Consider the following 144,179-nt stretch of genomic DNA (forward strand, 5'->3'; position numbering starts at 1 on the left):
AAGGAGAAATTAACCTCTATAGTGTAGATTTTTGATTTCAATCTATCTAGTAGATAAATTGTGACGAACTATCCAATAAAATATCCACAATAATTTATGGATTATACTGATCTTAACTACTATACTTTAATTTGCATACCACTTTCTGCTTTAAACTCTTTGGACTACCAAATCCCTCTTTTGATATCAACCATGTAATCACATTACAAAATATTAGAACTCTAAATCAATAACCATAAGAAGGTTAAAAAAATAAGATGCACAAATGTAATTTCAACCTAACAAAACAACAACCAAAATGTAGTGAACGAGGCAATGCGTAAGTGATGCAATCAAAGTTGGCTTCCAACACCCCCACTAACCGTAAATGGCCCAATGTTAATCAATAACATAGAGCCAAACCAAGCTGCAATCATGACATTATGTGAAGCAAACAATAGACAATGTAGATAGAGGAAAATACTCTTAAAGAAAACACCCCTTGGGATTTGTACACCGCATATCACCAAGTCACCATTGATAATTCCATATAATCACCTGGGATTTGTTTGCACTTTAACTAATAAAAACTAATGGCATTAAGAAAATATTTGAGTTCAGAGTAATTTCTCATGTCTCTCCACGTACGTGACGAATGTACAAATATTATATTATAATTTTTTTAAATATATCGTACTCACTAGCTGTCATCATTTGTGTGAAATTTCTGTTCACTAAACCTCGAAGGGGACGAGCTCAGTCATCCGTTTGTTGTTGAATGAGCGGGAGGCATCAACTGACATGTATTTGAGTTGTCTGCCATTTTGCGAAATTCTTGAGCTGGTCTGTCATATGGTTTCAAGATGTTCAAATTTATAGTTATTAGTTGAAGAATACAAAACAGTGGCAGTTGCAGTCATGGCCAAGCGCGAGCTTTCAAGCACGCTAAGAAACCTAAAGGCAAGTGCAAACCTCTTCTCTTAACAGTTGAAAACTTATATTTTGAAGGCCATAGATGGAGAGGTTTGTGGGTTCTCTTTAGCTTATTTCGAGGGTTTCATTTTCTGATTCCCTCTTGTTCATGAGAATACCAATTTGAGCTCATTCTTACGGTATTTATACAAGCTTTTAAATGGTATATCGAAATATAAATAAATCGAAATAACTAGGTCTTAATGTGGATTATTGTATATGCTACTCGGAACAGAATGGTGCACACAGCACTGTCTGATCCTTTCCGTTTTTAGCATTTTGCATTGAATAGCGCGCATTTGAGGCCATATTTTCCACACCCGCAACTGTGTTCTTGGGTGCAACTCGTTTGCCCATATCTTGCATAATGTGTTGCGCAACAGGGTTGTTTTCATTTTCTGCAAGTACTTCACATAGTTGTCTTGTCAAGCCAATGACGTTGTCTCATCCTTTGAATCCTTCGGTGAATTGGCTTGTTTGCATCTTGAAGTTTGGAGGTGTTGTTAATTATTCTATGTTTTAGCTTTTATGGCCGGACTTTAGCGAGATACAATTGTGAATGAGATTGCCATCTTCGGTTGTTTAAAATATATTATTGATTCCATAAATGGATTGAACACCCGAGACAATCTTGGAACACCTGCATTATGCAGGTTACACAACTCAAATATGTAGTTGTAACAAATATCTACCGAATTTTGAGCAAAATTGACCAAAACTTTGAAGAATCAGGCTGTAGGAACAGGGGAAAATTTCTCAAACTGTGTGCCTATGGTGTTTGAAAAACTGTTTGCTGATATTTTTTGGGCATTTAACATCAAATGTCCCGATTTTTGGACGGAAGAGAGTATGAATCTCCATGCAACATCTGCTTTACAATCAGGGCTACCTTTGTCTAGGAGCTGCAACTGAGAATTGTCTGTTTTATTAAAGTCCTTGAGGACTTGCCTCTGGCTTCTTATATGTTGGAAATACTGAGAGGGGGGTGAATCAGTATTTCTTTTTTTCGCTATTGTTTTACTAGTTAAAACATATATGTTCAGAAACACAAAATGAACAGCAGAAATAAATGCTTTTATTAATATAACTGTGCAGTAAAATGAATACAATAAATAGATTGTCACAATTGGTTGCCAAGCTCCAACTTGGACTTTGGTGAGGCTCCAACCTCCTGAGCACCAACTCTATTTTGCCAAGACACCAATCTTGGACTTAGGAGCACCAACTCCCAAGGACTTCAATCCTGTTCTATTCTGAGGCTCCAACCTCTTTGGTATACACTGGTGTGCTGCTGCGCTCTTTTCAGGTTTCCACTGCTTCTGCTGCCCCCTTTTCTTCTGCTGCTTTCACTATCTCATGCTCAGGTTATACCGTCCACGAACGACACCTCAGTTCTCTGTTTTTGCTGCTTTTATATGCTCCATGCCCCTGTCCATTCGTTTCCTCTTACGTGCTGGCTCTTTGGCTTCCTCCTCACTTGATCGCTTGACACTTCGGCTTCCATTTCTTTGCTTTCTTTTTTTCCTTACAGGCTTTATCGGTGCTTTTAATCACCCATCGGAAGCCACCACCTGAGCGTTTTAATCAACCATCGGAAGCCACCACCCGAGCGTTTTAATCACGCATCGGAAGCCACCACCCGAGCGTTTTAATCACCCATCGGAAGCCACCACCCGAGCGTTTTAATCACCCATCGGAAGCCACCACCCGAGCGTTTTATCAACCATCGGAAGCCACCAACCGAGCCTTTAATCAACCATCACCGAGCGCTTTAATCAACCATCACCAAGCGCTTTAATATATACCTTAACCCCGCGGCCATGTATCATATAATACACGGAAAACATTATAAACCCCTGCTCTAATTCAAATGCCGGACTTCAATTATTATGCACTCGCCTTTACAATTATCGGCGGGTCCGGATTTCGGCGGTCGCAATAACTCTTAAGTCCTGACCTCCGACGAGGTGCGGACCCGATGCCCTTTTAGACTCCCTTCTATGTTGGTTTCGGGTCCGATGTATATTGGCACTCGCTGTAAACAATAGTCCCGATCCTCCGACGGAACGCGGACCCAACGCCTTCTTATACTCCCGTCTCTATATTGAATTCGGGTCCGGGATATCGGCAGGTTCGCTTCGGCGGATTTGTAACGCGAAGGTTTAGCGGACCCGATCTCCCTTTAGGCTGCTCTCTAATATGATTTCGGCGATCGCTACCTCCGCTGCTCCGATGCGATACAAGAGTTCTGCGGACCCGATATGATTTTACACTCCACTTGATAAGGGACTCGGCTCCGGAAGTCGGAACTTTGCACTGCTGAAGGCCCTTTCCGGACCCGATCTACTTTATACTGGCTTCATAATATTTCGGCTCTGTTAATTCAGAGCTTTCACTTCGGCGGTTCCGAAAGGCTCCACTCCTCCGATGCGCATATATATGCCGATTGCCGATTAGATCTCCGCTGTCCATTATTCCTTCAGATCGGACGGTCAGCGCTAAATCGCATATTGCGTCCATCGCATATCGCATCCTCCATTCTCCATTCCCCGATCGCCGATTTGGCGAAATATATATATATATATATATATATATATATATATATATATATATATATATATATATATATATATATATATATATGCCATCGGGTCCATATGTGCCGAAACACATTTAACTTGTGTTGTTTCCGCCAAAAAGGAAAAAGGCCTTTGATTATTATAAATGCATATATGTAGATTTTGGGCGCTCAAACACTCCCGATAGCATTAATACATGCATATGTGGGTTTCCATTGCCCGAACAACTCCCGATAGTATTAATGAAGGCATATATGGGTTTTGATCGCCCGAACAGCTCCCGATAATGTTATCTGAGGCATATATGGCTCTGTTTGCTTCATTTGCTCCTCCGATGGCTCCTCTTGCTCCGATATGCTCCGATAGCTCCTCCGATGGCTCCTCTTGCTCTGGCACTCCTCCGATATGGCTCCTCTTGCTCTGATATATGTGGCTCCTCCGATATGGTCTGCTCCTCTTGGCTCCGATATGCTCTGTCTCCTCCTCTTGAATATTGCCATATTGACATCAATGACAATCTGTGTCCAACAATCTCCCCCTTTGTTATTGATGGCAATATTCTTCTGCTTTCTCCCCCTTTGACATCAATGGCAAAGGAATGCATACGAACTCCCCCTGTCAAGTTGCTCCCCCTGTCCTGCTGCATCTTTATGAATAGACTTGAGTGATGATAAAGAAATAACCCCCATCTTTTGTCGCAGGTGTTCGAATGCTTCCCGAGGAAGAGGTTTAGTGAAAATATCAGCTATCTGCTCCTTAGTACTTATATATTCCAGAGCGATGTTTTGTTCAGCTACTTGCTCACGGAGGAAATGATACTTGATTGGTATATGTTTGGTTCTTGAGTGCATCACTGGATTTTTACTGAGACTGATAGCACTAGTGTTGTCACAATAAACAGTAATTGGTTGATCTGTACATATGTTTACATCCTTTAGCGCTTCCTTCATCCATAGTATCTGAGTACAACAGTCTGCTGCAGCAATATACTCGGCTTCGGTTGTGGATAATGATATGGATGATTGTTTTTTGCTGAGCCAGGATACCAAACAGTCTCCTAGGAAGAATGCATTTCCACTAGTACTTTTCCGATCATCTATATTTCCAGCCCAATCAGCATCAGTGTATGCAGTTACAGTCAATGTTGAACTCTTTGGGTACCAGAGACCAAAATCAGAAGTTCCCTTCAAATATCTGAGAATTCTTTTTACAGCTAATAAATGAGATTGTTTGGGAGCCGATTGAAATCTTCCCACCATTCCTACTGCTTACATTATGTCAGGTCGTGTAGCTGTTAAGTATAGGAGGGCTCTAATCATTGACCTGTAATGAGTTGCATCTACTAGAGGGGAGTCATCATCTTTGCTCAGTTTGCAGTTTGTGGTCATGGGGGTGCTCATGGGTGCACAGTCCTCCATTCCATATTTTTTGAGCATGTCTTTTAGATATTTGGCTTGAGATATATACAATCCTGCTCTGGTTTGAGATACTTGAAGTCCAAGGAAGTGGGACAGTTCACCTATCATTGACATCTCAAATTCTTTTGCCATTCTTTGAGAAAATTCATGGCTCATTTCATCATTATTACTAGCAAAAATCAGATCATCGACATAAACAAGAGCAACTAGTAACTTACCTTGATCTGTCTTTATGTATAGATTGCTTCCAGCCACTCCCTTTTTGAAGCCTTGTTGTTGGAGATAGTTATCCAGTCTTGCATACCAAGCTCTAGGAGCTTGTTTCAACCCATACAAAGCCTTTTTCAACTTACAGACTAGGTCCTTTCCTGCTGTCAGATCAAAGCCTTCTGGCTGCTCCATGTAGACTTCCTCCTTGAGTTCCCCATTTAGAAATGCTGATTTCACGTCCATTTGATAGATTTTGAATCCTTTCGAGCAAGCAAATGCTAAGAACATCCTGATAGCTTCCATACGGGCCACTGGTGCAAATGTCTCTTCAAAGTCAACTCCTTCAATTTGTGAATAGCCTTTGCAGATAAGTCTTGCCTTGTTTCTGATAACCTGTCCTTCCTCATTCATTTTATTTTTGAACACCCATTTGGTTCCTATTATGTTTTTGTCCTTTGGACGAGGTACCAACTCCCATGTCTTGTTCTTCTTAATTTGGGACATTTCTTCTTCCATTGCTTTTACCCAATGAGGATCTTTACTTGCTTCTGTGAATGTTTCTGGTTCTATCATAGATAGGAGGGCAATGGCTTTTCTCTTGGGTGAGGTGGTTATCCTTCTTCTGGTCCGCACACCTTCATCTTTATCGCCAATGATTTGTTCTTGTGGATGATATCTTTCTACATACTTCATCTTTGAAGGGGTATGAGGTGGTTCTCTTTCCTCTTCTTCTTCTTCATCATCTATCTCTTCTTCTTTAGGTTCTTCTTCTTCAATGAGAAAGTCATCTTCTTGTTCTTCAATTTCCTTTTCTGGAAGATCTTCATCAACCTTTACATCGATGCTTTCCACTATTTTCTTCAGTCGAAAATTGTAGCACTTGTAAGCCTTGCTCTGTGGTGAATATCCAAGAAATATCCCCTCATCAACCCGAGAATCAAATTTTCCAGGTGAACCATCATTTATTTTTATGAAGCACTTGCTTCCAAATATTTTGAAATACTTCACCGAAGCAGGTCTCCCTTTCCATAGCTCATAAGGAGTTTTGTCACAATTTGGTCTCAATTGAGTCCGATTCAATGTATAGACAGCTGTCCCTACTGCTTCCCTCCAGAATTTAGGTTGTAGATCTGCTGCTAACAGCATGGTTCTTGCCATTTCTTGGACAGTTCGGTTTCGTCTTTCAACTACCCCATTTTGCTGAGGTGTTCTGGCAACCGAGTATTCCCTTTTAATTCCATGAATATTGCAGAACTCTTTGAACTTGTTTGATGTGAATTCTCCTCCTCGGTCTGTTTTGAGACACTTAATTTTTGAATCTTTTTCATTTTCTACAAGGGCTTTTAGATTCTTAAAACACTCAAAAGTTTCAGATTTATACTTTATGAAATATATCCACATCATTCTAGTATAATCATCAACAAATAATACAAAGTACCTTTCTCCTTGGAGTGCTTGATTTCTAGTTGGCCCACACACATCAGCATGTATGATCTCCAAGGGCTTTGATGTATAGTGTTCCTTTGTCTTGTGGCTGGTTCTGGTCTGCTTTCCATGTTGACATGGACCACACACTGCTTGATTTGGTTTGGACACCCTTGGGATGTCTTGTACAGCTTTGATCTTGCTGATATTGACCAGATTTTCGAAGCTGGTATGTCCAAGTCTCTTGTGCCACAACCAACTCTCATCTGCCTGACTCAAGTAGCATTTGTTTTCCTGAATCTTGTTCAGAACGTAAATGTTGTCTGGTGTTCTCACTCCTTTTGCCACAAGTTTCCCTGAGGCAGAGTTCCTTATTTCACAGTCTTTGGTGCTGAAAACAACCTTATGTCCTTGATCACAAATTTGGCTGACACTTAGAAGGTTGTGTTTGAGTCCGTCAACCAGCAGAGCATCTTGAGCTTTTCCTTTTCCATTGATCAGAGTAACTGTTCCTCTTCCTGCAATTTTGCCAGTTCCGCTTCCAAAGGACACATTCCCTTCCTTTTTGCTCAGTGAGATAAATTTCCTTCTGTCTCCTGTCATGTGTCTGGAGCACCCACTATCCACAAACCACTGGTTTCCATTATTTTGCGCAAATAGAGCCAGGCCGCATTTGTCCATTGTAGAGATCTTGCTGCTCGTCTTTCTTCCTTTGAGTGGGCAGTTTTGTTCATAGTGTCCATTATTGTAGCAAAAAGAGCAAGTCAGATCAAATTTAGTCAAGGGATCGAATGAATTGAAGGTTTTGATTTGTCCCTGTCTTTTGGGAGCATATGAGTTGATTACTCGGTCCTTTTGCATTGTCTTCTCACTTCTGCGAGCCATACAGTGTCTAGCTTGGTGACCGAAGTTTTTACAGTGAAAACAGTGTCCAAGAAATATGGTTTTGAAGTAACCACGGTTTAATTCGCTTTCCTTTCTGAGAATTACTCCTCCCTCGTCCTTTGGATTTTTGATGGGCCCTTGGTGGGGTACAGATTTGTATTTGCTGTAGTGTCCATGATTCGACTCCACATTCTTCTTTGGAGTAACTCTTTCTTTATTCTTGGAATCTGGGAAGCACTTTTGATAAGATACTTTTTCATCTTTTGGGTTGCAGGAAAGTGCATCGGCATAGCTTTTCGCACTATTCTTAGTGCTTGAGGATTCTCCCTTGAAACCTATTCCAGACTTATCATGTTGAGGTTTTTGATTTTTCAGAATAGTATCAAGTATTTGAGAGCTTTTACAACCCTTTTTAATTTGCTCCAACTCCTTTCTCAGAGATACTACTTCGGCCTCACGTTCTTCACAAGTCTCTTCTTTTTCCTTAAGCTTTGTTTCCAAGAGATCTTCTCTCCTTCTTATTTCCTCGTTTTCCACTTTGAGAGAGATAATTTTGTTCCGCAGTTTCTCGTTCTCTTCAATGGCACTTAAACAGTTCATCCACATTTCCTTCTGGCCCCGAGTCATCATCATCTGTGAGTGCCATGAATAATGCTTCTTGGCTTTCATCATGATTGCTTTCCTCATCTGATTTCTTTTTGATGACCATAAACTCATCCTCATCAGACTCACCTTGCTTGGAGAGAAGGTTTTTCTTATTGAACCCTTTCTTTTTGTATGTCATTCTTTTAGAATTTCTTTCATCATCACTGTCTTGTTTATGAGGACATTTTGCTGCATAATGACCTATTTTACCACATTTAAAATAGATAAGAGGATACTTGCCTTTAAGCTTAGATCCTCTCTTCAGCTTTCATACATATTGAGCCAATTCGGATTCCACATCTGACTCATCACTACAGTCATTCCTTTCTTTCCCTTTCTTTGACTTTGAGGCCTTGAATGCTGCATCTTTGGAGCTAGGTCCACCTTTCCTCATTTCATAGGCAGTGAGAATTCCATGGAGTTCATCCATTTTGAGGGTGTCAAGATCCTTTGATTCTTCTATAGCACTTATTTTGGAGTCAAATCTGTCTGGAAGGGACCTTAATACCTTTTGCACAATAGTACTTTCTTCAACCTTTTCGTCCAATCCTTTCAGGGAATTTACCACTTCAGCTACTCGAAGGAGGTATGCTACAATATCTTCTTCCTCTTCCATCTTCAAACTTTCAAATTGTCTTCTGTGAGTTTGAAGCTTTGCCTTTTTGACTTTTGAGTCTCCATCGTACAAGCTAACTAGCTTCTCCCACATTTCTCTGGCAGAGTTACAGTGCATGATTTTTGTAAACTCGGAATCAGTGATTCCACTGGTGATAGAGTTCATGGCTTTTGCATTTGCAATGTAGGCTTTCCTCTCGTCTTGGTCTGTTGGAAGAGTGGAAGTCGCTCGGTATTCAGTTTGACAAAAATGCCAGACTTCAGGTCCAAGGGACATTAAATAGTAAGTCATTCTTTTCTTTCAAAACCCAAAGTTAGTGCCATCAAACAGAGGAGGTTTTCCTGAGGCTTCATGGTTTCTCATCATGGTTGCTGATCCTTCTTCAAGCTGTTAGGCTAGAATGAAGAAGCCTGCTCTGATACCAATTGTTGGAAATACTGAGGGGGGGGGGGTGAATCAGTATTTCTTTTTCTCACTATTGTTTTACTAGTTAAAACATATATGTTCAGAAACACAAAATGAACAGCAGAAATAAATGCTTTTATTAATATAACTGTGCAGTAAAATGAATACAATAAATAGATTGTCACAATTGGTTGCCAAGCTCCAACTTGGACTTTGGTGAGGCTTCAACCTCCTGAGCACCAACTCTATTTTGCCAAGACACCAATCTTGGACTTAGGAGCACCAACTCCCAAGGACTTCAATCCTGTTCTATTCTGAGGCTCCAACCTCTTTGGTATACACTGGTGTGCTGCTGCGCTCTTTTCAGGTTTCCACTGCTTCTGCTGCCCCCTTTTCCTCTGCTGCTTTCACTATCTCATGCTCAGGTTATACCGTCCACGAACGACGCCTCAATTCTCTGTTTTTGCTGCTTTTATATGCTCCATGCTCCATGCCCCTGTCCATTCGTTTCCTCTTACGTGCTGGCTCTTTGGCTTCCTCCTCACTTGATCGCTTGACACTTCGGCTTCCATTTCTTTGCTTTCTTTTTTTTTTCCTTACAGGCTTTATCGGTGCTTTTAATCACCCATCGGAAGCCACCACCTGAGCGTTTTAATCAACCATCGGAAGCCACCACCCGAGCGTTTTAATCACGCATCGGAAGCCACCACCCGAGCGTTTTAATCACCCATCGGAAGCCACCACCCGAGCGTTTTAATCACCCATCGGAAGCCACCACCCGAGCGTTTTATCAACCATCGGAAGCCACCAACCGAGCCTTTAATCAACCATCACCGAGCGCTTTAATCAACCATCACCGAGCGCTTTAATATATACCTTAACCCCGCGGCCATGTATCATATAATACACGGAAAACATTATAAACCCCCGCTCTAATTCAAATGCCGAACTTCAATTATTATGCACCCGCCTTTACAATTATCGGCGGGTCCGGATTTCGGCGGTCGCAATAACTCTTAAGTCCTGACCTCCGACGAGGTGCGGACCCGATGCCCTTTTAGACTCCCTTCTATGTTGGTTTCGGGTCCAATGTATATCGGCACTCGCTGTAAACAATAGTCCCGATCCTCCGATGGAACGCGGACCCGACGTCTTCTTATACTCCCGTCTCTATATTGAATTCGGGTCCGGGATATCGGCAGGTTCGCTTCGGCGGATTTGTAACGCGAAGGTTTAGCGGACCCGATCTCCCTTTACGCTGCTCTCTAATATGATTTCGGCTCCGGATGATTTCGGCGATCGCTACCTCCGCTGCGATACAAGAGTTCTGCGGACCCGATATGATTTTACACTCCACTTGATAAGGGACTCGGCTCCGGAAGTCGAAACTTTGCATTGCTGAAGGCCCTTTCCGGACCCGATCTACTTTATACTGGCTTCATAATATTTCGGCTCCGTTAATTCGGAGCTTTCACTTCGGCGGTTCCAAAAGGCTCCACTCCTCCGATGCGCATATATATGCCGATTGCCGATTAGATCTCCGCCGTCCATTATTCCTTCAGATCGGACGGTCAGCGCTAAATCACATATCGCGTCCATCGCATATCGCATCCTCCATTCTCCATTCCCCGATCGCCGATTTGGCGAAATATATATATATATATATAGATATATATATATATGCCATTGGGTCCATATGTGCCGAAACACATTTAACTTGTGTTGTTTCTGCCAAAAAGGAAAAAGGCCTTTGATTATTATAAATGCATATATGTAGATTTTGGGCGCTCAAACACTCCCGATAGCATTAATACATGCATATGTGGGTTTCCATTGCCCGAACAACTCCCGATAGTATTAATGAAGGCATATATGGGTTTTGATCGCCCGAACAACTCCCGATAATGTTATCTGAGGCATATATGGCTCTGTTTGCTTCATTTGCTCCTCCGATGGCTCCTCTTGCTCCGATATGCTCCGATAGCTCCTCCGATGGCTCCTCTTGCTCTGGCACTCCTCCGATATGGCTCCTCTTGCTCTGATATATGTGGCTCCTCCGATATGGTCTGCTCCTCTTGGCTTCGATATGCTCTGTCTCCTCCTCTTGAATATTGCCATAATGACATCAATGACAATCTGTGTCCAACATTATATGCATAAACAACAGTGCCAACACGGAGAATGTGCTGCCCGGATTTAAACCCGGGTCATCACTTCTCCAAGTGCTTAAACTTGCTGCTAGACCACATTTTGACGTTCAACTTGTTTGCAATTTTGCTAGGTTGCAGCATTGAGAATGTCCTATGTGATTGATGAGTAAGGTTGATATTTGCATCTTGCAGCAGTTTTACTCACAGTTAAAAGGGAATCTCATATATGTCTGTTCTATAACACTGTTAGCTTTTCTCACACTTATTTGTTTTTAGATTGGAGAATTCTTAGAAATTCCTTTGAGACATTGTTCAACAGTGGAGATTAATATGATTCTTTCTTTGTTGTGCCGACTTGGACACTGAGCAAACCAGCCAAAGACTGTTTCCTTTACCTCTTGATCACTCACTCAGAAACATTCCTTTTGTAGTTGACACATTGATGTCCAGGTGTTGAAGAATTGCACTGTGGTTGTAATCCTCTATTCGGATGTGGGGGTTGTATAAGGAGAGGGCTGAGATTGTGTCAAATAACAACCATTATGTGAAGCCTTTTCAGGCTACTAGATCAATCCCTTCTTTTTCAATCCTTTTTCTACTGTTTGGATTGGCTTATATTACTTCTGAATTCAGAACCTTTTACCTGTGGATATCACTTCTTTTTCAATCCTCTTTCGACTGATTGGATTGGCTTATGTTACTCCTGAATTCAGATTCTTTTACCTGTGGATATGGATCCACAACATCAAACTAGGGTGTTTGACATCATTAGAACCCCATTTTCTTTTTTCCTGTACATGTAGATGTAATGATGCAGCACCACCGAGGGGATTGGAACTCAGAACTTTTTACCCATGGATACGGATCCTTAACCAAAACACCAAACCAAGGAGGTGTTTGACAAGTAACCCATGTCATTGGAACATTATTTCCTTTTTCCTGCATATGACGGTGTAGCAATGCAGGAACACAGAGGGTTTTTCTTGAACTTTTAATTGCTCTGACTTCGTGAAAGTGTAACAATGCAGCATCACAGGGTTTTTTTTTTCCTTCTAACTGTTTTTTCTAATGGAGGCAGATTGTTTCTTGAACTTTTAATTGCTTTGACTTTTTTAGTATGTATAGACCATGAGACAGGTAAAAATGGACCATTTGACATATTTTCAATGTTTTTGAATCATGCTATGTTTGCACATTGTCCATACATCTGGGGACCACTTTCAGAGAATTGGGAAGGATCCTAAAGTGTGGATGTCTTTTTCCCACTTTCAGAGACTAACCGGGAAGGATCCTAAAGTGTGGAAGTGTTTTTCCCATTATGAGAAACTTCTGTCTTCCACCTTACGGTGTTGATTGTGAAGGAGGTGTTACTGTACTATGTTGGAATTTTACTGTTTGAGAAAGTTTGACTGCAATCTCATGCCTTTCCTATTCGTAATGTTTTGGTGAAACAGTTTATGCAAAGGTCACGCCAAAAAGAAGAATCAGTGAAGAAAGAAGAAGAAGAACAAGCAACTTCCTCAAAGAGTGGAAATTGGAAATGGTAGATCTGCTTAAGCCTTACATACTATAGTTGTGTCACCCACTTGTGTCACTTACCTGAAATTGTATAGCCTTTTCTTTTGCTTGCTAGATTATAATGGAATGTGATTTTCCTATTTCATATAGGAACTATTTGAATTTCTTATTTTCCCCAATCATATATACATTTATTTAATTAGAAATCACACGTTAGTGTTAGAATTCTATTGTAACTGTTGGACAGAGAAATTAACCCCAAGTTACATTGATTTTCCATTACTCAAACATTCATATATACAAGATTTCATGACCTTTGGTTTTGTCTTCCAAGGTGCTATGTCTCTTCCTATTCTAACTGTTCAGATTTCCCCTATTTTAAATATTTACAAATTACCAAATTCTTAAGGATTAGGTGTCTATCAATGCCCCCTTTAATCGGAAGGGGTGTTTGTAAGGATTGTGCAGAGAGATGAAGTACAACTTCCAATGGCTCAATCTGCTCTTTGAATCTAGTGGTTTTGGGGATGACCATAAACTGAATGGCTAGCAGAAACTGATGTCTTCTACTAGATGATTGTTTAAAAATGACCATAAACTGATGCCTAATATTACCCTTAAGTCTTTTACTAAATGGTGCCTTAAGGATGACCACAAATTGAATGATGTTGATGGATTACGGCTTTGGCTATGACTTTAACTTTGACATTCCAAAATTGTAATTGGCAACATGTAATTAGCATGTTCAGATGCTTTATCTTTCACTAGGTCTGATGCTTTGTCTTTGTCTTCTTTTTGACTTTGATTGTCTTTGATCTTCTCCTAAGGGATTCTACGTAATATCCCTTAGGGTAAAATTGCCCTCAGGGTTAGAAAAAACACATAACCAATTTTGTATTCTAACTAGCATCACAATATACTATAATTTGACACTCAGAGGCGATATCAAAATGCAATAAGATAGAATAATCATGTATTCAACAATTCATTCCCATGAAACCAATTCAACAGTACAATAAATAATTTAGATCCACAATCCTCCAAATGCAATTGAAATACACAAAAAGGGTTATCACATCAACCAAACCCTACTACTCTAATACCTTAACTCTAACCTTGCTTTTATCTTCAGTACTTATACTTTCTGTTGCCTTTGATACCACAAACTTGTTCTGTTTCCCTAGTAATGTCCTTACAGGCCCTCTGTGGTCTATGGATGCCATGGTGATCCTTGATTGTGCCCTTTGCTGCTGTTCGAGTTCCTTGCCGCTGCCTGGACTTGTCTTGAGGCTAATGCTAGTACCAATCAGGACCTCCAGTATCTCCAAAAATCCACTTCATTGCCAAGGATAATTTATAACAAACCTTTGTTGTCACATGATTAGGCTGTTAACCAACAGGGCCCTAGGAAATAGGTTGCGACTTCCTTCATTGCCCTGCCGTTGCATGTGGACCCCTGAAATTCCCACTGCCACAGAGGGGTGATCTGCTGTCCAATTTTACCTTCAAATCCCTTGTGTTGTCCCAGGTTAATGCTTTGAAAGTGTCGCCATCTCAGATGGTGAACTTGGATGAGATTCGCTGCTTCTTGAGGTTGGTCTGTAGCCCTAAAAGGGGCCTTAGGAATCTGTGCTACCACAGAACTATTCTGCTGCCACAATTAATCTTTAAGTCCCTTCGTTGACATAGACAAACCCTAGAGGGGTCTTCGTTGCTTTTAAAATTTCCTTAGACTGCCTCTTTGCCCTAGATGTTAGCCACATAAACCACATGGTGCCTTTTCAAGCCAATAACCCATAAAATTCTCCCTTGTTTGCCAAAAATCAAATGAAAAGTGCCTTAGAAAATTATGCCAAACAGTTGAGAGAAAGAGAGGGGATTGGCTAGGGTGGAATTTTTCACCACAAAAACCAATCAAAGGAAAAATGAGTCTTAAAACCCTCAGAGCCTGAGCTCACAAATATAAATATCCAACATCCATGATGAGAAGAATGATTTTCCTCTCTCTTATTTATAGATTCCCGTTTGGGGTCTTTTTTTCTAAATTTAATTTGAGGGTCTACACGTTTCCCTCCACTTAGCCCCAATTTTTGCTTCTTCCACAAGTTTTCCTCCAATTACCCTAATTTACCCAATGTTACCCCAAAACATTGAATAATGGGTTTACCCCTTTATAATTGACTATAGCCTATGAGGTTGGATAGGCTACTTCATGCTCCCTTGGGTAGCTAATAAGAAGAGTGTTAATTTTTCATAGGGTGACATTGTTCTTTGCTTTGATAATTGCATATCATCATTAATACATTAAGTTCACCCCATATCATCATTACATTATTCAGATCTACACCATTATACATTAGCATATGCAGTTACATAGAAAGAAACAACATCACCATCATCATCAATGCAGCGGAACATAAAAGGAACAGTAAAAGAAAAGCATGCACAAACATAGAGACACCAGGGTTGGTCCAAGACCAGGGGAAAACCCACTATGGGGAAAACCCTTGCAAATCTTCTTCTTCTTAGATCGTCATCAAATGATGTAGCAAAAGAGAGTACAATGATCCATAACTTTATCTATGCAACAAAACAATAATGATATCCATGAAACAGATCTAATCATGCTAGGAATCAAAACCCTCATACTGATGGCTGTAATGTGCTATCACAAACTGATGTCAATTGCTGTCACTGTGCGGAACATTGTTGAACACTGCTGTCACTGAGCAGAAACTTCAGAATATTGAAATTTCATCTCGAGTCTCGAACGCAGGGAGGATGAACTATTTGAGCGACTATAGCAACCTTGGACGCTCTCTGAGAACTTTGTGCTAGTGACTGTGGCAGCCCGGACGCTCCCATGCCATTCTGTGCATGTGTACAGGGACCAATCCATCAGATCTACTCAAAAACCTTTGGTTGCTCCCCCTTGAAGTTATTGTGTGTGCGTCTGGGATGACCTTGACGCTCTCAGGGCCACTTTGTGTGAGTGTCCGAGGACTGACACCTCCAGATTTGCCTCTAAGGGCTTGGATGCTCCCATAAGCCTATGTGCCAACGTCCAAGGCTCTCTGGATGCTCTCATGGCCATTGTGTGCTAGCGTCCAAGGACTAGAATGCCCTGTTCTATGCCAGCGTCTAGAAATAAAAAAACCCTAACTCAAAGCGAACCTCACGCCTGTAATTTTGGACCCTTGTGCGAACTCCTTCTGTTGAACCTATGCAAACCAAGACAAAAGAGAAGAGAAGATGTGTCCAAATGATCTTGAGGTCTCTTCTATTTATAGGCTTTCCTGAGGGTTCACTTGGGGTTAAGGCTGACCCAAGCAGTTACTCATGTGGTTAGGGCCGACCCATTCCATAATACATGTATGAATAAAATAATTCATAACTGAACTTCCGCTTGACCAAAATCAACCTACTTGACCAAATTGGGTGATCTTTGGGTCGATTTTGGTCCTCTCGAAAAGAGCAATCTAATGTAATCATTATCTCAGTCATTTGAGCTGTCCAAGGTGGAATTTGACCGCAGTTGCAAAAATTAACACTCCCTCTCAACTAGGGAGAATTCCACCTGCCAATATCTGTCCATCGAATAATATGCCATTCTGGAATCTTCAAGTGTCATCACGTATCATCATGGATCATCTCTGTCATGTAGTAATTGTGCCATGTCCATCTCAAGTGTCTCATCATCACAAATCATCATTGTACATCTCGATCTATCCTTTGCTTATTCTTGCTTATCTCTTGATTGTTCTTGCTCATATGCTGAACATTCTCGGATCTAGAAGAAGAAGAATTTGATACTGGAGGGGAGCTTAAGCTACCACCCTTTATCCATTAGGCTGCTATCTGGAATCTCTGCCGGTGGGCTACTACTCGGATCATTGTCAATCATCATTGGAGATCATATCATCAGGGAGCACATCTCAACCTGGAATCACATCGGGGAGCAATAGCTTCCACCCATACCGAGCAATAGGATAACTCATCACACAAGGGAGTACACCCTCGACCCTGGAATTTCATCGGGGAGCTTACCCTCAACCCGTCCTATTGCCTACTGATCTTCCCATCGATGACCTAGAATAGTCATGTGGTAGAACACCTGCATCATAATCGCCTTGGGTTGTACACCCCAAGCACACCCTCAACTCGTTGGCCAAACGAGGAGTAATATTCCCAACAAGCCCTACTTGTGGGTATGATGCCAATTGGGGTATACTCTGCAAAGACCAGACAGGGGAGTAAAACCCTCAACCCTATGGGTAACAAATAGGGGTAACGCCCTATTGTCTAGAGTTCCCTCAACCCTAGGAGCTCTTATCCCTCAATTTCTCACCCTGGGAGCTCAAACAGGGGGGGGGAAGAGTTGGCTCAGTGTCCTCGATCAAAGTTGCTCTCATCATACTCAAATCTGGTATCAACTTTTCTCAATAGCCGCTGTTTCCTGTTCATACAAAACATCAAATCAAATATCATGTCAGATCATATATAATCATATAAATCACAAAAGGATACCATAATCATCCTCCCTCTCAAAGAGGTGCCAACCACAAGCCTGAGCTTGTTTCGAACAACTGCACTGACTCAATATATGAGAGTATCTCGGTCCCAACTATAATTATATATGTATATATGGGATTCTCTGTCATCGCAATGTATCTATGTCATATCATGATCATGCTCATACAACTCTTTAAGGAGCTTCTGTATCCTTCCTCACAGTTAGCCATGCTAGCAACATCATGATCAACTTCGGTCATGCTATGGACCTCTCATCCAAGATATCATGGCAGATCTCATACTAAAGCAACATCCAAATGGGCTTATCAACATTAATCTCAAATATCAGCAATACATCTATGCAGACACATATCATAAGAGAAATATCTCATTCTAAAAAAGAGAACACCTCATGCAGATATTTCAAAGCATGCTTGGTGACAACTATATGTGAATGAAGCAACTAAATCATGAATTTATTCAGGTTCTATGCACATCATATATATACAGATGGATGTTTAAAGCAAAACATCAATGCTTCAAACAATTGTCAGATGCCTTGTCAAATTCAACAATATCTTTGAACTTCAAATCGGAGTACCCAAGGGTTTTCATTTTCATTATACAAAAACATTTTCCAATATCTTTGCAATATGGAATTACTTTCCCAAATTCTAGAAATTGATTCATCATGCCATGATACATTATTTCGGGCTTCAGAAGCCATCTCCCTCTGATTTAGATCATCAAAGGCTCATCACTTGTCACAAGTAGATCATCATGATATAAAACCAAAACCATAATCAATATCAAAGCCATACCTTGGAACTCATCATCTTGACTTCATCAGATAACTGTCAAATATAGACATATCTGGATTGCAATGCTCTAAGCATAATGCCTTGCTAAGCCATCATAATCATCCTTACATAAATCAATGTTGTATCATCACAACAATAAAGTCAGCTCATTAGAGTTTAGAAGCTATATCATGACCATTATCAAAGTCATCAATATCATAGTATCAATACTTTCAACCAGGAGACAGTTGGAGCTCATATCAAGTCATGACTTCATTTCTTATTATGCCAACAAGTTGTCATCAACCATGCATTATCACTCCAAACTTTATCAAGTCATTCTCATAATCATAATACAAGTCATTTCTGTCACTAGGTGCAAATGCATACATCGAGGATAAGTCATGTAGGTTCCAATTTCATGTTGAATTACAACTATCAGTACCACAACCATTTTGCTAAGAATAAGGAGGCCAATCTCCACATAGGTCATCATGCCCACATAGCATCATTATAAGGGCAAATCAATGATAATCAAATTAGATCATCAAGTCAAGTCCAAATTCGCTATCATAGAGAGATCTATAATAAAAGCATATCTCAAAAACCAATTCAAAGTTATTTTCAAGCATCATGACAAAACACTGTTCATATATATCAGTAAGCCAAATCATGCCAACCTCATGTAGCACAAACATAGTGACATATCTATATGTATGTCCCGGTCACCGACAAACACAAGTTCAGTCTGCATGTTCATGTTATGGCAAACATTCAAGCTTTTCCTGCTTGCAGATCTTGCTATCTGCAACACATGTGGAACTGACATCTTCTAGGTGACCATTCGATTTCATGCACAATACTTCATTATGTGATCAACAATTTAACCCAACAACTTCAGAAATCAGTTAAAAGTGGCAGAAGATGTTAGAGACACTTTGATTCAGAATTCAAACAACTTCAGAAAGCTTTAAATGATGGTCAACTGTGGTAAAACCCCTGGACACTCCCTTCAGGTTAGCATGGCAGTGTCTTTAGCTGCCTGGACACTGTTTAGGCCTTAGCATGCGAGCATCCAGGGACGAGATCTCCTAGATCTGTGACTATGTCCAGAGAAGAAACCCTAATTTTTGTATGGGCTTCAGATTTGAGACACTGCTGCAGATCAATACTGTTAGATGTACATAAATCATACTCCAACGACACAAAATGAAAATATTAGTATGAGTAAGAGTCTTGAAAGGAGGTTCTTCCTCTGACTAGGGATATGCATCATTCATCTTCATTCACATCATTAGCCTTTCTCTACTAGAGTCAAGCAACAACAAATCTTGTTAGATCATAAACATATATCTATCATGGCTATAAGCATCATGACATCAATCTTTCATCAAAGTTTAGACTCAAAGCAGCAGATAGATGCAACATCATATCTCAAAGATTATGAACACAATAACACTTTCTATCACATCACTTCATCAAGTTAGGACATTCAGTTATGCCATAGTTACTCATCCCATCAAGACATGACCATAGTTAGTAAGAGATCTACTTATCAATCTTACACTTATACTTCTCACATCAAGGTTACTAAGCTCCTCATGACCAATGAGATCGAATTAGGTCATTCAATAAATCTTTATCAAAACAACAAGAGTGTCAATCACTCTTTCCATATGCTTTCATCATGCTTATCACAAGCATTACTAGCAGACTCATGTATAGGAGTCAATGAGCCATCCTTCTATATGAAATCCATCATGACAAGTATCAAGAGTATCATTTACTAGAGTCAAGGTGCTAGCCTTCTTTATAGGATCAAGATATCCAACGGATAAATCATAGATGTTAGCCAAACATCAAGTGTATCAATGTTTCAACATTAGATAGCCTCATAGAATTCAAGAAGATCAAAATGTTCAACACCAAGTGCATCATTTCAACATAGGAAACATATATCCAAGTCACTTTTCATATGCATGTATGAGCCATTAAAGAAAGAGACATTCTCATCATACCTTAGGGCTTACCAAGCCAATAGCTGAAACATACCATGCATACCTTGTGGTATTCAAATACCTGTGCACCTTCTCATCAGACATAGGCCACTTGAAGCACTTTGTCATCTTTTCAACAAGTACCTATTTATCTCTTTCCAGATCTGCATCTCAACATGATCCTCAAGCAAGATCTACTCATCACATCTCATCAAGGAGGTTAGAAACATTCATATACTCAAATACCTATGTAGGAAGTACAAGCAATAAAAATAATCATTAGATCTATAAGTCTAACAACTAAGAAGCATCATAAGTGAAGAAATACTTATCTTTAATGAGAGGTGATCCTCTCCTTCTTGAACCAATCTTCAAGAGCCATCAATGTCTATGGTCCATATACCAATGTTGCCTTCAAGTATCCAACCAGGTTTGTTAGGAATTATCCCATCTAGGACTTCATCGAATCCCCCACAAGTGCTTGAGCATCTTCACATTGACCAACTAGAGTTTCATACATCAAATCTCAAGCCTTTGCCATAAACCAGGGTTTTCTCTCCAACCCTAACATCATAGAATCCATCAAAACATAATCATCAAGATGCCTAGGGTTTTTTTCAAACGCTAGAATTTTCTTAGGTCTCTACCATCCTCTTCTTGCTTCCATCAATGGTGTCATAATAGGGGTGATCTCCATGACTTTTCTTCAGCCTAGCTCTGATACCATGTAAATTTTTCATAGGGCGACATTGTTCTTTGCTTTGATAATTGCATATCATTATTAATACATTAAGTTCACCCCATATCATCATTACATTATTCAAACCTACACCATTATACATCAACTTATGCAGTTACATAGAAAGAAACAACATCACCATCACCATCAATGCGGCGGAACATAAAAGGAACAGTAGAAGAAAAGCATGCACAAACATAGAGACACCAGGATTGGTCCAAGACCAAGGCAAAACCCACTATGGGGAAAACCCTTACAAATCTTCTTCTTCTTAGATCGTCATCAAATGATGCATCAAAAGAGAGTACAATGATCCATAACTTTATCTATGCAACAAAACAATAATGATATCCATGAAACAAATCTAATCATGCTCGGAAACAAAACCCTCACACTGATGGCTGTAATGTGCTGTCACAAACTGATGTCAACTGCTGTATACTGCTGTCACTGTGTCGAACATTGCTGAACACTGCTGTCACTGTGTCGAACATTGCTGAACACTGCTGTTACTGAGCGGAAACTTTAGAGGAATTGTGTGAGCGACTATAGCAGCCTTGGACGCTCTCTGAGAACTGTGTGCCAGCCAATGTTTTAAAAAATGGCTGAGTCGAATCCTACTCGGTCGAGCCAGACTGAGCCAATGCCTGGCCGGGTTGGCTCGGTGGCCAAAACAGAACGATTGGCTGAGTTGTTACCGAGCCGGTCGAGCCAATCACTGACTCGGCCAACTAGTAACAACCCGACCTGCTCAACTCTTTGAAAAAGATCCTAAAGCACATTTGTCAAAAGTTGTTCTGCCTCCTACATATCAAAGATTGGGTTGTTGTTTATTGCATATTTATAGCCCTGAAGTAATCTATCACTATGAGAAAGTTTTGAAAATTACAAGGTCGAAGTATGGTTATCCTAGTGGCATGAATTAGAAAACTGAAACAATGAATTGAGCCATACAATGTTTTTAAAAAGGCAAACGTCCTGGCAGTGGACTAATAGATACATATTTACCTTTGGTTGTTCTAGAGCTTGACCATAATTAATCAAGGGTTTTGAGACTTCATTAGGGGCAAATTTCTTGAAATCATCTCCAACAGTCTAGGTAGAAGCATGAGATAGGTCGTCTTGTAGCAAAGGCACAAATTTGAACTTTGAAGACCTCTGTTGATTAGTTCATTGGCTTATCATTTGGGAAGCTATGATTGGTTGCAGAGAGTTGGTATTATTGTTGTCGTAGTCTAGTGATTGTCCTTGGGCTGAAGCAGAAAAGAATCCTGGCATTGGTGGCTAAGTATGAACTTTGTATTGGACAGTGCACTGGGTGCCGTTTTGATATAATGGATATATTCATGAGCTTACTTCGATCATATGTTGTCTTCTCTCTATATTCTAAAGCTTTGTGTTTGGAAACATGAATGGAAATCTTTAAAATTATGTTTTTTATTTTTATTTTTATTTTTATTTTTTTATATAAAAAAACTAAATATTTAATGTATTTTTTACAACGACCAAGTCATTGAAATCAAACTAGCCGAGTCGGAGTCGGAGCCGACCCTCGGCAGTTTCCGAACCGGAGTCGGAGTTTTAAAACATTGGTGCCAACGATTGTGGCAACCCGGAGGCTCCCATGCCATTTTGTGCATGCGTTCGGGGACCAATCCATTAGATCTACTCAAAAACCCTTGGTCACTCCCTTAAAGTCATTGTGTGTGCGTTAGGGATGGCCTAGACCCTCTCAGGGCAACTCTGTGCGAGCGTCTAGGGATCAACACCTCCATATCTGCCTCTGAGGCCCTGGACGCTCTTATAAGCCTCTGTGCCAACGGCCTTTGAGGCCCTGGACGCTCCTACAAGCCTCTGTGCCAACGTCCAAGGCTTTCTGGACGCTCTCATGACCACTGTGTGCAGTGTCCAGGGACCAGAATGCCCTGTTCCATGCTAGCGTCCAGAAATCAGAAAACCCTAACTTAGAGCGAATCTCACGCCTGTGATTTCGGACCCTTGCGTGAAATCCTTCCATCAAACCTGTGCGAATCAAGACAAAAGAGAAGAGAAAATGTGTCCAAATGATCTTGAGGTCTCTTCTATTTATAGGCTTTCCTGAGGGTTCACTTGGGGTTAAGGTTGACCCAAGCAGTTACTCATGTGGTTAGGGCCGACCCATTCCATAATACATGTATGAATAAAATAATTCATAACTTAACTTCCGCTTGACCAAATTGGGTGATCTTTAGGTCGATTTTGGTCCTCTCGAAAAGAGGAATCTAATGCAATTATTATCTCGGTCATTTGAGCTGTCCAAGGTGGAATTTGACCGCAGTTGCAAAAATTAACAAAGAGGACATTACATTCTACGTGTTCTCACCTCATGTCCATTTTTGCCACACTGATCATAGTGATGGGATCTCTTTCTTCTTTTACTACCTTTTGTAGAAGAGTCATTTGATTGATTCTTCCATTTCATAACAAGGCACATAGTTTCTCTAGTGGGATGAGTTGCTTTCTTCCTTCCAAAAGCTTTCTCGAGTTTTGCGACTTTATCCAACAGAGAGTCAAATGTGATTGATTTCATTTGGCCACTAGCTTGTAGAGATTCAAGGTTGTGAGAGTATGTAGGATAGAGGGGCTTCATGAAGGTTGTGAGAGGAATGTCTATTTTTACTCCAGTGCTATGTCATGTATGATGGCTTTGATCCATGGGATCATTGTTATGTATCCAGATTCCCGATCAACATAATGCAGAAACATAAGAAAAGATAGATCAACGACTTGATAATAAGCCACTTCAAGGGGGAAAGCTCCTTTTACATCACATAAATGAACAATCCTTAAATGGTTCAAATGACAATATCTACTTGGTATATATACGAGTCTAAAGGGTCAAAATATAAGTAGGGCCTACATAACAATAATAATGTAAAGGCACAACAATAACAATAGTGGGCTTCTATGGGGTACAACAATAACAATATAGGGGTTACACTAGTATTATAGGGACCTAACATGCCCCTCTCCTTCAAAAAAGTGTTGTCCTCAACATTTGAGTAGTTCTGGATGCTTTTGTATAAAATACTCATCCTCCGATGTGGAGTCTCTAGTAGGTAAGTAATGAGATACTCTGAAATTGATCGATTCCGTGACTTCCAGATTCTTGTTTCCATTATTGCTTCAGGCTCCAATATGATTTTTCCTACCTTGTCAAGTTTTGGCAATATAGTTTGCACTGGGAGCTTGTCACCCATAACCCTCTTTAAGCATGAAACATTGAAATTGGGTGTACTCGCGAAGATGCAAACAACTCCAAGTTGTATGCCATAGTACCAATCGTTTACAACATCTTGTAAGGACCATAGTACTTGGGTGATAATTTATTATCCTTCTAGCTTGCTTAAGGGACAATTATTTGTATGGTTATAGTTGTAAAAATACCCAATCACCCATGTCAAAACTTATTTTTCTGTGATGCTGATTTTCTTGTTATTTCATTCGATTTTGCGCCAGAGTCAGGTTGTCCTTTAAGAGTTGGAGAACTTGTTGTTGATGCTCAATGTGATCTTCTATTGCTTGAACCTTAGAATTGTCTCTTAGAGACGATGTGATGTGTTAGTGTCCTATAGTCATAGTAGTCAGAAAACAAGTTTTGTCTTTCAAGTTTTTTTCTATGTTGCACTGGTTTTGGGGACGAGGGACAAGTCCTTGGAACGACTAGAGCGCACCCCCAAATTTTCAGGGGACGGGGTTGGGGACGACAATATATATATATATATGCAAAATTCAATATTAACATTTGTAGTTGTTTCAAGCTAGTATTATGCACAACCCTTACACTCGCTAACTAAAATCTCAAACAATTTGAAAGGGGTTGAGTGAAATTCCATTATTGGCCACTAGACATGAACTTTAGCTTTAGGAAATTTAAGTGTAACTACTTTAAATTTGTAATAAGGTCCATGAACAATCTATCAAGGAGAATTGTCTTTATATTAGTTTTTTCCCTCACATTTCTTGTTAATGATGACTATGTTAAACACAAAAGACATTCCCTTTCAATAGGTTTTGAAAACTTTTATAGCTGTGTTGAAAACCACTATAAAATAATTTGGTTTTCTAATGATATTAAATTCATATTTCAGATTAAGAAGGGGATTGAATAGGAATTTATTTAAACATTTAACACTCAATCCAATTCACAACTATCTAATTGTTTTCACAATGCTTGGGGTTGGGATGATGGAAGCATTGAACTTGAATGAGTCCTCGAAACCCACATACAATATGTAAAAGTTGAGATGATCCTAAGAAAGAACAAGAAAAATAACCACAAGGATCATCCTTTTAAAATGTTGTATTTTCTATTTTCTTGACATGGAGGGTGCTTTTTGTAATTTTACCATTGAAAATCCAATATCTAAATCACTAGAAATCCAAAATGAAACCCATCAACACAAAACCCATGTTTTGAGCTGCAACTTGTTCAAAAAATTTAGATTCAATGCATTACAAAAAAAATGAATGGGAAAAATGATCATATTGTCCAATCATCAATGTCCATGATTGTCAAAACTGAAGCTCTGTGCTTGGATTATCCCTAAAACCTTCCCAAAACATCCCTGAAATCTGCCCAGAAAACCCTTGAAATCTGCCAAAAACATCCCTGAAATCTGTCCGGAACATCCTTGAAATATGTTTGGAATGTCTTGGGGATGACTAGCAAGTCCCCAAGTCCCCAATGGAGTCCCCAACAGTTTGGGGACGTTTCCTAAGGGTCCAAAAGTCCCTGGAATGCGGGGACGCAGGGTATGTGAGTATTTTTTTCTCGGGGGGGGGGGAGAACGGGTCCCCATGCAACATAGGTTTTTTTGACAAATGTATAAAGGTTTGCTACGATCTTGTAGAGATCAAAGCTACAGGTCTTAGTTTAGAATAAAATTTTCATTATTCAATGTAATTATGTCAAAGTGTTTGAAGAATCGTGAAAATAGTCATTGATGTTTTGAGAGGTTGAGTTAAGTGGGTCTAGGGTCAAGTTTCATCAAAAGATCATGGGTGAGGTCATGTTGTTATGTCTTATCATCATGGGCACAGAGTTGTAGGGTCCCTTAAGTCAGTTAGAGTGTCAAATTGCAATCAGTCATGACATCACTCTGGTACAACGGTTAGGAGGACAACGTTGTGTTTCTGACAAGTGCTGTGTATTCATCATTCAAGTTGAAAGTTGCAATCATCACCCTCGAAGCCCGCATTTAGCCAACTTGGGAGTTCAAATGCATGGTTAACCTCAAGAAACTCCACAAAGACTTCATTTTTTCCATCGGAAGTTTGCTAGTTGGTGATTGGAGGTCGCTGAGCAAAGGAGGCAGGGGAGGAGCTGCGCTTTCTTTCAGGGGCTGCGCTTTTGGTTGTAGGTGGAGGTTTGAGAGATGGAAGCTTTGGATAATGAAAGAAGGTTCTAAGGAGGAAGTTGATGATGTACATGCCATTTCACACGTGTAACAGTCATCAAGCAACTCAGGGAGTGACCAGAGCTACATCAACCATCGATTTGCGCTTCCCTGGTGTGATTTTACCAAAACATCAAATTTTGATGAGGAATTAGGGTTTTTGGCACTTTTGTCCATGTAGGAGGTTTTTTTGAATATTTGGATAAACTCCAAATCATTTTGCTCAATCGGAAGATCAAGTGTTTGGTCAAGTCATGAAGATGGAGGTGCGCTACTGCTGCTAGAAGAAGGTTTGTGTTCGGCCTAGAAGTTTTCTCATGGGTTTGAAATGTTGTATGGACCATTCCATGCCATCCCAATACCCTCAGCATGTCAGATGATGGCCAGAGATAATATAAGCTTGGAGCGCTGCGCTTTCACATGATCATCGTATTTTCACCATATCTCTTAAACCCTGTACCTATTTGCCATGAAATTTTTACAATAGATGGATGGGGGTGAGATGAATAAGATCACTTAATTTCAGGTCAAAATGCTTCACGATTTTTGAGAAATGAGCCATCATCATCTACAACCATTTTTGGATTTTCTCGAGATCCGTGAGTCAGATTTGGCTCAATTTTTTTGTGGAGAAGGGTTATAATGATATTAACTTGTTGTCAAAAAATCAGCTCAATCCGGCTTACCGTTTAGGAGATATTAAAAAAATATAAGTCGCTGTGCTTCTCATCTGTGTTTTCGCTGAACTAGGAGGTTGCGCAATGCCACGCTGCGCTTTCACACAGTCAACCTTTTGACTGAGTTTTTCATGTCAAAATCTCTTGTAATTTGTTTTATGATCATTGTAAATATTATGAAGCATCCTAGGACTTAGACTCGATTTGGACTGAAAATTTAATGTAATATGCTTGGAAAAAGATTTGGTCAAACAATCCCTAGTTTTCAGAAATCAGTTCTATTTTCATTGCATAAGTTAGAAACATAAATCCCAATGAGGAATTCAGTTCCTAGAGGTGGGAACAGACTTGTATTAGCCTATTTATGATGTGATTGTAATTAAGCAAAGGATTGGTCAGGTTTAGGAGAAGGGACATTGTGTACTACACTCATTTTGATATATTTTACAGTGAATGAAGACAAAGGTGGAATTTACAGGGATTCTTGTGTTAGTTTGCTTTGGAGATGTGCTTTCTTTCTTTGTAAGTTATCTTCTATAACAATCATGCTTTGAAATGTATCCTCTTGTTTAGTTAAACAAAGATATTGACTAAAAATTCACTCCAAATAATGCTCTGTTTCAGTTTGCTAAACATCTATGTTTTCTGCTAAAATGATAGTTAGAATTCATCTTGGTGTTTGATGCTTTGTTTTTCATTTTCCATTTGTCTTCCACTCACCCTCCTACAACGAATTTAAACTGAAAAACTCCAAAGAGACTACCTACCTTGCCCCTGTAGAAGCTCCTCTTTCTCTTCATTTCATCACTGGAAACATAATCAGGTAGACATGACTCCATGCCCAATGGATTTGTCTCCTTTCCTACCAACAAATATTTGAAAATTTATACCCTACTGAGCACCATACCTAGCCTAACATCTGAGTAATTGAACATTCTAGATAGAGAGAGCCCTCTCTAAAGCTAGAAGGGCTAGATTCTAGCTTACAAGTGGTTTGTGGTTACCTCTGATTTTCTTTCCTCAGCCTGGAGAAATTACAGAGAGATAACATTTTGGCGCCGTTGTCAGTGAACGAAAAGTTCCATCTTCCCCGAGAAAAATCATCAAAGATCAGATTTGACTTCTGATAGTGAACAGAAGGCAAGCACATGAAGATTGTACCATTCACCTGGCGACTCCAATCAAGTTTCAACCTGATCTAAATACTTATTGGCAGTAGGATCCAGAAATCAAGGTTTTATTGGTGACTCTACAGGCTCAAGATGGATCACAGATCTACAAGCTATGCTCCTGTGTATCACATTCATATTCCATTCTTTCCAAATCGCATGCCTTGTGTAGATTGGCAAACTTATTTGCCAAGATTCAAAGATCAAGTAGGAGATGATGCCTCTCTTCATTTGGTTAAGTTTCACATGCATGTGCGTAAGCTAAAGGTTGATTTTCATGAAGATTGTCTCATGAAGATGTTCATGGTATCCTTGGAGGGAAATGCACAATCTTTGTATGAAACCTTGCCAAATGCTTGTTTGTATTCTCTTAGAGATTTTCATATAGTATTTTATGAGAGATATAAAGAATATCATCCTTCCTTGTTGCTGGTCAAAGACTGTTGCACACATTTAAAAAAAATTATTGAGCATTTGGAAAGTTTTTATGAAAATGATCAATTTATGGATGATGAGATTATAGAGGCCTTTCGTGAGAATTTTTTTCAACATCAGGAGGAAGTAGTAGAGGACAGTTGCCATGATATTCAAGTGGATTTCCAAAAGGAAATAGTTTCTCCAAGGGTTGAAAATGAAGTAGATCAGCATCTTGAAGAATGCAGTCATAATTCATTTACTGTTAATTTTAGATAACAATGGTATGTTCTATGCTTAGCACAATTTACTTCAATGTTCCTTTAGCAGCCCAATGACAATTTCCAATAATTTCCAGTAGCAATCACATTAACCATTAATCACATTGACAGTAAATGCAGATAGAACATAAAAACATATGCAGAAGACAAGCTAAGACAAGAGGACACCAGGCTTGGCGGATGCCAGGGAAAAACCCCAATGTGGGGAAAACCCTTTTCAATAGTTCAACAGATAGAGAGAGAGAGTACAAAAGTCAAATAGACTAGCCCAATACAAAGTCAAATCAACCCTGTCAAATTCTGCAGTCAACTATAGTCAAACTTCAGCCCTAACCAGAAAGTCAACGCTAGTCAAATCAACAGCAAGTCACCTCCTTTGAAGCTCGGTCAAAGGCAGATTAATTCGGCCTCCATCAAGGGTCAAAGTCAACCCAAAACAGTCCCACAAATGCTGGTCAAACTCGGTCAAACAACAATCAGCCCTACGTCAACGCTAGTGAAATAGTCCTAAACACCTCGATTTCTGTGCCAATTAATGCGGCCTCAAGAGAGCGAAATTCTGCCTTTAAAACACAATCAAAATTTGGTGAAATCAACAAGGGTCAATGCTGGTCAACAGTCTAAAAAACTTGGTTATGTTTCAGCCCAGAAAAACTGTCCTCCTAGACGCACATGTGAGAGAGAGAGAGAGAGGATTTCCAAGCTGTACGAACCAATCTGTTGAAGAGAGAGAAGAATTGTTGAGTAAATGATGTCCAATCTATGTATACTCTTTGATGTGGGTGAAGAGACACATCTATTGGGCTTCTTGAGCCTACATTAAGCTGAGGGCGACCTTAACAATTTGTACATGTGAGAGAATAAATTCAAAATCACACTTCTGCGTGTCCGAATGAGATGATCTTTATATCAAACTTGGACCTCTTGAAAAGGGGAATCCGATGCAATAATCATCTCCATTGTATGAACCGTCCCAAGGTGGAATTTGGTGCTAGTTGCCAATTTTAACAGCCTCTCAACTAGGGAGAATTCCACCTGTCAATCCATCTATCATCATCACGCCATCCTGTCTTCATGTACCATCTTTGTTATCACTGCTATTCTCTGGTTTACACTACTGAACCATGAAGTAATAATGAAGAAGTGATCGAGAGTGAGTCACAAGACCTTACCACTCTCCACTGACACAAGTCAGTCCTTGATCTCAGATCAAGTTGTTGAACACCATGCATCCTAGTCATATGGAGTATGACAATACACAATGCGTCCATCGGTAGTGTTATGGTCCCTAAGCACTTTTCCCAACTCATTGGCCAGATGAGAGGTACTTCCCATGGGTCCCGGACTCCATGGGTAGGATGTATGCTGGGACATCGACCGGAGAAGGTGAACCACTCATCCTACTTATATGCCATAGGAGAAGGTGAACCACTCATCCTATGCATATGTCAATCGAAGGGAAAGGTGAACCACTCACCCTACATACATGTCAACCATCATGGGTTATCACAAGGGAAGGTGAACCACTCACCATGTACATAGCGCACCACTAGGGGAAGGTGAACCACTCACCATATTGTCGCTCATAGCTCTGAGAAGTACCCCAAGCCCCCAGGAACTCCCAGAGCTCAGTGTCCAACTCACGCAGGACCCTCATAGGAGTGTCCTTCCACGACTCCAAGGTTTTCTCGGAAGGTTATGAATTTGACCTTCCCTAAGAGCTTTGTGAGAATATCTGCGACCTGCTCATTCGTCTTGATGTGTTGGAGCCTTATTGCTCCCCGTTGTACCATATCCCTGATAAAGTGGTACTTGATATCAATGTGCTTCGAGCGGTCGTCGAACACGAGATTCTTTTAAAGGCGAATCCCACTCTGGTTGTCGGAGAAGATCACAGTGGTATCCAACACGTGCTCAAATAGCTCAGTGAAGAGCTTCCTCAACCAAACAGCTATACAACGGGCCATACTCGCAGCAATTGATTCGGCCTCGACGGTGCTCAAAGCAATCGATTTCTGCTTCCTGCTCATCCAAGATATTGAAGTAGACCCCAAAAAGAAGCAACACCCAGACGTGCTCATACGATCCACCACACTGCCAGCCCAGTCAGCATCTGTATATCCATGTAGCCTCAAATTCCTGGCAGTGTATCTCAGTCCATAGTGGATTGTGCCCCGAAGATATCTCAAGAGATTCTTAGCAGCAATCCAATTAATGTGATGAGGCTCGACCATAAATTGACTCACTGTGTTCACGGTGAAGCATATGTCAAGACAAGAGTTTACCAAGAACATCAGGCCCCCCACAAGTTTACGATACTCGAAAGGGTTCACTAATTCGTGAGTAGTCACGGACTTGCAATCCACTATCCCACATCTCTCAAGCAGCTTCATAATGTATTTTCAATAATTTCTAGTAGCAATCACATTAACCATTAATCATATTGACAGTAAATGCAGATAGAAAATAAAAACAAATGCAGAAGACAAGCCAAGACAAGAGAACACCAGATTTGGCGGATGCCAGGGAAAAACCCCAATGTGGGGAAAACCCTTTGATCAAATCTTCTTCTTATTATTCAATAGTTCAGCAGATAGAGAGAGAGAGAGTACAAAAGTCAAATAGACTAGCCCAATACAACGTCAAATCAACCCTGTCAAATTATGCAGTCAACTACAGTCAAACTTCAGCCCTAACTAGAAAGTCAACGCTAGTCAAATCAGCAACAAGTCACCTCCTTTGACAGGGGGTGACTTGCTATTGATTTGACTAGCGTTGACTTTCTGGATGCCTCTCTTCATTTGGTTAAGTTTCACATGCATGTGCATAAGCTAAAGGTTGATTTTCATGAAGATTCTCTCATGAAGATGTTCATGTTATCCTTGGAGGGAAATGCACAATCATTGTATGAAACCTTGCCAAATGCTTGTTTGTATTTTCTTAGAGATTTTCATATAGTATTTTATGAGAGATAAAGAATATCATCCTTCCTTGTTGCTGGTCAAAGACTGTTGCACACATTTAAAAAAAATTATTGAGCATTTGGAAAGTTTTTATGAAAATGATCAATTTATGGATGATGAGATTATAGAGGCCTTTCATGAGAATCCTTTTCAACATCAGGAGGAAATAGTAGAGGACAGTTGCCATGATATTCAAGTGGATTTCCAAAAGGAAATAGTTTCTCCAAGGGCTGAAAATGAAGTAGATCAACACCCTGAAGAATGCAGTCATGATTCATTTACTGTTAATTTTAGATAACAATGGTATGTTCTATGCTTAGCACAATTTACTTCAATGTTCCTTTAGCAGCCCAATGACAATTTCCAATAATTTCCAGTAGCAATCACATTAACCATTAATCACATTGACAGTAAATGCAGATAGAACATAAAAACATATGCAGAAGACAAGCCAAGACAAGAGGACACCAGATTTGGCGGATGCCAGGGAAAAACCCCAATGTGGGGAAAACCCTTTGATCAAATCTTCTTATTATTATTCAATAGTTCAACAGATAGAGAGAGAGAGTACAAAAGTCAAATAGACTAGCCCAATACAAAGTCAAATCAACCCTGTCAAATTCTGCAGTCAACTACAGTCAAACTTCAGCCCTAACCAGAAAGTCAACGTTAGTCAAATCAGCAGCAAGTCACCTCCTTTGAAGCTTGGTCAAAGGTAGATTAATTCGACCTCCATCAAGGGGAAAAATCAACCCAAAACAGTCCCACAAATGCTGGTCAAACTCGGTCAAACAACAGTCAGCCCTGCAGTCAACGCTAGTCAAATAGTCCTAAACACCTCGATTTCTGTGCCAATTAATGCGGCCTCAAGAGAGCGAAATTCTGCCTTTAAAACACAATCAAAATTTAGTGAAATCAACAAGGGTCAATAGTCTAAAAAACTTGGTTATGTTTCAGCCCAGAAAAACTGTCCTCCTAGACGCACATGTGAGAGAGAGAGAGAGAAGATTCCCAAGCTGTATGAACCAATCTGTTGAAGAGAGAGAAGAATTGTTGAGTGAATGATGTCCAAATGAGGAGAGAGGTCTCTTCTATTTATACACTTTGATGTGGGTGAAGAGACACATCTATTGGGCTTCTTGAGCCTACATTAAGCTGAGGCCGACCTTAACAATTTGTACATGTGAGAGAATAAATTCAAAATCACACTTCTGCTTGTCCGAATGAGATGATCTTTATATCAAACTTGGACCTCTCGAAAAGAGGAATCCAATGCAATAATCATCTCCATCCATCGTATGAACTGTCCCAAGGTGGAATTTGGTGCTAGTTGCCAATTTTAACAGCCTCTCAACTAGGGAGAATTCCACCTGTCAATCCATCTATCATCATCATGCCATCCTGTCTTCATGTACCATCTTTGTTATCACTGCTATTCTCTGCTTTACACTGTTGAACCATGAAGTAATAATGAAGAAGTGATCGAGAGTGAGTCACAAGACCTTACCACTCTCTACTGACACAAGTCAGTCCTTGATCCGAGAACAAGTTGTTGAACACCATGCATTCTAGTCATAGGGAGTATGACAATACACAATGTGTCCATCGGTAGTGTTATGGTCCCTAAGCACTTTTCCCAACTCATTGGCCAGATGAGAGGTACTTCCCATGGGTCCCGGACTCCATGGGTAGGATGTATGCTGGGACATCGACCGGAGAAGGTGAACCACTCATCCTGCTTATATGCCATAGGAGAAGGTGAACCACTCATCCTATGCATATGTCAATCGTAGGGGAAGGTGAACCACTCACCCTACATACATGTCAACCATCATGGGGTATCACAAGGGAAGGTGAACCACTCACCATGTACATAGCGCACCACTAGGGGAAGGTGAACCACTCACCATATTGTCGCTCATAGCTCCAAGAAGTACCCCAAGCCCCCAGGAACTCCCAGAGCTCAGTGCCCAACTCATGCAGGACCCTCATAGGAGGGCCTTTCCACGACTCCAAGGTTTTCTCGGAAGGTTATGATATGACCTTCCCTGAGAGCTTTGTGAGAATATCTGCGACCTGCTCATACGTTTTGATGTGTTGGAGCCTTGTTGCTCCCCGTTGTACCATATCCCTGATAAAGTGGTACTTGATATCAATGTGCTTCGAGCGGTCGTCGAACGCGAGATTCTTTTAAAGGCGAATCCCACTCTGGTTGTCGGAGAAGATCACAGTGGTATCCATAATCCAACACGTGCTCAAATAGCTCAGTGAAGAGCTTCCTCAACCAAACAGCTATACAACGGGCCATACTCGCAGCAATATATTCGGCCTTGACGGTGCTCAAAGCAATCGATTTCTGCTTCTTGCTCATCCAAGATATTGAAGTAGACCCCGAAAAGAAGCAACACCTAGACATGCTCATACGATCCACCACACTGCTAGCCTAATCAACATCTGTATATCCATGTAGCCTCAAATTCCTGGCAGTGTATCTCAGTCCATAGTGGATTGTGCCCCGGAGATATCTGAAGAGATTCTTAGCAGCAATCTAGTGAATGTGATGAGGCTCGACCATAAATTGACTCATTGTGTTCACGGTGAAGAATATGTCAAGACAAGAGTTTACCAAGAACATCAGGCCCCCCACAAGTTTACGATACTCGAAAGGGTTCACTAATTCGTGAGTAGTCACAGACTTGCAATCCACCATCCCACATCTCTCAAGCAGCTTCACAATGTATTTTCTTTGAGAAAGGAAAATCTCACCTGGCTTTTGCTAGACCTCCAGCCCTAGGAAGTAGTGCATCAGTTCTAGGTTCTTCATCTCGAATTCATAAGCCAACTCCCTCTTGCATTGATGAATGAGAGGGTTTGCACTTGTCAGAAAAAGATCATCCACATAAAGGACTAGAATGAGAGGCTTGTCCTTTTCAAACTTGAAGTATAGGTTTGGGTCAACTTCACTCCTTATAAAACCCAACTTCATAAGATAACTATCAATCCTCTCATACCAAGCCCTGGGGGCTTGCTTCAACCCATAAAGGGCTTTCTTCAACCTGCATACATGTGTCTTATGATCTTGAACTACGAACCCCTCAGGTTGTTCTACATAGAATTCCTCCTTAAGCGAGCCATACAAGAAAGCAGTTTTGAGAGGCAACAAGGGCTATGATCAAATTTATAGTGGCATATCGGGCAACATATGCAAATATTTCATCATAGTCCACTCCTTCCTTTTGAGAGAAGCCTCGAGCAATGAACTTGGCCTTAAACTTTTCAGCACTCCCATCAACTCCATGTTTGATTTTGTAAATCCATTTTGAAGTGACCACTGACTTGTCCTTGGGTCTTGGAACCACATCTCATACATCATTCTTCATGATGTGGACTCATATTCCTCGTTCATTGCATTTTTCCAGACTTGGTGCTTCACGGCTTCTTCGAATGTACATGGTTCAAATTTTACTATGGTACTCATGGTAGCTAAGTACCCTTGGTACCTGTTCAACTTTTTGCTTTCATGAAATGCCCCCCTTGGTGCAACATGTCTCTTGTCATCTTCAAGAGTATCTTTGAGCTACAAAAGGTTCTTTTATTGAAGTAAAGGGCTCACTAGGGGGTGGATCAATGGGATCCATCGGACCTTCAACATCGGGCATTAGATCATTTGTCGGAGATTCATCCTGCTTTCCGGCATCATCATCATTGTCCTTCCTAAGGATAGGAAGATCTCAGAGTTTTCCAAGGGCATAAACTTCATCAAAAGTGACATCATGACTTATTTCCACTTCTCTTTGACTAAACACATAAATTCTATATGCCTTTGAAGTTTCACTTTAGCCCACAAACATTCCTTTCTTCCTAGATGCATCTAGCTTGTTTCTTTTCTCTTTCGGCACATGAAAATATACGGGACAACCAAAAATTCTAAAATGAGAAACATTAGGTTTCTTAACGGTGAATACTTCTTCAGGTGTCTTGAAGTCTAATGCTTGATGCGAACATCTATTTTGAACATACACAATGGTGTTGGCAACTTCTCCCCATAAGAACTTCGGTAGGCCTTGGTCATGAAGCATGGCATGGGTGGCTTCAATGATTGTTTGATTCTTCCTTTCGGCAACACCATTTTGCTTAGGAGTATATGCAGTAGTGGTCTCCCTCTTAATGCTAGCTTCTCTACAATTGTCATTGAATTCATTTGACTCATATTCGGTTCCATTATCGGTCCTCAATAATTTGATCTTCTTGCCTGTTTGATTTTCGACCAAGGCTTTGAAAGAGCAAAACCATTTGAGCACTTCGTCCTTCTTCTTTAAGAAATAAATCCATGTTTTGCGAGAGAAGTCATCCACAAAAATTGTATAGTACAAATATCCTCCCAAAGATGTTACGGGCAACATAACCAATAGATCAAAATGGATCAATTGAAGAATATTAGTAGTTTGACTTTCACTTGAGGGGAATGGTCCCCTTGTATGTTTTCTAGCTACAGAACCCTGACAAACCCCCTCATGATCTATGTTGAATTTGGGCATACTTGTGACCATCTTCCTTACATCAGGTAAGGCTTTGTAATGAAGGTGAGCAAACCTTCGGTGCCATAATTTGGATTGAAGAGAAGTATCGCAAGTCATTGCTCCCAACGAACTTCTTCCAACTTGATAGAGACCTTCAACCCTAAATCCAAGTGTAAATGCATCTTTCGGGTTACGAATGTCACCTTGAAGCCTTTATCTTCCATCACACAAATAGAGACCAAGTTCTTTTTTAGATTAGGTACATACAACACTTCTTGTAAATGTAGGGTTTGACCTTGATTTAAGTCAAGAGCGACAGTCCCAATTCCTTTCACGAGATAAGTGGGATTATCCCCAATTATGATCTCCATATTTGTCTTCTTTTCAACTAAGTTTGAGAAGGCCTCCTTGTACCTAGTGAAGTGCCTTGAGGCACCACTATCTATCAACCAATGATCCAATGTATCCGGAGGAGAGGCAATGGTGAGGGTAGAAATAAGATAAAATTCTTTTTGCTTATCTACAACACTAGTTTCTTCATACCTGGAGTTCCTCAACTTCTTGGGAGGACCACCATTTCCATATCGAGCAGTGGGAGCATTCCTCTTTCCTTTGTTGTTGAACCTGTTGTTCCTTTGATTGCCATTGCCTTTATAGTTGTTGTGGTTGTTGTTGTCATCATCCCTTGAAGTATCCTTCTTGTGAGGACACTCTCTAGCAAAGTGGCCAAACCTATTGCAATTGAAGCATCTTCCTTTTCTTCCTTCTTTGAATCTCGGCTTAAACCCTTGACCTTGTCTTCTTGGACCAGCATTGTTCTTCCTTTTAGCATGAGCGAAGAAGGCGGTAGGATTATTTCCATTTGAGGGCTTGTCTCTTTCCATCATCCTTATTTCTTCTTGAGTGCATCTAGCCAATAATTCATCAAATCCCAGAATTCTGTCATTGTTGGGGATGGTATGTTAAACACACGCCATTCTCTTGTAAGGCCTCCAAGTGCAATAAGAGTGAACTCCCTCTTCCAACAGCTTCTCTAATAGATAGGGAGATCATTCTTGATTTCGGTAATCTTCATGAAGTAGGATTCAATGGATTCTCCTCTATCCATTTTGATGTCTTTCAACTTGTTCTTGAGAAAGAGAACTTGATTTGCATTATTTACTTTGAACATCCCAACCAGCTTGTCATACATCTCCTTAGATGTTTCCAAATCAGAAATATAGGCAACCAAAGGCTTGTGAATAGAATCAACAATAATTTTCTTCGCTTTGACCTCACCTTTCTTGTATTTTGTTTTTGCAGTAGCAAGTGCACTTGAAGGAGGCTCCACCACTCTTCTTTTGACATAGTCCATAGCATCATTCTCTTCCAAAGTCAAATCCAGAGACATCTTCCATGCATGATAGTTGGATTTGTCCTTAAGCTTGTCCTCGGATTTGAAGTAAGATGTAGTCGTCATTGAGACTAGTTCCAAGTTCTTGTCCAACAACTTCCCTTAGTGATTGCTTTTCCTCACTCTTGCTTGGGCTTTGTCTTCACCTGAGCCCGATACCATGTTAATTTTAGATAACAATGGTATGTTCTATGCTTAGCACAATTTACTTCAATGTTCCTTTAGCAGCCCAATGACAATTTTCAATAATTTCCAATAGCAATCACATTAACCATTAATCATATTGACAATAAATGCAGATAGAACATAAAAACATATGCAGAAGACAAGCCAAGACAAGAGGACACCAGATTTGGCAGATGCCAGGGAAAAACCCCAATGTGGGGAAACCATTTAATCAAATCTTCTTTTTATTATTCAATAGTTTAGTAGAGAGAGAGTACAAAAGTCAAATATACTAGCCCAATACAAAGTCAAATCAGCTCTGTCAAATTACGCAGTCCACTGTAGTCAATATTTAGCCCTAACCAGAAAGTCAACGCTAGTCAAATCAGCAGCAAGTCACCTCCTTTGAAGCTCGGTCAAAGGCAAATTAATTTGGCCTCCATCAAGGGTCAAAGTCAACCCAAAATAGTCCCACAAATGCTGGTCAAACTTGGCCAAAGAACAGTCAGCCCTGCAGTCAATGCTAGTCAAACAAGCCCAAACACTTCGATTTCTGTGCCAATTAATGCGGCCTCAAGAGAGCGAAATTCTGCCTCCAAAACGCAGTCAAAATTCGGTCAAATCAGCAAGGGTCAACGCTGGTCAACAGTCTGAAAAACTCGGTTCTGTTTCAGCCCAGAAAAAACTGTCCTCCTAGCCACACGTGTGAGAGAGAGAGAAGATCCCCAAGCTGTACGAACCAATCTGTTGAAGAGAGAGAAGAATTGTTGAGTGAATGATGTCCAAATGAGGAGAGAGGTCTCTTCTATTTATACACTTTGATGTGGGTGAAGAGACATCTATTGGGCTTCTTGAGCCTACATTAAGCTGAGGCCGACATTAACAATTTGTACATGTGAGGGAATAAATTCAAAATCACACTTCTGCTTATCCGAATGAGATGATCTTTATATCAAACTTGGACCTCTCGAAAAGAGGAATCCAATGCAATAATCATCTCCATCATATGAGCTGTCCCAAGGTGGAATTTGGCCCTAGTTGCCAATTTTAACATTTACTAAGTTCAATAATAATGTACAACAAGTTTGTTCTCTTGAGCTTGATGAACATATTCAACAGTTTTCAAATGACCAAGAAAGGGAGGAGGATAGTAGATCAGTTTGTTCTTCATGCCATTCATTTTCTCAGTTTTTGTCTCATGAAGAAACTTATGAAAATCAGATCTATGAAATTGCATGCATAAAAACTTTAGGCAGTGAAATCATTCATGGTGATAACTACCCAGAGTTGCAAGAAAATAATGAAGAAGAGCAGATTGTTTTAGACCCCTTGGATGGTGTAAAATCTATTCATGATTTTACATTTCTTGAATTGACATATTTAGAATTTTTTAAAAGCCAAGATGACACTCTTGTTGATATACATGAAGGGTCATTTGTAGACATTTTTGTTATTCAAGATGTGGCTGCCTCAATTGAAGATTTGCAAGAACACACAAACCTTGTCTCTAATCTGGACGATAGGAAAGCTGCATTTTCTCCATCAGGAAATGATTAAATTTCAGCAGTCCCAGGGAGGCAGTCAACTTACATGTTTCAGTTGTGACAACGATGAAGAACATGAGGAAAGTACTGAAACAAGTGAAGGAAATACTCTACCCTTGTGCTTTCCTCCGTTCCAATTGCTAAGGGAGAATTTACATAGTGTTATAAATCAACAACCTCACACTGACGTTGTTGAACACGAAAAACATTGTAAATCAACTCAAGAACAAAGTGATAGCCCTTTAATGTTGCAGCAGCTTTCTCATATTTTTCATGACCTTGTAGCTGATTATTTGGAGGATTTTTGCAGTCAAAGTTTTATGCCTTTGAACAATTGTGAATCTGAAAAGAAAGATGATGGTCAGCTAGTATCAGAACCAATTATTGCTTTGTTTCCAATGTTGGTTTCATTGTAACAATTTAATGCAGGTTTTCAGCTCTTTCATAACAACTATCAAGATGAAATGTATAAAAACAAAAATGCAGGTAAAGGGATGGATTTGTGGCATGTAAATCGCTTGGAGCAGAGTCATAATCTTTTTGGTGAGCAAGGCATCAGTTCGCATGTTTTTAAGGATCCTTTTGCAACATTGTTGGAGTCAACAAGTGGGCCTAAGTTTTTAAATTTTGTCAACATTGAATCTATTTGCATGATCTCAATTGAATGAATGAGATCATGAGCATGGGCAGCATAATGATGAATGAGATCATGAGCATGGGCAGCTTGATGATGAATAAGACCATGGAAGATGCAACATGATGAGCAGCATGAAGATGAGAGCAGCTCAGTGATCAAGGTTCAACACATGTGACAGTACAACAAGGTGTCACACGGTAATGTGCAACAAATGAATGAGAGGCAGCACTATGATAGGTGAAGGAGTCACCTTAGAGAATCAGTTGAAGCAATATGTCTTCAACTGATCTCTGCAGATATCAAAAGTCAAAGTGTTGACTTCTATTGTAAATGTACTATCTCTCTTGCTTTCTCTGTTGAAATTTGAAGAACATAAAAGAAAAATTGATCAAGGGTTTCCCCACATTTGGGTTTGTCCCTGGCTGACGCCACATCTTGTGTCCTCTTGTCTTGGCTTGTCTTCTACGATTTATATTTATGTTCTATCTGCAGTTTACTTTAATACTGATGTGATTGCTAACTATGAAAATTTAAATAAATTGCTATAGCATAGAACATACCTAAAATTAACATGGAATTAGAGCTAAGGTGAAGACAATGCCCAAGCAAGAGTGAAAGAGAAATCACCAAAGACAGTTGGGACAAGACAAAAGGATCAATGGGATCATCATCCCTCTTCTCATTCACTAAGGGTGAAGTCGAAGTAGAGAATATCATCAGAATGACGCAGTGGAATATGGCCTACCTAAAGATCACTTCATTGGAAGACCGGATCTCAGGGTGGAAGGAAAGGCAGATAACTAGTTCGGCCATTATGCGAAGGAGTGTCCGAATGGAAGGGACACATCACTTGATGATGATAACAACAGGGACATCTTCAATGATCAAATGAATGACAAGTAATGCAGGTCATCAAGGACACGACTGACTATTTAGAGAAAGCAAGGAACCCCAGGTATGAAGAATCAAATGTTGTTTTTGATAACCTTTCCTTCAGATTCTTTGGGAATCTGGCTTATTGATTGTAGTGCTTCAAGGCACTTCATCGGATAGAAGGGTGCACTCTCTAATTTGGTAGAGATGGAAACAATCGTGGGATTATACTTGGAGCCGATGCCACCTATCTCGGAAAGGGTTCAGGGAATGTTATCCCTCAATTGAATGAGGGTAACTCGATTCATTTACAGAATCTCTTTTATGTACCTGATCGCAAAAAGAACCCGATGTCCATTTCAGCAATGGAAGTCAAAGGTTACATGGTGACACTCATTGATGGAAAGGTCCTCAAGTTTGGAACAACTCGAGGGGTTTGAGATTGATGATCAGGAATCTCACATGTACAGGTGGAAGAAAGCCCTCTATGGCTTGAAGCAAAACACCCCGGGTGTAGTATGAGAGGATTGATAGCTGTCGGATGAAGTTGAGATTCACTAGGAAACCGATCCAAACCATTACCCGAAGGTTGTGGATGATAGACCTCTCAACCAGCACCTATGTTTGACAAGTGCAGACCCTCTCATTTGTAGAAGACAGAGGGAGTTGGATTCCAAATGTGGTAAGATAAACTGCAAGTCTATAACTACCTCGAGGATCTTAACTTTCAGAAGTTATTTGGTAGTGATGTCGGACTAGATTTGGGAAATGTCTCTGAGTTTCATAAACTCATTCGTGTTGATGTTCTTGGTGAACCTCCGTCCGGACATATGTTTTGCAGTTAGCATGATGAGCTCATATTTGGTTGAGCCTCACTGGATTGATGCCAAGAATCCTCTGAGATATCTTCGGGGAACAATCTCCCATGGATTGAGATACACTACCGGAAATATGAAACTGCATAATTATTCGAATGCTGGTTGGGCAGGCAGTGTGGAGGATCACTAGAGCATTTCTCAGTGCTGGGTCTCCTTGGGATTTGCTTTGATATCCTGGATGAGCAGGAAGCAGAAGTCGATGGCTTTGAGCACCGTTGAGGCAGTCTGGTTACGAAAGCTCTTCAGTGAGCTGTTTGGATTTACATTGGATACCACTGTGATCCTATGTGATAACCAGAGTGGGATTCGTTTATCAGAGAATCCTGTATTTCATGATCGCTCCAAGCATATCGATATCAAGTACCACTATATTCGAGATATGGTGCAGTAGGGAGCTATAAGGCTCCAACATATCGGTACAGATGAACAGGTCACTGACATTTTGACAAAGCCCCTAGGAAAGGTCAAATTCCTGACTTTCCGAGAACGATTTAGTGTCGTTCAGAGACCCTCTAACGAGGGTCAAGTATGATGTACTGAGCTCTGGGAGCTCCAGGGGGGCGCGGGGTACTTCTTGGAGCGACATATGACCACAGGGTGACTCACCATCCCCTGGTGGTGTACGTGTACAGGGTAAAAGAATCAAAACTTTCCCTATGACACCCCATGACGATTGTGTAGTAGGATGATTAGTTCTCCTGTGAGGTCTAGATGATGTGTTCTCCATGACGATTGTGTAGCAGGATGATTAGTTCTCCTGTGAGGTCTGGATGATGTGTTCGCTAGGACGATCGTGTAGTAGGATGATTGGTTCTCTTGTGAGGTCTGGATGATGTGTTCGCTAGGACGATTGTGTAGCAGGATGACTAGTTCTCCTGTGAGGTCTGGATGATGTGTTCTCCACGACGATTGTGTAGCAGGATGATTAGTTCTCCTGTGAGGTCTGGATGATGTGTTCTCCACGACAATTGTGTAGCAGGATGATTAGTTCTCCTGTGAGGCCTAGATGATGTGTTCTCTATGACGATTGTGTAGCAGGATGATTAGTTCTCTTGTGAGGCCTGGATGATGTGTTCTCCATGGCAATTATGGAACAGGATGATTCGCTCTCCTGTGGGCCAGGATGATTAGTTCTCCTGTCGAGGCATCCTACCCATGCAGTCTGGGACTCACGGGAAGTACCTCTTATCTGATCAATGAGTAGGGAAATGAAGATAGGGACCATAGTAGTACCGATGGACGCATCGCTGTATCTACCGTACTCTCTATGCTAAGATGACCTTCATTGATCTGGGACCAGTGGTAGGAGTTGTACCCATTATGACACTGACTTCGGGTCAGTAGAGGACTGGTCTGGGACCAGTGGTACATACTCTGAGACTGACTTCGAGTCAGTAGAGTACTAGTCTGGGACCAGTGGTAGGAGTTGTACCCACTATGACACTGACTTCGGGTCAGTAGAGGATTGGTCTGGGACCAGTGGTACATACTCTGAGACTAACTTCGAGTCAGTAGAGTACTAGTCTGGGACCAGTGGTAGGAGTTGTACCTACTATGACACTGACTTCGGGTCGGTTGAGCACTGGTCTAGGACCAGTGGTACACACTTTGAGACTGACTTCGGGTCAGTGGAGAATGGTATGACACATTCTCGATCAATTCTTCTTCTTCATGGTTCAACAGAGCAGAGCAGAACTCGGTAGAGCAGAGCTGAGCACAGCAGAGCAGTGCAGGGCACTGATGGTAAAGATAGTATAGTCGGATATATGGATCAACGGATGGAGTTTTCCCTAGTCGAGAGGGAGTGTTAAAATTGGCAACTAGGGCCAAACTCCATGTGGGTCATCTTATTTATGGCAGCTGATATTTTTATTGGATCCCTCTCATTGAGAGGTGTAGGATTGATCTAAAGATCATCTGATTTCGACAAGTATTTATGAAGATATGAATTTATTTAGATTATGGACAAATTGTCAATTCGGCCAACAACTTATATAGGCTCAGAAGCTCAATAGTCATGTCTATTCATCATCTACGTTTTAGTATAAATAGGTGAGGGCGTGAAGTCATTTGAGACACACTCTTCATGTGATCTCCTCTCCACGTCTTGGGTTTTTGGAGAAGGAGAGACACTAAAGAGTACGTTGGCCTAGATGATGCCCTAGCTGAAAATGATGCCCTAGATCTAAAACGCAGAAGCCTTAGTTACAGTGAACGTGATGCCCTAATTTGTGTCTATGGAGACATCTATACACAGACATAAAAGACCTTATTCGTAGGAGACATATATACACGTAGGCAATTGAAATATATATATATATATATGCTGGTAATGGAGATACATATACGTAGTAATGGCAATATGTATACACAACAATAGAGACATTTACATGCTGTAATATAGATACTTAGCAGCAGTAAGAGAAGATATTTACACGCTGTAATAGGACATTTACACGTTGTAATGAAGTCACCTTCTACGCAGTCATGGAGACAAGTCTTATACATGGGGCAAAGGAGACACTTCGCAGGCAAAGGAGACATATTAGGTGCAGTCATATTCAGTAGGATAAGGACGCAACTATGATCTGTGAATTGGGTCAATACATGAAGGCATAGCCACAACAAAGGCATGAAACAACAGTCAAGCAAAGTCACAATCAAATGGAGTCACAGTCAAGGTCATGGAACCGTAGTAAGTTATATTACTGTCTTGCTATGACTTTATGATGAAATAATATTCGATGAGGAAATCCTTGGCACATGTATCAGCAACGTATTCCTGTGGCAAGAGGATCTATGAAATCCTACAGCAGCATTAAAATGAGATCATGGGCAGCATGATGATAAACGAGATCATGAGCAACATAATGATGCATGATGATATGAGCATGGGCAACATGATGATAAATGAGATCATGGGCAGCATAATGATGAATGAGATCATGAGCATGGGCAGCATAATGATGAATGAGATCATGAGCATGGGCAGCTTGATGATGAATAAGACCATGGAAGATGCAACATGATGAGCAGCATGAAGATGAGAGTAGCTCAGTGATCAAGGTTCAACACATGGGATAGTACAACAAGGTGTCACACGGTAATGTGCAACAAATGAATGAGAGGCATCACTATGATAGGTGAAGGAGTCACCTTAGAGAATCAGTTGAAGCAATATGTCTTCCACTGATCTCTGCAGATATCAAAAGTCAAAGTGTTGACTTCTATTGTAAATGTACTATCTCTCACACTTTCTTTGTTGAACTTTGAAGAACATAAAAGAAGAATTGATCAAGGGTTTCCCCACATTGGGGTTTGTCCCTGGCTGACACGACATCTTGTGTCCTCTTGTCTTGGCTTGTCTTCTGCGATTTATATTTATGTTCTATTTGCAGTTTACTTTAATACTGATGTGATTGCTAACTATGAAAATTTAAATAAATTACTATAGCATAGAACATACCTAAAATTAACAGTGTCCTATAGTCATAGTAGTCAAAATACAAGTTTTGTCTTTCAAGTTTTTTTTGACAGAAGTATAAAGGGTTGTTATGATCTTGTAGAGATCAGAGCTATGGGTCTTAGTTTAGAATAAAGTTTTCTTTATTCAATGTAATTATGTTAAAGTGTGTGAAGAGTCGTGAAAATAGTCATTGATGTCTTGAGAGTTTAAGTGGGTCTAGGGTCAAGTTTCATCAAAAGAGCATGAGTGAGGTCATGTTGTTATGTCTTATGTGGGTCTAGGGTCAAGTTTCATCAAAAGATCATGACTGAGGTCATGTTGTTATGTCTTATCATCATTGGCACAAAGTTGTAGGGTCCCTTAAGTTAGTTAGAGTGTTAAATTGCAATCAGTCTTGACATCACTCTAGTACAACGGTGAGGAGGACAACGCTGTGCATTCATCATTCAAGTTCAAAGTTGCAATCATCACCCTTGAAGCCCACATTTAGCCACCTTGGGAGTTAAAATGCATGGTTAACCTCAAGAAATTCCACAGAGCCTTCATTTTTTCCATTGAAAGTTTGCTATTTGGTGATTGGAGGTTGCTGCGCAAAGGAGGCAGGGGAGGAGCTGCACTTTCTTTCAGGCGTTGTGCTTTTGGTTGTAGGTGGAGGTTTGAGAGATGGAAGCTTTGCATAATGAAAGAAGGTTTCTAAGGAGGAAGTTGATGATGTACATGCTATTTCACATGTGTAACAGTCATCAAGCAACTCAGGGAGTGACCGAAGCTACATCAACCATGGATTCACTGCGCTTCTCTGTTGTGCTTTTACCAAAGCATCAAATTTTGATGAGGAATTAGGGTTTTTGGCACTTTTTTCCATGTAGGAGGTTTTTCTGAATATTTGGATCAACTCCAAATCATTTTGCTCAATCGGAAGATCAAGTGTTTGGTCAAGTCATAAAGAGAGATAACATGATGGATAGTGGATGATATCCATAAAGCACCATAAATGGAGTCATTCTTGTTGCAGTATGGAAGGAAGTGTTATACCATCATTTTGCTAGAGGTAACCACTTTACCAATGTGTTTGTTTATCAGATACAAAGCAATGAAGATAATCCTTCCAAACATTTGTTCACTATCTCAGTTTTCCCATCAGATTGGGGATGATAAGATGAGCTATGAATCATTTGAGTACCCAGATAAATAATTCTCTCCAAAAATTTCCAGTGAAAATGGGATCTCTCTCACTTACAATAATTTTTGGGTTTCTATGTAACTTTTGATCTATTTCCACAAATGCTAACGATTGTACTGGCTTTGAAACGATGAGATAATGAAAATTAGTGTGCATACTTGGTAAGCTTATCCACTACCACCAAGATGACACTCTTTCCTTCAGACTTGGGTAGACCTGTGATAAAATCCTTTGACACCTCCTCCCAATGCTGACTTGGAATGGCTAATGGTTGTAAAAGACCTGGGGTCTTAATTGTCTCGACTTTATTTTGTTGGAAAACAAAACATTTTGCCACAAACTCTTGAACATCAGATTTAAGGCCATCCCAAAAAAATTTCTTCTCGACCCTGCGGTGAGTTTTTAAAAATTTGAGTTCCCTCCTATAGGAAAGGTGTGCAATTCCAAAATAACCTTTTGTTTGAGTGAAGTTCTTACATAGATATAAGTGATTTTTGTACCACAATGAATTGCTTTTCTAGATAAATGTATCAGATTTAGTGGGATCTTGCTGTAACTTTTGAATGTGTCTACACCTCTTCGTCATTCACCCATTCATCCCTTGCTTCAGTTATCCAATTAGGTTGGAGAATAGAAATGACACAACACAATGCCCCCACATTCTCATTCCTTCTCATGAGTGCATCTACAACAACATTTTGCTTCCCTTTTTTGTAGATGATTTCAAATTCATAACCCAACATTGTTGTGAACCATTTTTGCTGCTTTTCTGAAGATAATCTTTGTCCCAAGAAGTATTTAGGACTATCATGATTTATTTTTACCTTAAAGTATAAATAGGTTTATATAAATTCTTTCCCTTGATTAGATGACTTTCAAAAGCAATGGGTCTTCCTACTTGCATTAAACAACACCAATGCCATTTCCTAAGGCATCACATTTGACAATTTTAGGTATGTTCTATGCTTAGAGCAATTTATTTCAATTTTCATAGTTAGCTCAATATCTTTAGCAATCACATCAGCGTTAAAGTAAACTGCAGATAGAACATAAACATAAATCGCAGAAGACAAACTAAGACAAGAGGACACAAGATGTGGCGCTAGCCAAGGAAAAACCCAATGTGGGGAAACCCTTCATCAATTCTTCTTATATGTTCTTCAATAGTTCAACAGAGAGAGAGAGAGAGATAATATATTTACAACAAAAGTCAATACTTCGACTAATATATTATCTCTACATGAGATCAGTTGAAGACATGTTGCTTCAACTGATTCTCCAAGGGGACTTATTCACCTATCATGCGCTGCATCTCGTCCATATGCTGCACCTCACCATGCTGCACCATGCTGCACCCATCATCACAATACTGGACCTCATGTTGCCGCTGTCCTAGTGTTTACCTAGTGCCACGGCTGCACCATGCTATGCCCATGTACTTGCTGCACCATTGCTGCTTTGTGTCCTGGATGCATCAAGTACTATACTGCTGTCCCATACAACACTCTACTTGTAGCTGTCCATGCTTTACCATGCTGCTGCTGTCCACGATTCTTCATGCTTGTAGCTGTCCCATGTTGCATCATGTTTTACCATGCATGCTATAATATCTTAACATTGCCATGCTATCCCATTGCAACACCTATGTCTAGCAATACTGATCATATGTATTGCTGTTCATAGCTGTTATGACTGTGTTCAGGTTAGGGCTACCACACAATCAGGAGATAGGTCCTTTTACGACTGTAGTTTATCTTGAAGAGCTTTCCCTCATATCACGCTACCCTTTGAAGGTGCTGTCCACCCTTGAAAGTCCTTGACACAACCTCAACTGTGTGCTCTGGCTTGCAGCCTAGCACAACAGCTAGCTGTAGCACTCCGCCTTCCCAAATGATACCCAAACAACAGCGTTTCTTTCCTCATGAACTCGGGCAAGCTGACAACACTTACCTGCACTCAAACACATACATATACAACCCTGAATCTCTCCTCCTTGTGACTGTGGCTTCCCTGTCTTGCTGCTGTCCATGCCCATGTTGCTTCATGCTATGATAAGGTCCCTTCTGTTGCGGATGAAGTCCTTCTTATGCTGCGGCTAAGGCCTTGACTCAGGGCTCCTCTTGACAACAGTTTAGGGCTTCCTCTTGACAATGGTTTAGGGCTCCCATTAGCTACGGATAAGGGCCTTCCCTTTGCTGTAGTTAGAGCTCCCTTTGCTGCGGATTAGAGCCTTCCCTTTGCTGCGGATTAGGGCTCCCTTTGTTGTGGATTAGAGCCTTCCCTTTGCTGTGGATTAGGGCTACCTTTGCTGTGGATTAGAGCCTCCCCTTTGCTGTGGATTAGGGCTCCCTTACGACGCATTAGAACTCCTATTGACTACAACTAGGGCTTCTTAGATTGGTGGCCAGATCTCCTCCAAGGCTGTGGCTAGGGCTTCTTAGATCTACGGCCAGATCTCCTCCAAGACTGCGGCTAGGGCTCTCCTAGATGACTGCGTCTAGGGCTCTTTTAGATGACCCTCTCCACTGCGTCTTCCTTGAGAGAAGACAAACCCAAAACAAGTGGAGAGAGGGAGATCATGAGAGTTGTGTTCTCTAATGATTCAAGGCACCTTTATTTATACAAAAACATGGAGCACATGAGGGGTTTATTTGGTTGATGGGCGACCTTGACAAATTGTCATAACACAAATAAATTTATATATCCATGAATACCTATCGGAATCAGTTGATCTTTAGATCAATCCTACACCTCCCGATGAGAGGGATCCAAGAAAAATATCAGCTGCCAATAATAAGATGACCCACATGGGGTTTGGCCCTAGTTGCCAATTTTAACACTCCCTCTCAACTAGGGAGAACTCCATCCTCTGATCTATATTTCTGACTATACTATCTCTGCCATCAGTGCCCTGCACTGTTCTACTTCGGTCTGCTGAGCTCTGTTGAACCATGAAGAAGAAGAATTGATCGAGAATGTCTCATACCATTATCTACTGACCCGAAGTCAGTTTCATCTAAAGAGAGTGTGTCATATCACTCTTATTGACCCGAAGTCAGTTTTATTGATCCCAGATCAATATCACAAGAGAGTGTCTCAAACCACTCATACTGATCCTAGATCAGTTTCGTTGATCCCAGATCAATATCACAAGAGAGTGTCTCAAACCACTCATACTGATCCTAGATCAGTTTCATTGATCCCAGATCAATATCACAAGAGAGTCTCAAACCACTCATACTGATCCTAGATCAGTTTCATTGATCCCAGATCAATGGAGGTCATCCTAGCATAGGGAGTACGGTAGATACAACGATGCGTCCATCGATAGTACTACTATGGTCCCTAACCCCATTTCCCTGCTCATTGATCAGATGAGAGGTACTTCCCATGAGTCCCAGACTGCATGGGTAGGATGCCTCGACAAGAGAACTAATCATCCTGTCCACAGGAGAACGAATCATCCTGTCCATTGGTCGCCATAGGAGAACTAATCATCCTGGCCCACAGGAGAACTAATCATCCTGGCTCACAGTCGCCACGGGAGAAATAATCATCCCGGCCCACAGGAGAACCAATCATCTTGTTCCATAGTCGCAACGAGGTATCACAGAGAAAGGTTGAACCTGTCACCCTGTACATAGCGCACCACCAGGGGAGGGTGAGTCATCCTGTGGTCGCATGTCGCTCCAGCAAGTACCCCAAGCCCCCCAGAGCTCCCAGAGCTCAGTGCATGCAACATGTAGCACCCTTATACAAAGGTCTCTCAACAACTCCAAGTCGTTCAGGAAAATCACAGATTTGACCTTTCCTCGGGGCTTTGACAAAGTGTCTACGACCTGTATATCAGTCACAATGCGATGGAACCTCCTTGCTCATCGACTTACCATATCCCATATAAGGTAGTATCTGATGTCTATTTGCTGGAGCAATCATCCAATACGAGATTCCTCAATAATCGAATCCCCCCCCTAGTTGTCACAAAGAATCACAATGGTATTCATCATGAAATAACTCACTGATGAGCTTCCACAACTAGGCAGCTTCACACGAGATCATACTCGTAGCTATGTATTTGGTCTCGGCGGTGCTTATAGCAACTGACTTCTGCTTCCTGCTCATCCATGATATCGAAGCAGAATCTAGAGAGAACCAACACTGAGAAGTGCTCTAGCGATCCTCCACACTGCCTGCCTAGTTAGCATTCGAATAATCATGCAGCTTCATATTTCCGGCAATGTATCTCAATCCATGAGAGATTGTGCCCTGAAGATATCTTAGAAGATTCTTGGCACCAATCTAGTGAGGCTCAACCAAATATGAGCTCACCATGCTAACTGCAAAGCATATATACGGATGAAAGTTCACCAAGAACATCAATGCAGATGAGTTTATGAAACTCAGAGGCATTTCGCAAATCTGGTCCGGCATCACCACCAAATAACTTCTGAAAGTTATGATCCTCGAGGTAGTCACCGGCTTGCAGTTTACCATTCCATATTTGGAATCCAACTCCCTCTTACTTCTGCAAGTGAGAGGGCCTACACTTGTCAGAAATAGGTCGTCCTCAGAAGGTGCCGGTATGAGAGGTCTATCATCCACAACCTTCGAGCAATGGTTTGGATTGGTTTCACTTGTAGTGAATATTAGCTTCATCAGATAGCTATCAATCCTCTCATACTATGCCCAGGGTGTTATACTTCAAGCCATGGAGGGCTTTCTTCCACCTGTATACATGAGATTCTCGATCATGAATCTCAAACTCCTCGGGTTGTTCCAAACCTGTGGACCTGCTACATGAGGGGAATGGTCCCCTTGTAAGATTTTCCTTCGGTACATCTCAGACATGTACCTTCATGCTCTTCTTGAATTCAGGCATCTGAGTCACCATTTGACTCATATTGGGTAGGGCCCCATAAGTCGACCTCCGGTGCTACAGATCAGATGTGTCAACTGATATGGTCCCTAATGGACCATCTTGCAACTTGATACAAATTGTTAACCCCGAACTCAAAATCATCTTAGAAAGTTTTATTTTTAAACACGTACCTTTCCATCCATGAATGCCACCCTGAAACCTTTGACTTCCATTGCCGAAATGGACACCAGGTTCTTCTTGCGATTAGTGATATAAAATAGATTCTGTAAGTGAATCGAGTTACCCTCATTCAATTGAGAGGTAACATTCCCTACACCCTTTCTGGGATAGGTGGCATCGGCTCCAAGTATAATCCCACGATTGTTTCCATCTCTACCAAATTAGAGAGAGCACCCTTCTATCTGATGGAGTGCCTTGAAGCACTACAATCAATAAGCCAAATTCCCAAAGAATCTGAAGGAGAGGGCCAATACAAGATATCACTTCTTTATCTTCTTATAAACAACATTTGATTCTTCATACCTGGGGTTCCTTGCTTTCTTGAAGAGCTAGTCGTTACCTTGATGACTTGCATTGTCATTCCTCTGATCATTGAAGATGTCCCTGGAATAATTGTTATCATCATCAAGTGATGTGTCCCTGCCATTCAAACACTCCTTCGCATAATGGCCAAACTAGTTATTTGTCGTTCCTTTTACCCTGAGATCCGGTCTTCTCGATGAAGTGATCTTTAGGTAGGCCATATTCCGCTGCACCAGTCTAATAATATTCTCTACTTCGAATTCGCCCTCGGTGAATTTGAAGAGGGATGAGGAACCCATTGATCCTTTTGTCCTTTCCTAACTGTGTTCGGTGATTTCTCTTTCACTTGCTTGGGCATTGTCTTCACCTCAACGCTGATACCATGTTAAATTCAGGTATGTTCTATGCTTAGAGCAATTTATTTCAATTTTCATAGTTAGCTCAATATCTTTAGCAATCACATCAGCATTAAAGTAAACTGCAAATAGAACATAAACATAAATCCCAGAAGACAAGCCAAGACAAGAGGACACAAGATGTGGTGCTAGCCAGGGACAAACCCCAATGTGGGGAAACCCTTGATCAATTCTTCTTATATGTTCTTCAATAGTTCAACACAGAGAGAGAGGTCAATACTTCGACTAATATATTATCTCTACATGAGATCAGTTGAAGACATGTTGCTTCAACTGATTCTCCAAGGTGACTCATTCACCTATCATGCGCTGCATCTCGTCCATATGCTGCACCTCACCGCGCTGCACCATGCTGCATCCATCATCACAATACTGGACCTCATGATGCTGCTGTCCCAGTGTTTACCTAGTGCCACGACTGCACCATGCTATGCCCATGTGCTTGCTGCACCATTGCTGCTTTGTGTCCTTGCTGCATCAAGTACTATACTTGTCCCATACAACACTCTGCTTGCAGCTGTCCATGTTTTACCATGCTGCTGCTGTCTATGATTCTTCATGCTTGCAGTTGTCCCATGTTGCATCATGTTTTACCATGCATGCTATAATACCTTATCATTGCCATGCTGTCCCATTGCAGCACCTATGTTTAGCAATACTGATCATATGTATTGCTGCTCATAGCTGTTATGACTGTGTTCAGGTTAGGGCTACCACACAGTTAGGCGATAAGTCCTTTTAGGATTGCAGTTTATCTTGAAGAGCTTTCCCTCATGCCTTGCTTCCCTTTGAAGGTGTTGTCCACCCTTGACAGTCCTTGACACAACCTCAACTGTGTGCTCTGTCTTGCAGCCTAGCACAATAGCTAGCTGTAGCACTCCGCCTTCCCAAATGCTACCCAAACAACAGCATTTCTTTCCTCATGAACTTGGGCAAGCTGACAACACTTACCTGCACTCAAACACATACATATATAGCCCTGAATCTCTCCTCCTTGTGATTGCGGCTTCCCTGTCTTGCTGCTGTCCATGCTCATGTTGCTTCATGCTATGATAAGGTCCCTTCTGCTACGAATGAAGTCCTTCTTATGCTGCGGCTAAGGCCTTGACTCAGGGCTCCTCTTGACAGTAGTTTAGGGCTTCCTCTTGACAGTGGTTTAGGGCTCCCATTAGCTACGGATAAGGGCCTTCCCTTTGCTGCGGTTAGAGCTCCCTTTGCTGTGGATTAGAGCCTTCCCTTTGCTGCGGATTAGGGCTCCCTTTGTTGTGGATTAGAGCCTTCCCTTTGCTGTGGATTAGGGCTCCCTTTGCTGTGGATTAGAGCCTTCCCTTTGCTGCGGATTAGGGCTCCCTTACTGCACATTAGAACTCCTATTGACTGCAGCTAGGGCTTCTTAGATCTGCGGCCAGATCTCCTCCAAGACTGCAGCTAGATCTCCTCCAAGACTGCAGCTAGGGCTTCTTAGATCTGCGGCCAGATCTCCTCCGAGACTGCGACTAGGGCTCTCCTAGATGACTGCGTCTAGGGATCTTTTAGATGACCTTCTCCACTGTGTCTTCCTTGAGAGAAGCCAAACCAAAAACAAGTGGAGAGAGGGAGATCATGAGAGTTGTGTTCTCAAATGATTTAAGGCACCTTTATTTATACAAAAACGTGGAGCACATGAGGGGTTTATTTGGTTGCTGGCCGACCTTGACGAATTGTCCCATAACACAAATAAATTCATATCTCCATGAATACTTATCAGAATCGGATGATCTTTAGATCAATCCTACACCTCTCGATGAGAGGGATCCAAGAAAAATATTAACGACCATTAATAAGATGACCCACATGGAGTTTGGCCCTAGTTGCCAATTTTAACAATAACCCAACATCTTTGTGACCCATTTTTGCTGCTTTTCTGAAGATAATCTTTGTTCCAAGAAGAATTTAGGACTATCATGATTTATTTTTACCTTAAAGTGTCTTCCTAGTAGGTAAGGGCACCATTGCTTTAGGGTATGTATTATTGCCAACATTTCCCTCTCATGAATAGGTTTGTATAAATTCTTTACCTTGATTGGATGACTTTCAAAAGCAACGGGTCTTCCTTCTTGCATTAAACAACACCAATGCCATTTCCTTAAGGCATCACATTTGATAATAAAGGTTTTTTTGAAGTCCGGTGTAGCTAAAGGTTGGAGCTTGACACATTGTCTCTTTAAGATTTTCAAAGGCCTTAGTTGATTATGGAGTCCAAGAAAATGCATCTTTCTTCAGTAATGTTGTGAGAGGTGCTGCTATTTTCTGATAATTCTTAACAAACTTGTGATAATACCTTGTCAACCCAAGAAATCCTCGAAGATGCCTTAAGGTTGTGGGGGTTTTCCATTCCTTGATGGCTTTAATTTTATTAGGCTCTACGTTAACACCCCATGAGATACAATATGACCCAAATATTCCATTCCTGTACCCAAAACAAACATTTGGAGGGTTTTGCATACCATTGATTCTCCTCCAATAGTTTTAGCTGTTGAAATATGTAACTAGGTTCGGTCTTCATAATGACATATGTAATCATGATTTTTCTGCATTTAATGGAATGCGAAATATAATTTTATTATTGTTTTCTTGAGGCATGGGTTTCATGCTTAAAATGAATCTATTTTACAGGTCAAAGCTCCCATTGAGAGCTTCTACAGATTATGAGTCATTGTCATGTATGAAAGACCCTTCTTGGTCATGTTACATATTGTAAGAAAAAATATTTGAGTCAAAGTCAAGTCATAGGATCCTCCAAGACCTTGTCAATATGCTACAATCAAGTTGGCCTCAAGCATGGGAGAGAAGCCTATATATAGGAGCACCTGACCTCACTCAAGAAATAACTCATTCAAGCAAGTAAATCAAGACAAGAAGTGCGAACAGGAAGCCTCTTGATAAGCAAAGAAAAGGAGAAAAGATCGAGAAGTTTTGGATTTGTTTTGGGCCTTTTACTGTTCACACGTGTGAGGAGACTAGTGCTTATCTCATTGGTGCAAATCTGAAGTTCAGTGATCTCAAGGGAGTCGAAACAAGACAAGGAAATAATCTATCTTGAAGGCTGAAGTCACAAGAATGCTAGCTCAAGCCAAGCGAAGGAGGAGGGCTAAAACTTGCCCTAATTTTGTCACACGTAGGAAAGGTTCAGTGAATTGTAGGGGGTCAAGAATTGCAGGAAGGAAGGCCTAAAATTTCAGACTAGGATTGCAGGGTCGAGGGTTAAGGTCAAAGGAGAGATTGCAGTAATATCAAGAAGAAGTTGACTTTGACTTGAAGCAAGGATTGACTTGGTCTTGGAAGGGTTGTTGGTCAAGGGTCAATGTCTTGGAATTTGTCAATTGAAGGTTCCATAAGAAGAAAAATCCTGTGGGTTTTCCTCTAAAGATTGGAGAGGTTTTGGCCCTAGTTGATCGCCTATATCTTGTGTCCTTTGTCTCATTGTTCTTTATGGTTTGATAGCTATTTGATGAAGAACACATAATAATAATTAAGTGCAAGAAGAATCTAACTAAGAAAAGTAAAGTCTTCACAAGCTATTATCATTAACAAAGAAATCACCTACATCTCACTGCCTTAGATTTCTCAACATGGTATTGGAGCTATGGTGACAAGTCAAGGAAGGGCAACTCAATAAAGGACCGAAGTTCTATAAGATCATCAAAGGCATCAATCATCAAGAAGGACCTCTCACCTTAAGAGTAATTCAAAGATAAGGATTACATCATCATCTTGAAGGAAGTCTAAACCCTAGTTCATTCAAAGAAGGCATCAACACTTGGAACATTCTTAGGATCCTCGCTCCATAATCATCTCAAAGAAGAAGACCTCACAAGGCCCTACCTCTACTCAAATTGAAGAGATCTTCAAATCGAAGCATCTTGAAGCCTAATCATCCAAGGGGAGCAAGATCAAGGACATTGCCATCATCATCAAAGATTCTAGGTGATCTACCTCTCTTTGGGTTAAGGATCACTTTTGAGAGAAGACATCTTCAAGAAGAAATCTTCTATTACCATATCATCATCAAACTCAAGAAGGCAACAAATTGAAGATATTGTCATCAAGGAGTATCTTCACAAGTAAGTATCTTTATGTCCACATCTGAATCTATCAAAATGTCTTTTTTGCAAGGAGAGCAATAAGTTGGTTGGGTCATCAAACTTTCTTTCATGGAAGAAGGTGACCGATTTGATCCTCATAGAAAATGAAGTTGTGGAACATTTTAAGGGCTCAATCACTAAACCTCCAAAGGAAGAAGCTCAAGCACTCGCAAAATACATGAAAGGGGAAGTAAGGGCTCAAAGGATTCTCATAGAATCCATCAAGGATCCCCTCATTCCCTATGTATCAAAATTAGAAACATCAAAAGAAATATATGACAAACTTGTAGAATTGTTCTCTGTAAGCACTGCAAGAGAAGTGATCTCGTTAAGACAAGAACTCTACAAGATGAAGATATCAAAAGAAGAAGGAATAGCCTCATACTTTATGAGGGTGTCAGAAATAAGAGACCAACTCCAAGAGTTGGGAGAAATAATTTCGGAGAAATAATTTCGGAGAAATAATTTCTGACAAGGAAATGACTACCATAGTGCTCAATGCACTACCAGAGGAATGGGGCAACTTCACATCAAACATCTATGGGAAGAAGGAAGCTACTCCATTCAATGAACTATGGTCATTGTGCAAAATCGAAGAAACTAGGCTGAAGGCAAAAATCGATGTAGGATCAAGCGAGCAAGCTCAAGCATTTGCTGCCATGGCTAGAAGAAAAGGGAAGTTTGGGAAGCTTGGTCCTCATAAAAAGAAGAAGAACATGTCGAAGGTTCAATGCTATGGCTGTCATGAATATGGGCACTACAAGAGAGATTGTCCAAAGCTCAAGAAGGACAACAACAAAAGAGGAAGGGAAGAAGCCCATATCACTGAAGAAGTAGAAGAAGCTGAAAAGAAGAAATCCAAGGAGGAAGTAAAGGATCTCTACTATGATTGAGATAGTCTTCTTCACCTAGTTCTTTTCAAGTTTTCTTTTGTAAAGTATAGCTATCATGGTAGGAATCATTAGAAGCATGATAGGATGCATCATGTTAGGAGATGGCATCATAGAAGCATACGATTGAAGCAAGAGCTCGTGACATCATGATAAGAAGCATGAAAGATTGTTGAAATAGAAGTCTATGACAATCACCTATAGAAGGATGTAGCTTTTGGTAACCTCATTAGAAGCATAAGTAGTACTTATGGGAAGAAGAAAGTCATCTAGTATAAAGCTCATCATACATTATTCAAAAGGAGCATTTGCAGGATGAGGATGATCAAGATCCTCCGTTGGAATCTTCATTAGAAGGTTCACCTACTGGAAGAAGCAAGTGTCTCGCCGAGAATTCCACCTTGTATGGGATTCATGGGATGATGGTATGATGTCAAAAGAAGTGAAGCAGGTCAAGGTGATTGAAGTTCTTTCAATCAAGGAAGTTGTCGAAGGAAGTCTAGATGACCAAAAGGAAGAGATGAGGTATGTATGCTTGTATTTGATAAAATTGAGTCATGTCATATAGTTGCAAATAGCATGGATAAATGCTCCACCTCATGAGCATGATCAAGAGAAAGGGATCTCCTCCTTTGGAAGGATGCATAAAGGCATGGTTCACATATTGACTAGATGAAATCAACATAAGAAGTCCTCGTATGGAATATGAGATGGTTGACAAAAATGATTGAACTATGAATGGAAGTTCCCGAGAAGCAATATGTGAAGAAAGTAAGGAGAGATCGTGAAAGATGCAACTATTGTCACATAGAAAAAGAAATCAACATCTGATAACTAGAAGGATTGACCGTGACATCTCCATGGAAAAAGGTATGAAGACTCCGATGAAGTTTGGAAAGGAAGAGACCCTTGACATTTAATATTTTTGGAGATGTGTCAATATGTATGCAGGATGTTGATGTTACAACAAAGCAAATGTCATGATGAAAATACCATCATAAAGGTAATTTTGATTTAATGTTCATTCTTGATTTTTGAACAATATCTGGATGGGCTAATGTAGGGGTGCCAAAGGAAGAGCTGTAGATGTCATCTACAACTGATACTTTTTGGTAGGATGAAAGATCATGAAGGAAACATGATGTGAATAAGGTAGCAAGTTATGAAGGAACGCCAGATATGGACTAATGGATCACTTTCCGATGAAAGGAAGGATGACATGACTGACATGATTCTTAAATGAAAGTGATGGATGGTTTGTGCCTTACGAAGAAGTCCCAATGATGAAGGCTCCATAACAAAGAAAATGAAATTCATGACATCAAAAAAGGGAGCCCCTCAAGCAACTGATTGTCCCACCTAGAAGAGCTGCTGGAAGCAAGTCCCTGGATAAGAGGGAGCTTAGGCACATTCCTTTTATAGAAATGGGTACGTTCCTTCATAGGAATGGATATATCCTTCTTAATTGAGAGGGAGAGATAGACACATCATTCTTGTCTTCACTTGGGAAGAAAGAATGGAGGATTGGGTAAGCATCTGGCATTTGATACTCTTTGAGGATGTAGTAGGGCATCCAAGATAAGAGTAGTCATAGAGGACTAATATTTTTTGAGGAATGGGAATCCAAGATAAAAATAGTCTTAGTGGAACATACTCTGAGAGAGCCCGCGTGGGGTATGTTCGGAGAGAGATAATGATGATGGTGTCTATAAATTATTGGTCTTAGAAACATTTTGCTTCGATCTTGTGGATAGATAGAGTTGTCAGTCAAGGCCTTGCTATGTGAACAACGCTAGATGATATGGTGCTAAACAGATGGGTTACCAATCTGACTCTTGTGAGAATTTTTCAGATTGAGAATGTCCAAGTACCTTGTATGGATTATGAATACATCCCTAGTTAAGCAGGAGTGTTGAAATATGTAACTAGTTTTGGTCTTCATAATGACATATGTAATCATGATTTTTATGTATTTAATGTAATGAGAAAAATAAATTATTATTGTTTTCTAGAGGCATGGGTTTCATGTTTAAGAGGAATTTATTTTATAGGTCAAAGCTCCCATTGAGAGCTTCTAGGGCTTATGAGACTTTGTCATGGATGAAAGACCCTTCTTGGGCATTTTACATATTGTAAGAAAAATTATTTGAGTCAAAGTCAAGTCATAGGATCCTCCAAGGCCTTGTCAATATGCTGCAATCAAGTTGGCCTATCAAAAGATCATGTCGGCCTAGGAGATGAAGTCAAGTCGGCCTCAAGCATGGGAGAGAAGCCTATATATAGGAGCATTCGACATCACTCAAGAAACAACTCATTCAAGCAAAGAAAAGGAGAGAAAAGATTGAGAAGTTTTGGATCTGTTTTGGGCCTTTTTCTATTCACAAGTGCGAGGAGACAAGGGCTTATCTCACTGCAGCAAATCTAAAGTGCAGTCATCTCAAGGGACTCGAAACAAGACAAGAAAATACTCTATCTTGAAGGCTTAAGTCACAAGAAAGCTAAATCAAGCCAAGCGAAGGAGAAGGAGGGCTAAAAGCTGCCCTAATTTTGTCACACTTGGAAAAAGTTCATTCAACTGCAGGGGGTCGAGAATTACAGGAAGGAAGGCCGAGAATTTCAGACTAGGATTGCAGGGCCGAGGGTTAAGGTCAAAGGAGAGATTGTAGCAATATCAAGAAGTTGAATTTGACTTGAAGCAAGGATTGACTTTGTCTTGGAGGGGTTGTTGGTCAAGGGTCTGTTGAAGAATGTAACTAGCTCCGGTCTTCATAATTGTAGTTGTCAAAAGAAAATTTTATTATTAAAGAGAATGACTTATTAAAGCATGGGTTTCATGCTTGGGTCAATGTTTTCTAGGTCAAAGTCCCCATTGAGGACTTCTAGGTTTTGTCTTGAGTCATTAGATTCATTTTCATTATTATTAGACCCTTCTTGGGATTTTGTATCATGTAAAAAGAATTATTTTTGAGTCAAAAAGGTAATTTGTCACCTCCACACCAAGTTGGCCCTGCCCTCAACAAGTCGACTTGGATTAGGGCAATTCGACCTCACATGAATCCTATATATTGAGCAACTCGATTTCATTTGAAGAGCTATCATCAACAAGTTTGATCTCTAAGAAGCAGTAGTTGGAAAAGAGTGCGAAATTGTTGGAGAAGGAGAGAAGTTGGGAAGAAGAAAATAGATATCTTACCTACCAAACAAATTGGTTTTATTGGTTTTAGAGACGAATAAACCTAGATTATTAAGTCCCTTGTCGGGCGGGGTTAGTTTGAGGGGAATAAGGGGTTCACGTTTAAGTAAGGCTTTGCCGTCAGGGATGAATCGATAAATAAGGCCTTGAACGGCCCTATTGGGCGTTGGGGGTAAATACTGACAGTAAGGCTCTAGTTCAGTAATCCGGGATAATACTTCGTGAACTAAGGCATTGAATGAAGGGCTTGAAGGGTCCTCTCCGGCTTGCCTGATGGAGGGGATGGAGAACCCAGATAGATGTTACGGTGTTATATTATATACGCGATTTCGGTTTTACAACACCACACCGAGCTCGCTCTTGTGACGGGACGGGGGCAAAATAGCGCTTCAGTGACGGGCTTTCCGGCCCTATATTTCTTCCCCTCAAAGTCACTAATGACATGCTCGTATTCAAAGTAACTAGCCAGGCCAAGGAAAGCCTTCTATTTCTTCCCTCGAGGATTGAAGAAAGCGTCTTGAAAGCCTCCTAAAACCCAAAATACGCCCACTCCTGAAAACTAGGGTTGTGATAAAGGCCTTATTGATTTGGGAAGAGTTGGCCTTTATTTATGGATGGGATTGAGTTAAAAAAAGAGGCTATCGACAATGCTGCTTGTCATTCTTTCTTTTTGGGCTACTTTTCTCTCACACGTGTGAAGATATTGGGTTGAAATGGGGCCGAAATTTTGGTTTTGTTGCAGGGTCGAAGTTTTGAAGCTGGGGGGGTGAAAATCTGTTGCTGGGGCCGAAATTCTGATTTGAAGTTTCACCTTGAAGCATTGACACTTGGAAGGCTGAGAAGAGGACATCTACAAGAAGGGAGGTCTATCTTGGTGGTTGGAGGAGGTCTTTGTCTAGGTCTAAGAAGTCTGGAAGTGTCTTATCTTGATTTGAATCTATTGAAGGAAGAGTTCTTGATTGGGTTTCCCCTTATAGGGGTTTTTCCCTCGCTGTGCGACTACATCTTGTGTCTCTTGTTCTTGTGATCTTCATACACATAATTTGGTAATTGCTTGATGAAAGATAAACTAAATAAGAAGTAAAAGAAGCCAACATAATTCACAAGTAATTATCAAGAAAGAGGAATCAAACCCTAAATCCTACTAGCATTGATTTCTCAACATGTCATTAGAGTTAAGGTCGAAGAAGGTTGAAGATCACTTTGTTGGCTTTAAAGGAAAGGTTACTTCATCTAAGACAAGTTACTTGAAGATGGGATTCAATATTATAAGAATTGCAGGAATCTGGATTGGAAGGATCATCTACAACTTATCTAATAAAGTCAAAAGCAAAGGGTTCTTGGCTGCACTTATAGGTACTCTTGATGATGACAATGCATGGATCGTTGATAGTGGAGCATCAAGACACATGATGGGAGAAAGTGGACAACTTCATACTCTATCGAAGGAACCATCATCTCATGCAGTGGAGCTAGGAGACAACAAGAATTATGCAGTGAAGGGCTTGGGATCTACATCATTGGCACTGGAAAATGGAGCACCTCAACAATATACTCTATGTTCCAGGTTTGAAAAAGAATTTACTTTCAATTTCTTGTTTAGAAGATAAAGGAGATAGGGTTGCCTTTGTAGATGCTAAAGCTTTGGTTTGGGGAAAGGATTCAAATATTGAAAAGGAAAAGATTGTTGAAGTTCGTGAAGGCAGACTATATAGAGTTATAACATCATCTCCTCAAGCCCTAGTTCACATGAAGATCAACCTTATCGAACTTTGGCAGATAAGATATGGGTATTTTCATTACAAGATAATACCCTCACTTAGTCAACTGGTAAACATCCCCAACATCAAGGAATATCATGAAGGAGTATGCAAGGGATGTACTTTGGGAAAGAATACAAGGAAACCTTTTACAAGCAGTAATACAAGGAGATCTTAGATCTCATTCATTCCGATGTGTGGGTCAATGTCTAACAAATCTCTTGGAGGCCATCTTTATGTGACCTTCATTGATGATCACTCTAGAAAAACATGGCTCTATCTTCTCAAGACAAAGGACGAAGTATTTGAAAAGTTCAAGGAATTTAGATCCGAAGTGGAGACCTTAACCAAAAGAAAGATAAAAACTTTGAGATCTGACAATGGAAGAGAATACACTTCAAAAGAATTGATTGCATATTGTAAAGAAGCAGGTAGTAAGAGGGAGCTCATTGTTCCCTACAACCCCAAGCATAATGGAATTGCAAAAAGGAAGAATAGAACCATTGAAGAATGCATAAGGAGGGAGCCTCCACCATTTTACCAAAAGATAAGTATCTTGTTCCTTGTTTCCTTTGTTATGTTTGGTTTCCCTCTCATGTCAAGATTTGTTTGTATTATATGCTAATAACCTTCTCTTTGTATTTTCCTTAGTAGGAAAGATTGCAGAATACACAAAGGTTATGGAGAAGACTTCAGAGGATAGACTTGAAGCATGGAAGAAGTTATGTAGCAAAGGAAGCCCTTCAAAATTAATGTCTTACAAGGTTTGTTAAGGAACAACTCAAGGTATGTCTCAAACTATAAGCTTTGTTATAAAGTTCTCTTCCTGTAAAAGGTACGATCATTCTTCTTTTAAAATTTGCTTTACATTACTAACATCGTTATGTCTAGGGTTTTGAATCGTAAAGATTCTTGTTAGAGCGATTAGTCATTAGATTGAATCTACCCTCATTATATTATCTTTTGATCATTATTGTGGAACCCAAACTCTTAGGATTCACTATAAAACTCTAACCTAAGGGTATGTCAATGCTAATACTGAAAGCCTTGTCTACTTAAGGGTTGTTAGTAAGGTCTAGAACATATAGTGAAATCCTATTCTTTTAAAAGTTTAGTGTTTTGATAATGTCTTAGTAAAAGCACTAGTCCTTTAGGATTTGTTGTTAATGTCTAGGTTATATAATGAAACCCTAGATTTTTAGGGTTTGGTAATTTAGGGTTTGTGAACAAAATCTTTATAGTATGATCCTAGGAATGAAACCATAGGTGTATGTTCGTCCATATGATCGAAACCCTAGTTTGAATAAAAATGTTGTATATCTAACTTTGATGTATTAGTATTTGTGTCTTGGGTTTACCCAGTAGATATTGTTGTGAAATGCATCCTAGATATGTATATGCGAGTATGCTAATTGTTGATGCTCATGTTTGTGAAATCTAGGGTTTGTAACAAAACTCTAATAGAGATTGGTGATGTTGTTTTCAATATGATTTAGCTTTGATAATAAAATCTAGGGGTTTTCACCAAACCCTAGTAAAGTTTGATATGCAATTCTAAAAGCATATTGTTGAAACCCTAGATGTATAGTACTATGATTGGATTGTTATTGAATTGCTAATATCTAAGGCTTTATATCTCGAAGGTGGAATCGCGTGTTTATAACAAAACCCTAGCAAGAGGTTAAAGTCAAGTATGTGTCTCTTGTTGATTATGAACCTAACTAGGTTTAAGTGTTTGATGTCTAAAGTCCAATGCTTCCATTATAATATTAACATGATTTTGACTCCATGTTTCTGTATATTTGGTTTTGGTTGTACTTGTTGTTTAAGTTGTGCAGGGACATATTCTTCAGGATAATGAAGATATTTGTATAAAGCATGATGAAGGAAGCTATAAGAATGATGATGATCAAGATGACCTTGATGCCATTAGAAAGAAATGAAGCCTTGAAAGATTGAAGTTTTTCTGATGTTATGAAACTTTTGATCTCCCCAAATTGAGAGGGACCCTGGATAGAAGAAAAGGTATATCTCCCTAGTTGAGGGGGAGGGCGTATTATGACAGTGAATACCTTGAACTAAGCAAAAGTACAATAGATGAATGCTCATAAAGTTGCATAAGTATTTGGTGCTACTGAAGAAATGAAAGAAGAAGAAAGCTTTTGACAAATTGAATATGGCTAACTTGATGATGAAAGTTGTATCAGATTGATTGAGGACCCCGAAGGTTTTTGTTTACTTATATTTGAAATTTTATTGTTGATTGGGGTTTGTGTTTGCACAGGTAAATCTCTCCATAAGAAGGTTGAACACTCTGGAAGCATGCTTGGACAAATGGATATATCTAGTTTGATAGGGAGAGTTAAAGCATCTAATGGCGGATGCTTGGGAGGACATCTGGCTGACCTATGTGTGTTTGATGTTTAGATCCGGAAGAGGGAGGGTGGCGTTGGTCTTGGAGCTTTGACTTTGGATACGCATCTAGATCCTTGGGTTGATGGTTAGTTAGTAAGCTTGAAGTTACCTAGACTAGTTGAAAGCTTTAGTCCATCTTAGTCCCACTCAGATAGATTACCCTGGTCAGGAATCTAGTTCGCAACACTAAGTGTGCTAAAACTCTTCGTAGTTCAAGATCATTTTGAAATCTTCCATGTACTTGTATATATATGTAATTATGAATACCTCCCTAGTTAAGAGGGAGTGTTGAAGAATGTAACTAGCTTCGGTCTTCATAATTGTACTTGTCAAAAGAAAATTTTATTATTAAAGAAAATGACTTATTAAAGCATGGGTTTCATGCTTGGGTCAATGTTTTCTAGGTCAAAGTCCCCATTGAGGACTTCTAGGTTTTGTCTTGAGTCATTAGAGTCATTGTCATTATTATTAGACCCTTCTTGGGCTTTTGTATCATGTAAAAAGAATTATTTTTGAGTCAAAAAGATAATTTGTCACCTCCACACCAAGTTGGCCCTGCCCTCAACAAGTCGGCTTGGATTAGGGAAATTCGACCTCACAAGAAGCCTATATATTGAGCAACTCGACTTCATTTGGAGAGCATCATCAACAAGTTCGATCTCTAAGAAGCAGTAGCTGGAAAAGAGTGTGAAGTTGCTGGAGAAGGAGAGAAGTTGGGAAGAAGAAAATCGAGTTTTTGGGCTACCTTTCTCTCACACGTGCAAAGATATTGGGTTGAAGCTGGGGCCGAAATTCTGTTTCTGTTGCAGGGTCGAAGTTTTGAAGCTGGGGGGCTGAAAATTTGTTGTTGGGGCCGAAATTCTAATCTGAAGTTGCACGTTGAAGCATTGACACTTGGAAGGCTGAGAAAATGACATCTACAAGAAGGGAGGTCCGACTTTATGGTTGGAGGAAGTCTTTGTTTAGGTCTAAGAAGTCTGGAAGTGTCTCATCTTGATTTGAATCTACTGAAGGAAGAGTTCTTGACTGGGTTTTTCCCTTATAGGGGTTTTTCCCTAGCTGTGCGCCTACATCTTTTGTCTCTTGTTCTTGTGATCTTCATACACATATAATTTGGTAATTGCTTCATGAAAGATAAACTAAATAAGAAGTAAAAGAAGCCAACATAATTCAGAGGTATCAAGAAAGAGGAATCAAACCCTAAATCCTACTAGCATTGATTTCTCAACCAGGTTTAGGTCTTGGAATTCGTCAATTGAAGATTCTATAAGAAGAAAAATTCTTTGGGTTTTCCTCCCAAGATTGGAGAGGTTTTGGCCCTCGCTGATCGCATATATCTTGTGTCCTTTATCTCATTGTTCTTTATGGTTTGATAACTGTTTGATGAAGAAGAACACATAATCATCATGATCATGATCATCATCCAATTCTAAGGTTACGGCCAAGCCAGACACCAAATTGGTGTATGAAACCCCCTTGTTTGTGGGGCAAGGGACCCACCTTCATGCACCGATTTGAGTGCTAAGTCTACGAAGGCATACATACTCTACCCCCTTGGTTTTGAACGTATGATCTCTTAGGAGGGAACCCAAGCTCTTAACTATTAGGCCCATAATAATTAAGTGCAAGAAGAATCTAACTAAGAAAAGTAAAAAGTCTTCACAAGCAGTTATCATTAACAAAGAAATCACCTACATCTCAATGCCCTAGATTCCTCAACATTAGTACCCTATCAACATGTTGAGAATGATATTTCTAAGACTTGTTGTAGATTAGTATATCATCAAAAAATACTAACACAAATTTTCTAAGGAAGGGTTTGAAAGTGGAATTCATTAAACCTTGAAATGTAAAAGGTGCATTAGTAAGGCCAAAAGGCATGGCCAAAAATTCATAATGACCTTCATGAGTTATGAATGTTGTTTTTGGAATGTCTTTTGTCTTTATTCTAATTTGATGATATCCTGAACGAAGATCCAACTTGGTGAAGTAATACGATCCATGTAATTCATCCAACAATTCATCAATGACAAGAATGAGAAATTTATCATTAATAGTGAGTTTGTTAGGCTCTCTATAATCTGGACACATACGCCATGATCCATTCGTCTTGTGCACCAATACTACTGGAGAAGAGAAGGAACTTTGGCTAGGTTGAATTATACCTGCCTTTAGCATTTCTGCAACCATATGTTCAATTTCACTCTTCTGGGCATAGGGATATTTGTGTTTGGAGAAACACTTCCTAGAATCAAGTGAATAGCGTGATCATGAAAGCGAATAGGTGGGAGACCTTTGAGAGTCTCAAATATCTTGGAATGTTTGTCAAGGAGTCTTTGGAGATCTAGAGAAGTGGATGACTTAGATGTTTGAACATGTAGTTAGCTTAATTGTGCAATTACCCCTCATTGTTTGTTCTTCAAAAGCGTTGTCATGCCAATAGAGCTGATTATCTTCCCGGGTTTCCTTGCAATACCCCTTAATTCAATTTCCTTTCCTTCATAGAAAAATTTCAAGAAAGCTCTTGAAAATTAAAAGCTATCATCCCATTGGACTTCTAATACAACATCAACACCACCCCTTGGAATGGTAAGCATTGGACTATTCAATACATATTCCCCCATGGTTAGATTAATATTATGGCACTTTCCTGAGCAATTTATAATTCCTCCATCTGCGACTATCACTTGACACTTTGGTGCTGGATATAGAAAGCAATTCAAATCTTTGGCTATCTTACAATGAATAAAATTATGGTTACTACCCGAATCAATCAACACTATTACCTTTTTCTTCTTGATATATCCTTCTATCTTGAGAGATTAGTGGCAATCCCTACCAATGCATTACAAGATATGGTTAGAATCATTTCTTATTTTTTAGCCCCTGGGTTTGGTTCTTGGTGTATATCTTCTTCCTTGGACGTTTCTTGTTCCTTTTCTTCCCCCTCATCACAACCTATGTAAAACAATTTATTCTCAACACACTTATGACCTTTAGTGTATTTACTATCACAACTGTAAAAAAGCCTTTTTACTCTTTTTTCCTCCAGTTGTTGCGGTGTTAACCTTGTAGGTTGTGGGAAGCTAGGAGCGACAACACTTCCATCTTTATAGTTGTGAGTGATAGACCTCCTTGTTGCCATAATTTTGCTTTCAACTTTTCTTTCCACCTTGAATGCATTCTCCAATGACTTAGGTTCCCAAAGGTGAACCTCATGTTGGATGTTATCCTTTAACTTCACCATGAAGATATCAATCAGATGCTTCTTTGGAATATTAGTCACCTTGATATTCAATGTTTGGAAGTCCTCAATGTGCTCCCCAACTGAACCGTTTTGTTTGAGATTTATCAATTGGCTAAAGAAGGTATTGCTCTTTGTATCCTCATAATGTGCTATCAATTCCTTCATAAAAATTGTCCAAGTGACAAGTGATTTATGAAAACAATGGCATTGATACCACACAAACTCGCTGGGTTTTAAATATAAATATGTAATGCATACCTTTTGTGTGTGTTGCACATCATGTATATCAAAGAATTGCTCCATATGTAGTATCCATGTTACCGGATTATTTCCATCAAACTTCCTGATATCGATATTTGGAATGTGGTGTGTCTTTAACCCAAAATTGGAGTCTCTAAAATCATGACTCACATTCTTTTTGTTCTCATCACGAGTTTCATGGAATACCTTATCACCACTAGGAAGCATTTTTTGGAGCAACTTTGTTGAACCTTCCTTCAAACATTCCACGTCTCTTTTTATTTTTGCTTCTAAACCATCCATCTTAACATTCATCATCACCTCCAATTCATTTTTGGTTGCTCTTTGTGACAACGAAAATTATTGCACTTGTTCTTGTAATTTTGATATATCATGTTGCATTTGTTCCTCTTCTTCATGCCTCATAGTATAGCTTTATGTGGGCTTAATGGGTGTATCCCTTTTTTGTTTACAAGTGATTTTGGAACCAAATAATGGTATCTATGCTTTTCTATGCCCTATGTCAAACAAAATTTTCAAACAAAAGCTATGCATTTTTTTTTGTAAGCTTGGTAGGCCCTTTTCATTAGTTTTTTAACAAAAAGTAGGTTACATCCATATCTCTGAAAGTTAGGTGGCCTCAATCTGCCCTGAGGGAAACCAGGTCGGTTGGCCACCTAATCGCAAAATATGCCATCCAAAAGCAAAAAATAATAAGTCTAACAAGCCATGCTATATATGTCTGAGAGTTTTTGTTCTTCCTATTTGCTAGATACGTACAAACATAACTAATAATATGCCTAAAAATTTGGAGCTGCTTCATACAAGACTATAACAAAGGGTGCATTTCCACTACTCATCATCAGCTGAGTCCACCAGAGCAGGGTCCTTCACGGTGGAACCTGGCATCTATGTGTGTGGAATACTATGGATGTGTTGCTCATTGGACTGGATGGAGTCGACAAAGGAAAGGAAGGGAATGGGGACCGAAGCCCAGTTGTTTGAGGTATGCTTTATGCGGCTGAGGCGTCCATTGACTCCATTCTGTTGCTGCAATTGAAACTGGATCTTTTGAAACTCTTTAGTATAATCCGAATGTCCATGGGAGGAAAAATGCATATCAGGTGGAAACTGCTCCAAGGCTTTAGCCAGAATGCTCTTCATCATCCAAAACAGGTGGACTGTTTGTTTATATTGAGAGGATCTGCCACGGGTGTGGCCAGGGTTAGGAATCAAAGTTTGCCACTCATCTAAATCAATTTCCAAACCCTCCTTAGTTTGTCGTATCTCTTCTTCCCAATTTATGATGAGCTGCTTGACCAGAGTTGAACTACTTGAGTGATATGCCTGAGCGACTTCTTGAATAATTCGGGAGGTCGATTTATGCCCACGCACAGTCCCCCTGGATGAGTTGGGTTGATTGGCTTGGGAAAGGGAGGCTTTCCTCTGTTTCCTACGTCCACAACCTCCTCAACCATTCCTTCCTTTACCAGAGGCTTGTACCACCTACATATCAAACACTGTCCTGTGTCGAGATCTGGAGGTCGACTCAAGCAGAGTCTTAAGCTTAGAAGCATGTTGTTGCTGAGGGTCGCTTCAACCCTGAAGACCTGTCAAGGAGATTACAAAAGAAACCAACCAAATAAAGAACCAATTCGAAAGCTTGCTGTCAACCAACAGCCAACACGGTGTTACGGTCTCGCTTCTATCATTGTTCCACCAGTGTCCATTGACGGGCCAAAACTGATAGACAAAACCATCCACAGGCAAAACCCCAGAATGGTCCGGGTGAGTCATGTTTAATCGATTCAACCAACAAAACTGTGCGCTGAAGAAAGAAAGAACATTTGAGTCGCGAGCTTCCCCTTGACCAAAACCCACATATAACCTTGCACTGAAACCAAATGCTGTATGCCTTGGTTGCAAAGACGGAATTACCCACAGTCGGGCCTATACTGACAAAATTTGAGCCGAGAGTTGCCCCTTGACCAAGACCCACACACAACCATGCAGTAGAACCAGATATAACATACCCTAGCCTCTAGGGCTGGACTGACACTAATCATTTCCAATAGTTCGCTCCAGACCACAACCCTATACTGACTAAGGCCAAGCCAGTGTTTACAAACAATGTTGGCCTTGTTCCGAATCCATACATAATCAAAATACCCAAGAAACAAACAAAATTGGCCAGAAACCAAAACCGTTACAATTCTGTAATAATCAAGGCAGGGAGTACATCGACACTCAGAGTAGCCCACTGGTTGAACCTTGCATGAGCCCATACACGACAGTCAAATCTCATAGACCACAAACACAGGGACATAGAAAACTAGCGACTCAACACATAGCAATGACCAAACCATGCCACACTCTAGAAACATGCTTTTCCAATCTCGCCAACCTACCACTGTACCATGCATCCTAGACACCGAAGGTCAGAGACAAAGATCTGTATATGTAGAGCAAGCAAAATTAAGAGTGGGGACATACCAGTGGCCGAGTTTGAGACTAGAAGGAGACTGAACCCGCATTTTCCCTAGAACGAACAACCCAGACCAGATCCATAGCGAACAGAGCACACAGACCAACTTACCCAGTGCAACGAAGATCTCTACTTTGACTAAGTCAACCTCTTCACTTAAGTCTTCTTTCAATGTTTTGAGTAGTATAGGAGCATATAGAAATAGGATAGAATACATGGTTTAAAGGTATCTTCAAGAATATAGGAGCATGATTTAGATATAGCTTAAGATATTCATGTAGAAGGAATATATATAGTAAGGACCTCATTCATGATGAAAGAAAATGAACATGATTAAAAATCTAAGAAAGCCTCCATCATCTAAAGGAAGAAACATTTGCAGGATGAGGGTCTTCAAGATCCTCTAACGGAATCTTCAAAAGGAAGTTCATAAATAAGAGCAGATGTCTCAATAGGAGTCAAGAAAGGATGATATGCATGCAAGAAAAGATGAAGCAAGAAAAGCTACACCAATCAAGAAGGACCAACAAACATGAACCCGAGATGATCAAAGGCAGAATCAAGATGAGGTATGTATGCATCAAAGTTTAGTCATATCATCATATGTCTTATTGAATCATGGAATAGTTCTAAAACATGATCAAGTATAAAAGGATCTTTCACCAATGACATGCTCGAAAGCATGTACTACAATCCAATGAAGGTCAACATGAAGAAGTGCTCTCATAAGGAGTATGAGGTGGTTGACTAAGCAATCCAAGTAGAAGTAGATGAAGAAGGAGATCAAACATGTGAAGAACACCATGGCCACAAAGAATCATTATCTGATAAGGTCCATTAAAGACATCTCCTGAAAGAAGCCATGACAACTATGACAAAGGAAGAAACAGATCAAATGACCCTTGACACTTATGAAGGCCTTGGAGATATTAAGATGCAGATAACTGATTCAAATCCACGAAGATGTCATGATGAAGAGGCATCCAACAAAGCACTATTTGATGTTGAAGTAATATCAGGATAAAGTCATGAAGGACTACTAGACCGAAGTATGGGAACAAGCAAGTACAACTAAGCATCCATATGATAAATATTCCGAAGTATATAACAAAGGAGTAGCCAGATGACGAAAGATCCTGACATGTATCAAGAAGGCCACTTTCCACGAAGGAAGAAATGACATGACAAACTAGGAAGAAAAGTGATCGATGGCCAATGCCCTACAAAAAGAAGAAGTTCAACAAAACTTCATGACATCAAAGGAAGAAGGAGATCAAGCAACTGAAGGACCCATGAAGAAGAAGCTGCTGATGCATGGACAAGTCCCTAGCTAAGAGGGAGTTTCTAACAAGTTCCTAATTACAAAGGAGCTTGATCAAGTTTCTGGTCAGAGGAAACTTGGGCATATCTTCCCCAATTAAGAGGAAGAGATAGACACAACATTCTTGTCTTCACTTTGGAAGAAAGAATGGAGGATTGGGTAATCATCTGGCATCCGATTCTCTTTGAGGATGTGTAGGGCATCCAAGATAAGAGTAGGCAAGAGGACCGATATTCTTTGAGGGCTGGGAACCCAAGATAAGAATAGTCCTAGAAGGTCATACTCAATGAACACTCGGGTGGGTATGTACCTTGAGAGACAATGATAAAGGTGTCTATATATCATTGGTCTCGCCAACATTGTGCTCTGATCTTATGAGAGATAGAGCTGTTAGTCAAGGCCTTGCTATAAACAATGTTGGTTACTATGATGCTATAACAGATGTATAGCCAATCCGTTTTCTCTTATGTTAATTCTTCAAGATTGAAAAATAGCCAAACACCTTGTAATGATTTATGAATACCTCCCTAGTTAAGAGGGAGTGTTGAAGAAAGTGTAACTAGGTTCGGTCTTCATAAATGTAATTTTGATATTTGTATTTATAAAAGAAAAGAAATATTATTTATATTATTTATATCAATGAGTTTCTTGCTCATTGAAATAGGTCTAGCACATGTCAAAGTGCTATAGGTAAGTCAAAGAGTCAAAAGAAATGTTGAAGACCCTTAAGGGCATGTTACACCATGTATATATTTGTATAAGAGTCAAAAGAATACCTCCAAGCAAAGTCACAAGTCCTCCCAAGCAACGACATCACCAAAGAAGCAAATCCGAAGTGGAAAAGTCAAGTCGGCCTAAAGTCTCCTAGTCGGCCTCAAGTCGGCCTAAAGGAGGGACAAACCTCTATATATAGAGGCTGTCCACTCCTCCAACGTCAAGCAATCAATACCTCTGAAATCAGCAAGAAGGAAGCTGAGTAAAAGGGTGAAAGAAGTCGAGTAAAAGGAGCCTCTAGTGCAACGAAGGAGGAGGAAACAAAACCGAGTTTTAGAGGGCTGTTCTAAGGGTGAATTATAGTCACACGTGCGAGAAAAGGAGGGCTATCTGCGGTCATTACAACAACACTATCACAGTCACATATCTCTCATTATTTGGGCTAGAAACTTAGGCCTATAAGGCCTCCCACTAAAGCGAAGAAGAGACTCTCTCAAGCAAAGAAGGAAGGGGTCAAATACATAGGGAAACTCCTCACATGTGCGAAGAAACTAGGGCTGCACTGCTGTCATAACAAGTCTGCAACTACACTTCAAGAAGGAGCTCGGTTGGATAAGAGAAGGAAGGCATCCTCATAGGTGAAAGAGTTCACTAAGGATCAAAGATAAGTATCTCTTCTAGAGCTATCATAACAAAGACTATCACAGTTGCTGGAAGAAGAACGAAGTGTCGAAAGGAGGACGAAGTGCTGTGAAACGAAGTACCGGGAGAAGGAAGGACTTGACTTGTGCTTGGAGGATATTCTTGTCAAGGGTATAGGGTTTGGCATTGATCAATAGAAGCTTCAATAAGAGAAATTTACGAAAGGGTTTTCCTCTATAAGATAGAGAGGTTTTGCCCTGACACAAAGCCAATATCTTGTGTTCTTGTTTCTTGTGTTTTGGTAGCAGTTTGATGAAGTAAACACACATACACTAATAATAAGAGAAGAAGATCAAAGCTAATAAGAAAATAGAAAATAGCTTCACAAATTGTTATCAAGTTTAGAAGAATCCTACTATGTCGAATTGCCCTAAATTCTTCAATAGGAAGAGGTCTCATATCAGTGGTATAATGAAAATACAAAGATTCGTTGCTGTCTTTGATGACATGACAGTAAGACTCAGTGTCGCTACAATGAACACAATTTGTTGACATGACAATGATGAGTTTCTGTGACATCAGTGTGCCATGCCAGTTTGTTGCTATGATAGGAGATGATGTGAATGCTAAGAAGGTTGAAAGAGGAAGAGGAGTCACGAAGAAGAAAGGAGTAGAAGACATTCAAGAGAACTAATGTCTTGGTCTTGGAGTGGCTGATAGGTCAAGGGTCTTGGTCTTGGTATTCGTTAACTGGAATCTCTATAAGAAGAGTTTGTGCGGGTTTTCCTCTCAAAGAGTGAGAGGTTTTGGCCCTGGCTCATAGCCTACATTCTGTGTCTCTTGTCTATTTATGTTCATGCATTGTTTACTATTTGATGAAGAAGAACACTAATAATCTAAGAAGAAGAAGATTCTAATCTAAAGAAATTAAAAGGCATTCACAAGCAGTTACTAATCGAAGAGAAATCACCTAATGTTAATGCCCTAGAGTTCTCAACATAGTATCAGAGCTAAGGTGATAGTTAAGGAAGGTCATCTAATCAAAGTGACACTCAAGGATCGAGTTTCAAGGGAGGCATCAAAGCAAAGTGAAGGATCTACATTGAAGAATCAAACCCTAGATTTAAGGAGGAAGTGTACTTCAAAAGAAGTCTTAGGATCATCAAATAATCGAGGCCAAAGCCTTATTTCTACTTAAGGCAAATATATCTACAAATGAAGGCAGCTAGAAGTGTACACCAACAAGAATTTTGGATCCTATAGTCTTTAGCAAAAGACTACAAAGACCCTCATCAAGACGAAGAGATCTACAAAGCAAGGCAGCCCATAGTATAGAGAAGTATTTCTAGGACTAAGATCACATCATCTTGGAGATCCTAGAAGCATTTCTGATCTGCACTCATTCACTACCAAAGAAGTTGAAGTATCTTGAAGGCAAGAAGGCATTATCATCATCTTCAAAAGCTACAAGGCAAGATCCCTATCATTGCAACAAAGATCCCCTCCTTATCCTTGAAGAAGATCATCCGAGGAAGCATCAAAACGTCCTCATCAATCACCATCAACAAAGGAAGCTAGATCTAAAGGCATTGACATCATAAAAGTAGCAATCTCCTTTATTAAAGAAGGGCTTTTCATTTTGAAGAACATCCAAAAGGAGGACTAATACATCTTTTTCAATCACCATCAAGGTGATCAAGTTGAAGATTTCATCTTCAATTGTCAAGTAAGTATCTTTCATTCTATAATCAAATAATCAAATTGGTAAAATGACTTCGTTTTGCAAGGAGATCTATAAGCTGATTGGGTCATCGAAATTCCTTGCATGGAAAAGGAGGATGAACATAGTCCTTGAAGAAAGTGAAGCCACTGAATATATGAATGAAAAGGACTTCTCTGAATACATGGAAAGGGATTCTTATGAAAGGTCCCTTCATGTAGCAGTATTGGAGACATCAAAGAGATATAGATGATAAACTGGTAGAACTATTCTCTAAAGATGCGATAAAGAAATGTCATATCACTTAGATCTGATCTACACAAAATTGAAGGTATCAAAGGATGAAGGGATATCTTCATAAGATCTCAATTGCAAGATCTGGGAGTGATAATAAGGAGACAATCATCATTATTCTAAATGCACTAACTAAAGAACAAGGTAACAAATGTCTACGAGGATAAGAAGGCTATTTTTTAATTTTAGGTATGTTCTATGTTAGAGAAATTTATTTAAATTTTCACAGTTAACAATCACATCATCATTAAAGTAAACTGCATATAGAACATGAATATAAATCGCAGAAGACAAGCCAAGACAAGAGGACACAAGATGTGGCGCTAGCCAGGGACAAACCCCAATGTGGGGAAACCCTTGATCAATTCTTCTTTTATGTTCTTCAAAGTTCAGCAGAGAGAGAGATAGTACATTTACAACAGAAGTCAACACTTTGACTTATCTAGATCTGAGCATAGATCATCTCCTATAACGATGATACATGAGATCAGTTGAAGACATTCTGCTTCAACTGATTCTCCAAGGTGATGGCTTCACCTATAGTAGTGTTGCATTTCGTCCATTTGCTGCACCTTACCGTGTAGCACCATGCTGTACCATCATAGTGCTGGACCTTGATGACTGAGCTGCTCTCATCTGCTCTCATCATCATGCTGCCCATTATGCTGCATCTTCCATCATCATACAGTCTCATTACAGATCATGTTGCCCTTTACATTATCATGTAGTCTTACTGATCATGCTGCCCTTTACATCATTACTCATCATGCTGCCCATGCCCATCATGTTGCAACACTATTACACTGCCATATGTATATTAGCCTTCGCTGCTTGCTATGGCTTGCAGGCTAGCAAAGTAGCTAGGCTATGTTCCAGATTCCTTCAAGCATACAATACTCAAAGGATATGTTGATTTAGGGCATCTAAGACCAACGTATAATGGCCTCCTAGAGCAATGAATAAGGGTTGCGTAATAAGTAGATACACTCGCTTGTTTAACTGCGGCCAGATCTTTGCATGAGTGCTATCATATATATATACATACGCTGAGGCTGCTAGGATACCCAGTGATACATTTGTAAAGCATCCGAGTTTATGACTGCTATAGCGAGGTGCAGTCAAACCCTTGACTGCGGCTCTATTTTATGACTGCGGCCAACTGTGCTTCTATGCCTGCGGCTCTTACGTGCTTCATTACGTTATCACTGCAGCTTCCATGCTTCTATGCCTGCGGCTCTTTTATCCTTGCGGCTTCATATACCTTGGCTCTCTGCGGCTAGGTGTCTACGGCTACTGCAGCTAGGGCATCACTGCGGCCTTTGATACCCTTACTGCGTCTCCATTACCATGACAGCAGCGTCGTTACCCTTTACTGCGACTTAGCGTCATGCGGAGATCACTGACTTGTTGTGCGGATAGTTGCTGCGTATATGCATGACAACATATAGAGTGCTGTGCGTATATAGTCTTCATTGCCAACGGATTAGGGCATCACGTAGATGTTTCCATTGCGGTGTGTATAGAGTCTCCATTGCAACGTATAAGGTCTTCTATTAACAACATATAATAGTGTCTCCATATCTGTGTATAATCTAGGGCATCATACAAGGCCAACGTATCTTCATTGTGTCTCTCCTTCACCAAAATCCCAAAACGTGGAGAGGAGGAGATCACATGAAGAGTGAGTGTTTCAAATGACTTCAAGTCCTCTCCTATTTATACTAAAACGTGGATGATGAATGGACATGTCTATTGGGCTTTTGAGCCTACTCAAGTTACTGGCCGACTTGACAATTTGTTTTATAACATAAATAAATTCATAACTTCATAAATACTTATCGGAATTGGATGATCTTTAGATTAATCCTACACCTCTCAATGAGAGGGATCCAATAAAAATATCAGCTGCCATAAATAAGATGACCCACATGGAGTTTGGCCCTAGTTGCCAATTTTAACACTATCCCACTCAACAATTTGTGGTTTCTATGCAAGATAGGAGATGACAGGTTGAGGGCAGAAGTGTTGAAGGATCAAATGAAAGGATTCAAATATTTTGTTGAAAGGAAAGAAGAACATAGCTAAGATTCAATGCTATGAGCATTACAGGAAAGGTTGTCCTAACCTCAAGAAGGGAAATAACAAGAAAGATAGAGAAGAAGCCCATTTCACCGAAGAAGTAGAGAACGCTGAAAGAAGGAAGTCCAAGAAAGAGGAAAAGCATTAGAAGTAAGAGCTTGTGACATCACCATAGGAAACATGAAGGATGTCTGATAGTCAACTATGAAGGGTATAGCTCTTGAGAACCTCATTGGAAACTAAAGGAAAGGAAGAAGTCATCTAGGACAAGGCTCATCATACATCAAAAGGTAACATTTGCTTGATAAGGATATGCAAGATCCTCAAGACTCATTGATGGAATCTTCATCAGAAGGTTCACCAATCTAGAGTGGAAGCAAGTGTTTCATTAGGAACTCCAACTTGTGGAATTCATAGGATGATGGTATGATGACATAAGAGATGAAGCAGATCAAGGGGTTGAAGCTCTTTTCAATCAAGGAAGTTGTTGAAAGAAGCCTAGATGACCTAAAGTTAAATGAGGTATGTATGCTTTTATTCAATATTACAAAGTGATGTTGTATGGTTGCAGTTAACATGGATCACTACTCTATCTTGAGAAGTATGATCAAAAGAAAGGAATCTCTTCCTATGAAAGGTTGCCGAAAGGCATGGGTCACACTAGATGAAGTCAACGTAATATGTCCTCAAATGAAGTATGAGGTGGTTGACTACAATTGAGGAACTCTGAGTGGAAGCTCATGGGAATGAAATGCGTAAAGAAAGGAAGGAAGAGATCGTGGACTATGCAACCATGGAAAAGGCAATCAACATCCAAAGACTAGATGATTTGACTAGGAAATCTCCCGGAAAGATATGAAGACTCTGATGGAAGTTTGAAAAAGATGGAGACCCTTGACAATAGATATCTTTGGGAGATATGTCAACATGTATGCGGGATGCTAATGCAAACTGGAAGATGTCATGATGAAATACCATCACAAAGGTAATTTTGATTTAGATGTTCATTTCTTATTTTTGAACAAATATATGGATGGGCTTATGCAGGACTGCCAAAGGGAGGAACTGTGAATATCTTCCAAGAGAACCATATAGAAGGATGTAAGATCCTTCCGAAAAAGATAGCATGGAGAAGGCAACATGACATGAAGCAAGGCTAGATGTAGACTGATAGATCACTTTGTGATGAAAGGAATGATGAAATCACTAACTCATGAATGAAAGTGATGGATGGTCTGTGCCCTATGGAGAAGTCCCAAATGATGAAGACTCCATAACGAAGAAGAAATTCATAACATTGAAGAAAGGAGTTCTTCAAGCAACGGGTTGTCCCATTATCTCCAGCTAAGGAGCTGCTGTAGGTCCCTAATTAAGAGGGAACTTGGAAACAAGTTTCTTACTTGGAAGAAACTTGGAAATTCCTAAGCCAAGAGGGAGCTTAGGTACATTCTTTGTATAGGAATGAGTACATTCCTTTATTGGAATAGATATGTCCTCCCTAGCTGAGAGGGAGAGATAGACACATCATTCTGGTCTTCCCTGGGAAGAAAAAATGGAGGATTGGGTAATCACCTGGCATTCGATGCTCTTTGAGAATGAGATAGGGCATCCAAGATAAGAGTAGTCGTAGAGGACCTATATTCTTTGAGGATTGGGAATCCAAGGTAAGAATAGTCTTAGTGGAACACACCCTAAGAACCCAGGTGGGGTATGTTCCAGGAGAGACAATGATTAGGGTGTCTATAAATCATTGGTCTCGCTAGCATTGAGGTCAGATCTTGTGGAGAGATAGAGCTGTTAGTCAAGGCCTTGCTATGTGACAATGCTAGTTGATATGATGCTATACATATGGGTTACCAATCCGATTCTTCTTATGATAAATTCTTTAGATTGAGAATGACCAAGTACCATTATGAATACCTCCCTAGTTAAGAGGGAGTGTTGAAAAGTGTAACTAGGTTCGGTCTTCATAATGACATGTAATTATGATCTTTGTAAATGATGAAAAGAAGAGAATAAAATTATTATTGTAAGACTTGCTTCATGGGTTTCATGAGCAAGGGATTTTATTTTAGATGGTTCCCATTGAGAACCTTAGGATTTGTCATTAAAGTCAAAGAGTCAATGTCATGTATGAAGAGCTCTTCTTGAGCATATGTCAAATGTATATAAGTCTATTAAAGTGTCTAGAAGCCCTCCAAAGATAAGCACTGTCCTCCTCTTCAAGTTGACCTCCAAATGAATGAATCAAACTCATGTCGGCTCACAGTTAAGAGACACATCCCTTCGATAAGAACATGTCGGCTTATTTATAGGACGAACTACTATATATACAAGGGCAGGCTCTTTGCATTATACACAATTCAGATTTCGGTTCTCTCTGAGCTTTTCAGATGGGTATTACAAAGATCAGTAAGGATCTTTAGAACAGGGATGAGTTTAGATGGAAGCGGAAACGAGTAAGATGATAAGGGAGCAGTGAAGAAGTCTAATTGCAAGAACAATGGCTCGGATTTATGAAGGAAAGTCTCGGTATTATAGCAAAAGTTCAGAGATCGGACAAGGGTATATGAGCACAGTTTGGTGCTATAATAATACCACAGTTAGATGTATTTTGTATTCAGATTACAGTGACTAGAAGCTCAGATCTTTGTCTCGGTGCTAGGAAGAGGTCTCATATCAGTGGTATAATGAAGATACAAAGATTCGTTGCTATCTTTGATGACATGACAGTAAGACTCAATGTTGCTACAATGAACATAGTTTGGTGACATGAGAGTGATGAGTTTCTGTGACATCAGTGTGACATGCCAGTTCGTTGCTATGATAGGAGATGATGTCAATGCTAAGAAGGTCGAAAGAGGAAGATGAGTCACGAAGAACAATCAAAAGAACTAGTGTCTTGGTCTTGGAGTGGCTGATAGGTCAAGGGTCTTGGTCTTGGTATTGGTCAAAGAGAATCTCTATAAGAAGAATTTGTGCGGGTTTTCCTCTCAAAGAGTGAGAGGTTTTGGCCTTGGCTCATAGCCTACATTCTGCGTCTCTTGTCTATTGATGTTCATGCATTGGTTACTATTTGATGAAGAAGAACACTAATAATCTAAGAAGAAGAAGATTCTAATCTAAAGAAATTAAAAGGCATTGACAAGTAGTTACTAATCGAAGAAAAATCACCTATTGCTAATGCCCTAGATTTCTCAACAGTTGAGCCTCAAAGGGCATCAATTCGTGGTGTCTTCTCATGAAAGAATTTGCTGGAGTTGTTTGAGGTCGTGAGCTTATTGAAAATCTGAAGAAGAAGGCCGAAGTTCCTAAGGTTTGTGGATTCGATCGGCTTTATCTTTTTGTGGTGGATTCCCTAGTTTGGACAAGCCTTGTGAGCTGTTTAAGGTATATTTTTGAGGCCTCCTTCAAGTTGTTCAAATTTGGCAGCTCAGGGACGAATTTCTCCTAGAAGAAATCATATCTTTCAGTTTTGTTTGAAGCACCTATAATAAAATTTAATTTATGACAATTTTAATATGACTTTCCAAAAATAGTATGTCACATCTCAATTTGGAAGCGACTTTCCAAAAAAAGAAATTCATGTCTAAATGATCAAGGATGATCTCGACATATGGAATCCACTTTAAAATCAAGTCAATCATGATTATAAGTGTGGAAAAAGTCTGCAAAAAATCGGGGTTAAATCCTAAAATTGCGATTTTTTCAACAAAACGATTTAATCCTCCGATTTTTTGCAGACTTTTTTAGAAACGAAAAAATCGCGATTTATTCGTTATATGCCTGATTTTATCGGGAGTCAACTGAAAAAGTTGGCCATCTCTGCTGAATGTGGGATATGACAGTGGTGTTTAAGGGCTATCATATAGTGATTTGATAAGCAAAATTACTATGAGTTGCCACTACTGCTAGAGTTGTTATACAATGAATTTGACGAGGCAAATTTGCTGTGAGGAGGCTGAACAATAAGGGTTTTGGACAGTTAGTATACAGTGCCTTGGAAGGGCCAAACCATTGCGAGTTGATGATATACTTTGATGTTGATTGTACAGTGATTTGGTTGTCAAATCCACTTGAGAAGTAGATTTGTGTAGTGCTGAGTATATTGTGTATTTTGGAGTAGCAAATACTCAGTGAGCAATTGATGGCAAATGAGGCAAAGGACTTGCCAGGTGTCAAGGACAAAAAATGCAGAAAGGGTTGATCTAGATGGGCTACTTCAACAAGTAAGCTATATGTTTGTTCTTGTCTATTTCTCATTGGTTAGATTGCAGATCTGATGTTGCAGACTACAAGCCCTAATGGACTGTGGATACTCTAGATGTTAAAAAAAATAAAAATAAAATGAATATTTTTGTGTTTTTTTAATTTTGCCGACTTTTTCAAAAAACTCCCGACTTTAATGAGTTTTTCAACTTTTGGACCCTTGCCGATTTAATCCCGACTTCGACTTTTTCCACATTGATGATTATACAAGTCAAGAATTAATATTATTATTATAATTATTATTATTATTATGATACTATTATTTATAAAATAGTCTAAAGTCATTAACCTTTAATGGATTAATAAAAACAAATTCTCATGGAATAAGTAAATTAAATTGAGAATCTCTTACTTGGCAAATTGCACCTCTCTCGTGGAATAAAATAATAACTCCACACTTAAGAGAATGTAACTCTCCCTCTCTAATTCAATGTATGGAAAAAGTGTAACTCCTCATTAAATGTACTTGTATCTCCCTCATTCAATTCGATTTGTAACTCTCACCAAATATTCTCTCATGTCTAAATGTAACTCTCTCTCTTCCTAATTCGAATTGTAACTCCTCTCTATTCTTGGGATGAGTTACACTTCTCCTCAAGTAACTCATCCCAAGTGGAATTCGATTCTACTATTTTTGGCTCAAGGCATGAATTCATTTTGTAACTCCTCTCCTTTCTCATCTATTTAAGCAAGGGCAAGTGAGAGTTAAGAGTAGCATGCTCATTGTGAAGAAGGAGAGCAAGTGTTGAGTTTGTGCAAGAGAAGTGTGAAAACTAATGAAGAGCAAGAGCAAAGGAAGAGCTGGAGCAAGTGTGAAGGACATAATCTGATCAAGAGAAGTAGGAGATTTTTAAGCAAAGAGCAAGTGCACTTCAGTTGCAAGTTGATCATACATTGGTGACTTTATTCATTCTCATTCTCTCTCTCTCTTTTTGTACTCTGCTGAACAATTGAAGAAATCTAATAGAAGAAGAATCATTTGGGTTTTCCCCCTTGAGGGGTTTTGCTTCGGTCATTGGACCAAAATCTCAGTGTCTCATATTTGTGCTTGGCTATCTTCATATGATCCTCAAGTTTATGTTCTATTTACAATCGCTGATTTGAAAAGTTGTGAAGAAGAAATCTGCATTCTAAGTAATTGAATCTACATAGAACATTCAATATTCTGCAAATTACATTCAACTTTCTACGAAGTAGATTCAATTCCATTCAATTTTCTGCAAGAACATTAAGTTTTATGGATAGAACTTTCAAGTTTTTGCAATTTTTTTTTTTAATTTATGCATAGAACTTTCAGATTTTAACACAAGTATGTTCTTGAGGCATTTTATTGCCTTTCTGAGGCCTAGTGTGACCTTGCTCCTGAGGCTGATTTTGGCCCTGTTTAGGGTAAATTTGAAGAAGTTTCGGTCCTTTTTTTGAAGTTTTCTTGCAGCTGATTAGAGTCTTCTTCGAAGGCATATCCTTGTTGAGAAATCAATATGTTGGTAGATTAGGGTGGATTTCTTTTACTTGATAATTACTTGTGAATGTTGTTGGCCTTTTATTACTTATATTATCTTCTCTTCATCAAGCAATTACCAAAATTACAAAACATGAAGATCACAAAAGACAGAACAAAGATGTAGGCTCCAAGCCAGGGCAAAACCCCACAAGGGGGAAAACCCAAACAAATCCTCTTCTTATAGAATCAGATCAAAGTGAGATATCTAAGACCCAAAAACCAAGACTGCTGCAAAAGCTCCAAGTCAACCCTCCTTCAAGCCTTCTCTAACCAAGACTGCTACAAAAGCTCCAAGTCAACCCTCCTTCAAGCCTTCTTTAACCAAGTCAAAGATAACAAAGTCAATGTTGGTCAGTGCTCTCAAGAACTAGTTAAACCCTTAAATTTTCAGACTTGCAGTATCTCTGAAGTTTCGGCCCTGTAGTAGCTTTGAAATTTCGCACGTGTGAAGAGAATTAGGAAATAAAATCCCAGTTGTTCTCTCTTAGACCTTTTCTCTCTCTCTCCTTTGACTTTCGTTATTTCTTCCTTGACTTACACTAGTTTCTCTTCTCTTCTCGACGCAAAAATTGAAGTTGTGAATTTGTGATCAAATGAGGTCGAATTGCACTGTATTTATACAAGTCCAGGATGTCGAATAGGTGCCTTTCTAGGCCGACTTGTCCAGGAGGTTTGACTTCGTCTTTGGTTGACAAATTGACTCTTTTTGACTCAAAATAAATAATTATTTTTTTCATACGAATAGTCCAAATGGGACTTCGACTCAATAATCTTTCTTTGATTCATGGCAAATTTTCTTGACTCAAATAACTCTACAATCATGAAGAACATGCTTTGACTAGAAAATAAAATAATGATAATAATAAATTCTTTTTCTTGCTTTGTTTCTACATGAAATATATGTTGATACAGGTACAATGATAATTATGTGTTGAAATATGATAGCTCAGGGAGAAATTCCCCCAGTGGGAAGCCTTCCTCATTCGGAGAAGACCCTACTTTCCCTTGGAAGAATTTAATGCCTTGACCATAAGATAAAATAATGATAATAATACATTCTTTTTCTTCCTTTGTTTCTACATGAAATATATGTTGATACAAGTACAATGATAATTATGTGTTGAAATTTGATAGCTCAGGGAGAAATTCCCTCCATTGGGACGCCTTCCTCATCCGGAGAAGACCCTACTTTCCCTTGGAATAATTTAATTTGGTCAAGGAAAAATATGATTTTTAATATGAAACCCACGTGCATAAAAGTACAAGTTGGCCTGGGGAAGGAAAAGCCACCTCATCAACCTCATATAAATACACATCATGTCACATCATTTGGAGACATCACATCCATCACATCATCTTCTCTCTCTTGATTTGATTGGTTCATATAGGTCTGAAATAGGAGGTTCGAGCTCACACATGTGAAGGGAGGGAAGACTTTTTTGATTGATGCATTGACTTTCTGATGGGACAACATTGACCAACCTTTGTCTATCTTTGACTCGGGTTTGTTTGACTTGGAATTATACTTATTCTGGAAGGTCATATTGATTGGAAAAGAGACCAAACTTTTATGGGAAAGTTGACCTACTTTGACCAGAGTTTCACTGAGTTTGATTGCATATTTGTTGAAGGTTGATGACAGGCTTTATCTCTCCTTTGGTCGAGTTTTTGAAGGTTAATTTTGTTGAAAAATGTAACTATTGTCGGTCTACTTAATTGTATATGAGTCATGATATAATGTATTTGTCAAATGAAATATATATTTTTTATTATAAAAGAAATTGACTTATTAAAGCATGGGTCTCATGCTTGGGTCAATTATTTTTGGGTCAAAGCCTCCATTATAGGCTTCTAGGGTTTATGTCAATAGTTCTTGTCTTTGTCATGATGTAAAAGACCCTTGTTGGGCTTTATCAATCAATCAAGAAATTTATTTTAATGTAAATTAGGTAATTTAGGACTCCTCCACCAAGTCGGCCTCAAGAAGGACAAGTCAACTTCATCAAGGGAATTCGACCTCACAGATTCACTATATAAAGGCAGCGACTCGACCTCATTTGGTGCTCATTCACAATAAGTTCGATCTACAATTGTTGGAGAAGAAGGGTGTGAAATTCAAGGAAGAAGGAGAATAACCCTAGCGAAGAAGAGGAAACTCTAGCGAAGGAGTTTGGAGACCAATGTCTTTCTCTTGTGATCCACATGTGTGAAATTATGGAGCTGCAAAAGGGCCAAAGTTGCAGGGATATAGCTGGGCCGAAATTCTAGAGTAGTTATGCCGAAAATTCTGGAGTAGCTTGGCCGAAATTCTGTCTTTGATGCAGTATTGTTGTAGTCGATCTTTGGAGTCTGAGCGTTGATTTGGTGGAGTGAGGAAGGCCTTTTAGTCTTAAGGTCTTGGTCTATCTCAATTTGATTTACTAGTGGAAGAGTTTGACTAGGTTTTCCCCTATAGAGGGATTTTAGCCCTGGATGATTACCTATATCTTGTGTCGTTGATCTCCATGTTTTGATTTGATGATTGCTCGATGAAAAGAAGATAAAAGAACATAAAGAAAAGATAATAAGACTACAAGAATATCATAAGTAATTATCAATATAAGAATTTGTTTTTGCCTTTCTAGTTTTCTAACAACTTTGATAGGGTTTGACTAAGGAAAGAAGGCCGAGTTCTTTGCCTATTTGATTGAGCCTTTTGGACGCTAATTTGACTATTGACCAGGACTGGTCAGGGTATCTTTTGTTGCTGTTGACTTTGAAGAAATTTGTAGATTTTACTTGTTGACCAAAGTTGATTTTATGGGCTTATCTTTGATTGGATATTGGATTGGTATTTGGGATAGTCAAGGCCTTGACCTTTGACTCTTTGTTGATGAACTTGAACATTGTATCTCTCTGTTGAACATTTGATGACAATCTAATAGAAGAAGAATTCTGAAAGGATTTTCCCCCATTTGGGGTTTTTCCCTAGTCTTTGACCAAGTCTTGTGTCTCTATTGTTCTTGGTTATCTTCTATAGTTCATTGGTTTACTATTCTATCTATAATTGCTTATTGTTGTTGGAAGATAGAATTTATTAGATAAAGTGATTGCTAACTGAAGAAGAAGTGTAATAAGTGATTGTGTTAAGCATAGATCACTGGAAAATTAACATTATGAAGACCAAACCTAGTTACATTTCCAACACTCCCTCTTAACTAGGGAGGTATTTATAATGACACAATAGGACACTCTCAAATTGAAATATTCTCATAAGAAGGGGTTTGAATTGATAAGCTTTATCAAGCATCATCATAACCAACATTGTCAATTACTAAATAGAAAGGTCTTGATTGATAAGCTCTATCTGTCCACTAGATCAGAGAACAATGTTGGGAGGCATACATTTGGACACCACCATCACCTCTCAATGCACATACCCCATCCAGATGTTCACCAGGTATGTCCTTACAGTGCTATTCTAATTTCTTATCTTGGATATCACACATCCTCAAAGAATATCGGTCCTCAAGACTACTCTTATCTTGGATACCCTATCCTCAAAGAGTATTGGTCCTCGGGACTACTTCTATCTTGGATACATTTCCTCAAGAAGTATTGGTCCCAGATGCTTATCCAATCCACCATTCTCCCTACTAGTGCCTTCACTAGGCTTACGACTGTTAGTCCTGGCCATAGTGCATGACACATGGAGAATATGGTGTCCATCCTCACTTCCTCTCAACTAGGGAGGAACAACCACAAGTCTAAGCTTGTCTCAAAAAATACTCAACAAAGCATCGACTCCATGTTCTTCGTGGAGATCTGTTGTAGCTACTGGGCTCCTATCTGTATAACATCATAATGAGCTTCGACCTTCTTGGATCTTTGTTAACCTTCACGTAGCTTCAACATGTCATCAAGTAGTTCATCAAACATCTTATGGAGCCAAACTTCTTCACAGTTGATCACACAAGCCTTCACATATTCTTTTTTTGTGACAGGATTCTGCTTTCATGCTTTTTCCAAGAAATTATATCAACTTCCAATAATCATTGGTAGTATCTCTATCAACATTAATACCTTTCAAACCAATCAATGTAGAACCAATTATAGCTCCCTCTTTCCTGCTGAGGAGGGTGAAATTCTTCTAGATCAGTATCAAACCCAACATATCATCAAGTGATCAACAAAATGTCTCATGACTTCTTGTATCAATTTGCTATCGTTGTTGCCTTTATAGTGTACATGCTACTACTGTATATTCTTCCTGGAAGTCACACCACATCCCAAACATTATCATAGTTGCCAAATTAATTAGAGTGACCTCTAGCCAAGATGTAGAATCTTTCATGTCAATTTCTGTTGCTGAGGTCAACAATACTTTCTTTGTATACAAGTTCTTCTATTGATGTGTTCATCTGCTAAACCAAGGGTAGTGATGTTGTCATAGAAATATTAATCAACCATTAAGGAGAGTCTTGGATTTCCTTCCAACTTTCTATGTGAGATGTGTCTTGACCAAAAATATTATGTTATGCTATTGACTTTCTTCCCATCTGTATTTCATGTATCATATTTTTCTTTCAACTCCCTCTGAAGATATGATTCCTTTTTCTAGATGTCTAATGTAGAACCACTTCTAAGATAGGCATACTTCTTCTTTTCATGTTGCAATTCAAATGACTTTTTTATCAATGAACTGCTACTTTGACCTTCTTTGAGGATGATGCCCATGAATGATGAGGTTCCTTCTTCCATGCTGCTTCTAAACTATCTTCATACTTTTATACTTCTAGATTGCTACAATGCTGCTTTTTTTTCCTAGTGGAATAGGCTTTTGCTGCATTCTTTTAATTCTATCATTCAAATGTTGATACTAAAATATCATGTTTGGAGAAACTTGCATAATATCCTTAACGCTGCTATTGGCCTGCTTCTATTGTAAACTCTGTAGTTCTTGCTTGCTGGATGACTGCTTCTAAATCTTCATGATGAAACTAATTGCTTCGATGACTGTAGAATGATTGATGTGTATACAACTTTTGATGATCCAAAGTCTTGTATTCTAGCTAACTGGACGATATGAAGACTGCTTTCAACTCTATGCAAATGTATGCAATTGCGTGCCTTCTTCTAGAATTCCATGTAGACTCTATCTCTTCCAATGCTAAAAGGTTCTTCAATGACTAATTACTATATTTTGTGAACCACAAGAATTTCTAAACTGCAACTACTACTCTAGCAAAAATGAAAAACAAACCATTTGCAAACCTGGTATATGCCAAATTCATCAATAGTAAAGGTCCTTGTTGTCTTCAACTTTACGTTTCTTCTCGACTTCCTCTTCTTCTGCAATGTGAGCTCCACTTCTCCCTTTCCTTTTGTTGTTATTCTTGTTCCTAGGATCCTTGGGACAATCTCTTTTATAATGTCCAAATTCATTGTAACCAAAATGTTGTACCTTAGACATGTCTCAGTTTCCACGTGGTTGGTTAGTGTTGTTGTATTTATGACGAGGTTCAAATCTTTCAAATCTTCCAAACTTGTTCTTTGATCTAGTAGCAAAAGCTTGATCATTTTCATTGTTGTGTTCGGTGTCATCCTTGGCTTTAATCCTTGCTTCTTTTAGAACACATTATTGAAATTCTGATGTTCTATGCTGCAACAATCACTTATTACAAAACTTTTTTATGCTGCAATATTAGATGATGATTGTAGATAGAACATAAATCAAAAGAATAATAAATGACAACCAAGAACAAAATGAGACAAAGAATTTAGGTCCAATGACCAGGAAAAACCCACAAGGGGAAAACCCAACCAGATTCTTTTTCTATTAGAAATCAATTGTTGAACAGAGATACAAAGTACAATGAGAGATCAAGAGAATGAGTAAGTTCACCCAAATCTAAACAAATTATAGCATGAAGATCAATGGTAGTAGCAACAGATGCACACACTAGATCAACCTTCCCTTCAACTAAATCAACACTGAAACACTAAAGCAAATAATCAACCTTGGCTAACCAAGTTTTGCTCTTACTCTCCAAATCTCTCTCTTACAATCTTCTTCAACTCTAGAGTTCGAATTCTTCTTTCATAATGCACGAATAGTGAGGGGAGAAAGAATGAGGCACATATATATAGGAAGAGCAATGAATCCATGCCACAAAGGAGGAGTAACTCTCATGCCAAGAGGGAGAGTAACACATGGCCATTTAGGAAATGTAACTCATGCCATTAAGGAGGCATGCATTCCTTTGTAACTTATGCTTTTAAGAGAGAGTGTAACATATGCATTAAAGAGTGCGTAAGAGGAATCTTTTATGACATGCTTTTATTGAGTGTAAGAGAATCTTTTATGATGTGCTTTAATGAGTGTGTTGTCGCACAGATTGACACGACAACGCTCAGACCGGGGGCTGTCACCCTGATCCCCGATCCCTCCGTTTAAGCCTGTCTCCCGCGGCTAAGGGGGGTAGACCCTATGATATGACGAAGACCAACTGTCGACCAATTGGTTGGGAGACACGAGACACGATATGATAAGCACTAAATGGATTTAGAAGTTAAAAGACCAGTGCCTTGTAAGATTTATGTTTAAACGATTACTTGCTAGATGATATAGAAATACAAACCATGAAAAGCAATCATTTATCATCAAACGACTAGGACGGCGTAAGATATCTGTTAAAACCACAAAATTCAAATCTCAATAACGATATCCAGCTATTAAAAATTTCGAAAAAAATCAAATGCTTTAAACAACCATGCGAGAATCATTAACCAGATATCATATGCAGCTAATCTTCAAGATTGATCATTCATGTGCAGATTTGTCAATAAATTCGAATCTCAGCAGGAAAAATAAAATGCGACAAACTGCGATTAAATCTGGCGAATTTTCAAAATAGCCCTTTTATGCTTTTCAAATTATGGCAAAAATCTAAAGCTAATAAAATCCAGCTTTACACCTTTTTTATTTATTATTTTTTTTTAAATTTTGAAATTTTTATGATTTTTAAAAGGGAAAATTAAAATAAAGCTAAATTAAATTTTAAACGAAAATAAAACTTAAAAAAATCCTAAACTAAATATTAGACTGAGGCAAAACTTAAGATCATTTTGAGTCTACTTTAATTTGAATTTAAATCTAAAACTAAATCTCTAACCCTAAAGAAAAGACTTGTAACTAAAACCAAAATTATGAAAAGAAAACCTAAGCACTACGCAACCCTTATTCTCATGACGCTTTACGCTCTCAGTACTCTACGAAATCGAAGAGAAAAACCTAAACTAAAGTCATGAAGAGTTGAACTAATTTTTCGAAGACAGGAACGCGCTAGCCCAGTAGAAAAAAAAATCAGCGTGAGCTCAGATGTCTGCGGGACGTTCAACAGGCCTGCGGGCCGATCCTGGGCACGCTGGCAAATAAAGATATGGCGATACGATGATGCACCGACGCACTGGGTCAAAGAAAACTTGGGTCGAGACGGAACTTACCTGAGCGTTTCTGAGTGGAACGATTTACGCAGTACGCCCTCAGCAAAACGGAAACCGAGACCTGATCACCACAAATCAACTGCCTGAAGCTTCATCTGCGTGATACAATGTGCTCGACGGCGGAAAATCTTAAACGTTTGTAGGCCCACGTAAATGTCCTCAGCGGCAGCCACACACAGGCAACAGATTCACGCTGGAAGGATTTGTACAAAAATGTACTCACGAAAATACATCAGCAGAAATTTATTCAAACGTGGCTTGAGCTTGTTGGTGGACGAAAACTGAAGATTTCTGTTGATCTTTTGCAGTCGATCCCACGCACATATCAAAGAAACAGAAGTGAAACTTGAAACCGCACGTCAGCTGAGTGAAGGGATGGGCTCGGATTTGTCTGCGGATAACCTTGATGGCGGATAAGAAAGAGCCTTAAACGCTTGCAAACTGGGTAGACACACGCAGCTTATTATTTTTATATTTTTTATTACAGGTGGCTGCTGTCTGGAGATACGATGAGACCCAAGAAATGTATGCTGAGGACTGTATGCCAGAAAGCACCCACAGAAACGGCCAGCAGAAATGCGCAGATTTTACAGTGCGTGGGTAAGGCAATAATGACTGATGAGTAGGAGAAAAAGGCTGCGTGGAGGTGAATTGAAAATGGGAAAGCGGATGACAGCTTCAGGATTGAAACTGATCACAAAACTTTCTACTTTCTTGCTCAGAAACCCTTGAAGAAGAACCCTGTACCTGCAATCGCAAAAAAAAAAACTTTATGAAAACTGTATAAAGCAAAAATTTGAAACCCCAAAAAAGCTGATTAATTTACAGATTGTGACCCTTTAACAGCCAGATTTAGCAATAACAGCATTAATATTTTCAGAATATCAGAAACTTCAAATTTGTTGTGAAAAGGCTTAGAAAAATCTCTCATGCAAACTAGAGAAGTAAATTTAAATGATTAACCCAGGGTACAAATTAGCTGGGCTCTGCAAGGAGGAGCCTGTGGGAGTTGGCTGGTTCAGCCTAGAACTTCCCCAAACGCCCACCAATCTTCTTCAGCAAGGGTTTTCTGCACAGCTTAAATCAACCATCAGTAAAGAGAGCAAAAATGATGCTAGATCTCAAAAAGCAATGGAGATACCTGCCATTACTTCAGAAACCCTAACACCACTCAAACCCTAGCAAGTGAACAAGATACCTGTGCTCACAATACTCTAAAAATAAGCTGTTATTAATGGCTGAAAAATAAAATATGCAGAACATAAAACTGCTCACAACACTTCCAGAGTAACACCAGCAAGATTTGAACCCCAAAGTCTTCTTTTATTAACCAGAAAACAGATTACACAAGAGCTTCTTCAGCACAAGACTCACAGATCGAATCTGATCTCAAATGACCCCTAGCACCCTATTTAAAGGAAAAGATCCCAACGGCTAATTCGAGTGATCCATGTCGAAATGATCTCGACCGTCGATGAGAATCAAGATATCTCTTAATCTCATCCGTCGAATTAGTTAATTCATTAAAAAATGAAATTTTGCATGTATTTACTCAAAATATTACTATTTTATTATTTTTTAGGGTTTTTGCTTTATTTTATAATTTTTTATTTTTTTATTATTATTTTATTTTTCAGTTATTTATTTATTTATTTTTTAATTTTTTTTTATTTTAATTTTTTAATTCATTTTTAAATGGATCCTCGAACTTAGCCTTTGGAAAAATCACCTAGGACCTAGGACTTAGGACTCATGAGGGGATTTAAAACATTTTCCAACCCTCAAGACACTTTACATCATGACTTTTACAATTTTACATCTTAAGGGGAAAAAACCCATTTAACATAGAGCCTCATAAACCACCCAGTTCTGCGACACAACTATAATCTAGCAGATTAACACACTAGGATTCTCCTAAAATTCTAATGACAAAATCCATCCCGGCTTTGGGGTTCGGCTGAAGGAAAACTCTGCCGATCATGGATCGGTGAGACGAAAAACCTTCCGGGACGTAGATTAGCACTTAGAAAATTAGGTCCACCTAGGAAATTTACAGACATGACTCACATCTGCTAAGATTATTTACAAATTTATACATGCAGACTGGGTTTACAATTAAAATGATCAAGCTGCTGATGACTGCAGGATGGCACGGACACGTCGATCAAGTGCTACCCCTTTTTGCAAAGAAAAGGGGGGGGGTACTGCATGGGTAGTTGACCGGTAGTGGTCAACAGAGTGTAAGAGCATTAATGAGAGTGTAAGAGGAATATGCCATGCCAATGATGAGTGTAAGAGAACATTATTGAGAGCCATGATTGAGTGACTTGAATTTCTTTTTAATAATAACATAATAGCATCATACAAATAATAATAATATTAATGATAAAATATTAAGTTGAGATTGAATTATTAGGATTGATTAATGATAAGAAGTGATTTTTCATCAACAATACTTGATTACCAATTGATGCATGGTGATTTACTATTTTTGGAAAGTCATACTTTTAGACTCTATTTTTAGAAATTCTATTTTTAGACATTCAATTTTTAAAAATTCACCCCTGAGTTGCCATTTCTTTCAACACTCCCTCTCAGCTAGGGAGGAATTTCTTTCTACAACAAAAGATCTCTGCTTCCTTTGCTCATCTATGCTCTGTATCATATAAAACAATGATGTCTCACTCCAATGAAGAAGAATCATCATGGGGGAGATTAATCCATCACCCCATATTCACTTGGGGGGATTGCCACTTGCCAACATATGACAAGGATCTCGCACAATCGAGTCTCATCTTTGCTTGGGGGGATAACCCATTTGACAAGGATCTCGCACAACCAAGTCACATCTTTGCTGGGAGGGATCCTCTTGTCAACACATGACAAAGATCTCACACATCCAAGGTTCATCACTGCTTGGGGGGGTCCACTTGTCAACATAGGTCAAGGATCTCGCACATCCAAGGCTCATCACTGCTTGGGGGGTTCCACTTGTCAACACATGACAAGGATGTCACACATCTAAGGCTCATCACCCATGACCACCCTCTTTGGGAAGGGTCACATCTGTTAGTCCAAGCTGTTCTTTGAAAGCCAAGAACTTTCCTTTCGGCAAAGGCTTGGTAAGAATGTCAACAATTTGGCCTGTCCATCAGTAGCTATATGATGGAGTCTTACTGCTCCTCTCTACACCTTATCCCGGATATAGTGATACTTGATCTCAATATGCTTGGACTTGTCATGGAACACATTATTTTCTGCAAGTTGAATCCCACTCCTATTGTCACAGTAAGTTACTATAGTGTCCAGAACATGCTCAAACATCTCTCTAGAGCTTCCTCAGCCATACTGCTTCACAGTGAGCCATGCTAGCATCATTGTACTCATCTTGTGTCGTGCTGAGGGCTACAAAATTTTGCTTCATGCTCATCTAAGATATCGTGGCAAATCCTAAGATGAAACATCACCATGATGTGCTTTTTCTATCAATTGAGTTACCAGCCCAATCAACATCTGAGTATCCATGTAGTCTTATGTCACCGACAATACATTTCATCCCCCGATTGATGGTCCCATGCAGTGATCTCAACACATGCTTTGCAACAATCCAATGTGCATGAGATGGTTTAATCATGGCTTAGAGTATTGACTGCAAAAAAATGTCTGGTCCAGTGTTCACTAAGAACATCAATGCCCCAATCAGTTGTCGATACTCAGAAGGATTTTCCAAATCAGGACCTACAACTTCACCACATAGCTTCTTGAAGTTCATCTCCATTGGAGTATTCATGGATTTACATTCTGTCATACCAAATCTTTCAAGTAGCTTGACAACATATTTTCCTTGAGAAAGGAAAATATCACCAAGTTTCTGCCATACTTCAAGAATAAGAAAGTAGTGCATCAAATGAAAATCTTTCATTTCAAATTCAAAAGCTAACTCCCTCTTACACTGGAGGATAAGAGGTTCACCACCGGTCATAAATAAATCATCAACATATAATACCAAAATCAAAGGCATACCTTGGATTGTTTTGAAGTAAAGATTTGGATCAACATTACTTCTAGTAAACCAAGCTTCAAACCATAAAGGGCTTTCTTTAGTCTACACACATGATTTTTCTGGTTATGTACATCAAAGCCTTGTGGTTGCTTCACACATACTTCTTCCTTGAGGTAGCCATGCAGGAAAGTAGTCTTCACATCCATTTAGTGAAGAGACCATCCTTGCCTAACAGCTAGAGCCACAATAGATCAGATGGTTGTATAACGGGCAATCGGTGCAAAGATTTCATCATAGTCTATTCCCTCTTTCTAAGAGAAACCTTTGGTCACAAATCTAGCTTTTTTTTTTTCAATACTGCCATCAACACCACGTTTAATTTTATACAACCAATTAAAAGACACAACATATTTACCTTGTGGTCTTGGAACCACTTCCCATACATCGTTATGAACGATAGACTCATATTCTTTAGCCATTGCATCTTTCCACACTTGAGTCTTCACAACTTTTTCAAAAGTGCATGGTTCAACTTGAATAATGTTGTTTCTCATGGCTACAACATATCCTTGGAATTGGCATGGTTTCTTGCTTTCTTTGAAGGCCCCTCTTGGAGCAGCATGTTTATCAACATCTTGAAGGGTGTCACGAAGCCACAAAGATCTCCTTCTAGCACATGGAGAAGGATCCAAGGAATCCATGTGATCCATGGGTTCACCAACAAGATCAGGCTTAGGCTCAGGATCTTCTTGTGCATCCAAGGCATCATCCTGTTTTTAAACATTAGCAGGACAAGGAGTGTCTATGGCTTTTCAAACAACGACATCTTTATCAAATGTTATATCTCTGATAAACTCGAGTTCTTTTACCAAGCACATATATTCTGTAAGCTTTAGAGTTTTCACAATAACCAACAATCATACCTTTCTTACCTAAAGCTTCCAACTTGTTACTCTTTTCCTTTGGCACATGAAAGTAGACAAGGCAGTCAAAGATCCTTAAGTGCCAATTTTGTTCTGGGTTATATGGTATTGTGGTCTCTTAATTGATTCCAGTTTCCTTGTAGAAGTCTTGAGCTCTTGTCCTCTTCATGTCTGCTCAAGTCATGGGATGGCTCGACATCTTCCTCAATGTTAATACAAAGGACTTGGTTCTCACATTCATCAAATGTACCTCTTGATCCCAAAACAAGAGCAAGAGCAATAGTAGCAAAGTAAATAAACATAATGAAAGTATACCTGGTGATGAGGTAGGTCTTTCTTTTCTTTCTTTCTTTTGTAGATGTGAGAGAGGCTCCTTCATTATCCTTGCACCAACTTCCATTTGGAGTTTACTGTTCCTACACTATTCCGCACCTTAATGATCTTCAATATATGTTTTTCTTGATCACATCCTTATTAATAAGTTAGTGAAAGAATCATTCAAATACTCATGTAGGGAAGAATAACCAATGATCTATAAAAATGAGAGCAGTGACACAAAGAAACAACAGAGGACTTGAAAATATATATATTTTTAATGGGGATGGAAGGAAGCTGTTAGCTCCCTCTTGACCCAGCCTCTATAGGTTACCACTGTCCATAAGTCATATGTCATTGGCAAAATAAATCAGTGTTGCGAACATCTTGATAACATCCCAATTTTATTTCAAAAACATGATTTTTTGGCTTAGCCGATTTTTAAAGATATTTTTATGGTATCTTAATTTTGTCGATGTTTGCCGATTTTTATCGATATTTTCCTGATTCTTACGATTTTTTTATTTTCTGGATCCTTGCCGATTTTATCCCGATGCTGATGTTTGCAACATGGAAATAAATGCATCCTCTGGAACACCATTTGACAAACTCCATCGTGATGCACTCTAATCTCAGGTATTTCAGAAACCATCTTTCTCACATGAGTAATGCTTAATAGTGAAGATTAGTGAACTTTTGGTGCCATAGTTTAAACTTTATATTGATGATTACATATCATGAATCAATGCATGGATAGGTCTTCCATTGATTTTATAAAGATTTTCAAATCTTGATCCCAGAGTGAAGACATGTAATAATAATTATACATATTGAATTCATTCCCTGCAATGATATTAGTTATACTCCATCTTTGTTTGCTGCAAAAGAGGTTAGTTTAGAAAACTATCATTCCATCTTTTGCAAAAGTCATGATTCTTACCTACAACTGCTATTATTAGTAAACTCTAATATCAAAATTACTAAAACCCATAAGATTATGACATTTCTCATATAACATGAGAGAGTCAAAATCTCCCTATCTTCAACATTCAATTTCTATCAGTGATTCTTTCATAACCTTATACGCATTATACTTGTTTTCAAGACAACACTTTCTTGCACACATAAACAAAAGTAAAACTATTCTTTACTTTTGCATGCATCAACAAATACCAAAACCACAACTATTAAACACACGCAATACCTTAATTACAATCTGCAAAATTACTATCATATCTTGGGTTCCAAAAGATTGCAAATCGTCTTTTGGTAGATAGGTGTATGATGTACACAATTTGTCTAGAATTTTGCATGCAAGGGGTGTTTTTGGTGATCGCTGCACCCTTGACAGAGTCAGAGAAGAGAGTCTGGGTTACAATGATTTTTTATTACATCTGTTAATTCTTTCCTATGGCGGTGTTAGATGTTGAGGAACACTTGATGACAGACATGCTTTTATGTTCTGCAAAATGTAAGGTGCTGTCAAAACTCATAACTGTATTGCAATGTGAGGGTCATCATGCTTTGATTTTCAGTCAGTGGACAACAATGCTTGATATTCTTGAATGGGCATGTGGACACGATTGACATTACTTAAAGATGATTTGATCACAGTACTCAACTCTTAGAGCGACAATGGTATGACTTCATGAGAGTGAGTTATAGATGGGCAAGGAATACAGAGAGTTGAGAAGAGGGTTTTGAACAAAAGCGAGTTACAAATTTGAACGTTGAGCAGATGAGCGGGCATGAGATGGTGAGAGTTCTCAGGTCAAGGGCCAGAAAATCATGGCTCTGATACAGTCAAGCAGGGTAGGAAGCACTTTATCTGATATCACTGTTGGACACATGAAAATGGGGAATAAATTTTGGTAAGCATGTGATGCTATTTCTCATTAATATGATGCACATAAATACATTATCTTATGACCTTTGGATTCATCTTTCAAGAGGTCTCACTGTCGATGGCTTTTCATATTCCTGTTAGTCAATTTATATGTATAAATTATTAAATTTTATTATCAATATGGGGTATGTAAGCTTGTGAGATGCAGACATTGCATATGCAGATCAGATGATTTGTGGTGTGATCTACCTACACTATTCTAGTGTTGCTAGTGAAATGAAATAAATGAAACTAAAGACAAATCCATCATTGAATAATATCTTACTATATCCACAAGAGTTGCAAATCAGGCTGTAGTTAAGTGTTTGATTTTCAATATCTGAACCTTCTACGAGAATACTCTGTTTTGGTATATTTCAGAACTTAGTTCAATGAGTGGATATTAAAATGAAATCTATTGTATGAAATAACTGGAATTAAAGACAAATTAATCATTTAATTATACCTTACTTAATCCACCAGTGTCGTAAATTGGGTGGTAGTTAAGGGTTCAATCTTCAAGGTATGAACCTTTCTACAACAATACTTTGTTTTGGTATATTTCATAATATAAATCTGTGAAACTAACCATGGAAATGAAACATGCCACACTTCATAAATCCAAAGGCAAGCTAATTTAATCTTGGCAATGATCATATATTTGTCGGGATCATGATTTTCCATGAACTATTGCTCCTGTTGTTAGCAAGCTTTGATAGAAAGAAACACGCGTTGATAGAAAGAAACACACGACACTCGCATCAATTTAAAAACTAACTATGAAATGAGATTGCATAAAATAGATAAGAGAATATAAAATGAAATAAAAGGTCACCATGTGCTATTTGGAGTGAGCTCAATCTTCGAAGAACAAGGCAGTAACCTACTCCATAACATTGTAAACTAAATCAAGGCATACTATTTTCCTCTGTTGGGTGAGTCAGTTAGGCACCCAGTTTTACTAAGATAAACTACATAATAATATAACCCTCTGAATAGCTGCACCGGTTTTCCCTCATTGGGCTTTTCCAGGGACATTGATCCAAAAATAACGGTGTCACTTGTGTGCTTGTTTTTCTTTCAATTGATGATCTTTAGATGTTGATACTGTACTTGTGTTTATTTTCAATATTTACATGGTAAATTACTTGTTAAGTAATTAAACAAGTAGGAAAAATAAACCAGATAGTACAGGAAGAATTTCTAACAGGTTAGACCTAAAAATTCCAACATGGTATCAGAGCATGGTTGCAGATCACAGGATAACTGAAGGCATCGGCTGAGCAGAGCATTTGCAGGAGATTTAGCTGTCTTGATTGACAAAGCTGATCCTTGCAGAAGGCGACAAAGGAAGGAGTGACATAGAGGGACTACGTCATCATTTTGAGCCAGAAAAAGGCAACATAGAGGCTAAGGGAGGCAAAATCAGGCTCAAGTAGAGCCACACAGAGGCCAGGAGGGCTGACGCAGTTGGTTGGGGGAGTTGACTTGCTGGTGCCAGGATTGCGCAGAGCCAAGTGGCTCAATCCTTTAGTTGCTAGGGCATAGGAGGCTGTGGGTAATTTGCGGAGTGAAGCTGGTGGGGTACTGTGGTCAGAACAATACCTAACAGGGCAAGATCAAGGGGGAGCGAGTTGCTGCCAAGGCGGATTTCTATCCAAGGAATCCAGATTAGTGGTGCAGTTGCACAGACGATCAGAGTGGGGCAACTTGATGTTGGCAGAGGAATTTCCAAAAGGGAAATCGAGACTTAGAGGGAGTCGAACCGAGAACTTCTAGACGGGAAGTTGAGAGGCTTGGTAGGAGTCGAACAGAGGACTTCCAGGAGGGAAGTAGAGAGACTCGGAGGAGTCGAAATAAGAGCAGTGAGATGGCCGTGAATGGGCTGAGAGATCAGGATAGGCTGGACAGAGCGTCCAACTTTGTGGTTTGGAAGGCCAAGATCTTGTCCATTCTAGACAGACATCGCCTCAAGGGCTTTGTCTCGAGAGTGATAGCTATCCCAGTTGACCCGGTAGCTAATGAAAGGTACAAGGAGGCAATGGCTAAGGCTAAGTGCATCATCCTTGATGGGGTCAAGGATCATGTGGTACCACATATTGCCGAGAAGGAAACGACAAAGGAGATGTGGGATGCCTTGAAGACATTGTACCAGCATACTTCCATGCAGAGGAAGATGCTCCTGGAGAATCAGCTAAGGGCATGCCAGATGTAGAAGGGAGAGCAGATAGATGTCTTCCTTGGTTGATTGAAGGAGATCCGTGACCAACTAACTTCCATAGGGGCCACACCGGATGAGGAATTGATGGTGAGGATCCAACTGAACACAATTTTCGAGGATTGGGAGGTATTTGTCCAGAGCATACTGGGCAAGACTAGTCTTCCAGATTGGGAAGAACTGTGGGCGGCTTTTCGTCAAGAAGAGATCAAACGACTGACTAAGGTGGGGAGTAGGGGAAAAGGGGTCAGAATCAAGGAGGAGGAAGAAGAGGATGCGGCTCTAGCATCTGCAGGAAAGCAGGAGAAGAGGAAGAAGGACCTCTCCAAGGTCAAATGCTTCCATTGTGGGGAACTGGGTCCATTTGCAAACCAGTGTCCTAGGAAGAAGAGTAAGGGAGAGGCTTCGGACTCGAAGGCAGCACCTACAAAGGCGGAGAAAGAAGTCGAGGAGGAGGATGATTGTGCCATGAGTGCTCATGTGCCACTTGCGAAGAAGTGGGGAGACATCGAGCTGTATTCAGGAGGACTACAGGCGATGAGGGGCAGCATCCTTGAGGTACCCAACCTCTTGGATTACACCATGCTACAGGAGCCCCAAAGAGGAGTAGCAGGATTGGCAGATGTTGGTAGAGACGGATACGGATGGAGCGACAGAGAGTCCTACAATGCAGGAGTCCCCGAACAACGCGAGGCTAGCAGGCTACAACAGTGCTAGAGGCACAAGAATGTTGCAACAGTGTAGGATGGCACAAAGAGGTGTGCAACAGTGCGAGATGCAGTGAGTTGTTGCAGCAACGCAAAGGTCAGTAGAGGGAGCACTTGTTAGCGGTAGAGGGAGCTTCAACATCGGGAGTGTTTCTAGCCTGATAGGGATGTCAGAAGTTGGGTGGATCAGTTACTTACTTCTCAGTAACTGAGTTGCAAGACTGTAGCACGATGCAACATGATGAGAGGGGATGCAGTGCTGGGAGGATGGACTAGCAGCATCATGGATGCAGAGGGAGCTGTCGTATGGATGCAGTAGTGGCAGTGGCAGGGCCATGGACAACATTATAGGATGTATCAGTGTAGAGGATGTTGGGTGGGGAGGTCTAGCATCAACACAGGGACTGATGCCGAATAATCAGGGTGATGCTCAATGTGGAGTATTACTAGAGTACAATCCTTGCTAAGAGGGATTGTCAATTTTGGGTAGCATCGGATGTGATCTAGCCATGAAAATTGGTGGAGAGGCTAAAGCACATGAAATCTCCAAGACCCAGAAATGGTTTGGGCAGATTCTAACCGGTTTGGGAGATATTAAAATAATTAATATTTTTAATGGAGTTCCTAAGTCTAAACTTAGGAAAAATAAAATATTAATGGGTAATAATATAAAATTGGGTTAAAAGGTTCCAAAAGTCATGGATCAAGCCAAATCTAATCTTAGCTGTTGATTAGAGATTTAATCTCGACCGTTGATGGACCAACGAGAAAAGTATAAGAGGAGGCTTGAGGGTCAGTTGGAGAACACACCAGAGTGATCAATCATTCATTTTGCTAGAGCGGTGTTGTTAAGCAAAGTTGAATCAGTGATCAGTAGCGAGGGGCAGTGAATACGAGGCAGAGACAGTACTGATAGACCAGCGCAGAAGCAGAGAGAGCAAGAGCAGCAGCCAGTCTAGGCTGCGCAGAGCTCAACAGAGACATCACAGAGCCCAGAGGGATTGCGTCATCCACTTAAACGCTGTTGGAGTGACGCAGAGGGTCCCAGACGCTGTGCAGTGCCTCAGAGGGCTGACGTAGAGGGTCCTGGGGCTGACGTAGAGGCTAGAAGGGCCAGCGCTGAGCTTCAGTTGTGCCGGAGAGGGTTTTGTGGGACAGGTTTTCTGAATACCTGTTTCCGAATATAGAGGTATTGCTGCCGTGTATTTTTCTCTGTCGGGTGAGTCGGTTAGGCACCCAGTAGTACTCAGATACACTGCATAATAATATAACCCTCAGAATAGCTGCACCGGTTTTCCCGCATTGGGTTTTTCCGGGGACATTGGTCCAAAAATAACGGTGTCACTTGTGTGCTTGTTTTTCTTTTAGTTGATGATCTGTAGATGTTGATATTGTATTTGTGTTTATTTTTAGTATTTACATGGTAAATAACTTGTTAAGTAATTAAACAAGTAGGAGAAATAAACCAGATAGTATAGGAAGAATTTCAACACTATTGTCTCATTGTTCTTTATGATTTGGTATTTGTTTGATGATAGAGAACACTAATATAATAATAAAGGAAAGAAGAAGTTAATCAAGTAAAGTAAAAATACATCACAAGCAGTTATCAAAGTAAGAGAAATCACCTACACTTGCTGCCCCTTAGATTTCTCAATAGTTACAACCTTTTACTAATAAGTAGAAACTAAAAATCAACTATAAATAATTAAAAGATCTTTACTAATACTTCAAAACTAATCTTGTCTATGCTCCAAGATTCTTTTCACATCTAAGATGTTTGATGATGATCCAAATCCATGACAAATCTTCAATGGTTGAAGATGAAATTCGAATTTAAGACTAGGTGGTAAAAATGTGCATTGTAGGAATCTCCAAATATAATTGTAATCACCTCCAAACTCATTCAACTTTCAAGGATAAGTGAAAACATGCTATTTTTCTAAGACTTAATCATAAACTTATTTAAAATACTGAAATAAGTGCATTGGAAAATATGGAGCCTAATTGCATATAAATATTAAAATGGTCTTAATACAGGATTATGGACAAGTAGAAAATGATCAAAAGTCAAGGAAAAGTTTGATGAAAGGATGTGAAATAATGATAATTTTGAGTAATCAACAGTTTTCTTCAGACTCTTCACATTCTTTTTCAAGCGAATAATACAATTTACCATAATCTCTAGGGATTATCTTTTCAACATAAGGAATGGTTGTTGAAAGACAAACTAAACCTAAAGCCTTGGCCTTTTCAATTTGGAGAAGGCTTCACAGTGTCCTTCATCTCCTAGATGCGGTGATCAACAAAAGTCCCTTTCACCTTGGCATTGGTTAGGCCAATGTTAAGATTTGGCAAGTTTAGATGCAACTGATTTTTTGCATAGACAGGCTCCTTCGCAAATGTAGTTTCATAGATGGACCTTCGAGCTCTTAGTGCCTTCCAATGCTCTTATAATCTATTTCACACATAAGGCCTAGGCTTGAGTATGTGTTTTGGTAATTCCCAGACTCCCCAGTCTTTGGGAGTGCAACAAAGGTTCTAGTTAACTTGATGGAAGCCCTTGCCTCCCTCAATATTTGCTTAGATAAAGCTCCAAAGAGATTTTTCAAGCTACTAATATTGGTAATGTTAGATGAAACCCAACAGGAGGAATAATAAGCATGGGTGGTTGCCAGAATCCTAGTATAGATTTGGAACTTAATACTTAGGGCCATATGCTTGCTTAGCCATTTCTCAATTTCCTTTTCCACTCATTGCATAACCATCTCCCAAAGATCCTTGGGCAAAGCCTGAAAGGCACAAAGAATACCTGGATACATAAAATCTGGGTTGTTGGATGCAGGTCTTGGGGATTGACTTTGTAGCATTGGGTCTTGTTCCATTGGTTTCAGGATCTTAAAGTTGGATGATATGGAACCATTCCATTGTGCTATTCATAGATCCCTATTCTTCTGAAGGGAGCAAGAATCATCTGCAAAATGCTCATTAACAAGCTGCCCGCTTCCCTTACAAGGAGGAGGATACCTCTAATTAGGTCCCGGTCTACTTGACGAGATATTACATAGTCCAAAGGTCCAGCTGCGATGATGTAGAGCATTGGAGATAATGGGTACCCTTGTCAGATGGACCTGAAAAACCCCACTTCTTCTGATATGCATTTGTTAATAGTAAATACAATCACATAGGCAAGCCGAAGCCTCTAAGTAAAAGGTTTTGTTAACATATTAAATATTTACCCAGAGAACTTTGTTTTCTGTGCTCTGATATTGGTCATTGTGTTGAAAGTTGAAACTGCAATATATAATTTTCTTGCTATTGGACTGCAGTGTAGTGATAATGGAGGGTGATCCAATGCCGGGAGCAGTTATAGGCCGAATGTCATTTCAAAACTTCAATCCTTCTATTGATGTAAGAAAATGGTGACACTCTGTGGCCAGCATTTAAATTTGTTATTTGTTTCTCCCTGTTTTTATCCTCATTTCAAATAAACTTGTCGTTCTAGCAGCAGAATCAGAGATGAATTTAAGCTGTTGGAATGTTGCTTTTTCAGAAACTGAATGATGAAGTTGAGGACATTGACAAAAAACGTAGCATATCCACTACAAGCATTGCAGATCGAAACAGAATGAACACTGACAGGTACGTAATTGTTTTGCTCTTGTTCTGCAGTTGTTTTCAGTCTTCTGGAAAGAAGAACTATGCAAAGCTCATAGAGATGCATATCTGTGGAGGAAGAAGTGTTTTTAGTGGAAGAATCATAAAGTGTTCATCCTTTCTGTTTTTTGTCCTTTAAGTAGATTAAAGTTTAAAAATTTAAATTGATGATTATTTGTCCTGTTTGTCCTTTTTGTTTCATATGTTGAAATGTTGCTTTTTCAGAAGCTGAATGATTTACTATCTGCTGTTGAATCTTATGGATTCTCACATGATAAAATTGTTTCAAATGGTGTTCTATCAGAGACAATGAGGTGTCACATAATGGGAGTGATGACATCAACAAGAACCAAGAAAATGATGATTCAGATCTTCAGAGTAAGAAATTAAAAGTTGAGGCAGATGTGCAAAGTTCATATTGGTCTCCAACAAATTCTATAAGACGTAATTTAAGTCAGTCATCTTCAGTTGAAGGAAGAAAGACCAGTCAACAGGAATGTCACAAATTGGATTGGAAAAATTTAAGGCCACCAGCAGGGCGCAAAAGGTGATTTTGATGTGTTCCGTTGAAGTGAGTTTGAATGATGATGCTTTTGATATTATCTTGAACTCAACGAGTCATGCTAACTGCATTCCCAGGTTCATCTGCTAAAGTAATATATTAAGCAAATAAAAATGGGTAGATATTTTGAATAATTAAAGTGAATTAAAAGTAAATTTCTTCTATCAAGGTCATTCATATTATGATCGGCTCTGGAAGAATGGCGATTCAGAAGATCTTCAGACTCATAATATGATTTTGACAATAACTGAGAAAATGAAGATTCAAAAAATAGCCAAGCATGATTTGAGAGTGAAGTGTAAACTTGTTTTTACTACATAATAATTTGAAAGTTCAATTACACACTGTGATTGTGATTGATTAAATTGCAAGTTTTTCAAAATAAGGGAATTCGTAAGCTTAATAAAATTTAGTTTACAAAAGGAATATTGTGAATAAGTAAAAAAATGATTTTTATATAATATCAAGGTCATTCATATTATGATCGGCTCTGGAAGAATGGCGATTCAGAAGATCTTCAGTCTCATAATATGATTTTGACAATAACTGAGAAAATGAAGATTCAAAAGATAGCCAAGCATGATTAGAGAGTGAAGTGTAAACTTGTTTTTACTACATAATAATTTGAAAGTTCAATTACACAATGTGATTGTGATTGATTAAATTGCAAGTTTTTCAAAATAAGGGGTTGGTAAGCTTAATAAAATTTAGTTTACAAAAGGAATATTGTGAATAAGTAAAAAAATGATTTTTATATAATTTGTTTGGTGATGAACATGGCACAGGAAAGTTTCAATCTTTAATTTACTTTTTTTTTCCCGAGGAAAATATGAATTTTCTATAAAGGCATTACATTTGTAGATGCAATTAAGCATTCTGAGTACTGTATGTCCACAAAAAACATATAGCAAAACCATCTCTGCGAAACCATCTCTTGGCTGATCGTAGCAAGAACTACTCAGACCCATATACCAAAAAAGTGATATCCATGTCCAGATCCTGGGCCTCCCCATACGTTAAAACTGTTTTTATACAAAAAAAACCAAAAGGTATATACCAGTATTCACCAAAATCATAAAGAATCTGTTAAACAGTGACAACATCAACAAAAAACCGAGCTGATGGAAGATAAAATAAGTTCACTGGCAGGTTAGACAGATCAAAACATGTATGGCTGTTGATACACACGGATCTTATCATCCTCCACTTCAGTAATGTGCCTGTTGCAAACCCTCCTTAGATAGAGGTCTGCTTCTGTATTCTGCTCCCTGTAGATGTGGCAAACAATTATGAGATCAAAATTCAATTTTAAATGTGAAATTTCTTCTAATATTTGAGTCAAAATATAATTTTGACATCTCTGTACTCCGTTAAACCAGTTAATAACATTTAATAAGTCACCAAAAATTTGAACTGATCCCATCCCCGTATGAATGAGCCAACACAATAATAGTTTCAAGGATTGAAGTTCTGCATAGTTGTTTGATCCTGAGCCAAGGCCCATCGAAGGTTTGATAGTTTTGTGATTATTGACATGGATAATTAGCCCTGATCCACATTTGTTCTGTGTGTCAGATTAATTTACCTCTGATTCCTGAATGATCAGAATGTGAAATTTACATCGAGACTAAGAGCTATATTATCTGTATCAAATTATCAATTATAATGTTGCCTAATATTATCAAGAAAACTGTGTTGAAGTATCCTAAAGATGCTTGAACTTGAAATTGAAGAAGATAGGATTGACGTATCACAGATATCCTTGGCTGTATTTATTTAAATTGAAAAATCTGTTTTGAAGATGAAGTTAGTGTATATGATAGTTGCAGATATACTGATCTAAAATCTGCCAAGTTACGGTGATTTTCTGGAATTTGTGAAACAGTTATATATATATATATATATATATATATATATATATATATATATATATAACTTATTTTAATATTTTTTATATCCAGTTTTTCTGCTTAACAAATTTAGGTGCTATATTGGTTTTCGTCACGCACTGAATGATTTGTCAACATGAGTGCGTGCAAGATGTTCTACATGATTATTCAATGGGCAAAAGAATCTCACCATGCTAGTGACACTTTGGAGAAGAGGTCACGATTTTGGTGAGTTTCTACTTTACTGAAGTTGTCGAGGTCTTGCACCTGGGTCCATACGCTTTTTGCAAGCACTGGCACATATTGCCCTTGCTTTTACTGACCACAAATAGCCCTTGTGGTCAGGTAAATGCAGAGGTTTGAATATGCAAGCTTTTGAATTTTCTATAGAAGACAAGAACTTATATATAATTTGAAAGCCCCTTAAAATTTATCGGTTACCACTTGAATTAATATGCAGTTTTTATTGCTTTCCAGTTTCATGGTAGTTAGTAGTGAACGAAGCAAAGATTCTTGTGAGAGTTTTTGTAGTGAATATCTGCCAAAATGAAAAATTTGACCTTCATGTGCCATGAAGAGTTGCAATACTGATGTGTATCCTATAACAGGAATATTAGTATTACCTCCTGCTAAGGCAAAGATTGAAGTGACTTGGAGAGATGACGGTAATTGGGACTTGTACCTAGCTGATGGGCATCAGATCCTCTGCATCAAGCAAGGAGATTAGCAGAGGGAGGAAGGAAAACCTTACCAGCTTGAAGGTTAACCCTTAATAGACAACCCATTTTGGCAGTGATCTGCAAAGAGTGGTAACCCAAAGATGGAAAGGGCCGCAACTCAGTTCTTGTGGCTAGCTGTTTTCCCACCACCCTAATCTTGGCAACGGTGAATCTTAAAATGGGCAAACAGTAGTAAAAGCAAGTGATTAAACAGCCCAAGACTTATTAAGAGGCCAGTCCATGGCTGTCTCTAGACATGCTTAATGTCATGGGTTTTCAGGGAGATGAGCCAAGAGTCATAGCAAATGAACAAGAAAATATAATTATAAGATCGCTAGATATAAGCACTGGTGAGTGTCTATACCAGTAGAATAGGGTAGACTTGAAAAAAGCCTATTAGATTAAAAAGAAAACATCTAGTATGAGTTCCTCTAATTTGTGCAAATGGGTAAGCAATCTTGTAATGTTCTTGGATTAATGGACCAAGGGAGGATGAAGTAGCCTATCCAATCTCGTAGGCTATAGTCATTAATAAAAGGGGAAACCCATTATCCAATGTGTTTGGGGCAGCATTGGGTAGATTTTGGGGTTGCTAGGGCAAAAAGCCCAAATTGGGGGCTACAAGTGTAACCATCATATTAGATTAAAGAAGAGAGAGCCCCATGGGGAATCTATAAATAAAGGAGAGATGGAATCATTTTCTCATCATTGATCTGGTTTGAAATATCTTTGTTTTCTTTGACCTGTAACTTTGAGGGTATAAGACCTGTTTTTCTCTTTACTAGTTTCGGTGGAGGTGATCCTACCCTAGCTAGTCATCGTTTATTTCTCTCTATCTAGTTACAACGTATTCTATTGGAGTAACTCAGATTTGTTATGGCCAAGGAACCGCTCTCTATGGTATTTACTTGGTCAACGAGTTTCTTTGAAGTGCAACAAAGGTATTATTGTGGAGTGTCTAGTCATTACAAGTTTTTTGGGCAGCGAGATCCTCTTTATGTGATTGCCACAATAGAGTGTAAGTCCGAATTGTTGATTGAAGGAAAGCAAGACTACAAAGAGACCTCTTACGTGGCAGCGAAGCCTAACAAGGACAACAAGGCCCTTCCTCAGTTGAACAAAGGATTCACTCTTGATTTTTAAGAGTCGAACTTGAAGTAGGGCATCATTTGCATTTGATCTACCTTCTTGAGGTTAATAGGGAAACAATGGGTACCTATCTCAAGTTTCCAAAGGCGCATCATTTGCATTCGGTTTGCCTTCCTAAGGTTAGTAGGGCAACGACAAGTACTTATCTCAAGTTGTTCAACGGTTACACCTAGCTAATGCCCACAACAGGTGATAGATTTGGGTAGTAGCCAACGGTTCATTGAGTGAGGCATCAACAAGTTCAACACATGCAAGGTTAAGGAGACCACTCCAACTGCAGTTGTCTACTTGGAATTGGAGTTGCCAGAAGCCTCCTTAACCAATAAGTTCAGTGGCAACACAATAGATAGTGAGTTAATTAGTATAGTAACAATAATATTGGATAGTGCTAGTGTGAGTTATAGTTGGAATGCTGGTCTACTGAATATTGACATTGTAAATCAGATTTTTTTTCTTTTCTTTTTAACGAGAACTAGGTATATTTATATATTAAAAGAAGCTCGGGCATAAAGCTCAAGGTAGTTACAAATCAATATTAAGAGAAATTTTTCTACTGAGACCATCTCTAGCTTTTCTGTGGTTTTTGAAAACCAAAAGAGCATCAACTTATGAGTTCTCATCGTTTGAGGGTGCTTATACATGCGCCAATACTTACCAATCAAAAAATATATTTGCAAATCATATTAGACGAGTGAGTTTTGAAGGACCAATCTAGTCTTCAACATTCACTAGATGCTTTTTGTACATTTTGCTGCTATTATCCATCAAGATTGGGGTGGATCCGTTGTATCCATCAACAGTGTGGCGTGAGTCTTGAATTTCTACTGAAATATGACTTCCCAGGTCATAATAGGAACCACTAGTGTACACTGGTGTGGGGGAGTTGAATGAAAAAAGGGGCAGTAGCTTGAAGAGAGGGCCCCATGTTTTCTCATTTTGAATAGTGATTTCCAAAGGCAAAAGGAACAACGTTTGTAGAAGTTTGTAGAATATTCGTGAAGAGGCGGAAGGGTGAATCAAGTAAGCCTATGCGCATGAGAGCCTGAGAGTGCATGAGAACCCGAGAGTGAGTGAGATCAGATATTTTGATAAATAAAACCATGTCCACTACCATGTCATGGTAAGGGAGACCCACTGATTTGGTCATGAAAGACTAGGTTTCCTCTGGGGAAATAGGATCCTTAGTTGGCCAAATCGTTGGTCGTTTTGCTGTTGATCCACAACACGTGGAAGAAATGGATTATAGGTATGCTGCTAGATAGGAAGAGATTTTTTTGATAATTTGAGACAATATGAGATCCTTTGGAAGCGATTTACTTCTGATTTTGGATAGTATAGCCAGAGAGTCCCCAATGATTGTTAGCTCCTAAATTTTCAGATGGACAACTTGTTTGAGACCTTCGTAGAGAGCATAAGATTTTGCTACATTGTTTGTCTCCTTCCCTAATCCCCAAGTATATTTGAGTTCATTTGTTTATCAGGGTGTGAAATTACACCCCCCTCGCCCTCCTTTCACTCCAACCGCTCTTGGATTTCCTTTAGAGGCACCATCAAAGAATATAATATGATGATTGTGTTGGGAATGCCATTTTGCAAATTCTTGTCCACTACTCATTATCTTCCATTGATCTTTGGTTGAAGAAGGAACTTTCGGGAAAGAAGAAATGTTGAAGGAGTCAACCCAAGTTGTTTCTTGCGCATCTAAATTATTGTCTTCCTCCTTTATTTCTTTTTCTTAAATGATGACTCCCATCAACTTGATGGACCTTGCAACAAATTTAACAGGTATGCCTTGTTCATCCAAGAATATCATTTTATTCTTGCTAACGAAAGTTTTCAACACCACTTTTTTTTCTTCTTCCAAATAGCGGATAGATTTTGCATTAATAAAAATAGTTGGTTTTTGGGCCAGAACTTGTACCATAAGCCTTCATGTTCAAGGATTAAACTTCTTTCAAAAACCCATACTATGGCTAGCTTATTCTCATGGCTATTTTTTCCTATTATTCCAAAAATTTGCCTACTATAAACATTGCAAAATTGCCTAACAAGAGCTTGTATCTACAGAACATCAATAAAATTTAGATAATGAAATTTATCTGGCAATGGAGGTCCATTCCTTCATTGATGCATCTTAGTGCTAAGTACATTATCCTCTTCCTGCTGAATCTACTCCATGAGATACTTTCACTTTTTTCTTCTCAGGTTTCGTGCTAGTCCCTACTTCCTTCTTGACATATTGGAAGCCACTGCTAGAGTTTCCTTTAAATTTGTTCAGCTTATTTCCAATAATTCCATTTGGGAGTGAACCTCTGCCTGAAACATCTCCAACTTGCTCTCAGGGATTCAAACTTGGTGTTCATTAACAACTGGAAGGTTTCCCTCTCCTTTTCTTCCTCAATTCCTTTATGATTTAACGGTGTCCATAGTCCCTAGAGTGACTCTAGTAATTTAGTCAGGCGCTGGTTTAGATGAGCATGTTCTCGCGAGTTGATGTCCTGATTTACACCATGATGAAACTATATTGTTTCATGCTTCTGACCCCAGGGAATGATAACCACCTTTGTGTGCGAATGGAGTAACTTCCAAATGGAAAGGGTAGTCAAAGAAGAACTTCTACGAGCCATATATAACCTTGAATGCCCTTGTCCCTTCATCCTAAAGCATTGAATTGGAATGCTTCCAAATCCATCTCATAATCTTGATTGTTTGCTTGGATTAATGATCAAAGGATACAAAGGGGATGATACATTAAATCCAGATTGTGCCAGATTGAATGTTGTATCAAAGTTGAGGCACTTATCGCTTGTGTGATCACTTCCTTTCCTCAAAAAATTAAAATATAAGGCCACCTTTGCCTGCGTGCAATTTCCACTCTACGTCACTTGTTAAGTTGGAAAAGACATGGGTTCGATTTAATTGATTTGCATGGTTGTAAACTAAATGTTGGTTTCCCTTCCAACCTTGCGATCACCATATTACTAATCTTAATCCGCTTTTCCAGGAGGAATATAACTCCATTTATCTTCTTATTGCTAACTTGGTCCTCATTTCAAATATGGCATTTATATCCTTATTTTTTAACCTTCATTTTTTTGCAAATGATTCATGGAAGAGGGACATTCAATATTCGACGATATACTTCTAGGATCCCTTGCTCCATGGCCTTTATTTGCCAAGGATTTTGTTTTTTCATTCAAATATGTATAAACATGATAAAAATCAATTTGTTCAAATCTCAATATTTGTAGTGCAATTGTTTGTAGTGCAAGTACACAAGTATTATAGGCCCAAATCTCGTTTGTCCTTCAATAAAACAAACATAGGGCTCCCATACCAGGGATCATGGCCCTTTGAAAACCTGATACAAGACACGTTATACGACAATATACAACTAGGGCTTGAGTTCAGTTCCCTTTGACCCTCAATCTGCCCAACAAAATCAAAGACAAATCAATCAACCAACTTGTTGTTTGAAGTCCTTTTCTTCTAGCCCTTTCAGTTTTTTTGTCCACAGAGAGTCAACTCCCTTTGACCTCTGTCCTAGTAGTTCATTGGCTCCAAAATCTCACAGGGGTTAAGTCCTCCTAATAGCCCTGTACTGCGAGATGCTCTCAGTCAATTTGCCCTTCAATTCACTGCATACATCAACCTTCAATCTCCTTGCTATTAGAATGTTCTAACAACTTTCATTAACTGCCTCTCACATCTTTACCACTGTTCACCACATTCACAAAGATCACTTGCTGCCAACATTCTAATAAAATAGTTCTCAACTTGCTGAGAAACCCTGAACCTGTCTCATATTGTCCTAGACCTTGAGGTCTCTCAGCATAGTCTAAACCCTCACGCGGCTAGACATAATCACTTCAGACCTTTTGTGCTATACTTCGGCCTATTCTGGGCAATATCCTGAGGTCTTTTGGCCCTTCAACTAGGGCTACGACTCTCTCTCTGCTCCAAAACCATACTTAAGGCTCCTTGTTAGACTTGTGCTCATCCAAATTACCAAACATAGCTTCCACCCAATGCAAATTGACTTCTTCTCAACGTCTTCCTTCACATATCTATTCAAACTTCTCTTGGAAGTACCTCATGTTCTCTAGATGGCTAATCTTGCTCATTTGATGAGACTTGCACTTGAATGAATGACCTCTTATGGTCTATTCAAAATATAGGCTCTCTAATGTTGCCTTAGGAGTCCCTTTTGTCCATCAAAAGTGTATTCCACAACAATTAGAACAAACAAATGATATCTTTGGGTTCAAGCCCATGACTTTGGGTCCAAAACCCACTGGCTTGGGTGCTTTGCCCACAACGAGGGTTTTCTCCTCAAATTTCAAACACCCAGGACTTGTGGGAGAACCTCCCAAACTACACGATTTTGAACACTCCCTCTTAGCAAGGGAGGTACCTCCATTCCATGTAAGTAACTCATTAGGAACACAATCCCAATCTTTGACATCCATCACTGTAACAAACCCAATAGAATGAACAACACTTCCTCAGAAGTGTCCCTGTACCAGAAGCCTCTCACTTCTTCTTCTCTTGATAGGCCTTCAAGCCACTCCAAGGTTCCTTCTTGTTGAAATTTGGCAGCTCAAGGATGAATTTCCTTATATAAAATCTCATTTTTGACAATTCTGGGGTGACTTTCTAAAAATGGAAAGTCATGTCTAACATCTCAAGTATGACTTTCCAAAAATAGTAAACCAACTTGCATCTATTGGTAATCAAGTATAGTTGAAGGAAAATCACTTAAATTATTTTTAATAAATTCTAATAGTTCAATCTCAACTTAATCATCAATACTATTAATAATAATAATATTATTATCCTTTATGTTACTATGATATTATTATTAAAAGGAATAACAAGTCACCTTACCTTCATCACCTCAATCACTTCACATCTCTCTCCTTGGTGACTCTCTTTCTCTCTTACACTCTCTTTAATGCATATGATACAATCTCCTTAACGAAGGCATGCCTTCCTCTCTCAATGGCATAAGTTACTTAGGCATGCATATCTCTCCTTAATGGCTTAAGTTACTAAGGCATGTGTTTCTCTCCTTAATGATATGAGTTACACTCCCCTAAATGGCATATGTTACTCTTCCTCGAGGCATGCATATTGCTCCTCCTTTATGATAAGAATTCGTTGCCCCTCCTATATATGTGTCTCATATTTTCTCAGCTGACTATTACAACTTGTGCATTGTGAAAGAAAAATTCGAACTTGAGAGAGAAAGTTGGAGAGAATTGAAGAAGATTGTGAGAGAGAGAGAGAGACTTGAAGAGTAAGAGCAGAACTTGGTGAGCCAAGGTTGATTCAATGCTTCAGTGTTTCAATGTTGATTCAGTTGAAGGGAAGGCTGATTCAGTGTTTTCATCTGCTGTTGCTACCAATGATCTTCATGCTACAACTTGTTCAAATTTGGGTGAACTTACTCATTCTCTTGTTCTCTCATTGTATTTTGTATCTCTGCTGAACAATTGATATCTAATAGAAGAATCTGGTTCGGTTTTCTCTTTATGGGCTTTGCACTGGTCATTGGACCTAAATTCTTTGTGTCTCATTTTGTTCTTGGCTGTCTTCTATTGTGCATTTGTTTTATGTTCTATCTACAATTGCTTAATTGATAGTGCAACATAATGAAGTTCTTGGAATAAGTAATTGTTTCAGCTTAGAACATCAAAATTTCAACATGGCATCAAAGCTTTTGGTGAAGACAAACCCAAGAAGGTAAAAACTATCACTCCTTTTGAAGAAATTTTACTTCAAAGAGACCTCCCTTGCATTTTTTACTTGATCAAGATGTCTTCTTTTTACTTCAAGAATGAAGAGAAGTTGAATGATGCTTCGAATTTTGGTCCATGGAAGACAAGATTGGATATTATTCTTGAAGAACATGATGTACTAGAATATGTGGAAGACGAGATAGCAAAACCAACAAAATATTTGAATGTTGCTATCAAGGCTAGATTCAAGAAGGGAGAATTCAATGCTAAGAAGATCATCATTGAATCTTTTGGAGACCATCCCATCAACTATGTCTCCAAGTTGAAGAAATCTAAGGAAAGATATGGCAGATTGATTAAAATGTATTAAGTAAACAACTTGAGTCAAATCTTTGCTTTGAAGAATCAACTCAAGGACATTAAGATGAAAAGAGGAGAGACCCTTCAAGCATATTTGATGAAGATATCAAAAATCAAGGATCATATGTCAATTGTTGGTGAAATTGTGTCTGATAAAAAGCTGGTGCTAGTTATGCTTGGAGGTATTTCTCCAAGTTGGAAAACTTTTTATTACTACCATCAGCAATAATAATAAGTTTCTCACATTTAATGAGCTCCTGGGAAAATTCAATTAAGAAGAGGCCAGAATGATTTCCAGAGGGAGATTTCCCAGACACGAAGAGGGAGAACCGATTGCCTTTGCTGTCCAAGGCAAGAAGCAGAAAGGAAAAGTAGGTCATCACTTTTCAAGAAAGCCTGCTGCTAGATCCAACAGTGTCTTTAAATGGAACAAGAACTTATCAAAAGTTCAATGCTACAATCGCTATAAGCATGGCCATTATGCCTGTGATTTTCCAGAAAATATAAGTGCACCAAGATCCAACCACAACAATTTTAGCAAATATTTCAGATTTGATTATAGAAGAGGAAGAGAAGCTCCTGCTGTTCATAAAGAAAGCTATTGTTCTTCCAAGAGGTCAAGGAACCCAAGGTATGATAATAATGCAGTTGAAGCACAATCACAATACTTTTTAGTTTCTGCTCTTTCTATTTTGTCTCCTGCAAATTCTTGTGATAGTTGGTTGATAGTGGTGCTTCAAGACACTTCACTGGTTATAAGGAAGTTCTCTCAAATCTGGTTGAGAGAGACGAATATGAAAATCATTCTTGGAGATAACTCTACATATCTTATGGAGGGATATGATTTTGTTTCTTTTCATTTGGATCAAGGTAAAACTATTTCTTCAAGAAGTTTCGTATGTACCTGGTTTGAAAAAGAACTCAATTGGTCAATGAGATCTAGCATGAGAGATTTTTTCGCTTTGGGATCGAGATTTGAAGGTCTTTATAAAGTCAATGGAAGACCAATCTACACGCTGATTCATGACAACAATCATGAATGTGAACTTTGGCACCGAAGGTTCGCTCATTTGCATTATAAAGCATTGCCTCATGTGAGAAAGATGGTTTCTGGAATGCCTGAGATTCGAGTGGATCATGATGGGGTTTGCCAATGGTGTGCAAGTGGAAAACATGTAAAGGGACCATTCCTACAAAGCAAAAACAAAACTAGTAAGATAGTTCATCTTATACACTCTGATTTATTTGGACCTATCCCTGTAACTTTTCATGGTGGCTACTTGCATTATATAATCTTTGTGGATGATTCTTCTCGCAAGACATGGATTTTATTTTTGAAAAACGAAAGTCAAGCATTTAACATGTTGAAATATTTCAAAGCTCTAGTAGAAAAACAAACTGGAAAGTAGAACAAAATCTTCAAATATGACAATGGAGGAGAGTTCACTTCAAATTATTTCATTGACTTTTGCAAAGAAGCTGGAATCAGGAAAGAGACCAACGTACCATACAACTTAGAACAAAATGGTGTGGCTGAAAGAAAGAACTTAACTATCATGGAAGCAGTGAAAGCTATGTTGCATGATCAAAAGCTACCAAAGTTTCTATGAGGAGAAGCTGCTAACACTGCTGTCTATGGCCAAAATTGATCTCCACACTGAGCCTTAAACAACAAGACTCCTGAAGAAGTCTTCACTGGTAAAAAGGCCAAGGTTGGGCTCTTTAGGATTTTTGGTTGCCCTGTCTACTTTCATGTGCCAAAGGGAAAGAGGAACAAGCTGGAAGCTTCAAGTAAGAAAGATACACTTGTTGGTTATTGTGAAAATTCCTAAGCTTACCAAATAAACGTACCTGGTCAAAGAACTATAGAGTTCAGCAAAGATGTAACATTTGATGAAGATGCAAGTCTTGGAAAGGCAAGAGACACTCCTCTTCCTACTGCTAATGTTGATAGACAAGATGGTGCCTTTGAAATTTAAGAAGATCTTGAGCCTGGGCTTGATGTTATTGATGAACCCATGGATCCTATTACCGCTCAAACTAGCAGGGGACCTAAGGGGGATCTCTAAAGGGAAAATGCCAAGCCAAGGGAAACAAATGGAGACTTTGCCCACTATCACTTCAACTAAAGCTCCCTTCTATTTACAAACTTTCATCGATGGGAGGACTCGGTATGTGTGGAGTCACCGATGAAGGGTAAGTCAATGGATATGAGTGACCCAAATGAAACTTTTCCCAGAAGAGTTTGAAGGATGGAGCTTGCTTGCTTTCTAAGTAAGGTACTATGTATTCTAGGGAAAGGAAGAGAGGGTTTGATGGTTAGGTTTATGGGATAAGACTTGTGAAGGAGTTCCCCAATCCATAAAATCCTTGTTAGAATTGGTATCCCAGATGGTTCTTGAAGAATGAACTTTCAAAGGAGTGAGACCATACGGGGCCAAGTGGACTTGGTCTAGGGTATGAGGAAAGTGTGTAGCAACCAATGATATTCTTACCCTAGACAAGGTGGGGGAAAGGATTAAAGAAATAATTTCACTTGAAGATGTTATTTTGACCCTATGAGGTACTAGCCTTGGGGACGACGGAGCAAGTTTTGATCCCGGAGCTAGGGCTTGGCTTTTCTCCCAATTCCACCGTCGAAATGGCTTCAAAATTGGAATAAATATTGGAGAAAGGCCAACGCAAGAGACCCTAGGAGATTGGGATTTTTTGGTGGCTAGCTTATCGGGAAATTGATGCCTTAGGTACCCCAACTTGGCTAGACCTAGAAGAAGGTGAAAGAATATGATTTTTAGTGACCACCCTTGGTAGATCAATGCCTTAATCTGTTAAACACACACATGGAAAAAACAAATAGGAAAGATAAAACATGAGAGTACATTTTAATTAACAATATACATTTATAGTACATGGTGTGACCGTTGGGTTCTACATCCCAAGGTCTCTTGGACTTCCTTAGTCTATTCCGCTTCCACACTAACCCATAGAGGATTAAGTGCCCATCATTCCCCCCTTAATCCGAAGGGTTATGTATGAGTCCAAGAAGAGAGCTGTAATACAAAACGTGCAAAAATGCATGGCAACACTAGGTTGAATGTGTTCTTTGAAATGTTGGTATAAGGGCGGTGGTTTAAGGATGACCACCAACATTTGAACGCTTAGTACAGTTCCCGGAACTCTTCCAATTCTGGCATGAAGCTCAAGTCTTCTGCTAGAGGAAGTGTTCCTAATGTATTGAAGAGGGAAACCTTCAACCATGAAAGGGAGGTCTCACCCCGCATAAAAGGGAGAATCTCAACATGAAAAGGGAGGTCTCAATCTGTGATGGTTTAAGGATTACCACCAACTCTGGAATGCTTAATGCAATTCCTGGAACTCTTCCAAAACTAGCAAGAAGTTGAAGTCTTCTGCTAGAGGAAGTGTCCCAAATTACCAACTGAAGGCATGCTCAGGGGCATCTTTGTCTCTGGCTACAACTTTTAAACTGGTGTGGCAGGTTGTGGCTCAGGCTCACTTGATGTGGCTTTGAAGCTTGTAGATGACCATCATTTCCCCCCCTGTCGGATACAAGGTGAGATGATGGAGAAAAATCAACTGCAAGACTATTCAATACTCTAGAACAAGTTCTGACTTGTGACTGGAATATCTTCTTGGCTGTTGATGCCCATTGCCAAGAAGCGATCCGTTCAAGATGAATCTTTGTTCTTGCAGGAGGTTTGTTTTTGAAGCATCTGTTTGAAGAATAACTGGTTTTATGACAGTGCTTACATGGATGAAGATCAAAATAGTGATCTTTCAGATGGCCAACTCGGTCACACTGTTGGCATTTCACAATTTGTTGTTGTTGCTGTTGCTGTTGCTGTGGAAGAGGGGCAGAATCTGGAACAATTGGAGGTGAACTGTCATGAAGGAATCCAACACTCTAAAACTGAATGGGCTTTGAGTAGTCTGGAATATGAAAGGACAAGTCCTTCTCATATCCAAGACCAGTTCTGTGCTTGTTATGGACAAGCTCTTCCCAAGGTCTGATGGTGGGCTTGGGAAGTGCAGACTGAACTTCTGCATCTGCATGTAACTTTGCTGCTTCATTGGGTACTAAATCTGAATGAACTGTAACATTATTGATTTGCTGCTAATGGGTTGTTGTCTCAATGTTCTGAACAAAAATAGGTTCAAAATGATGACTCTTCTGTTTTAATTCTTCTTGCTGAAGCTGAGATTCTAATTGCAAAAAATCAATCTGTTGATGTGCATCTTGTAGACATATTTGAATATTAGCAAGATTGACTTTGCTGATTTTTACTGTGCTTCTACCAGTAGATAAGATTAGAGTGCTTAATAACTTCAATAATCCATGAATTTTCTCCATCATTTAAACAATCAAATCAATAAATGACCAAAAATGCACTTGTAGAAACAATAATGGTTTTAGAAAATTAATAAATTAATTTGCCAACTTTTCAACACGAATTAATTTGCACTGCTCATGTTCTCACTTCACAATGTCTTGTGCCTCAATTTCTACACAACGATCCCAATATTGCTGTTTTAGCAGAATGTCCAGCTTGACAGGTTTGCAGCCCACATGCTCTTTTTTTCCAACAATAACAACATCCCAATAGAAATGAGATTAGCTTCTATATTTCATCAACCATCCGTGCACAATAGCCTTCAATGCAATTTTCTGGTGAACCCAGTAAAGTGCTCTCTTTCTCTAGATCTTCCTTTTCTTTACGAAGCAAATAAACCACAAGATATTGATACACTGCTGCATGCACATTACAAGCTACTACAGGCACATGAAATCTGGAACATGTACATAAGATCAACCTCTCATAAACTCACTGCTATAGGCATGTAGAAATCAGATCATAACATCAGTTGCTGTAGTTCGATTCCTTTGATCCTAATATTGTGACATGGCTTCTCCAATGGCTAGATAAAATGTCTCCTTTCAATAGACATGGAGTGATGGCGGATGATTTGATCCACTTAAGCTCTTGAGACTATTGTTGATGCATCTAGAATAATGCGACTCTCTCCCTATTATAACTCAACTCTTGAAACCTTTAGATCTAGAATGACTCGGCCTTTTGAATTACAGTGAGGGCACAAGAATTTTTGCTTCATATTCCAGAGAAGTATGCATATATATCAACCTTCAAACAACACCCACATTTAAAACCATCTATACGCAGTCAACACTATCATCCTTTTCAATCAGGGCGATGCACATAATACATAATTCAAAACATGGGTTAACGCAGAGCTAGGAGCGCACACGATTTATATTGAATTGAATATATGGTTTTGATAGAATATGTAGTCAACACATGTTATCGACCACCACAAACCTCAACACACTGTGCTTTCACAAATGAATTAACACATATATTGAACTCATTGCAATATACTTAAAATTCTTCCTGGAGAACGCACCATATGCAGGAGCATTTGCAATGCACAATCTTCAAACTAGGCCTTTTTTTTAAGAGTGTTCTACGCACAACGACAACAATGCTCCTTTCACAAGTCGAAAGTCCTTTCATTTGCAACATCGCTCCTTTTACAAGCGAGTCTCTCCATACGCCTTCAACGCATAGTAGAACTAATGAACCAATGCTCAAATAGGATGTTCAACGTAGCTCCAAGGGATTTGAATGCACAATATAGAGGTTCACATTTTTTTGAATGTATAGAACACACTGAATTTTGCAGAGAATCTAATACTATGTTAGGCTAGGTGAGCTCTTGCTTTCCTTGTTATAGCCAGCAAAACGCTTGTCACTGTGAGGAATATCTAATCCTCCATCCAAAGTACCCTTCAGAGCTTCGAAAACACTATAGTCCTCTCCGAAAACATTGTAGCATGCACTATTCAAACACCACCAGCGTGATACCTGGAGCATTCAACGGAGCAGCAACAGCATCAACGTTAGTTCAAATGTCCAAAATCGAAAAGATTAGATGAAATACAAAACGAAGCTATCAAGCAAGGAATTGTATTTGCAGCAGGTATGAAAGGATTATAAGGTAGCAGGTAATTATAAATGCCACATCGCAGGGCAGTTGTTCGATCAACAACAACATCATTATTCCACGCTCACAACATTCACCATATTTCAAAAAAATACATGTAAACAAATTTGTTCGACCGATAATTTACACATAAAAATACTATTCTAAATCGCTCAACAACACGCCACGGGATCAGAACTCCTGAGAAGCAGATCCAATCTCCCCTTTGTCTTTTCCAGATTTCTTAGGCAAAAGAACCAGGTGAATGTTAGGCAAGACTCCTCCATTGGCAATGGTTACAACACCCAACAACTTGCTCAGCTCCTCATCATTGCGAACGACAAGCTGAATATGTCTTGGAACTATACGATTCTTCTTGTTATCCCGGGCAGCATTACCAACAAGTTCCAAAACCTCAGCAGCAAGATATTCAAGAACAGCGACAAGGTTCACACCACAATTGCATCCTCTTGCGCAGCTAGATTTCAATATATTTTGACAACAACCTGTTTGCATCAAACAACTTCTTCAATTCCGATAGCGTTTCAACACAGTATGACAGATAAGACTCCTCCAGGTGACGGTAAGACTGGAGAGAAAATATTCAAAAGAGATGCGCACAATGTCTTAATTTTGACCATGTCAGAATAATGGACAGAGAGCAGCGTTTTGTATGCAGGTGGAGCAGCGGCAGAAGTAGCGTAGCAGAAGGAACATGCCAGTGGAATAATAGTGAGTCGCAGGGGAATAATGAGGTGTTCAAGTCAGTGGAAGCATCAAAGCTGCCAAGATTTTCTATTTGGGTTAGTGTGCGCAGAAAATGCAACTAAAATATGTTTGATAGGATTTCATAATAGAGAATTTAAGTTACAGAGGGCCAGGACTGCTCACAACAGAGGAATGGCAGCACTGATAGAGGTATTCATAATTACATGAAGTACATGGAAGATCTCAAAAAACATGAACCGCGAAGAGTTCTAGCACACTTTGTGCTACAGACTAGATATGTGACCAGATAATCTATTCATGTGGGACTAAGATGGACTCAAGCTTTCATCCAATCTAGTTACCATTGGAATTACTTGCTAACCATCAACCTAGGGATCTAGGTGCGTATCCAAGATCAGACTCCAAGACCAACGCCACACTCCCTCTTCGGGATCTAGACATCAACACAAAGGCATACCATATGTCCTCCCAAGCATCAACCATTAGATGCTTCATCTCTTCCTCTTAGCTATATGTAATATAGACCAATCTAAGTATGCTTTTAAAAATACTCAAACTTCTTATTCAGAAGAGACTTCATCAACACATCAACTACCTATTCATCTGTCAGAATACACTATAGCTTTACGACCCCATCTTGTACCAAGCTTCTAAGGTAGTGGTACTTGCTGTTGATATGCTTCGTCCTTGAATGAAATGTAGGGTCTTAGGACATCTTAATGCTGCTTTGATTATCACAAATTATTATTGTGGGATCAAGAGGCTTTCCAAACAAATATAACAAAAGTTTTCTTAACCAAACAACTTCTTTTCCTACTTCACATGCAACAACATATTCAACTTCAACACTACTTAGCGCAACAAGATTTTGTTTTCTACTCTTCCATGAAATCATTGTAGATCCCAATCACTGCTTGTAAACTTAGACCTTGTATCACTGCTTGTAAAAGGATTCCTTGTATTCTTTCCCAAAGCACATCCCTTACATACTCCTTCACGATCTTCCTTAATGTTAGGGATGCCATTTACCATTTGATTGAGAGAGGGAATGATCTTGTAATGTATATGCCCATATCGTCTATGCCATAGTTCGATAGGATTTATTACCATGAGAACTAGGGCTTGAGGAGATGGTGTTGTAACTCTATATAGTCTTCCTTCACGAACTCCAATAACTTTTGCCTTTTCATTGCTTGAATCTATACCCGAAACCAAAACTATACCATCTACAAAGGCAACTCTATCTCTTTTATCTTCTAAACAAGAAATTGAAAATAAATTCTTTTTCAAACTTGGAACATAGAGTATATTGTTGGGGTGCAACTTTGCTCCATTTTCCAGCTTCAATGATGTAGATCCAAGGCCCTTGACTGCATAACTGTTGTTGTCTTGTAGCTCCAATGCATGAGATGACACAAAATTCCTCCAATCACCAAGTCAACCCTTCCTTCTTTTCCAAGTGACAACGCCCTAGCAACAACTTCGATCTTCCAACAACAAAATTTCAGTGCCCCAACAGAACTTCGACCTGCTGTAGATTTCAGACTTTCGGCCCCAAAAATGCCCCATAACTTTGCATGTGTGAGAGATAGATAGCCCAAAACTTAGATTTTAGATCTTTCCCAAAAACTTTGTCCTTCACCAACTACTTCACAATTTTTTCTGCCTCTCTTGTTTGTATATTGAACTTGTTGAGTGAATGTCTCAAATGGATTGAACTTCCTCTCTATATATAGCCTTTTTGTGGGTCGAATTGCCCTAATGTAGGCTGACTTCATAGGGACATGGCCGACTTGGTGTGGAGGTGTCAAATGACCTATTTGACTAAAAAATAATTCTTTTTACATGATATAAAAGCCCAAGAAGGGTCTAATAAAAATGACAATGACTCTATTGACTCAATATAAAACCTATAAGCCTACAATGGAGGCTTTGACCTAAAAATGATGACCAAAGCATGGAACCCAAGCTTTAATAAGTCATTTTATTAATAATAAAATTTCTTCTGACAAATATATTACATTATACAATTATGAAGACTGAACCTAGTTTCATTCTTCAACAATGTCAAGGTGGGAAGATCAGTTGATATAGGGTGATAGGTGAGTCTCCCCATTGATTCTTCTTCTTCATTAGATTGAGACATCATTGTTCTAGAGCAAAGATGAATATAGATGAGCAGAGAAAGCAAATATCTTTGCTGCAAAAAGAAATTTCTCCCTAACTGAGAGAGAGAGAGTGTTGAAAATTGACAATCCAGGGTTGAATTTCCTTAAATAAAATCTCATTTCTAACAATTTTGGAGTGGCTTTCTAAAAATAGGAAGTCATGTCTAGCATCTCAAGTATGACTTTCCAAAAATAGCAAATCACCTTACATCTATTGGTAATCATGTATAGTTGAAGGAAAGTCACTTAACTTATCATTAATCAATTCTAATAGTTCAATCTTGACTTAATCATCAATAATATTAATATAATATTATTATTATTCTTCATGTTACTATGATATTATTATTAAAATGAACTACAAGTCACCTTACCTTCATCACCTCAATCACTTCTCACCTCTCTCCTTGATGACTCACATGGCACTACATAACTCTTTCTTTCTCTTAATGATACATTACAATTTCTCTTACACAGTCATTAAAGACATGTCATATTCCTTTTACACTCATTAAAGTCATGCCATAAAAGATTCCTCTTATGCTCTCTTTAATGCATATGTTACACTCTCCTTAACTAAGGCATGCATACCTCTCTTAATGGCATAAGTTATTAAGGTATGCGTACCTCTCCTTAATGACATAAATTACTAAGGCATACATTTCTCTCCTTAATGGCATGAGTTACACTCCTCTAAATGGCATATGTTACTCTTTCTCAAGGCATGTGTATTGCTTCTCCTTTATGACAAGAATTCATTGCCCCTTCTATATATGTTTCTCATGTCTTTTCACCTAACTACTACTTGTGCATTATGAAAGAAGAATTCAAACTTGAGAGAGAGAGAGTTAGAGAGACTTGAAGAAGATTGTATGAAAGAGAAACTTGGAGAGTAAGAGAAGAACTTAGTGAACCAAGGTTGATTCAATGTTTGAGTGTTGATTCAGTTGAAGGGAAGGTTGATTCAGTGTTTGCATTTGCTGCTGCTACTAGTGATCTTCATGCCATAACTTGTTCAGATCTGGGTGAACTTACTCACTCTCATTGTACTCTGTATCTTTGTTGAACAATTGATATTTAATAGAAGAAATTGTTTGGGTTTTCCCCTGGTCATTGGAACTAAATTCTTTGTGTCTCATTTTGTTCTTCACTTTCTTTTATTATGCATTTGGCTTATGTTCTATCTACAATTTCTTAACTAATATTGTAGCAGAAAGAAGTTTTTGGAATAAGTAATTGTTTAAAACATAAAACATCAGAATTTCAACACTTCTTGCCAGCTGTAGAAGTCTCCTTTCTTCCCACTAACCATGCACTCTTGTTGGGTTGCAGATTCTCCCTTTGAACTTGCAAACTCACACTCGAAGTTGACTCTCTCTGAGTTTTAAAAACCTTATTCTTCCCCTGATCTATAGGTTTTCCCTTCAGCTTGTATAGAACACTCTCCTTAACTCTAATAACTTCTCCTATGGAGTTAGAGCCTTTGGGCTTGAGCATCACCTTTCCATCTCAGAACAATACTTTAAACCCCTTAGCCTCAATAAATGAGACAAACAACATGTTGCAATTGAGCTCCAGTACCCACAATACACCCTGGGCTTGTAGAAACCCTCCTGAATGGCACCATGCCTGACCATTTGAAAATCTTCTGACACTTATTGCCAACTTCCACGTGTAATTTAGAGTCCCATTCGTCTAGAGTCTCAAATACTTTCTATGATCTTGTCATATGCTTCAATGCTCAATTATCAATGAACCATGCACCCTCATCAGTGGTTCCCTTAGAGAAATGAGAGACTAGAGAACAATCCTCTTCGAACCTTCTTGTGAAGTCATCTTGCTCGGATGTAGATGTAGAAACCACTACAATCTCTTTCTTCTTCTCATTATCTCCATTCTTCTGATGCAAACACTTACTTGCATAATGACCATGCTTGCTGCATGTGAAACACTTCACCTTGCTCAAGTCCTTCACTTTTCCCTTCATCTTACTAGCAAGAGCCACGTTCTCTCCATCAGGCTTCTTCTTATGAAGACCCTTGTCCCACAATTCCTCTTGGATGAAGTCATCCCATAACTCGTTCCAATTTGACAACTTGTCTCAAGCAACTATTCATTTGATAAATGACTTCCATTCCTCAGTGAAGCCCTTCATTGTAGTCCTCACTAATTCAGATTCTTGAAGGTTATCACTAATGGAAACAAGCTCATTATGAATTTGAGAAACCCTCGTGAGATATGAAGCCACATTCTTGCCATCCATCATCTTGGTGCTATCGAGCTTTTCTCTCAATACCATCAACCAGTTCTCGTTCTTATTCTGGGACATGTCTTGAGGAGCCTTCCACAAATCATGTGAAATGTTCTTCCTGGTAAGATGAGGTATCAATTCATCCTTTACTCCATTTAGGATGATTATTTGTCCTACACATCCAACTCTTCAAACTCAACCAACTCTTTAGGAATTGTTGGCTTAACAATATCCTTGTTAACAAAATCCCATATCTTGTTCACCAACAAGACCAACTTGATCCTTTCTTTCCAAGGACTATAGTTGCACAACCCATCCCACCTATCCTCATACCTTAGATTAGCAATCAGCTTTGTCACGGTGTTAGTCCTTCAACAACAAATCAACTAGCTTTCTCCTAGGTTGCTTCCATTGCACTCTCTGATTCAACTGTCCCTTCGAAGTAGCTCTGATACCATGTTGAATTTCTCGTACACCCTAGGTCTAGTTTATGGCTAGAGCACACAAACACACTAGTAGTGTTCAACCAAAACAACTTTGCACTGTAGAAGTATAATGACAATGAAACAATAAAGTAGAAATTATTATAGGCCCAAAAAATGTTATTATTTGTTCTTCAATAAAACAACCATAGGGCTCTTGTACTAGGGATCAGGGCCCTTTAGAAACCTGGTACAAGACACAACATGCAACAATATATATCTAGGGATTGGGGTCAATTCTCTTTGACCCTAAATTCACCCACAAAAGTCAAAGACAAATCAATCAACTTACTCTTTGGTTGAAACCCTTTTCTTCCAGCCCTTTCAATTCCGTTGTCCATAGAGAGTCAACTCCATTTGACCTCTGTCCTAGTATTTCATTGCCTTTAAAACCTCATAGGGATTAAGTTCTTCTAATAGCCCTATACTGCCAGCTACTCTGAGTCAAATTGTCCTTCAATTCATTAGATACATCGACCTTCATCCTCCTTGTTGTTAGACTATTCTAACAAACTTCTTTCATTGACCACCTCTCACAACTTTATTGCTATTCACCATAGTCACAAATATCACTTTCTGCCAGCATTCCAATAGGTGAAATAGTCCTCAAATTGCTGAGAAACCCTCGACTTGCCTTAGAATATTTCCGGACCTTCTGTCCTAGAATTTGAGGTCTCTCGACCTAGTCTAAACCCTCCTATGGCTCGATAGAATCATTTCAAACCTTTTGTGTTATACTTTGCCCTGTTCTGGTCAATATCCTGAGGCCTTTTGACCCTTCAACTAGGGCTACGACCATCTCTCTGCTCCAAAACCAGACTTAAGGCTCCTTGTTAGACTTGTGCTCCAAATTACCAAACAAACCTTTCACACAAAGCAAACAAACTTCTTCTCAACGTCTTCCTTCATAGGTCGATTGAAACTTCTCTTGGAGGTACTCCGACTTCTTTAGATTGCTAGTCTTGCTCATTTGATGATATTTTTACTTCTCTGAATGACCTCTCATGGTATCTTCAATATATAAGCTCTCTAAGGTTGCCTTAGGAGCCCCTTTTGTCGATCAAAGGTGTCCTCTGCAACAATTAGAATAAACAAATAATATCTTTGGGTTCTAAGCCCATGACTTTGGGTCCAAAATCCACTGGCTTAGGTACTTTTGCCCACAAGGTAGGTTTTCTCCTCACAAGTTAAGCACCCATGACTTGTGGGAGTACCTCTCAAGCTACACTATTTTCAACACAACACACCACTTTTATGGAAGGCTCCTAGAGTTTTTTCATCTTATTTTTCCCTTTGAAGGTGCCCGAGTATCTCAACATCCAACCTCCTAGTAGATCCTTGATTGATAGAGGCTTATTGATTCGAGGCCATATTCGACTGTAGAATAGACCCTAAATTCCATAGCAAATGGGTAGTCTACAAAGAGATGGTCCATTGGTTCTTGTTCATTTTTACAGATGATGCACCTAGAGGGGCCCAAGATTCTATGTTTAAGAAGTTTTTCTGAAGTAAGAATTTTCTAATGTGCTAAGACCAATAAAAGGAATTGATCTTGGGTAGAAAATCATTCTTCCATATTTTCCTCTAGATTTTAGTAGGTAGGGGATCCTGTCAAGAGAAGATTTAAATATTTATATCCTTTTATGACTGAATAATGGGAGGTGCCCCATCCCCTACTATCAATTTCATTTGGAGAGGGAGGAGAACAACCAACTAATACTTTTTTCATGACAAGCCCTAACAAATCTGTTTGGGAGACCCAATGCAAAGAGGCTCAATTGTTGAAAATTGGTAGCTTAGGGATGAATTTCTAAAAATAGAAAGTCTAGTGTCTAAAAATAGAAAATTTAAAATTAAAAAGTCTCAAGATAGTAAATCACCTTGCATCAATTGGTAATCAAGTATTGTTGATGGAAAATCACTTCTGATCATTAATCAATCCCAATAGTTCAATTTCGACTTAATCATCAATATTATCATTGATATTAATATTATTATTCTTATGATACTTATAGTATTATTAAAAAAAATTCAAGTCACTCAATCATGACTCTCAATAATGTTCTCATACACTCTCTTTCACTCATTAAAGCACGTCATAAAATATTCTCTTACACTCTCTTACACTCAATAAAAACATGTCATAAAAGATTCCTCTTACGCACTCTTCAATGCATATGCTACACTCTCTCTTAAAAGCATAAGTTACAAAGGCGTGCATACCTCCTAAATGGCATGAGTTACATTTCATAAATGGGCATGTGTTACACTCCTCTTGGCATGCGAGTTACTCCCCCTTTATGGCATGAATTTGTTGTTCCTCCTATATATATGTGCCTCATTCTTTCTCCCCTCACTACTTATTTATTGTGAAAGAAAAATTCGAACTTGAGAAAGAGTTGGAAAGAGTTGAAAAAAATTGTGAGAGAGTGACTTGGAGTAAGAGCGGAATTTGATGAGCCAAGGTTGATTCAGTGCTTCAATGTTTCAGCTTTAATTCAGTTGAAGGGAAGGTTGATTTAGTGTGTGCACTTGCTACTGCTACTAGTGATCTTCAAGCTATAACTTGTTCAAATTTCGGTGAACTTACTCATTCTCTTGATTTCTCTTTGTACTTCGTATCTCTACTGAACAATTGATTTCTAATAGATGAAGAATCTGGTTGGGTTTTCCCCTTGTGGGTTTTTCCTTGGCCATTAGACCTAAATTTTTTGTGTTTCATTGTATTCTTGGTTGTCTTCTATTTTTCATTTGATTTATGTTTTATCTACAATCACTTATCTAATATTGCAACATAAATAAGTTTTGTATTAAGTGATTGTTACAACACAGAACATAATAATTTCAACATGGTATCAGAGTTTTGGTGAAGACAATCTCAAGAAGACAAGTACTGTTCGAACAAATGTTTTGCTAAAACATCTCGTGCTGCCCACTTTATTTACAACCCATTTTCTGTTGAAATATCAAGTGTTGTCCACTCTATTTGTAGCCCATTTTCTATTGAAATATCACTTGTTCTTTCTACTTGTTGCTCATTTTCTCCTGAAATATCTCCTTTTTTGCTACTGAAATATCTCATTTACTGCAAAAATATTTCTTCTTGTTCTTTTTTATTTACTACTGAAATTTACTGCTGAAATTTTACCTCTAAAATATTACTGCTAAATTTTCTTGCTGAAATTTTACTACTGAAATTTTGCTACTGAAGTTTTACTACTAGTGTTCTTACAAGATTTTAAGGAACCCAAAATATGATAAATAATTTTGCAAATAGTAATTAAGGTGTTGGATGTGTTTGATAATTATGGTTATGCTATTTGTTGATGCATGTAAAAGTAAAGAATAGTTTTACTTTTGCTTATGCACGTGCAATAAAGTGTTGTCTTAAAAAAGAAGAAGAAGATATAATGCATAGAAGGATATGAAAGAGTAACTAATAGAAATTGAATGTTGAAGATAGACTGATTTTAATTCTCTCACATTACATGAGAAATGCCATAATTATGTGTCTTGGTAATTTTGATATTAGAGTTTACTAACAATAGTGGTTGCAGGTAAGGATCATGACTTTTGCAAAATATGAAATGATGGTTTTCTAAACTAATATCTTTTGCAACGATCAAATATGGATATCATTGTAGACAATGAAGTCAATATGTATATAATTATTATTACATGCCTTCACTCTAAGATCGAGATTTGAATATTGTTATAAAATCAATGGAAGACCATTCCATGCATGATTCATGATAAGTAATCAACAATTTAAACTGTGGCACTAAAACTTCACTCATCTTCACTATAAAACATTACCTCATGCGGGAAAGATGGTTTCCAAGATGCTTGAGATTAGAGTGGATCATGATGGATTTTGCCAAGTGGTGCTCAAGAAGATGCATTTCTTCTGTTGATGACATATGACTAATGGAAAGTGGTAACTAATGGAGGTCAAATCAAGAGGGAGCTAACAACTTCCTTCAAATCCTCATTTAAGAAAAGGAAAGTATTCTTAGGTCATATGTTTTTTCTTTGTGTCACTGCTCTTGTTTAAGATTTATTTTTTAGACCATTGGTTATTCTTCCTGCACAAATATATGAATGATTCTTTCAATAACTTATTGATGAGGATGCAATCAAGAAAAGAAGACCCTGAAGATCAACAGGATGCAAATAGTGCAGGAAGAGTAAACTCTAAGAGGAAGTTGGTGCAAGATAATGAAGAAGCCACTCTCATATCTAGAAAAGAAAGAAAGCCCTGCCTCATCACCAAATACACTTTCATTATGTTTATTTTATTTGCTGACTATTGCTCTTGCTCTTGTTTTGGGATCAATAGGTACATTTGATGAATGTGAGAACCAATTCCTTTGTATCGAGATTGAGGAAGATGTTGAGCCATCCAATGAATTGATTGGACATGAAGTAGACAAGAGCTCAAGACTTATGCAATGAAGTTGGAATAAGGAAAGAGACATAAATACTGTATAACCCAGAACAAAATGGCGTGGCTGAGAGAAAGAATAGAACTATCACGGAAGCATTCAAAGCTATGTTGCATGATCAGAAACTATCAAATTTTCTATGGAGAGAAGCTACTAACACTGATGTCTATGTTCAAAATAGCTCTCCTCACCATGCCCTAAACACCAAGACTCTAAAAGAAGTATTCTTTGGTGAAAAACCTGAGGTTGGGCACTTGAGAATCTTTGGCTACCCCGTCTACTTCCACATGCCAAAATAAAAGAAGAACAAGCTAGAATCTTCAAGTAAGAAAGGTACGCTTGTTAGTTACTATGAATATTTTAAAACTTACAAAATATATGTACATGGGAAAAGAAATATAAAGTTTAGTAGGAATGTAACATTGGATGAAGATGCAACTTTTGGAAAGGCAAGAGACACTCCTCTTCCTTCTGTTAATGTTGATAGTCAAGATGATGCATTTGAGATACAAAAAATCTCGAGCCTGAAATTGATCCTATTGATGAACCCATGGATCCTTTGGATCCTCCATGTGTTCCTTTTGCTAAAAGGATACCTTTATGGCTTCGTGACACTCTTCAGGATGTTGATAAACATGTTGCTCCTAGAGGTCAACCTTCAGAGAAAGCAAGAAGCCATGCCGGTTCTAAGGATATATTGTAGCCATGAACAACATTATTCAATCTTAACCATGCACTTTTGAAGACGTTGTGAAGGCGCAAGTGTGGAAAGATGAAATGATTGAGAAATATGAATCCATCATTCATAATGATAAATGGGAAGTGGTTCCAAGACCCCAAGATAAATCTATTATGTCTTCTAAATGGTTGTATAAAATTAAACATGGTGCTGATGGCAATATTGAAAAATATAAAGCTAGATTTGTGGCCAGAGGGTTCTCTCAGAAAGAGGGAATAAACTAATTAAATATTTGCACTTGTTGCTCATTATATGACCATTCAATCTATTGTGGATATAGCTGCTAACCAAGGATGGTCCCTTCACCAAATGGATGTAAAAACTGCTTTGTTGCATGGCTTTGTTAAGGAAGAAGTATTTGTGGAGCAACCACACAGTTTTGAAGTACATGACTGGAAAAATCATGTTTGTAGACTGAAGAAATCCCTCTATGGTTTGAAGCAAGCTCCAAGAGCTTCGTATGCCCGCATTGATAGCTTCTTGATGAAGCTTTATTTACTAGAAGTAATGTTGATCCAAATATTTACTTCCAGACAATCCAATGTATGCCTTTGATTTGGTATATATGTTGATAATTTATTTCTGATTGGTGGTGAACCGCTTGTCCTCCAGTGTAAGAGGGAGTTAGCCTCTAAATTTGAAATGATAGATCTTCATTTTTTGCACTAATTTCTGGGTCTTGAAGTATGACAAAAACCTGGTAAGATTTTCCTTTCTCAAGGAAGATATGCTATCAAGCTACTAGAAAGATTTGGTATGGAAAAATGTAAATCCATGAATACTCAAATGGAGATGAACTTCAAGAAGTTGTGTGGTGAAGCTACAAGTCCTGATTTGGCAAATCTTTCTGAATGTCAACAACTGATTGGGGCACTGATGTTCTTAGTGAACTCTAGACTAGACATCTATTTTGTGGTCAATACTCTGAGCCAATATATGACTAAACCATCTCATGCACATTGGATTGCTGCAAAGCATGTTTTGAGATACCTGCATGGGGCCATCAATCTTGGAATGAAATATACTGCTGGAGATGTAAGACTACTTGGGTACTCTAATGCTGATTACGTTGGTAACTCTATTGACAAAAAAAACATTTTGGTGCTGCTTCAGCTTAGGATTTTCCCTGATATCTTGGATGGGCAGAAAGGAAAAGAAAAAGAAAAATATGTAGCCCTATGCATTACTGAAACTGACTACATTGTTGCTAGCATGGCTAGTTGTGAGGCAATATGGCTGAAGAATCTCTTTGGAGATTTGTTTGAACATGTTCTGTAAACAACAGTAATTTACAACAAAAATAAGAGTGAGATTCGACTTGCAGAAAATCTCGTGTTCCATGACAAGTCCAAGCATAAACATCACTATGTTTGGATATGGTGTAGAGAGGAGTGTAGAAATTTCTTGTAGATTCAAACTGTGTAGATTGAAACTTCTAATTGTAATTTACTAAACCAATAGACTTGAATATACTCTACTCATCAGCAAAACCAATAAACGACTGATAAAATCATGAAGCATATAAGAGAAAGAATTCAATCAACACATTACACAATGATTTCCTGGTGAAAGCCATAGCTAAAAACCCCTGCTATCTGTATATTGCATTAATCATAAAATATGAGAAAATTACAATGCTTTTCTCAAGCCCGAGCAACCTTTGCACTATTTCTATGTATCTCACTGCTTCCTAGACAAGCTCAAGCCAATACTTAGCTAATTTCTTGCTTGCCCAAGTCCCTATTTCCTTGTGCTATTCCTCAAGGAATTAACCCCTATTTAATTGGGAAATTCCTCAATTTTGAATTGTGCAATCCTCATAGGCCTTCCTCTAATTACATGCACTATCGATTTAGTTTAGATGATTTTACAACTGATAGTACATTGTTTTGGAACTCCAATCTCAATAGGGCCTTTCTCTGATTTGACATGCATGAGTTAATTATGAGTGAATCTTTAGTTTACTGGTTGATCACCACAGATAACACCACACTGCACTTCAGGCAACACCCCACTGTACTTTAGGTAGAACCACATTGCACTACAGGCAACACTCCATTGTACTACATGCATCACCACACTGCACTTTAGGCAACACCCCAATGTACTTCAGGCAACACCACATTGGATTGCAGGCAACACCCCATTGGACTACAGACATCACACCATTGCTAGACCTCCCACTAATTCCTCCATTAGCTGGAACTAGTTTAACTGACTTTAACCTAGTTAGACTGAATTAATTAATTAATTACAACCCAAAATAAACTCAACTAGGGCTCCTATAATGTTGGAGACACTCTACATGACTCTAGTTAGACCCTAAACTCGAATTAATTGAGCCAACTAAGTCAAATTAACTTAGTTAACTAATACAAGTTGTCATGAAATGTGGAATTACAATTTTATTCCCAATTTAATTCAGGGACAAAATTAAATCATGATATTTCTTGATGTTATTTTCAACATTTCTTGTTGCAATTTTCAACACTCCCTCTCAACAAGAAAGTGATTCACATCTATCCCAATCTATTGCCTTTGGAATGTTCTGCACACAACTCTTGTCACTGTTACTATTGCTACTGCAATATTTGCAACCAAAAAGCATCCAAACAAAATAAACTGAATCAACTGTGTCTCTAATTGTCTACTGGGAAAAACTGTGTTGCTGCTGACTTTGCTACTGAGCCTCCTACTCTGTTGTTTTGCACTTCTCAGTATCTAGCTGACACTGATCCTCCTGTTACTGAATACTGTGGACCCTCGTATCAAGTTAATGATCCATGAGACAAATACACCTTAATGGACCCTGCCAAATTTATGAAACTCTTGGGTCTATCGCTTTACATCGCCCCACCTCACACCTAGAGGTATGGCTGCATGTGCTCCCTCTTCCCACTTGGCTCGAACTCTCCTCCTACTGGAGGTCTTTGACTGATCCTCTTCATCATCATCCTCGTGGTCATCCCAATTGTCAATTGGCTGAGGCTTCCTCTTGAGAGCTAAATCATGCTCCCTCTCAACCACAACATCTCTAATCCCTGCCTTTCTCCTCAAGGCTATGCATGCCTCTTCCTCTAATGTGTAGAGGCTCTCAACCTTGACACCAAATTTCTTGAGTTGACATGAAGCAAGATGCTTGAGGTAGGCCTTCCCATCTCTGAAGACTACCTCATACCCATTGTCTTCAATCCTCAATTTCTTCATTAGTTCAAGTTTCTTGGCTTCATTGCTATTTTTGAATAGCTCATTGAGGGTCTTCCACATAACAAAGGGAGTCTTTTTTCCATGTAGATTCAAGACTATGTGGTCTCTCGCACTCTCCAATATGATCCTCTTGGTTCTTGCTACACTCTTCTTCCACATTGCTAGGTATTTAGCATCAGATGTTGGAGGCTTTGGGATATCATGATCTATGAATTCATTCAGCTGATTATCTTCCAACACTACGTCCATCCCGTCCTTCCAAGAAATGTAATTCGAGCTACCCTCAAGGGCATACTTGAGTCTCAATCCATAGAACGACATCCTACTAGCTCTGAAGAATGATTATGCAAATTCTATTTACCTATAAGGACAACTTCGAATTTTTCTCTTCTATCATGATTTCAACTATGATACCATGCATAAATTCCTTGTAGATTGAAATTTCTAATTGTAATTTACTAAAACAATAGACTTTAATGTACTCTACTCATCAACAGAAATAATAAACGATCGATGAAATCATGAAGCATATAAGAGAGAATTCAATCAACACATTACACAATGATTTCTTGGGGAAAGACACTGCTAAAAACCCCTGCTACATGTATATTGCATTAGTAAGAAAATATGAGAAGATTAGAATCCTTTGTTCAAGCCCGAACAACCTCTGCACTATCTCTATCTATCTCACTACTTCCCAGACATGCTCAAGCCAATACTTAGCCAATTTATTTCTTGCCCAAGTTCCTATTTCCTTGTGCTGTTCCTCAAGGAATTAACTCCTATTTAATTGGGAAATTCCTAAATTATGAATTGTACAATCCTCATAGGCCTTCCTCTGATTTCATGAACCATCAGTTCACTGTCGCTGAACTCCAATCACAATTGGGTATTTCTTTGATCTAACATGCATGAGTCAATTATGAGTGAATCTTTAGTTTATTGGTTGATCACTCCAGGCAACATCACACTGCACTTCAGGAAACACCCCACTGTACTTCAAGCAACACCACACTGCACTTCAGGCAACACCCCACTGTACTACAAACAACACACACTGCACTTCAGACAGGACCCCACTATACTTCAATTAACATCACACTCCACTGCAGGCAGCACCCCACTGGATTGCATGAAACACCCGACTGCTAGACCTCCCACTAATTACTCCATCAACTGGAACTAGTTTAGCTGACTTTAACTCAGTTAGACTGAATTAATTAATTAATTACAACTCAAAATAAACTCAACCAAACCTCCTATAATGTAGGAGACACTGTACATGAATCTAGATATACCCTCAACTCAAATTAACTAAGCCAACTAAGTCCAATTAACTTAGTTAACTAATTACAAGTTGTCATGAGATGCGGAATTACAATTTTATTCCCAATTTAATTCAAGGACAAAATTAATCAGGATCTTTCTTGATGTTATTTTCAACAAGGAGTAGTAAGACTCCATCATATAGCCACTGATGACCAGATCATCGACATTGTTACCAAGCCTTTGTCGAAAGGGAAGTTCTTAGATTTCATAGAGTAGACTAATGGATGTGACCCTTCCCAGAGAGGGTGGTCATGGATGATGAGCCTTGGTTGTGCGATATCTTTGTCATGTGTTGACAAGTGGATCCCCCCAAGCATCGATGAGCCTTGGATGTGTGAGATCCTTGTCATGTGTTGACAGGTGGATCCCCCCAAGCAGAGATGAGACTTGGTTGTGCGATATCCTTATCATATGTTGACAAGTGGATTCCCCCAAGCAGTGATAAGCCTTGCATGTGCGAGATCCTTGTCATGTGTTGACAAGTGGATCCCCCTAAGCAAAGATGTGACTTGGTTGTGCGAGATCCTTATCTTGTGTTGACAAGTGGATCCCCCTAAGCAGTGATGAGCCTTGGATGTGCGAGATCCTTGTCATGTGTTGACAAGTGGACCCCCCCCAAGCAGAGATGTGACTTGGTTGTGTGATACCCTTGACAAGTGGGTTATCCCCCTAAGCAGAGATGAGACTTAGTTGTGCGAGATCCTTGTCAAGTGGGTTATCCCCCCAAGTAAAGATGATACTTGGTTGTTCGAGGTCCTTGTCATATGTTGGCAAGCGGAAATCCCCCCATGTAAAGATGATACTTGGCTATGCGAGATCCTTGTCAAATGTTGGCAAGTGGCAATCACCCCAAGTGAATATGGTGATGGATAAATCTCCCCTATGATGATTCTTCATCATTAGAGTGAGACATTGTTGTTCCAGATGATACATAACAAAGATGAATAGAGATGAGCTGAGAAAGCAAAGATCTTTATTGTAGAAATAAATTACTCCCTATCTGAGAGGGAGTGTTGAAATTGGCAGCTCAGGGATGAATTTCTAAAAATAGAAAGTCTAAATAGAGAATTTCTAAAAATAGAAAGTTTAAAAACATCATTTCTAAAAGTAGAATGTATAAAATTAAGAAGTCTAAAGATAGTAAATCACCTTGCATCAATTGGTAATCAAGTATTGTTGATGGACAATCCCTTCTCTTCATCAATCAATCCTAATATTTCAATTTCGACTTAATCATCAATATTATCATCAATATTATTATTATTCTTATGATACTATTATATTATTATTAAAAATAAATTCAAGTCATTTAATCATGACTCTTAATAATGCTCTCTCACTCATTAAAGCACGCCATAAAATATTTTCTTACTCTCTCTTACATTCAATAAAAGCATGTTATAAAAGATTCCTCTTACATGCTCTTTAATGCATATGTTACACTCTCTTAGAGGCATGTGTACTTGATTAATGGCATTAGTTACATTCCTAAATAGGCATGAGTTACACTCGTCTTGGCATGCGAGTTACTCCTCCTTTATGGTATGAATTCGTTGCTCCTCCTATATATATGTGCCTCATTCTTTCTCTCCTCGCTATTTGTGCATTGTGAAAGAAGAATTCAAATTTGATAAAAAGTTGGAGAGAGTTGAAGAAGATTGTGAGAGAGACTTGGAGAGTAAGAGCAAAACTTGGTGAGCCAATGTTGATTCAATGATTCAATGTTTCAATGTTGATTTAGTTTAAGGGAAGGTTGATTAAGTGTTTGCATGCTACTACTACCAATGATCTTCATGCTACAACTTATTCAGATATTGGTGAACTGACTCATTCTCTCGATCTCTCATCATACTCTGTATCTTTGCTGAACATTTGATTTCTAATAGAAGAAGAATTTGGTTGGGTTTTCCCCTTGTGGGTTTTTCCTTGGTCATTGGACCTAAATTCTTTGTGTCTCATTGTATTCTTGTTTGTCTTCTATTTTGAATTTGATTTATGTTCTATCTACAATTGCTTATCTAATATTGCAGCATAAAGAAGTTTTGTAATAAGTGTTTGTTACAACATAAAACATCATAATTTCAACACCTGTTGTTGATTTCAGACCAAATTGAGATGTCTCCTAATGTACTTATGTTATGCGCGATGAGTCATTCTAGAAGGGGACGAAGAGTAGGATGAGAGCCCAAGGGCAGGATTCCCATAATACTATTGCAGCCTAGGCTGATTTGATTTCCATTCCCTGGTATCCAAGTTAATTTTTCTTTGATCATAGGGATTTTGACTTCCATGATTCCCTAAATTTCAGATTTATTCCTGTTGGGAAGGGGGTGGAGAATGCACAAATGTCTATCCTTAACGATGTATTTTCGATGAATACCCTGCTTCCTCCAATCATTATTTCTAGTTATGAGGCGCCACACCATCTTGACTCCCATGGCTATGTTCAGGAGGGTGGGATCCCTAATTCCAAGTCCATCTTTATTTTTAGGTAGACACAACATCTTCCAATTGATGAGATGTAATTTTGTTGTTGTTTTCTTTTCCACCTTTCCATAAAAAAGTTGGATTTCTTGAGCTATTTGTTTCTTAATTGACTTGGGAGCGAGAAAAGTTGAGAATTGATAAAGGGGGAGGGTTGTGAGAACAACCTTTACAAGGATGACTCTTCCTATTGGATTTAGCCACCGAGCTCCCCTTTTTTCAAATAAAATTTGAATTTTTCAATGATGCTATTCTGAGAAGAGATATATAGATATATATACGTAGCTAACCACCTGAGCCAGCTCGAAAGAGGACCATGTACAATCCCCCCAGTTTGGTTCTTCAAAAATCACCGAGTACGAACGCACATCTGGGCCGTCGGGTAGCTGCTCACCATTCCGAAGTATATATATACGGTTCCAGAAATGAAATTGCTATTCCCAATCCAGACAAGACACTTATTTGTTCACGAAACGCTTGTCATTCCATAGGATCTCCCATTCGTGAAAAAGGCCTTTTATTATCCGTAAATACCAATTCGTTATCCGATGATATAGTGGAACAAATGGCTACGAAAATCGATCGAAGCTGTATAAATGATTATCAATGGAGGATCGGGGGTTTTTTGACCAATTCTTCGAGTATGCATCTATTTCCGATTCCGAGAAAGATCCGTCTTTCACGTTCGAGGAATAGGAAGATCAATTTTTTCGGAGGATCCAAGATCGATACTCTTATGTTCTTCTAGTCATAAGGAAGGATGGCTCACCTGACTTAGGAAGGTGAGGAAAGCTATCCACAATTTGAGATCTCTTCTTCCCTGGGGGTGAAGGATAGGCACCCACCCTACTCCTTTATCTCTGCTATCTCAGAAGCATTAGAATTGTAGGCCCATTAGGTCCATCCAGAACAACTGCTAAACATCACCAGGAATTGGATTCTTTCCTTGGGATACTTTCTTATGGAAGGCAAGCAGCTCGAGGGAGGACTATTATAGCCTTTGTTTATATCCGGAAGTCAGCTTATGGACAGTGCCTTGACAGAGCATCCATCTACTTGAGCCCGGTTAAGTTCCAAGAGACCGCTTAAGTTTAGGCCCTTCGATTCGACTTTAGGACAGCCCACAGAATGAACGATGAGCTACCCAGGCAGCCGACAACACCTATACTTGGAGCTACCCGGTTTTACACTCATTTTACTTCAGGTACCCAACTAGATTAGTTTAGGTTGGGGACATATACTACTAATCTAGCTACTATGCTTGTTGCTTCCTCTGCTTCTGGATCTATTATATAAGATGCTGCCTATGATGCTACTGGTGCTGGAGGAGCCTCTACATGCATCCACTCTGACAAATTTGCTGGATTTGCCAGTCTTTGGCACTACAGGGGAAGCGGGGAGATGCACCAGATTCCTGATCAGCAGGGTGCATGGGAATTCGCTGTGGCTGGAGCGCGAGTACCCCATTCATGTCGACGACATCCACCAGCTGACAGGGCTATCAATGGAAGGTGAGGATGTCACCAAAGCGTTTCAAGGAGCCGGTAAGCACGGAAAGAATAAAGGTAAACCCACAATCTATAAGCGGTATGGCACAACTCGAGATGGGCACGACGTTCAACCCTCCTCATATACTGCACCTTGCCAGATTGATCATACTTAGCTTCGTGGTAAGTAACGTAACCGACTAGTGGCCTCCGTCTTCAGCCACAGTGTTCCAAGTTTCCCACCTCTCAATCGAGGACCCACCCCAAAAGACCCTCGCCGATGGCACAAAAGAGATCACGATTTTAGATATATTCGGGAGCTTTATGCACTAGTTATAACGGTACATCACCGCCTGCTTTACCCGATGCTCCAAATAAATGGAGGTGCGAAGCGCTTTCCTGAGGCCCCCCGTCGACCTAGTTAAACCAAAAGGCAAGGCCAGGTTCTTAGAGGAGAATTTTCCAGGCTTCATTAAACATGAGCTTTCGAATGCGGGTTCAAATCTTTAATACCAGGTGGAATAAATAGCGGGCGGGGCTTGTCTCACTATCCCCCCAAGTCATCAACGACACTATAATTACCAGCAGAGTTCCGAGATTATGGATCCGCCGATGATTGACCCAACTAGTTCCGACGGACCTGGGCGTGCGTTTTCTTCGGCTGATGAGAGGAGCTCTGGCTCTGATGATTCTGGTGTTGCAAGTGTTTACCTTATTCGCGATTGGTATACTTCTACGTGGGAGTGCTGTTCGCGCTGTGAAAAATACGGGGGGTTGAGCAAAGAAAGAAGGTCAGTAAGGAACTCCGCGCACATGAAGGGGGCAAGTAAGGGCCTACTACCAGCTCTATTACTTGAAGGAAGCAATACTACCACTTACTGCGAATCCCCTGATAGGCCAATGACCAAGGCGAGGGGGCTCTCTGTATCAGTTGAGCCTGCTTGCGCATCCTAATTGACTTATTGGGTGGGGGGCTCTCAGCTAGCTTTCTTTACCTGCCTCGTAGCGTACCTGCCTCTTTCAACTCTACTCTATACTGCCAGAGAAGCAAGCTTACCTCACCTATGGATTCCATATGGGGTCAAGCGGGCTTATGGTGGGATAATGGGGCCCATAGAAGGCTTATGGTGGGCTGTGATGCTCTACCCCGCGTCAATCTATTGCGCGCTGCCTACAGGAACAGGGAAGGATAGTTCCGGGCCTATCACAGCAGGAATGGGTCCAGCGCTACTTAGTGGCCGCTACTTAATGGATAGCCAAGGACGAAATGCAACGGTTTTCGTGCATCGCCCATAGGGCGGGTGTACCTGAGGTGCGGGAGCAGCCAGCGCATCCAAGGGCACACCCAAGGGGACAGCTGCGCAGCCAAGGTTTTGCAAGGGAGCAAGCCAAGGTGAAGGCACCCACTCACTTCTAAATCAAATAGAACGGGATTTGAGAAGAGGGAGACCCTAGAACTGGAACACCTCCCCATGATGGGATGGATGAAACTGGAGCGGTGGGCATTCCTGATGGTTGAGATGATGATGCACCTATTGAGGTAGGCACAGGATCTACCAGTTTCTGGGATGATATCACCATACACATGTTGGATGTGCTCGGTATCGACACTACAAGAGGAGGACCATAATATGTGCGAAGTAAAGTGGAGTCTTTGAAGACTCTAGGGCCTATTCCTGTAAGAGAGGAAATGGGTTGGCTTCCCTCAATAGTAGGCAAGACGTTGTTTGGATTGAGATGATACTTCGGGTAATAATAAGTCATCTGATCAACGGTTGTGATCTTCCCGTTATGTGGAAAAAGAATCATGCAGAAGACTGAGGAATCAACCGCCTGCATAGCATACATGTAACTACGTCCGAGGAGGATGTTGTAGTCCAATGGGGCATCTATGACCTCAACATCGACAAGAATGGTCTTACCGTTCGATGGGGACATTTTGATATAGTCCCTATGGTTGAGAGGGATGGCCATCATACGCTCGAAGGGTAATTGTAGATGGCACTAACTCAGGAGATCAAAGTGTTTTCCAAACATTGGCAGACATAACACATGTGGATGCTCCCTCATCAATGATGCACCGATGAACAATGACGTTCTTTATTGTGACCAGAATTTGGAATGCAACAGAAGGTGGAAGGTGAGGTGTTGTGTTATCGAACTTCCAATGTTGAACTGAAAGCGGATGTCAAGGGGTAGGCTGTCGAGGTTTGTTCATATGCGTGTTGAGGGAGTATGGCTGAGTGTCAGGTCCCGAGGAGTCATTTTATAAGGCGGTTTCCAAGGCTGAGTGTCAGGCTATTCCCAAGGCATAGGTGAAGTTCCCAAGGAGTAGGTCTGACGCACAGGTTCTAAAGGCTAGTCCCACCCAAGGCTGAATAAAAGGTCCAAAGAAGTTTCCAAGGCAGATGTTTCCAAGGCAGAGTGTCAGGATGTTCCCAAAGCGGAGGTATAAAGCATAGGTTTCAAAGTCTATTTCAACCCCACCAAAGGCAGTAGGGCATAGGTTCTCAAGTAAGAGTGTTAGTAGGGTCCCAAGGAGGTATGAGTATGGCAAGGTTCGTTCCTAGGGTAGGTGTAGTAAAGCAAGGTTGGTCGGAGGGTAAGGTTGGTTCGTTTCATCGGTGACCACCTTCACACGACTTGGCTTCGGTCCCCATTCCTTTGTCCGCTCCAATACGGCTAGCATAAGTGTAAGAAGAAACAAATCATAATTGGTGCAACTACCTCAAACACACGCTCGGCATGGTTTCTGGCTGCGAACTTCTTACTATGGTGAATGAACAAAAAGCGTGTATGTCAAGGGTAGGAGGCAAGGTAGGAAGGGTAGTAAGGTTCGGTCAGAAGGCAAGAGTCAGAAGGGAAGGGTCGGGAAAGGGAAGGCTAGGGTTATAAGGAAGGGGTTATAAGGAAAGGACCTTATTGAAAAATGCTGCTCCAGGGCTTAAGGCTACGGGTCTTCCAATGCTCCTGGGTGGGATCCTGAGCTTCTGGCAATTCTAACAAGGCGAGAACATGACCTTACGTTACTGGCTAGGGTCTAGGGTCTCTGGACAACTTCTTTTTCAGTCTGCCTGCTGCCTTCAAATCCGCCTCACCCAGGGGTAGAATCATTAAATGAAAAGCAGACCGATCTTGGAACGAAGAGTAAGGGAAAAAGTAGAAGTATTTCCGGGCCAGCCAGATTCCGATTGATTTATCAATTGAGAGATAAAAAAGATAGTGAAGGGCACTATCGTAGTTGAACAAATTCTGGAATAATCATAATAAATGAAATTACAACGACTTACTCCGTACGTACCTCGTACTACCGCTATTTGGCCCACCATAGCATAGATAGGAGAGGTAGAGGGTCGTGTGGTGCTTTACCTTATGGCTTAGATTTGATTTAACTGGCCTGCCGGGTATGCCTTGGGTAGATGGATTGGATTATTGTTAGGACATCAGAGAACAGAGTTGGGATAGGATTATGGGACCAGACTTATGACTGCCATTACACTTTACTTTAGGAAGCTTTGGAGGTACAACTAGAGATAAAGACCCGGGATTTGCATTAAACCACAACCTTCAACCTTGGCCTTTCTCCCTTCAGCCTAGGACATTTAGTGAGTTAGTACCAGTGCTGCCTCTGCATTCCACCAAGAACATCAGTACCGTAGGGATCGATCGTATTTTACCACCAACCTTTATACTGAAAACCCTTTATGCTGGAAACCTAGGAGCATGGAGTTACCACCCTAGAACCTGAAATACGATAGATACGTGGGCATTACCATCTTTACCTACTCTCTTTACCTACTATAGAACTAGACCTGGTACGGGAGCGGGAGCCTTGGACCTTTACTTAGGCTTTTAGGCACTCACTAGAGAAGAGAACCTGCATTTAGATTCTTTAAGCCAGGAAGCCGTAGCTGTATGGGGAACCCATATAAACCTTCTTTACTCTTTACCCACCTACCAGAACTATATAGACCTTATAGCCCTAGAACAGGAATCACCTTGTTAGGAAGGGATGGACATCCTTAGAAGCTGAAGCCGAGCACAAAACTTATAATGCACCCA

The 144,179-nt window shown here is 39.3% G+C and overlaps 2 protein-coding genes across 2 annotated transcripts; both read left to right on the plus strand.

Annotated features, from left to right (window-relative positions):
- Positions 1–687: 687 nt before the first annotated feature.
- LOC149260933 (uncharacterized) lies at positions 688–105,260 on the plus strand. Its single transcript, XM_089380926.1, has 5 exons — positions 688–939; positions 12,739–12,827; positions 104,031–104,112; positions 104,255–104,343; positions 104,663–105,260. The coding sequence occupies exons 1-5, from the start codon at positions 898–900 to the stop codon at positions 104,907–104,909; spliced, it is 549 nt and encodes a 182-aa protein (XP_089237052.1). The 5' UTR covers positions 688–897; the 3' UTR covers positions 104,910–105,260.
- Positions 105,261–132,396: 27,136 nt separating this feature from the next.
- On the plus strand, positions 132,397–132,888 carry LOC149260934 (secreted RxLR effector protein 161-like). Its single transcript, XM_089461589.1, has one exon. It carries the CDS (start codon positions 132,397–132,399, stop codon positions 132,886–132,888), a length of 492 nt encoding a protein of 163 aa, XP_089317715.1.
- Positions 132,889–144,179: the final 11,291 nt, after the last annotated feature.

The sequence above is a fragment of the Pinus tabuliformis genome, chromosome 6 (genome assembly GCF_031772625.1).
Source record: "Pinus tabuliformis cultivar Carrire ecotype Pingquan chromosome 6, CPIR1, whole genome shotgun sequence".
Classification (NCBI taxonomy): Eukaryota; Viridiplantae; Streptophyta; class Pinopsida; order Pinales; family Pinaceae; genus Pinus; species Pinus tabuliformis.

Excerpts from the sequence above, each read along its gene's own strand:
- LOC149260934 (XM_089461589.1), top strand. The coding sequence starts at position 132,397 with ATGGAGATGAACTTCAAGAAGTTGTGTGGTGAAGCTACAAGTCCTGAT.
- LOC149260933 (XM_089380926.1), top strand. The coding sequence starts at position 898 with ATGGCCAAGCGCGAGCTTTCAAGCACGCTAAGAAACCTAAAG. Across the intron at positions 940-12,738 it reads GCACGCTAAGAAACCTAAAG|TTTATGCAAAGGTCACGCCA; the intron begins GCAAGTGCAAAC and ends TTGGTGAAACAG. Across the intron at positions 104,113-104,254 it reads ACTTCAATCCTTCTATTGAT|AAACTGAATGATGAAGTTGA; the intron begins GTAAGAAAATGG and ends TTGCTTTTTCAG.